The following is a 123,749-nucleotide window of genomic DNA, read 5'->3' on the forward strand; positions in this document are numbered from 1 at the left end:
ACCTGGCCTGGTCCCTGGGGGCTGTTTGGTGCTGGGCTGTACTGGGAGGTGATTAGCACCCCCAGCATGGCCATGGGGTGCCGGGTTGTATTCTGCTTGCATCAACCCACGATTGAGCCTCATCTTCCCCCAGGAGAGAGGGGGAACACACCATCAGTGAGGCCACAGTGCCAGGATGGATGTGGGAGGTGAGGGGGACCCTCCTGGCACTGTCCAGCAGGAAAAGCTGAGCCTGGTGATAGAGCTGGAGCCCCAGGACTGCATCCCTGGAAAAGCTGAGCCTGCTGATGGGGCCAGAGCCCTGCACGGTGCACCTTCCCGCTGGGCGATGGGGTGGGGCAGCAGCAGGGCCTGGGGTGTGATGCCAATGTGTGACAGGAAATCCTTCCCCTCACTGGTTTTGATGCTCCACTGGCCTGAATTATCCCCCACAACATCCAGTTTCCACAGAGATCCAGCACCTGGTGGGATGGCTGGGTGTGCTTTCCCATGGATGCTTCCTATCCCATGCTTATGTCAGCCCAGTGCCTCCCAGTTCCCACCAGCAGCTGGCAGGATTTAGGAGCAGGAGAAGGTTTTCCTCAGTTTTACCCTCTGCTGTCTCAGTGTTACCTGTGCTGGTGCCCCAGGGCCATCTCAAGCCCCTCCAAGCACAGGGATGCTCTGGGACAGGCTCCCAGGGGTGTTGCTGGGATGAACAAGGGCCAGGGCTAAACTCAGCACGGCAGCATCAGGGCAGGGCCAGGCCAGCTCAGGCTGGGGACAGCCAGGGGACAGGGAGGGCAGGAATGTCCCCATGAGATGTAAATCAGCCCTGGTTCCACAGCACATACTTAGGACAGCACTGGGGCAGAGTTCAGAGACAGAGCAGGGGAATGGAAAGGGAGTCCCAAAAACCACTGAGAGGATGAGCAGCTGATGAAACCCCTGAAAACTCGACAAGATTGAGCAAGAAGAGAAATAAAAGGCCTGGGCTGGCTGGTCCATTCACAACCACAGAGTTGAGTGGAAGAGCTGGAAGTGCTTGGGAGTGGCACAGTGCTGAGGCCAAGGGGAACTGGGGCTGAGGATGGGAGAAGTCCTGACAGGACTGGAAGCACTGGGAAAGCAGAGCCTCCCTCAGCACTGCCATGTCTGGGCACAATCAGACTAAGGCCAGCCTGGAAGTTTGTACTAAACATTTACAAGGGTTCAAAAAAGGGGTACAAAAAGGTCAATGCCACACTCATCTCTCCTCCTGGGGTGGCTGGTAAAGCACTGCCCCCCCAGCATCCCCCCTTTCTCAGCTGCCTGAAATGCTTGACACGGTTGAAGCCCAGTCTTCAGGTATCCATACTGACACTGCTCAGCTCTGTGTGCTGGAGGAGCCTATCCAAAGGGAAAACCTCACTGGAGACAACAGCAGCTGGAGACTAACAATACAAAATGCATCAGGGCTCTGGGTCTGGACTGCTCCGTATGGAGAATGCCCACAGTTGGTCCATGGAGACTCCTACAGCCATGGGAGTGACCTGAGGAGCAGCTCCCTGCCTGCCCTGAGCCTCCAGGAGCCAGGGCTGAGCAAGCAGGGATAGGGAAGGACCAGCAGGTGCCAGTCAGGGCTTGGGTCAGCCCCCATGCTGGGGCAGCAGGTTCACATGGGATAGTTGAGAACGACGTCTTGCTTGGCCAGTTCCAGCAACATGGGGTCATCAAAGAACTTGCTGATGCTCACGTCCTCACTGAGGCCCTGCAGGGTAACACACAGCCAGGGTTATTCCCCATACAGCCACTGCCCAGAGAGCCCACTGAAAAGACCTTGAGTCCCACAGTAAGAGAAATTCTCAGCCTCCAAAAAAGGCATGAGGTGCTCCTCTGCAGTCTGAAGGCATCTAGCACCCCTCAGGAACCTGCAAACACGTGGTTTCTGCTGCTGAGCACATCTACCAGCTCACTGCCCCCCACAGGGGAGCTTGATTCCCTCTGCAGCCCCTCCAGCCCCTCAGTCCAGCTCATTATGCCAGCATGGAAACCAGTTCCTGCTGTTTCTGCTGGACCAAGGGACCAGGCCACTGAGGGGTCAGAGGGGCTGGGGAGGGAGCAGGGCTCAGCAGAGGCCACAGGATCCTGTTTTGGGCTGGAGTCACTGATGGGACTGACAGGTTCTGACAGCACAGGGGAAGTCCTGGGACACAAAGGACATCAGACCACTCTGGGAACACAGAGGGGATGTGGCACACCCAAGGGACACCACTGCAACAGCTCAGCTGCTGGGACAGAGGGACACCACAGGGATTTGTCCCAGACATACCTTCCTACGCCTGGTCTTGATCATGAACTCCCTGGCGAGGTGTGGGGCTGGCTGTGGCTCCAGCGGCCGGATGACGATGCTCTTGTCCAAGGGGTCACCAGGCACAATCTGAAACACAGGGCCAGGATGTGAGTGTGATGTTGGGGCTGGTTCAACCTCCTGGGGATCCCAACTGCAACAGGAAACATCCCTGACTCCCACAGACACCCCAACATCCTGTCTGCTCTCCTGGCACACAAACTCACGTCACTGCTGGTGATGGTGCCTGTGAGAAGTCAGGTGCTGAAAACTCAAGCCAAGGACATGTCCCAAGGACAGGTCCCTTCCCCAGGGAGTACTGCAAGACCCCAAAACACCTCCTAACAGAACAAGACATGCAAGTCCTGGTCAGCACAACACCCTCCACAAACCAGGCATGCTTATTGTTTCAGAGCTGAGCCTTGGGCTTCAAAACACCAACCTTGAGGCCAGGGCTCAGACTGCAGCTGCTGCTCTCATGAAGCTGTACCCCAAACCACTGTGCACCTCACACACAGGACCTGATCTGCCCCAAACACAGAAGTGGCAAGAGAACAGTGTTTTGTCCCAACCTTTGTCTCCTACAGGTTTAAAACATCACCTCTGAGAGGCAAAGCTGAAGTGTGGCACAGATCAAAGTTCCTAAGGCAGATCACTGAGTCCGAGCACACCAACACTTCTGCCCAGGCTGCAGAGCATGAATTGGACCCAACCAAGTTCCCTCTTCCCAAGGGGATGTCATCTTCCCAGGCACTGCAGGACCCTGACACTCAGCTAGCAGCAGCTTCCAGGACTCACAAGGACTGGGAATGTTGGGACTTGGAACAAAGCCCTGGCAGACATGGAACAGCTGGTGCATAAAGCCTCCCCACAATCCTCTGAGAATGTTCTCAAGAGCTTTCCTGCTCTGTTGGAGCTGTGGCACTTAGAGCACCTACCTGGTGCCTGATCCTACCTGTCCTCTTCCCCATCTCCCCAGGGCATGGACTCACCTGCCAGTGGTGGAAGACAGAGAGGGAGAAGGCTTGTCCCTGCGTGTGGGTCCTCAAGTCTGTCTCAAACCCAAAGGAATCAATGGCTGGGATGAAGGCTTTGATGGTGTACAGGGGAGAGCCTGGGATCGGAGCATCCTGTGTCACATGGCCCCTGCAAAGGTGTGAAAGGATCAGCACTCCTGTGTGTCACAGGATCATGGACTGGTCTGGCTCGGAAAGGACCCTGAACCCCACGGTTCTACCCTCTCTACCATGGGCAGGGACACCTCCCACTATCCCAGATTGCTCCAAGCCATGTCCAACCTGGCCTTGTACACTTCCAGGGATGGGGCAACCACAGCTTCTCTGGGCAACATGTGCCAGGGCCTCTCCAACTTCACAGCCAAGAATTTCTTTCGAATATCCCATCTAACCCTGTTCTTTGGCAGTGGAAAGCCATTCCTCCTTGTCCTGGCACCCCAGGCCCATGTCCAGCTCTCTTGGAGCCCCTTTAGGCATTAGAAGGGGCTCTCAGTTTTCCCTGGAGCCTTCTCTTCTCCAGGCTGAACCATCCCAGATCTCCCAACCCGTTTTTACAGGGAAGTCACTCCAGCCCCCTGAGCATCTTCCCAGCCTCTGGAGCCACTGAAGGAGGTCCCAGTCCTTCCTGTGCTGGGGCCCCAGGGCTGAGCACACTGCTTTGTACATTTTCCTCTCTGACACTCAGGAAGAACCAGGCACAACCCAAAGGCTGTGTGTGATCCTGAACATCCCTGCCCGCACTGCTCGGGGCCAGGATCAGTCATGAAGCTTCCAACTGTCACTTCATGCAGACTTCACCCTCTGCATCAGTGCCAGGACTGTGGAATTCTCCAACAGCCCAGATCCCAACGCTGCTGCTTTGCAAACCCCCACTGCTGGCAGTGAAGCAGCTCACCTGCGCCGGGCCAGCACCGTGTACACAGCAGACACGCAGTCGGCAGGAGCCTGAACCTCCACGAAGTAGTAGGGCTCCATCAGGCGAGGGGTGGCCTGTGAGGGGACAGGGATATGAGCCACTGAGCCTCCCACAGCACCAGCACAGCTCAAGTTCTCTGGTCAAACCCAGTGCCTGATGAGATTACAGGGTTCCTGTTGCCCCATGGCTGCCCAAACCAACATCACAAACACTGAAAGGACCTTTTCTCCCTCTGGGCATGAGTCACACGCCTCCCTCTCCCCCATGCCCACCCTTCCCAGCAAGCCCAGCGGGAGCAAGAAGGGGAGAGCGAGCAGATGCACACCAGTTTCCACCCAGGCTGGAACGTGGGCCTGTAGGATTTGTGTGCCAGCCACAAGGGCACTGCAGACATGGATGGGTGAATGAGCTGCCATGCACCCACATCCCCAGGGCAGGTGTGTGGGGCTCAGCCCAGCACACAGAAACCCTCACCATGAGGAAGGCGGAGTACACGACCCTGCGGGCCGTGGGGATGATCTGCCCTCCACCCCGGTGCAAGGGCTCCTGAGCAATCACCGCGTCCAGGATCTTGAACTTCACATTGCGGATCACTGCCAAGGGAGAAATGACAGCCAGTGACCCCAGGGGACGTTCTCTGCCAGCACCAACCACATCCCCAAATGCCCAAACGCCCAGAGCCACCAGCAGTTCTCCTAAATTTAATTCCAGCAGGGAACGCATGACCACGTCATAACCCTGCATATCACAGAACCATGCAATGATTCGGGTTGGAAGTAGCCTTAAAGCTGATCTAGTCCGACTCCTTGCCATGGGCAGGGACACCGTCCACTAGACCAGGCTGCTCCAAGCCCTGCCCAGCCTGGAACACCTGAATGCTTAGAGATGGAAGAATTTAATCAACTTCATTATCTCAATTTCCCCACGAGTCCTTACATTCATCACAGAGGGGCCCTTCCCTGGTCCCCCACTGGAAGCCCTGCACGATGCTGTCCTTCACCGAGCCCAGCAGAGACTTGTCTACCTAGAGACAGACAGACAGACAGACAGACAGCTTCAGAGACTATGCCTCATCACACTCAGTGCTTATGTAACACCCAGTGCTTAAAAGCTGTTTCCAAAAGAGGAGCAGTGTCCCCCTGTACCCCCAATGTCCACCCCTCCCTATCACAGCTCAAGAGCATCAGCATTATATAATTTCTAGAGCACTATAAATTAAGAGTCCATGTTTTGGTGATCCTGAAAGGCAAGGACATTAGTTGCAAATTTTGGCAAGTTGAGGACATTGGCCCAAACAGCAACACCTGAAAAATAGTAAGTGACCTGGTCACCAGTGTAGGATCATTGTGGGGAAAGTGCAGCAGGTCTCAGCTGTGGCAAACAATCTCCACCCCCAAAGGCACCAGGGTCTTGCTGAAAGTTCTGGGAGGAGTGGGCACCTCCTGGCACCACTGGACAAAGGTCTCACTGAAGAATGGCCCCACTCCTCACCTCTGAGGGCAGTGTGTCATCTACCAGGATGTTTGGGCCAGTGGCGTCTGGCCCAAAGGCCCAGATGGAACGGGCAGCCAGCAAATCCCAGTCGTATTTGGTCTGGAAGAATTCACCCAGCTTCTTTCTGATAGAGAGAAAGGGAAGAAGCTTTAGGAAACAAGAATCTGACCTGCACTCACGATGTGTTTACAGCCCTGCTCCCTACAGGCATGAAACAATCTCAGCCAGAGATGCTCATGGACTGGCTGGCAGGAAAACCAAACCAGGATCCCTGCCTAGAGGCTGCTGCCGATACTGTGCACCCTGCAGATCCCAGCATTCCCTTTTCCCCAGTTATTTACTTCCAGCTGGATTCCTGCTCTCCCAGATCATACCTGTTCCATGTTATCTGCACCACTTCATTCTCAATGTCCTCTGCCAGTCCCTTCTCCAGGGGCTCAGCAATCATCGTGATCTTGTTCCTGAGGAGGGACAGACACCATCAGCCACACTGATGGAAATGGGAGTAACTGAGGAGAGCGCAGGGACTGGCAGCCCTGCACTGCAAGAAAGACATGGAGGGGCTGGGATGTGTCCAGGGAAGGGAAAGGAACTGGGGAAGGGTCTGGAGCACCAGAAGCAGCTGAGAGATCTGGGGGAACCAGCCTGGAGGCTCAGGGGGGACCTTCTGGCTCTGCCCAACCCCCTGAGAAGAGGGTGCAGCCAGGGGTGGAGGACAGACTCTGCTCCCAGGGAACAAAGGACAGGATGAGAGGAAGCGGCCTCAAGTTGAGCCAGAGGAGGTTTAGGTGAGATATTAGTGAAAATTTCTACACAGAAAAGGTTGTAAAGACCTGGCACAGCTGCCCAGGGCAGTGGTGAACTCATCATCCCTGGAACTGTTCATAAAACGTGCATGTGTAGACACCGTTTACACTTGTAAACATGGTTTAGTGGTGAACATGGCGGTGCTGCTGGGTTGACAGTTGGACTTTTTTTAGGGTCTTTTCCAATCTTAATAACTCCACAATTGTGTGATTCTCTGACTGTGCCCAGCTTGGATGCAGTTGGGTTGATGAAGCCACCTGCATCCACTGCTATTCCTGTGTCCTTGTGAACACAGCCCAAGTGCTCAGCTACTGTTCCCTGAAGGAGGCAGCTGAGGGACAGCGTGGCTTCAGCCCTCCTGTCCCACACCCAGCTCCTGTCCAAGGCTGCAGGAGGGAGCCCATAGGCCAGGCCAAGTGCCTCTGGGAGCTGTCTGATAGACCAGATGCTGCCTCAGACAACCCCCAGTGCCTGAAATCTGTCCCCAGCACAGGTCATTCCATGTGCCCAGAAGGCCAAAGCCTGATCTAAGATTGGGAACAACCTGGTCTGGTGGAAACTGTCCCTGCCCACAAGAGGGCTTGGAGCTGGATGGTCTTCAAGGTTACTTCCAACCCAAACCATCCTGCGATTCTGTGAAGACTGGAAGCTCTCTGTTTCCAGAAATAAGGCTGCCAAACATGCGAGACTGTCTCAGAATAAAGGAAGGCAAGAAGAACCAGAAACCACAGGGGAGCCAACTTCAGCAGATCATGATTTCTCTGAGAATTCAGGTATGAGAACACCCCATGCACACAGATCTCTCCCCCATGTTCCCTCCCAGGCCTCCCTCTTCCAATCACATGCACTGTGAGGTGCTGGAGGAGAGAGACGAGAGCAGCAAGGCCCCAGGGAATCACCGTGAAGAACAAATCCAGGATTACATATGGATAAGAGAAGACATAGCTCTTGCTCAGGAAATTGTTGGGGGAGTTACTGAAGGCAGCACTGGGCTCTTTGGCACCTGCTCCAGGATCCCAGAACACCTCTCAGAACTGCTGAGAAGGTGTGACACTTATGGAAAAAGGAGGATGTGGATCTGTCTTTATTCCCTCCATTATCAGAGCTCCTACACAGCATAGAACATCCTTGGGATTCTGGTGTGTTCCTGAGGAGTTCAGGTCAATTCATGCCTCATTCAGGCATGTGCCACTTGGTGAACAGCCAGTGGGAACAGCCCCCATGGAGGGGATGGACCCTCCATCTGCCCCCTCCTATGCCAAGCTTGCCCATGGCCCTTACTTCTTGTTGGGTGTCTCAGCAAAACACTTCAGGGAGGATGTTTCTACCACTGTCTCACAGAATGTCACCACTGGATCAGCCACCTAAAAGAACAAAAGATTTGTAACATTTCCAGTATTTTTTTGTTTGTAAAAAGACTGTTTGAAAGCTCTGAACACCTACAAGTTAAAACTGGTTCAACTGGCGGTGTTTTAACCAAGGTTGTGCATGAAGCACTGAGGCTTTCAAACGAGACAGAAAAATTTAAATCCAATTTCAGATATGAAAAATTCTGCTCAATTTATTTATTTGATGCAAGCCAGGCAATGGCTGAAGCCCAGGGGAAGGCTGGAATGTGTAAAACTCCTCTCCAAGCCAAAGTGCAGTGTCTCAGTCCCACTGGTGTGACAGTCAGGCTGTAAGAGGCCCTTTTATACCCTAACAGCCTTTTTTCCTTTACTTTTACAGGAATGTGACAAAATCCATGCTGTATATTCAGGTAAGTTCTTTTTCTCATCCTTCTGAGAGAGGAACCAAACCTGTCCAGGGTTTCCAGAGGGGGAAATCCCTCTCTCATTGCCTCACCTTGATGTCAATCTCTGAATACATCTTGCGCAGATCGTGCATCACACAGTCCAGGTACAGCTCTCCTGTTCCCAGGATCACGTGCTCCCCAGACTCCTCCACCTGGAAGAGAAGACAGGGATTCAGCTGGCAGCCCCCCTGCTCACAGCTCCTGCCTTCCAGGCTCCTACTCAAGCCTGAGGAAGGATCAGCCTGAAATACACTTGTTAAGAGTCAGAACACCCCACAGCCTTTTCCAGGAGGAAGTGCTGCTGGGCTCTGCAGAAAGCTGCTTCCCTGGCACAGCAGGGTGTGTGTTTTTCTGCTGAATTTACACTTTTCTGCTATTTCTACATAATATATGAGATCAACCGGAACAGCATGAAAAGCCCCAAAACAAACATAACAACCTAAGGTAACAAACCTGATTATTTTGAAGATCAGCCCAGAGGTTGCCCTCAGCACTGGCTGGAAACAGCCACACACACACAAATCACAGAACAGTTTAGGCTGGAAGGGACCTCTGGAAATCCTGTAATCCAACTGCCCCCAGCAGTACCTTAGTTGTAAGTGAGGGGTAGCTCTTGTTGACTTTGCGGAGACCATCCAACATTTTGGGGAGCTCTGAGGGGTTGACTGGCTCCACAGCTATTTTGATAACAGATGTGGTGTTGAACTTCAAGGGACGGAAGATCTGAGCCTGGAACCAGAGAGGACAAAGAGCTGAAACTTCATCCCTACAAGTCCTCAGGGTTAAACACAACATGTGAAGCTCTTCTCTTTCCCTCAGTGGCTCTTGTGCCCTGGCACCATGTCAGACAGGGATTCTTTAGCCTCACCATGGGAGCAAACAGGGATTCTTTAACCCCACCAGGTGAGTCTTTGGGCTGTATCCCATCACCCTGCCTCCCTGGAAGGCTGAGCAATGCCAGCCAGGCATGGTACCTCCTCATTGCCCCGAGGCTCCGTCACAGTCGCTGTCTTCACTATGGGCTGGTCCACGCCCTCGATCAGCACCCAGTTGCCAGCAGGCACCCTGTTAACCTCAATGTGATACCTGAAAGGCAGGAGAGCATCACTGCAGCCTCAGACTTTCCAGCACCTTCCTCCTCCCTCTCTCTGGCAGCTCTCCCTCCCTCCCAGTCCCTCACCTGACTCCAGGTGACTCCTCTCCCAACGAGCACATTGCCAGAGCTTTCCGTACCTTGCAACTGAGATCCAGAGGCGTCCAACGGTGCAGATCTGGGAATCCTCCTCATCTTCCAGGGTATAGTTCTCCCCAAGGACCTTCACAGGCTGCCCAGCGTGGATGGTGCCACTGAGCACCCTGCCAAAGGCATGGAACTGGACACCATCATCAGTGCTGTACATTTTGGTTGTGTGACACATCAAGGGACCCTTCCCGAGACACAAAGAGACAGAAATGAGCTTCTTTCAAAACACAGTCAAGAAACAGACACAGACCTGGCAAGACTGGACTTTGATGATCCTCGTGGATCTCTTCCAACTCAGAATATTCTATGTTGTGGATAAAAGGGATTAATGGGCTGGAATTTAGAAATAATGTTTTTGATTTGCCAAGTCCTTCAGTTCCTGCCATTGGAAGCCCTACATCTCCTTGCCCTGTATGGAAAGCCCTGGAATGACTGTGGTGGACTCTTCTGGAGCTCCTGTCCCTACTCTTGTAGAGCAGCAAGTGATGGCTGGGACAAAGCCACGAGAAAAAATGTCACCTGCTGTCCTGCAAACCTGCTCGGGGCACAGCACCTGAGCCCCCCAGGACCACAGCTCCCAGTGCCACAAGGTGACTCCACACTGGCGATGTGGTGACAGTCACCATTGTGGAGTTTTATGTGGATAATCACAACTCATTAAAAAAAGAGATTAACTTTCTCTGCAGACATCAAAGCCAAAGTCACAGGCAAATTTCTCACTCAGCTGCTGGCGTTGGTGGCTCCAGACAACTCCAAATGACAGCTCAGTGCAAGCTGTTGGAGGAGGAAGGGTTTGCAGGGCTGGGAGAGGAAAGGTGCTGACTAACTAACACAGGGTTATTTTTATCAGCACCATGCAGTTTTTTAGAGTTTGGAGAGAGAATCAAACTTCAAGGAAAAGGGACAAAAAGACTGCAAAAGGACACAAACCCACCCTGCAGCTCCCTCATGCTCTGGAGTCCTGACCTAGTCCTGCTCTTTTCTGAACACTGTGAAACAATTCCCTCTCTCCAGGGCTGCCCTGGCAGGCAGCTGAAGCTCCTTGGAGTGAAGAGATTTGTTCCAGTGTTGGATGAGAGGCTTCAGTGCTGCAAGTCAAATCTGTGCAGAGAGCTGGATGGGAGGCAGCTGCCCTGTCAGGGCACGGGGAGCAGAGCCTGTTTGCCTTGGTTTTGCACACTCAGAACAAACACAGGAGTTTCCTTACGTCAGGGTCGCACTCGCTCATGGCCTCCCCCAGGTCGGAGTCGACACCGCCGGTGTAGGTGTGCTCAATTTTTGTCTTGGCCCCCACTTTTGGGGAGGGAATGTGCTGCACACACATGTCCACAAAGCCTGGAAAAGGAACACTTGGTGAGGACAGGGTTAACCAATGTGGAGGAAAGAAACAGCCTCCATATACACAAGGCAAAGCCACGGTGACTGCAGCAGGGGAGAGGTGAGCAGCATCTCAGACTGCCCCATGGGCTGGTGGGGTCATAGTTTAGATTTGGGAAATTGAGCAGGATCTGTGCAAGTTAGCACTCCTTGGCCAAAATATAACCCTCAACTCTTGGTGTGAGGTACTGGGGATATAAGGATTGTGGAGGGGAAGATAAACAATTTGTACCTGTGAACTCCCCAAAGAACTTCTTGCAGACGAGCCGCAGGAGGGGCCGAATGTTCAGTTTTAATTCCTCTTTGGTCAGGTGGATGCCAAGTTCATCCAGAGTCCTGGGCAGGGTCGTGTCCACATCCCCCACCACCTGCAAGACAACAAGTCCCACTCTCAGGTTCACTGTGGGGGTCCCAGCCAGGAACTCCCTAGTGCAGCATCACACACCAGCCATCACCCGCAGGGCTCTGGACCTGCACTGGTTCAGAGCTCACACAAGAGCCAGATGGGTCAAATCATAGAATCATGGAATCATTATAGCTGGAAAAACTCTCTAAGATCACTGAGACCAACCATTCTCTCAGCACTGCCAAGGCCACCACTAAATCATGTTAGTCCCCAGGTGTTGCATTTACATGGCTTTTAAACCTGTCCAGGCACGGTGACTCCACCACTGCCCTGGGCAGCTGTCGCAGGGCTGTACGACCCTTTGGGGGAAGAAATGTTCCCTAATCTCTAACCTAAACCTCTCCCTGCACAACCTGAGGCCACTTCCTCTCCTCCTGTCCCTGTTCCCTTGGAGCAGAGCCCGACCCTCCCACCAGCTGCCCCCTCCTGTCAGCGAGTTGTAGAAAGCAAGAAGGTCCCCCCTGAGCCTCCTGTTCTCCAGGTTGAGCCTCACCCCCTCAACTCCTCCTCATCTGACTTGTACTCCAAATCTTTACTCCACATCCAAGCACTGTCACTTGGCTGCTATCAGAGCAAGGACTGTTCTCTTCACTGCAAATACAGCTCTGCATTTGCAAGAAATAATGAATACTCTGCACCCCCAAGCCCACCCTGTGCAGATCCCACTGCAGAATGGGACAGGACCAGACCCACCAGCCACCACCCAGTGCCCAGCCCCAGCTGCTCCCATCTGGAGTCATGGGAGACAGAATGACCCATCACAGACCTGAGCCAAGATCTTGTACAGGGGCTCCAGAATGAACTCCACAAAACTGCGCTGGGAACTGCTTGTCGGGGCCTTTTTGGTGAACTTGCGGCTGTTGGGAGTCCAGAGAGGTGAGGAGCAAGAACTGCAGCCTGCCAGCACCCCTCCACAGCCTCTGCTCCTCCCAGCTTCTCCTCTTCTCCCTCCCAACCCCCTGGGAAGCTCTCAGGGACACATGGGCCAGGCTTACTCCAAATGAAGGCCAGAAGAGCCTCTCTGCTCCTGCTTGTGTGATTCAGGAGGACCATGGGGATTCACATTAGGCAGGAGGCCTGACTCAACCCTTCCCAGATATACTCCACCACAGGATCATGGGATCAGGAATGACCTTGGGTGGTCATCTAGTCCACATTTTACAGGGAAATGAGGTAAAACCCCAGGAATAAAGCAACAGACATTTGAAGAGGGCTCTTACGTCTTTGGGTTGAAGTAGATGTCGCCCCAAAGCCTCTTTGCAAACTCCTGGTAATTGATGTCTCCTAAAGGAAAAAGCAAATTAAAAAGTCTCTCAGATGTCACTACTTTTCTCTTAGCTTAGGAATCTTTATTTTTTGGCTTTTAAAACAAGCCTGAGGATTCAATTTAATGAACTCATGCTGATGAGTGAATGCCTCATCCCAATTCTGAGTGAAAGATTAAGCGCTATCCTGGGGAGAACAGGCAGAGATGAGCAGCAAGAGGCCACTGGGGATGTCCCCAGCAGCCCAGGGACACTGCAGTCCACAGACTGACTTCCCTGGAACACTCCAGCCCTCTGCTCCCCACGGGGTCAGCGCTGAGGAGTGCTGCAGGAACACAACCACATCTGCTGCACTTCCAAATGGGAATGCTGTGACTGCTGCTGCAGTGCCAAGGTGCTGGAATGGCCTCCACCCCTCGACCCTGCAGGCTCAGCACCAGCATTTTCTGCCCTGCTGAACATCTCCAGGTTCCTTTCTCTTTCTCAGGAAGCAAACAGCTAAACACCCAGTGCTGAAGGTCCAGTGCAGTGCTAGCTGTCATGGTAAATTTACAAATACCAGGATAGGATGAGAACTTACAGCAGGATCCAAACAAGCATTTGCTGTGGGCAGATATGTGAGCACAAGGAATTTCCTGGTGGCTGCAGTCTGGACACTGGTGCTGCTCTAACTCCTGTTAGCTGACATGTGGTGGCTGCACAGACAATTCCTGGTGATTTGAATCCACCATTCCCAACTCCAAGCACCCATTTAGCTCCTGCCTTCCCCACCTGGTTGGCATCTCCTGCCAACTGTGCTGTCCTCAGCCCCCAATGAGGGGTCTCACCCCAGCAGGCTCTGAGTTAATGCTGTGACACTTGGGGAGTTCATTTATTGCTCCAAACTCTCAGAAAACGTGACAGTCCTGACACCATCAGTCCCTGACCTCTACAACTTCATCCTCCCTCAGGCCAAGTTCTCTGCAAGAGCTGGCCCAGCTGCTTTACAACCTCCTTCTTCCCCTGCTCTTGGCTCCTACAGATCCCCAAATTCCCCAGTGGGGGACTTCAAAAACCTGGGCTGTGCAGCTGCTAATGCCAGCACAGAGCCCGCTGCTCCACGCGGCAGATTGCCTTGAGTGGGCACCTGGGGAGCAGAAAATTAAATCCAAGCCAGAAAAAGAGAGATTCTTAAAAAAGAAAGAGGGCAAGAGTGCAAAACCTTGTGGGCAAAGCTTGTGCCCAGCTGCAGCTGAGTCTTGGACTTTTGGGAAAAGGCAGGAAGAGCTTAACTGCTTCGCTCCTGAGCTGCTGACAAGGAGCAGAACACACACACACACACACACCTGCCTCCAACTGCTTGTTATTTCTGCTTAGGGTATGAAAAGAATCTTGGCTTCTGACTCAAGAAACATTTATCAGGAGAAAATATCTTGCTAAAACTGTGTTTCTGCTTTTTAACCCCCGAGGCTCAGCTGTGCAGCACCACTCCACTCTCAGCAATTTCAGAACACAAACACTGGCCATGTGCAGGGGAAGCTGAACGGCTTAGAAAACCTCCACAAGAAAGGTTGGGAAATGAGATGTTGAAGTGCACCAGGTTTCTGGCTAATCCTCACCATATGTGTCTGCATAAATCTTTGCAAAAGACCCCAGTGTGAAGCAGATGCTGTATTGAGAGCTGGAGAAACACACATTCCCCAGAAGGGGAGACAGCACGAGGTTCTCATCGGTGGAATACATGCTGAGAGGAGAAAAATAAAACCAAATCAATGTTATGAACCAAAGAAGACACTTCAACCCACTTCCCACACCCTACAGCAGTGACAGGCAAGGAGCCTGCATTGCCAAAAATCATCTTTAAACAGGCTGCAGCTTGCTTGCCATCAGAATCTCAGGGTCAGGAACATTTTCTGCCTATAAACTTCAAAGCATTAATGCAAAGATTTAAAGATCCTAGAACTAAAAAGTTACCAACACAAATGCTTCAGATTTTTTATCTGGGATAACTTTTCTTCCCCTAAAAAAGCAGCCAAGTTGGTCAACCAAGGAGAAGATAATATAGGGATATCATTTAATCCCAACAGGTTTAATGAGCTCACAGCCTTGCTAGGCAAGGTGAATTACCCTGCTCCCAGCTGCCTGATGCCAGCACACACTGAACAGAGACATGCCAGGGAGCCTGTGTGCAAATCCACACACACCTGAAGGGCAGAATGCTGTTACAAAATCCCTGGATGCAGAAGAACCCTCAGAAACAATGCATGGCTACTAAGCTGTCCCTCCCTTTCCTGAGCAGGGCTGGCAAGGAGACTGGACTGTGTCAGCATCATAATCCTTGTTTAGGAGTTGAGACAGCAAATCCTCTTTTGGTTTTGTAGCAAGTATTTAGGAGCTCTGACACATCTCAACCTCCAATTTGGGATACAACCTGAATCATTTCACTGTATTTGAAACATTTGGGAGCACAAATTCCCTGCTCTGGTCATATGTCCACTTTCTCTACTTTTTAATGGAGGAAAAAATGAAATGGCATGGGGGAAATGAAATCCCCTGGAGTTCGCCAAGAAGAGCCAATCCTGCTTTTAATTCAATGTTTTAGCTGAGATCAATTTCCAGTGGTTCTTCCTGGCCCATTTTCTATGACTCAACACATCAAGAGACAAACTGCTGAGTTTTCAGGCACATGCAGGGCTCACAGAGAGCCATGGGACAGGGACAGCAAGGATGAACAATGCATCACCCCAAGCACCCTCACCTGATCAGACCATTAACTTCATCTACGATGTGTCTGAGTTTGTAATAAGCGTCTGTGGGAGGAAGTTTCAGCTCCAGGATGAGTCTGTCGATCTTGTTGATGCACACGGTCACTGCCAGCCTCTCCTGCACCGCGTGCTTGATCAGCCTCTCCGTGTTCAGCATCACCTGCGGGCAGCAGCGAGCTCAGAGCCCCAGGAAAGCCTTCACAAAATGCTATCTGGGGCGTGAGAGGCAACCAGTGACCCCTACTCTGCTGCTAGGCTGCAGAAAAGCCCAAGCTCAGCAACCAGCAATCAGCTAATCCTCCTTAAATTCAGAAATAGGTGCTACCCCAACCAAATTCCTTGAATCCAACCCTGTGGACATCTCTGATATAAATAACCTGCTTGGTTTTAGGTATCATTGGGATGGAGCTGCACACAAGTCAGATAATCAGCCTACGGGCCACAGCATCACATCAGCCTGGTCACAGCAGCCAGAGGCTTGGCTGCCTGTTCAGATGGAAAACACCCTCACTTCCCAAACTGTCCTCCAAAAACCCTTCACCCCAGAGAGCTGAACCCATCCCAGGCCTTCATGCTAAGGCAGGAGCACAGACTCCAGAGGGAGGGGTGCAAGCCCCAGAACGCAGCACTCACCCCCTCGGCCGCATCGATGAAGAGCACGACGCCATCCGAGATGCGAAGGCCGGCTGTCACCTCGTCAGAAAAATTCACATGACCTTCAAAAGCACACAAAGGTGGGCAGTGAGAAACACAGTGAGAAACACAGTGAGCCCTCGTGCAGCAGCAGCACACAGGTGGGAAGCCATGGGGCTCTGCAGATTCCTCTGGTTGCTGGTAGCCAGAGAGGCAGGACGGAGATGGTTCCTCCTCAGATGAGGACCTGGCAGCAGCTGCCAGAGCTCCCCACGGGGATTTAGCCTCAGCTCTAATGCTTTTTTTTGAGAATGCAACAACTTGTTTAACAGGCACTTTTCCTCACATTTGTGTTTTTCTCACAGCTCTGTACACATACTTCGGATAAAGGAGGAAGATTTCTTCTCAAAGATAACAGATGCCTCTCTCCCCAGCCTCCTCCTGTGCTCTAACCTCCCTCATCCTGAGCTGCAGCTCAGCAGATGTGTCCCAAGACCCTCCTCCTTAAAGTTGATCTGTGATTATGTTCTCTCCACAGAAGGCCTGAGGAACTTGCTGAGTCTCACTGTGCTGCAACAAGCAGGGTCCCACTGCACATGGCAATACCTGGGAAAGGAAATTCTACCTGTGCTGCTTGAGTGAAACAACTCTTCAGCCTCACCAGACCTCAATTAGGCCAGCTAATCACAAACATGAGCCTGACTTGTCCCTGCCCATGGCAGGGGGTTGGAACTAGGTGGACTTTAAGGTCACTTTACCCCAAACCATCCTGGGTGATTATGGGTCACTACTGCTGGAAGTGACTTCACAGGAACAAACTCAACTGAAGGCTCAGGACTAGGCTGGAATCAGCTATAAAAAGTACAAAACAAAGCTAAGTGCTTCCCACAGCAGGATTTTCAGGACTGCACAATCACCTGGAGTGTCAATGATGTTGAAGAGGAAAGACTTTCCTTTGGTGTCCGGCAGAACAATCGTCACTGGGGTGCTCTTGATCCCCACCCCCCTCTGAAACACAGGAAACCAGGATAAAGCAAAAATAAACAAAAGTATCTACGTAGTACAGATGTAGAAGATCAAGGAAAAATCAGAAAAATGGAAAGAAACATTCATCCTGGAAGAGAGTAATAACCTCAGATCACTGAAGTACCCAGCCCAGCTCTCCCATCTGTACTGGTCAGACTGGTGAGCCACAGCTGCACCCTCCACACCTGATTTCAGCTGAGGAGGTACTAGAGGCAGTACCTGAGACAGAATGTGGGTGTTTGTTTGTGCTTTCACCCTCTGCTGCCAACAAGTTACATCTCAAAGCACAAGATTTGATCAGAGAGTATGTAGTAGGACTTTGAGAGGAGAAAAAATAATGCTTCAAAGGATTGTTCTGGACATGACACAAAATAACATTCCCACTCATGCCCAACCACATGGAGTCAGAGCTGAAGAAGGAGAAGTGTATTTATTTTGAAATACTTTTTTTTCTCATCTACCACTGCTGCAACCCCATCCTCCTTTTTCTCTCAAAGGAAGTAAGAATTACCCCCAGACTGAGGTGACCCTGCTGTAGATTTAACATTACACAGGTTATAAAATCATGCATGAAGATGAGGGAAGGAAGTTGGATCAGGAATCTTCCTGAGGGAATCAAGAGGAGCAGATTGTTTTATTGATAAAGAAAATAAGCAAAATATGGAAGGCACAGAAAGGCGTTAAAATGGACGAGGAAACTGCCTACAACAGCTGTGAGTAAAGCATGAGACAACTGGATAAAATCACTACAAGACCACTCACCTCCTGCTCTGTGAACAATATATCAGTGTAGCAGAGCTGCAAAGGCAAAACAAGAATCAGAGCCTCACATTTTGGTATCAGATATTCAGTCTGAAGCAGGACACAATAACTCTATAATAATATAATAACTCTACATCACTCTACATCACTCAGGTGACCAGAAAGGTATAGAAGCAGAATCAGGACTGAGCTCTGGCTTCCCAATCCTACATTGCAGTCACTCAACCACGTTGTCCCCATGCACAGTCACCCTTCCTCGGGGTGCACAAGCCACCCTGCGTTCCCCAGAGCAGGAATTTCCCAGCAGCTCACTCACATCCTGATCGTAGCGTTTCCGGATTTCTGGGTGCGTCTGTTCTATCAGGCAGTCAACAAAACACGTCTGGAAAAGAGCAGAGAAAGGAGGTGCCTCCCTTCAGACAGTTACAAACACAACCCCATCCCTCCAAGGGCAGCACAGAGCACGCTGAGCAGGTTATTATAAAACCTACAAAAAAATCTACAAATTTCACAGGGAAACATACCAGGACAAGGGGAAATGGCCTTAAGCTGGAAGAGGGCAGGGTTAGATGGGATATTGGGAAGAAATTCTTCCCTGTGAGGGTGGGGAGGCCCTGGCACAGGGTGCCCAGAGCAACTGGGGCTGCCCCTGGATCCCTGGCAGTGCCCAAGACCAGGCTGGACATTGGGGCTGGAGCAGCCTGGGACAGTGGGAGGTGTCCCTGCCATGGCAGAGGTGGCACTGGGTGGGCTTTATGGTCCATTCCAACCCAATCCATCCTTGGATTCTACAAATAAGTTCATGAGCAGGAGGAGCAGAAGGTGCTGCTGCAGAGAACCAGGGGCCAGGAGGGCTGGCAAAGCAACAGACAGGTCCCCATCATTACTCCTGTATTTTGGATAGTCACCTTGCCGTGGTGCAGGTGCCCACACAGAGTCACATTCCGGATCAGCTCTGAGTTGTCCATCAGATCTGCCAGGAAACTGCAGGAACAAAACACAAAAGGCTGTTGGAGGCTTCTGCTGTGTCTAAGAAAAGCAGGTGCTGCTTTTCAGCTATACTTTCTATCCAAGGTGCCCCCTGAATCCTCGCCAAACTTTTATCCTGCCAGTGCCCTGCGGAGGAAGAATCCCACTTTCCAGATGGGGAGGACAAGAGAGTTGGAGTCCCAGACAGATGGCAGTGGGTGGGAGGATACGGAGCTGGTAAAGCTGCCAGCAATGGAATATTATTGAATATTTTTCTTCTTTTCTAGTCAGTACTGGAGCAAAAATCACATCCATGTACTCAGATGATGAAGCACTTCCACTCAAACCATGGCAGGCAGTCAGGTAAATTGTGGTGCTGGATAACAAGCACCCCACGGAGCTTTGAAAGCAGCCAGGGGCTCCACAGACCATTAATTCTGATTTTTCAACTCTTAAAACAGTGACATTTCAGGGACTCAAGGAATTAAGTCTTTTTCAAATCAGCAGCTGAGCTGGGTAATGATGAGCTGGTCACTTCTGGATGGATGCTGGCCAAAAGATAATTGAGATCCTCAATTACTGCCCCTAAAAATAATGGGAGGCTATAAAACATGCAGCCACTGCCAGAGGCCTGCAGAGAATAAATGCTATCAAATAATTTCCTTTTTAAACAGATTAAATTTTCACAATAGACTTCTTAATGTAAAACATTTTGATTAAGAACTAAAAAATAAAGCAATCAATAGCAACCCCGATTAAAACCTTCCTAATTGGTCTGAAAATAAGGCTAAATGGGAAATCAATACCAAGCTTGCAGGTTTCTGGCTACATCCCACAGGGAATTTCTCTTGGCCCAACCTCACCATTTTTATCAACAAACAGGAGGAAAATGAATTAATTACAAATGGAATGAGCAGAGCACACAGGGATCAGGGAAGTGGTGGATAACACAGAGCCCAGGTCAGGGACTGAGCAAAAGCAAGGGCTGAGAAAAACCAGCCCCAGCAGCTCTTGGGCTCTGCCCCAGCTCTGCTGAACCCCCCAGGCACCAAGCACAGGCCTGGGAAGCTGAGGGACCCCTGAGTGAACACCAGCTCCAGGAACATCCTCTCCCCTCTGGAAAGCACAATGCTGGGTGCCAGGCAGAGGCACTGCTCACCACCAGGGAACTGCTGCTCAGCCACACCTGCTTCTGGGACCAGGAGACCTGGTACACCTGGAGATGAACATTTAAAACTGGGAAAAGCCCTGACAAGCCACGAAGTGGTGACTGAAGAGATGATGAGCCCAAGGAGACTCCCACAGCTCCATCTGCTCATCCCAAAGAGAGACAACACAAACACACTGCACATACAGGGACATGGACCCTCCACCCACCACAATGTGCAGACGCTGCTCAAACATCAGACTTTTATCAGAAAAAGCAAAGGATGGTTTTTGTTCCACAGAAAAGTAGTTGGAGATATTACATCTCCAATTTTAAATGCATTTGGAAATTTTTCCAGGAGTTTTTCTCCCAGCCCTGGTATCAAAGAAGCTGCTTCAGGACACAACCAATAGACCCACCCAACACAGCAGCAGTGTCCTGCTGACTGCACAGCATTTACACTCACCCAGCAGCACAAAAATTCCCAATGGAAAATGGAATAGATGGGACCTAATCTGAGACTGGGATCAATCCAAAATGTCCAAATATGATGTGTGCTACACACTGACCATGTGGATATTGAACAGGTTGCCCAGAGAAGCTGTGGCTGCTTCATCCCTGGAAGTGTCCAAGGCCAGGCTGGACACTGGGGCTTGGAGCAACCTGGGACAGTGGAAGGTGTCCCTGCCCATGGCAGGGATGTGACTGGATGGGTTTTATAGTCCCTTGCAACCCAAGCCATTCCAAGAACATTTCCTGAGCCACAAGTTCTTGCTATGGAGATTGGTCTCAGCCCTTGAGGTGAGATTCCCCGTTCATGTCCAACCCTACCCTGTGCTGCTGGTGGGGAGAGAAAATGTTTGTGAAATGGTTCGTCCTGCACTTCCTCTTGTTTTGGGTACAGAACCTGGGAACTGGATGTTCTCAGGGCTGTACTGGGGTCAGTGAGACACCAAGCCAGAGACCCCAAATCTGCCTCCCCCAGCCCCATACTCACTCCATCTCGTAGACAGTGACGGGCAGTGTCTGCTCCATCAGGGAGAACTTCTTGGTTTTCACAGGTTTAATAATGGGCTCTGAAACAAGAGAAACAAACTGTTCCCAGAGGCCCTGAAGCAGCAGGGTCAGGAATGGCCCCCAGGAATGGGCAGTTTTGCTGACAACCCCTCAGTTTTCCAGCTGACAGATTCTCTCAGCTGTTTGTCAAAGCTGCAGGAGATGGTCAGTGCAGGGCCCTTCCAGCCGAACCAAAGGGATCAAAGGAGAGCACTTCAAAGCATTTACTTTTCCCTTAAACAGCTTTCCCAACCCTGCTGATTCTGTTTTTCCAAAGGTACATTTGTTTAGATTTGAAAAAATCACAAGTGCCCAAATTTGCACACACCAGACAGAGTTTCTGAGGCTATCATAGCCTCCAAAGGGACAGGAGACAAGGGAATATTATTTCCCCTTTCCAAGGATCAATTAAGAGCCTTCTCCTCCCCCCCCACTCACCAGTGAGTGGCTGTGTGTCCTCCTCCTGCACGATGGTCTCCACCTCAGGCCCATACACCTCCTCTGCTGTGGGGTAGTACTTCTTATCCTCGTGCAGCACCACCTCCATCCCGGGGTGCTCCTCGTCATGCTCCCCCATGTCATCGTCATCGTCATCATCCTCCAGCTGCAACCAAGGCTCACCCTCAGCTGCTGTGGAGCCCCCCAAGGGGACAGGCCTGGGGTCACCCCCGAGCAAGGGACCCCCAGTGCAGCCCCAGCACCCACAGAGGTGCCCTGGGAGCAGCTCCTGGAGGAGCAGCACGGCTCTTCCCACAGCAGCTGCATCAGGAACAGCCCCGGGACTCGCAGGGACGCCGGCACAGGCAGCGACTCACACACAGCAACCCCACACAGCACAACGCAAGAGCCACACCCGGGTAACACAACCCGCACCCCACACAGACCAGCAGGAGATGGGAAGGGGCTCCCTCTGCTCCCCCCGTGTCCGTGGGGTCTCGCTCTGCCTCTCCCCGTGCGGACCCGGCTCCCTGCGGCAGCCTCGGTTCCCTCCTGCGGGGCTCCCGAAGGGACACGGACCGTGCCCGGCACCGACACCCGAACCAGCCAAACCCAGCCCCAGGGCAGGAGCTCCCACCGCGACCCCAGCGAGAACTCTGTCTTTCTCTTCACCCCAGGAACAGATTTTGTAAATTCTTTAAACACCAGAATTAAACTCCGAGCCTCGGGATTCAGACCCCAGCACTGACCCCTCAGGAGCAGCCGCGGGCCCGTCCCCGCTCAGGGTCCGGGGCAGGACGAGCCCCGCCGGCTCCGGGGGTCGCTGCCTCCTCCCCTCCACCCCACTCACCTCGTCCAGGTCTTTGGACTCTCGGCCCAGCTCATCATCGTCATCGTCCGAGTCCAGCTCGGGCCCGATGTAGTTCCCGAACTCGTCGTACAGGTCGGTGTCCATGCTGCGGGGCGGGAGGAGGCTCGGTGGGGGTCCAGAGACCGGGGAGCGCTGACCGAACCCCCTCAGGGACCGCGGCACCGGGGAGCCCGGCCTTGCCCTGCTCCAAGCCCCGTCGCTGTCCGAGGCCCCGGCCCGACCCCGTTCTCCCTCACGCACCCGGCTCCGCTCCCGCCGCTGCTCTCGGCGCCGCCGCTGCCGAAGGCCCCCGGGCTGCCCTCACCGCCTGTCGCGACAGAGCGTCCCGCGCCCGCCGCCAGCGCCCGCCGGGGAAGCTCCGGGTGGCTCCAGGGCTGGGCCGGGCTCCGGGGCTGGGCCGGGCTCCGGAGCGTCCCGGGGACCGCGGGCCGAGCGGGGCAGCGCGGCACGGCCGGGCCGGTTCTGTCAGGCGCGGCCGGGGCAGCCTCGGGGACCTTCCGCGGCCCCGGCGGCGGGAGCGGGACTGTCGCGATAGAGAGAGCGGCTCTCGCCGAGCTGTTCGTCACCCGCGGGGCTGTCGCGACAGAGCGAGGGGCCCCGGGGCCGGCGGTGTGTCAAGGCCGGGGAGGCTTCGCGAAAGGGGAGCCCCAGTTGCCATCCACGTGCGCGGCCTTTAGGCTGTCACAGTGGGGTCCGCCAGGCGGGACTGTCACGATACGATCGGGGTTGTGAGGCCAGTCCTGGCAGCGCTGTTGTGACAGAAGTGGCTCCTCGAAGCCATCGCGGGCAGGGCTGTCTCGACAGGAGGGGTCCCTGTTCCCCCAGCCGGCCCCGGCCCCACGTCCCGCAGGTGGCGGCGGTGCCTGCCCGCGCTCCGGGGACGGACCCGGGGATGGATCCGGGGATGGATCCGGGGATGGATCCGGGGATAGATCCGGGGACAGATCCGGGGATGGACCCGGGGATGGACCCGGCCGGAGCTCTCCCGGCGCTGGAGCGGGAGCTGCGGGCGGCGCTGGCGGAGGACGAGCGGCGGCAGCGGGAGGGCGAGGCCAAGCTGCGGGCTCTGCGCCAGGGCGTCCCCGACTACAGCCAGTTCAGGTCCGGGGCTCGGGGACCGGCCCGAGGGGCCCAGCGGGGTCGCCCGGGCCCGGGAAGAGCAGGGAAGTCGTTTGGGGGTCTGGGACCCCTCGGGGTCTGAGCTCGGAGCTGATGGGCCGAGCTCTGCTCTTGGGGGACCCGAGGGGCAGCAGCCTCAGGATGCCCGGAACAGCCCCGGCTCCGAGGACAAAGCCCGCAGGAGTTTTGGGACACTCGGCCTTGGTTGAGATTTGTCCCAAAACTCCTCAGGTGGCCCCGTGAGGGCTGAGATCTGTCCCTGCTCCGTGGCCGGTCCCTGTGGTCGCCCGGCTGTGGCCAGCAGTGGAATGGCACTGTCCCCTCCCCAGGACACTGTACCCTCCTCAGAACACTGTGCCCTCCCCAGAACACTGTCCCCTCCCCAGGACACTGTCACCTCTTCCCATTCCCACCCCCAGCCCCCCCGCTCTCCCCACATCCCCAGGCCATGCTGGGAGTGCAGAAGCAGAGGGTGACTGTCCCCTGTGCTCTTCCCAGCCTGTTCCTGCTCCTGTCATTGCTCTGTCCAGGGGGTTGTGAGCAGGTTGGGATGGCAGGGAATGCTCCATGGAGCAGTGTTAGGCACTCCCAGTGCACTCCAAACTCCTGGATTGCCTGTGGATCCAGCCTGGTTTGATAGGTAGATGTAGGACTTTTACCACACTTGGGAGGGATTCTGGGACCAGATCAAATTCCATTCATGGATTCATATCTGTCTCATTCCCCCATACCACTTGATCCCTGAGAAGCAGGAAAATACTTTCAAATGGCTTTCCCCCCAAATACCTTGCCAGTCCCTATGATGGGATTCCTGAGGGATTTTAAGCTGATTTATCCTTGTATTGATAAGGGCCTGCTCCTCCAGCCTGTCCAGCCCCTCTGGGTGATCCATACAGCCCAAAGTCAGAAATTGGCTCAGAGAAGCACCTTGAAGCCTCAGTGTTTTCTCTTGCCACATGTCCTTCCTGTCCCTGTTCCCTTTAGGGAGATTGTGCTGGCCTCACACCTGAAGCCCCTGGAGAAGAAGGACAGGCTGGGACAGAGGAGGAATGTGCTGTGGAATCCCTGTGCAGCCCCGGCCAAGGCAGCACCTGCCCACGCTGTGGAGATCCCACAGGTGAGGGCGAGGCTGCCAGGACCATCCACAGCTGGAAATGACTCAGGAATCATCTGGGTGTTAAATGGAATGCAAGAGTTACTCAGGACTTGCTCTGGGTGCAAGCCAGCCCTCCTGGGCCCCTGGAATATCAGGGTTTGGATCAGCATGGGGTCAGGCTGGGCTCCTTCAGGAAGAGTCCGCTCTATCCCTGTGTGAATGGAGGCCTGGCTGCACACCCTGGATGGACCCAGAGCTCCCAGTGCCCCCATGGTGGCCAGGAACAGTCTGTGGGGGCTGTCTCTCCTGGCTGGGAGCAGCTCCCAGCTCCAGAGCCAGAGCCAGGGCTGTGCACCAGGATCCTCCCCGGAACAGCCTCCAGCTGCAGAGTCCCTGAGCACAGGCTTTGCCCATGGTTTAAGGATCATGGAAAAGGGCTGGGTTGGGTTAATCCTGACCATGCCTGACAAGCTCTCTGAGTCCCTCAGTGGTGGGAAACAGGGACACATTTTCTGTCCCAGTTGTTTGTGATTGGAGTCACCTCAGTCCTGCCCCTGCTGTGGGCTCTGTCCACGCTGGAGTGTCCTGGTCACTGGATGTTTCCCATGGATGTTTCACATGACAAGGCAATTTCATGGATTGCCTTATAAACAATCCCAAGGATTGTTTATGATGCTGGATTTCATTGGCCTGTGTTTATTACAAGATCTTTTGCAACTCTCCTGAGTAGCATTGTGTTTCCTTGGACTGAGCAATGATCTCCCCAAGCAAATCCTGCTCCCAGTCCCATCAGCACCAGGCTCAGATCTCCAGAGCTTTTCCCCTCTGTGCTCAGTCCCAGCTGATGTCACTTTGCCTTGTTCCCTGGCTGTAGAAAAGCTGCACATTTGCCTCCTCCTTCAGCCTGTGCATCAGTAACCCAGCAGGGATGAGCTCAGCAGTTAATTAGAGCTGGTATAAAATGGGATTTCCTTTACCTCAGCTCTCAGTCTCTGCTCTGCCACAGACCCACCAATGCTGGGTGGTACCAGGCAGGGCATCTGCACATCTTCTGGGGTTTGCATCTCCCACCTTTTCTCTGTCACTACCTGTTTTTTTCCTTTCAGTGCTTGGTGTTCCCTGTCCTGACCTCCATGAGATCCCTTCCCAGGCAATGCTGGTAGATCCAGAGTCTGACTCTGGTTGGGCTTGGGGTCACTCCACAACCATCTGACTTCACACTGGGTGTTACATCTCATCCCCACTCCCCTTTTCCCCCTGGGGGTCCCTGGTTTCTTAGGGTTAAAAGCACCTGGCATTTCCTTGTCTTCCCCTTTTCCTCCTCAGCAGCTCCTCGAGCTGTCCCTGTAAAAACATCTCAGGGTTTGTGTCTCTGTGGGCTGATTGGTGTGAGGGGATCAAAGTCTTAAAGAGGGAATGAAACAAAAGGATCTGAGTGTCTCCTTTCTCCTTCAGGAACTGGATCAGCTGCCTGGGACTGCTGCAGAATTTCACAGAGATTGGCGCAGATACTTGAAAAGTGGGACAGAGAAATACCAGTTTTTGCTGGAGCTCGGAGGGGAGGCCTTGGGCAGGATCTTCCAGGCTGATGTGGGCTTTGGTCTCCTGGGGGAATTCCTGACAGTGCTGGCAGAGAACATCCATCCCAGAGACAGAGCTGCCATCCTTCAGATCCTGCAGAGCCTGGCGGGCACCAAGCGCTTTGGGCTGAATGTGGCTCTCCTGAGCCAGGCCGAGAAGGAGAGCAGCCAGGATTTGTTCAGGAAGCTGCAGAGCAGGGATTGTCAGGCTGCTGGCCAGCCTGGTGGCCTGGCCAGCTGTGAGGCAGGGAGGGAAGCCCATCCCGTGGAGACCCACTTGGAAAAGGAAACTGAGGAGGAGAGGACAGTGGTGGAGTTGATGAAGTGTTACCAGGTCAGCTGAGGGAGCAGGAACACCAGGATTGAGCAGAAACAGGGGAAAAGAGGCCTAGAAAAAATTCAAAGCTTGACTTTAGCATCACCCAAGTCACAAGTTCTGTACAAATAAAGTTTAGCTCTCAAGCTGTGGTGCTGTCATCTCTGAGCAGAGTATCCTCATGGATGGGTATGGGAGAGTCTCTTGGATGAGGAGAAAACCAAGGGAAAGAAAACACTGGGTGGTAGTTTTGCAGGAGAAACCCAAACCCAGATGGTCTCTTTCCTCTTCCACCCCATCCACGGTCACTGAGGGGTTTTAGGAGATGTCATGGATGACAGTGATGACTGTCACGTCCATTTCCTTCTCAATCCCAGTGCAGCAAATGGCAGAGTCACCCTGGCAGACTGGAACCACCTACTCCCACCTGCCCTGGAGAAACCACCAGGTACCTGATGGCAGGGTCCAGGTTCACCCCTGAGGCCTGGCACTGGGCTTTGTGGCACCATTTGAGGGGACATGTGTGTCCCTGCACTCTGCTGCGGTGCCATTCCTCCTGCCTTTGCACAGCTGAGGACAACTGAGGGCTGGAGACTTCAACAAAAGATCCTGGAGTTACCCAAGATTGGGATGGGGGATTTTGATGCCGGAACAGCCCTGGCACAACAGTCACAGCTCTGGTGGGAACAGGCACACTGCTTGAGTGGTGCCAAGGCTCAGGGTGAGGATGTCGAGGCTGGGAGCAGCCTGCTGCATCCCCACCTCTTGGGAAAGGCAAAATCCCTGGGGTTTGGAGGGAAGACTCAGGAGAAATGCAGTGGAGCAGAGATTGTGTGAATGGTGACAGAGGATGGGGCTGTGAGACCCACCAGGACCCTTTCCAGGTCAGCCAGGTCATGGTGGGACCTGAGCTGCGCTGAGGGGCCAAGCAGGGTCTGTGAGGAGTAAACATGAGCTTCATCATCATCATCATCCTTGCCCATGTGGGCACTCAGTCAGGATCTGTGGGGAGGAAATCTGGGCATCATCATCATCAGCCTTGTCCACATGGGCAGCTGCTGGTGGGCACTGGAGAACCCATCCAGGCTGGAACATGATCCCCACAGGGCATTTGGGCACCCTGGACCATCCTCCCATTGGAAATTCCCGGTGTTCTGGCCACCAACAGTCAAACACTGCCAAGTCCCTGCTCTCCCTCCCCTCAGGGCAGGAGTGGGACAGCAAGGACTGATGTGGGAAACTCCCTGTTTTGGCACAGCTCAGTAGGGACAGGCACAATTTGACAGAGCCAGGGTTTGCTCCAGGTGGGATTTCACACTGACAGGATTTGTTCCTGGCTCTGCCACTGGTTGGCAGTGGGAGTTAAAGCTCACTAAAGTCCTTCTCAAAAGAAAACTTGGAGCTGGTACAAGACATTCTGGCCAAACTCTGGAGAGTTCTTGATCTGCAAGAGTGATTTATTACAGCGGTTTTTCTAAGAGGCTGCTAAAAACATCCACCACACTATTTAAATCCAATTAATACTTGCTTTTGTCACCCTTGTTTGCCTTGTTTTCCGTGTTGAGAACTGTGTGTCCCAAGCCCTTCATTGTTCCTTTTGAGCTTCTCAGCTGGAGCAAACCCATACCTTTTCTTTTTTTACTTCTTATTTTGGTGGGGTTGTTTTTATTTTTTTTAACTTGTGAAGGAGAAGTATTTTTCAAACTGATCTGATGATTTTCTTCAGAAATGGCTGATTTCAAGGTGTTTTTAACTTGCCCAATTACAGTTCCCGAGGAGTTGGGAGTAAATGTTTGTGCCTGACAAAGTCATCTCAAACGTCCCCCAAAGGTTGTGACATCTCTGCAGGGTTTTGGTGGACACTTAATCCTCAGAATGGAGCAGGATGTGCCCTCCAGGCTCATCTCCTTTTTCTGAGGATGTGGCTTGAGGATTTCAGCAAAAATCCCTTTGTCCAGGAGGGCACTGAGGGTCTCAGTGGTGCTCTGGCCCTTGAACCGTGTCGATGATGTGCAGCATCTCCAGTCCTCCCTCAGCCCCAACAGCTGCAGCAAGTCCTGGGAGCTTCCCAGGAGCTGCAGCCTGGGACTGTGTGGGCAAGGAGCTGGGTTTGAGGGTGAAGAACCCACAGCAGATCCCTGATTCCCATCCTGGGAAGGGGATCTCTCCCACCCCACTGCCCTTGGGCATTATCCCTGCACCCCCCTCCCCTCTGTTCAGTCCTTTGTGGGTGTTGGCCCCTGGAGTGCCCTGGGGCTCAGCCCTGAGCACATCCCCCTGCAACATCAGGATTGGTTTGGATTCCCAGAGGTCCCCACCACCCCAGATAATCCCCAAATCCCACGGTGCTGGCTGCAGAGAGGTGGATGCAGGCACAACCACGGAAGCCAAGTGTGCTCATTAGCTTTATTCTCATCCCGAGCTGCGGCAGCGTTAGTGCATTAATTCAGTAGCAAGGGAAGCTGCTCACGGTGTCCCAGCCCTGCACCATCCCCCTGCATTCCCACCCTGGGCACCACCCAGAACACCTCCTGCCCTGGGAACAGCAGTGATGGGGCTGGGTGTTGTGTTTCTGGAGTCAGAGCAAAGCTGCTCAGCACCTGACCAAGGTGACCGAGGGGACAGCACCCAAGGGCAGCTGTCTGCTCATCCCCAAGGGTGACAGGGCACAGGAAGTGCTGCTGGCTCATTGTTCCTATGTCAGGTGGCATCAGGCAGGTCCTGCTCATGGTCAGGGGCTGCAGTGAAGGTGGGGACAGGGCTGTGGGTGAGCACCAGGCTGGGCAACGACTCTGGGGGAGGATAAATGGGGCACAGGGCCCCATGCAGCCCAGGGACAAGGGGTTTCTTCCAATCCTATCTTGAATGCCCATGGAGGGGGTGACTCAGGCTCTGTGTGGGGCAGGGACTGTGGCTGGGGCAGTCCCAGTCCCCAGAGCCCCTGGCTCCCAGTGTGACCCCCAAGTGACAAGACTCCTCTGTCACTCCTTGGTTGCAGGTGGTACCTTGTGTTGTGAGACACTCACAGGTGCTCTGACACCTTTCTTCTCCTCCTCTGCACCCCTCTCCTCTCCATTTTCACCTGCATGAGAGTTCCCCACCATAGGGCTGTGGGTCACCCCTCACCATGAGTTCCTCAGATCTGTTTTTTCCTGCCAGTGTTGGTGACAGTCACCCAATACCATCAGGACAGCCCCGTGGCTCTGTGCCAGGAGAAGCCTTTGAGGCCACTGTGTAGCTCCACAACCCACCTCAGACACCTCAGCACCCTCAGGAACCCCTCCTGATGCTCGTTTTGTCACCCCCTGACTCCAACCCAAGAGCAAACTGCTTCTCCACGCTTCCCCTTCCTTTCCATCATCCTCTTCCATCCTCCCCTGCCTCTCCATCCTCCCCTTCCTCCTGCCCCTGCCTCCCAGCTGAGTTCACACAGTGCTTGGTGACAGGGAAAGGTCCCTCTCCAGCCGGTACCTCGCACCCTCATCCCCCCATCCGAGGGTGCTCAGGGTCTGGGTGCACCGGGGAGATCCAGGGAGGTCTCCCAGGTGGATCCGAGTGGATGCAGGGACATTGCTCCTGCCACCATCGTGTTGCCTTTCGGTGCACGGAGATTGAAACAGGACAGACTCTCCCTGGAGACCCAGGATGAGGCAGGAAGAGCCCCCAAACCCCAGGCGCTCCGTGCTGTGGGAATGTGGCAGCATCCCGGTGGGGAGCTCAGCCCGGCCCGGATCCGCTGGGCTGCCCCGGCTGCTGCCCGGTCCCGCGGGTGCTCTGCGGGCTCCAGCCCCAGCGGGCCCCGGGCACGGGGGCAGGGGAGAGCCGAGGGGTGCACGGGAGGGAGATGCCCCGTCCGAGCCGCCACCGACCCCTCCCGTGCCCCGAGCCCCCTGCCCTGCCCACCGGGAGGGACCGAGGCCCTACGGCCCCTCCTTGTGCTCCTGCTTGGACTCCTTCAGCACCTGCAGGCGGAGGCAGAGGGACCCTCAGCTCGGGGTCGGGTTCTGCCACCGGCTGAGCCTGCCCGGGCTCTGAACGAGCTTGGGGACAAGGACAGGGACAGTTTTCTCTGTGAGCTGCCAGCCTCAGCTCCACCAGGACCCAGAGCCAGATCATGCCATACTCTCAGCGATCACTGGCTCCCTGCCTGGGCTGCTCGTGGGGCTCAGGAATGGTGGCCCCATGTGCCAGTCCCTTGGGGACACCCTGTGGGGAGGTGGGGATGGAGCGTGGGTGACACAAATGAGAATTTCCCACCTCTCCATCTCGGGTCTCCACAGTTTTGACCACGATGCTCCTCTTTACATGGGCTTCTGACACAGATTTGGTGTCCAGGCTGGTCTCTGGGGAACATGGGCAGGACAAGGCAGTGACATCCTGCCCAGGGCATGGCCATTCCAGCCACACCCAAGAGGAGAAGCCCAAAGAAAACTGATTGGGCTGAAGACCCCTGAACCATGAGAGACAGCAGCCCTGGGGACACAACCGGCCCCAGGGACAGGGTTGGCCTCGGGGATGTGGGAGGCTGTGGGATCTCATGAGTCCTGTGGACACACTTGGGCTTCAGGGACAGCTGGAGACATTTCTGGCCTTGGAGATTTTGTTGACCATGGGTGGCTTTGGGTTGTGATTGAGCCTGGGGACAGGGTTGTACTTTGGGACACAGCTGGCCTTCAGGGTGTGGTTGTCATTCAGGACATGATGATGCGATCATCATCATCAGTCTTGGGGACATGTTCAGCCTTGGGGATATGGCCATGGCACCCTCCTCCCCCCACCCTGGGGGCTCCCAGGTGTCCAGGTTCCCTGAGATTCAGAGAAAATGGTCCCTGTAAATGGAGCAGGGATGGCCAAGGTGGCTTCTCCTGCCACAGAGCCCCCAGAAGCCCTCTCTGTGCCACCATCCCGCTCCCCCTTCCCACTTGTGGGGCACAGCCTCACCTCGGATCTGCAGGTTGGAGAAGCTCTGCACAGGGATGGTGATCCTGCAGGGGCAAAAGGAGCATTGGGAACAGCACAAGGTCCTGCTGCCCCCCAGCTCCTCCCTGGGGCTGTGGCAGCAGGGCTGGAGGATGGTCCCCAACCCAGCCAGACAACCCAGAGGGACCAGGAGGACTTGGGCTTGGTTAGGGGTGTGGCTGGGGTGGGAGGTGCAGGTGGAACTGTCACCTGCTCTCCTCGCCCTCCAGCAGCTTGCGGTACGTGGCGATCTCGATGTCGAGGGCCAGCTTGACGTTGAGCAAGTCCTGGTAGTCCTGCAGGTGCTGGGCCATCTCCTGCTTGAGGCTGTGGATGTCCTCCTCCAGCCGCACCACTGTGTCCTGGTAGCCAGCCGTCTCCAGGGCATAGCGCTCCTCCAGCTCCCGCAGCTGCCTCTCCAGGGACTCATTCTGGGGGGCCATGGGGGACCGTGACACCCTCCATGGCCACCTTCTCCTGAGAGCTGGGGGCTCTCCCCAGTGCCCGTGCATCTCCCACCCTCGGCACCAGCCTTTCCCCTGGCATTGGGTGGTGGTCCTGCCAGGGAACCCCCTGATGCTGGCAGCCCCCTGAGGCCGTGTCCCTGGCCTTGCACCCCACAGCTGTCACTTACGGAGCCCCGCAGAGCCTCCAGGTCGCAGGTGAGGGCCTGGAGCTGGCGCCGGTACTCGTTGGCCTCCTGCTTGGCCACCCTCAAGGCCTCGGCGTGTCGGGCGGCCGCGTCCGTCAGATCTGCAAACTGGGGCAGGGGATGAGTGCCATGGGGTGGGACCACAGGGCAGGGATGGGTTCTGGTGTGGGAACACAACCGTGCTCTGCTCCACAGCAGGGACATGTGGCAAGCAGAGACATCCCTGGCATGAGTGGGGACAACAGAGATCCTGAACCCTGCACACCACCGAGAACCACCCACCCCGAGTGATCAACCCCAGCCCCGAGATGGTGACACCCCAGGAGGGGACAGCCAGGCCATCTGTCTCTGGGGCAAGCAGCTCCCACTGCACCTTGGACTTGTACCACTCCTCGGTCTCCTGGACATTGCTGGCGGCCATGGCCTCGTACTGGCTGCGGATGTCGCGCAGGGCGGCCGTCAGGTCCGGCTTGCTCACGTCCACCTCCACGTGCACCCGCTGCCGGGCCAGCTGCTCCTGCAGCTCCCGCAGCTCCTGTGGGGACAGGGGGGTCAGGGCAGCCCCCTGAGCCCCGGGGTCCCCAGCCCCAGAGCGGGGTTACCTCCTCGTGGACCTTGTGGAGGAAGGCGATCTCGTCCTGCAGGGTCCCCACGCGCCGCTCCAGGTCCAGGCGAGCCAAGGCAGCATTGTCCACGTCCTGTCACCATGGGGGCACAGGAGAGACTGTCCCAGCTGGCCACCCAGCTCTCCTCTGTCCTCAGCTGTCATGTCCATTCCCTCCCACTCCCACCCAGCACTACCTCTCTCTGCCCATCATAGCATTTCCCAGTCACTCACTGCCCACTCCTGCCATTCCTGCCCATCCATGCTCTGTATCTGTCCATCCCTGCCCTTCCCATTCATCCCTGCTCCATCCCTGCCCTTCCCATTCATCCCTACTCCATCCCTGCTCCCTACCTGCTCACTGTAACACATACCAGTCCCTCAGTTCCTGCTCCTGCCCATCCCTGCTACCTCCCTGTCCACCCCTACCCCATCCCTGCCCATTCCAAAGGGAGCCCAGGCTGGGATCTGGCCTCTGCCCTCACCTGCCTGTAGGCAGCCAGGTTGCTCTCGGCCTCCAGCCTCAGGGTCACCTCGTCCTGCAGCCTGTGCCGGAGCAGAGGCACAGTTACACGTCTGGCACCGTGGCTGGTCACTCTCAGCCCACAGACAGACCCCCCTGAGCTGACACAGCCCCACAGCACCAGCAGCCCCCAAACCTAGGTCACCTCTTGCTTACCCCACACACCCCCACACCATCCCACACTGTTCCCAGGGGTCACCCATATCCCACCATGATCCTGGTACACACCAGTCCCTGGTCCCCAAGGCTACCCTGCTCATGTCTCAGGGGCCACTCTGACCCCTGGGGACACCCTGGACTCCATTCACATCCCAGGGATCACCCTGGCCCTTGTCATCACCACGGTTCCCATCACCAGAAAGATCCTGATCATCATCCTGGTGTCCATCCTGGTCCCTGCTTCCCCTTCGGTTCCAGTGGCCACCCTGGTCCTGGTAGTCACCCTGACACCCATCCCAAGTGGGCCACCCCGGTCCCCAGGGCCACCCCAAGCTGGACAGTGCCTTACTTCTGCTGGAGGCTGCCGAGGTCCTCCGCCAGGTTGTCCCTCTCCATCTCCAGCCTGGCCTTGGCGGTGGCCAAGTGCTCCACGCGGCGCCGCAGCTCCCGCAGCTCGTCCTGGTAGATGTCGGCCGTGCGCGAGGGCTCCTGGTCCCGCGCCTGGTTCAGCTCCACCACCAGCACCTTGTTCTGCTGCTCCAGCAGCCGAACCTTCTCGATGTAGCTGGCGAAGCGGTCGTTGAGCTCCATCATCTCCACCTTCTCGTTGGTGCGCGTCTCCCTGAACTCCGAGTTGAGCGCCGTGGCCAGTGAGAAGTCCATCTTGCCCGAGCCCAGGCGGGGACCCACACGGGGACCCAGCTGGGTGCTGTGGGGCACCCGGAGCCGGCCCGGGGGGCTGGCGGGGAGCACCCGGTACACGGGCACGGAGGGGCCGAAGCGGCGGCCGTAGGAGGACAGGCGCTGTCTCTCCATGCCGGACGGGTGGGCGCGATGTGTCCGGCCGGGGGATTTTATGGAGGCCGGGAGCCCCCGTCCTGCCGGCTGCCCGGCACTGCCCCGGCCGGGAGCCAGAGGGCCGGCAGGACGCCAGGCTGTGGCGCCCGGCGGGGTGGCTGTGCCCTGGCACCCAGCCCGGGCACCACGGCACAGCCCCTGCCCACCGCTGGCTCCTCCACCGGGCACTGCAGGGATTGGGGAAGGGGCCAGGGTGGGGACAGAGCGGTGGCCACGGGCACCCCATGGGCTGGGGGTGATGCCATGGGGCACTGGGGGTGCTGCTTATGAAGACCGACTGTTAGGTAGGTGGCTGGAGCCTCCTAAGTCCTTCCCATCCCAATGGGTCTGTGGAAGCACTGGGTGGTGGCCCTGGAGCCCCGGTCCCCGTCCCAAATCCAGGTCGGTGTTTATCCCACCCAGCTGAGTGTGCATGGCCATGTCACTGACCCCACACACTGACTCTGGGGAGCCTTTTGCCCCTGGTGGCACATGGCAGGGGGTGGTGGGGGCCAGGACTGGCTGCTAGGGGCTTTCCGCAGCGGCTGAAAGGGGTTTTGTGCGGAGCCAGAGCCGTGGCACAGCCGGGAGGGTCCTTGGTGCCAGGGCACGGCACTGCCGGGAAACGCGGGGGGCTGGATCCAGGGCCGGGCACGGGGCCACCGCCAGCCCCGTCCCTCCCAGCCACAGCATAATGGCCACAAACTGGGGCATGGATGGCTCTTGGGCACGGCCCGGGGAGGGGATGGGGGTGTTCTGGGGACGTGGGGACATGAGCGACACGTGGTGACACCGGCGTGGGTGCCCCGAGAGGCAGCCGGGGTGAGGCTGGGGGACAGGGGGGTCCCTGTGACTCTGCTGCAGGGACGGGGACAGGGATGGGGACAGGGATGGCAGCAGGGATGGGGACTGGCCCCGCCGCTGGCAGTAGATGGCAGCCGATGGCCGGGAAAGGCTCCTGCCTGCCGTGGGACGGGGACACCACAGCCACCATCCCTGGGCCACCAACAGTGGCCAGTGGGGAGGGCTGTGGCAGCGGCTGTGTCCCTGTGGGTGCCGTCTGGAGAGACCCAGAGCCGCCAGGGACCATACTGGTGTGACTGGTGGGACTGGGACAGCTCCCACCTCCCTCTTTAATCCCCAGAGGCTCCCTGCCCCCAGCCGGCCCCGTGTTTCCCCGGCTGTTCTGTGCTGCTGTCACCAGGGGTTGTGCCCACAGAAATTCCAGCCTTGGGGCCCCTACACAGCCCCCAGTGGCTCTTGTGTCCCCAGACAACAGCGGCACCCCTGGGGACACGTGCTGTGTGACAGCTCTGGTGACAGGGAACCTCCCTCCCTCCCTCCCTGGGCTGCACAGCGGGTGCAGTGGGGACAGAGCGGGGACTGGGGAGCTTTGGGGTCCTGTGGAGGCACCCGCTGCTCCCCAGGGATTGATTCTGTCCCGGCTCCCACGCAGCGGGATCAAAGCACGGGAAGCGGCCACTGCCGGCAGCGGAGGGAGGCAGAGCTGGGCTCCCCCTCCTCCTCCTCCTCCTCCTCCTCCTCCTCCCCTTCCCCGGCCCCCCTTAATGAGACAAACGAACTGGGAGTTTTAATTGGAAGCTTCCAGGCTCAAGGAGACAAAGGTGAGATGGGCTGCTGGCGGGCAGGGAAGGAGCAGGGAAGGAGCCAGGAGCAGCCGGTGACCCCGGCCCCGTGAGACAGGAGCACACCCGGAGCTGTCCCGGTGCCAGCCCCGCTCCTGTCACACGTGGTCACCACCGAGGGTGGCTGAGAGGAGCTGGTGCAGAGCACCAGATGTTCCAGTGCCAGATGTGCCCTGGCACGGCAGGAAAGGAGATCACAGGGGTGATGGGAGCACTGGTTCCTGAGTTCAGTGCTTGGGGGTCTCTGTCCCAGGGTGGCAGTGATGGAGCTGGAGCAGGAGGGAAATACAGAACAAAACCTTTTCCCCATCACTATACAGAGCTCAGGTCCCAGGAGGGCGGGTGGCTCCTCCACCCCTCACCTGCACTCTGGGACAGGGTGCCCAGACCCTCCCCGTGCCCAGAAGAGGGTGCAGAGGCACCCACAGGACAGGGATGATGGAGATGGGGGGAAGCCACAATGGAGCCCAACCCCAGAACTGGTGCCTTTTCCAGGCCAGCTCAGCTGGGAGCTGCTCCTGAACCCTGGCTCCCTGCAGGGGAAGCCTTGTGGGAGCCCAAAGAGGAGCTGTGAGAGGGGCTTTGGGAGCCAAAAGGAGCTGAAGAACAATTGGGGAAGCTGTGGTTTTAGGTGGTCAGGTCGTGTTGTAGCGGAGGCTGTGGGAGCCTGAAGGGGGGCACTGGCACAAGGAGGGAGAGGGAAGCAGAGCCCAGGGGAGTCTCTGAGGCCTCTCCCAGCCTGGGTGTCTCTCTCCCCCACTGCACCCTCCAGCTGATCCAAAACCCCACCTCAAGGAGTGAACCCATTGGAACTGGAGCCGTGTCCTCCAGCAGCTCCGTGACCCCATCCAAGCAGCTGTGGGAATGGGGAGACACAACAGCAACCCCAAAACACAGCCTGAAACCGTTCTGTGCCTGCACCGGTGCTGAGAGCTGCTGGCAGTCCTGGGGACAGGGGTGTGGAGGTGCCAGTGCCTCCTGGCTCCTGGCTGGCAGCAGACGTGGCCTCCAGCTGCCACGGGCCCGCAGAGCTGCCGGGTGCCTGGGCCCCACTGCCCGGGGCTGCTCGGCCTCGGCGCGTCCGGCTGCCGTGGGCAGGCGCTGATCCGGCCCCTGCGCGTTCTCCCCCAGCCCACGTCAGCAGAGCAGCTCCTGGACATGTTGGCCAAGGGCAGTAAAAACCGGGCACAGCGTCACACCAAGGCCAACGCCACCTCCTCCCGCTCCCACGCCATCTTCCAGGTGAGGGCTGCTGCCGCTGGGATCGCTCCCATTGCTGCTGGAAACGGGGCCGGGAAACTGCCAGCAACAACATCCCAGGGCTGTCCCCCTCAGCACTGAGCTGGCAATTTTGCTCCCCAGGGGCTCTGTCCATGTGCTCTCTGCTTCCTCGCTGCAAAGCTGCCAGTGGATTTCCGTGCCAGCCAGGCCCCTGCCCGAATTCACAGGGCTGTCACGGCTGCCTGGGCAGACGGAGGCTCTGGCTGTCACTTCAGCCTGAGCCTGCTGCCTCACCCCTTGCTGCTTGCAGGGGAGCAGCCCAGGTGTCTGGATGCTTTTCCAGCCAGCTCCCAGCTGGGCTCGTTGGTGGATCCTGGATTCCTGCCTGCCAAATCCCTGAGCTGTGTTGGAAATCTGCTCTTCCCGCTGCCAGCTCTGCCTCCCAACAAGCAAACCACGGGCTGGTGAGGATACAGGAGCAGTCCTCAGCTTCCAGCACCTCTGTGCCTGCAGGAGTTGTTCCTGGAGGGGGTGAAGGGATTGCAGGGCACTGGGGGAAGCACGTTGGGTTCTACCTGGAGATTTTTAGGGATTCAGAGGGGAAGGCACAGAGCAGTGTTCCCCCTGGCCTGCACCAGCCCTGGGCTTGGCACCCACAGCCCTGGCTGGTGCCTCCCTGGGGACTGTCAGGCTCTGTCTGGGGGCTGAGTTTGGTGGCAAAGTCCCCAGGAAGAGTGAGGTCTGGAGCTGCCTCCGTGTGTGAGCCCATCCCAGCTCATTCTGGGGCTTTGGGTGGGTTTGTTGCCCTTCAGGGACCCAACCAGCTGTACCCTGCTCCATCCCTGGGTGTGGGAGATGCAGATTGTTTTCCAACAATCTGCCTCCCTCCCTGACTTTGATTCTCATGTCATCACCACGTGTTTGGCTCACCATCATTGACACAGTTCAAGTGCCAGAGCATGTCTGGGACGCACAGGACAGCAGGATTTCTCTTGGGAAGGCTGAAATCCTCAGGTCACATCCTCAAACAAAGGAGATGAGCCTGGAGGGCACATCCTGCTCCCTGCTGAAACCCTGCAGAGGTGCCACCACCTTTGGGGGATGTGTAAGATAACTCTGTCAGAAACAAATATTGACTCCCAATTCTGTGCTGAGTTGTGTGAGTTAAAAACACCTCAAAAGCAGAGAGAGTACTGAAGAAAATTTCCAGATTAATTTGGAAAAAATTATTTTCCCTTCAAAAAGTCAAAACAAAACATTGAAAAAAATGTTGAAACCAAAACATAAGAAAATGTTCCTCACATTGGAAATTTCCTACATGAGGGTGATCCAGGGTATCCAAGTGTCCAGCGGGGGAGCTGCTGTCACTTGGCCGGTTTCCTGAACACCTGACATCTGCAGTGACACGTGTGGATGAGGAAGAAGATGCCGGTGATGATGGCAAAGCTGATGCCCACAGCCCTCATGACAAAGATTGACTCGGGGTCAGAGGGGCTCCGCTGGCGCCGGGGCTGGAAGGGGACACTGAGCTGGAAGCCGGCCACCAGCTCGCCCTCCCTCCAGCAGAAGTAGGTGGCTTTGTCCTTCCTGCGCACTCGCTGGAGGTGCAGGTGGTTCCCGTGGTCGATGAAGAGCCTCATGTGCTTCCTGACCCCCAGCAGGTAGTGGGAGCGGTAGAGCCGGACGGAGCCCTTGTCCCAGGCCACGGCGTGCTCGGGCCGCGCTCCCGGGCACGTGAGGACCAGGTCACTTTTGGGGGGCTGACTGTGGTACTGGATGGGGACACGGGGCAGGTGGGGCTTCTCACCCACCTTGTAAATGATGTTGGAGATGGACTGCACGCCCTCCTCGGGGACTTCCTTCTCTGGGCAAGGGGCCAGGCAGCTCCGGATGGCCACCTCGGGGCTGCGGAGGTGGAGGAGGCGCTGGAAGTGTGCGGGCACAGCCCTGGAGCCGCAGGAGGTGACGTTGGGCAGCGCTGTGCGGTACCGGGGCTTCAGCTGGGCACTCTGCACGTAACAGAGCCCGATCCGCCGCTGCTCACCCCGCACCCCGCAGCGGTCACAGCTCGTCCAGTCCCAGAAGGTGGTGAAGAGGGTGAATTCCTTCCCTGTGTAATCCTCTTGGACGTGCTGGTCCTTATCCAGAAAAGCCACCGTGATCTGCCTGGTGGGCTGCACGTCCACGTCGTAGCCATAGAAGAAGAGCCCGTCCTTGGTGCCACACAGGTAATGGCCCGAGTCCCTCACCTGGGCTCGGAACACGATCAGGCTGAACATGCGGATGCTGAAGCGCTTCAGGAGGTCGCTGCCCACGCGGATGTGGCTCGAGTCCACAATCACGGTGCCGTTGAAGTCTGTCAGCACCGTGGTTTCGTGGCTGTGCAGGTTCTTCTGGAAGTACCAGACAACAGATGAGGCCTCCTCAGGCTTGCACTTGCAGGGCAGCTCAAAGGTCATGTCAGCCAAGTACGCGACGTTCTCAAATATCAGGAAGGCGGGACATGCCATCTTCTTGAACACATCCCCTTTCTTCTCGATGGCAAAGGCCTGGAGAACATCCACCAGGGACAGGAGTATGGTGACTCCCAGCAGCCTCCTCCCCATCGCTCCGGGTGCTCTCTGGCCCAGCAGAACTCACACAGCCCAGCCAGGCATCTTCTGGGAGCATCCTGCCCTGAAACGGGCCAGCCTCTGTCACCCCCTCTGGAACCCCCCTGTCCCCAGCAGCTCCGGAGCATTGTCACCCACGTGCCTGGCAACAATGGAGCTGCTCTGGGACCAGTGGAACCCTCAACATCTCATCATGGTTTGAGTTGGATGGGAACTTAGAGAGGATCTCTAGTGCAGATCAACATCTTCATGGCTGGTGCCATTGAGAAGGTTTTGGCTTTTTGGGTTGTGCTTTCATGACTGGCACCTGTTAGAGAGGGCAAGAGAACCTTCAGCTGTGGGCTGGCCAATCTGACCAGAGGGGCTTTAAATGGAAAGGCTTGGGGAGTGGATTCCAAAGTGGCAATGCTTGTGCCATTGCTTCCTCCTGGGAGGAGATCAGGCCAGCCAGTGGAGCCTGATGTTCCTTGGCTCACAGGGCAAGCCCCATCAGCACTGTGGGGAAACCTCCCACACCCCACACGGTTCCTTGATCCCCTCTCTGAAGTACCTGGACACAAACAGTCACAGCATGGGGAACAAACAAGAACTCGAAATGTGAATGTGCAGTGGCAGAGCCGTGATCCCACTGCAATGACAGAGACACAGTTGGACAGCTCACCTGACTGGGATGTTGGCATGGATGGCCATGGCCATGTGTCCCCCACACCCCTCACCTGCACTCTGGGACACTCAGCAGAGGGCCCAGGCCTCCCACAGCAAAGGGTGCAGAGGCACCATCAGGCCCTGGGATGATGGAGAAAGGGGATGGAGCCCAACCCCAGAGCAAGAGCCTTTTCCGGGCTCTCCACACAACGAGGAGGCAGGAGAGAACAGCCATGTGTTTGCCCTTGGATTTGGAGCAGAACAATTTATTAAAAACACAGTAACTTATTCCCTAAACCCACCCATAACCTGCAAACACACAAACAGGACTGAGCCAGCAGAGGGGGCACGGACAGGGGCACGCAGCTGCCCCCGGAACCGTGGCCAGGGGAGCACGGGGGGGCAGGAGGGCAATGAGGGGCAGGAGGACACCGAGGGGCAGGAGGGCACGGGGGGACAGGAGGGCATTGCGGGGCAGGAGCGGATGCTCGCGGGGCTGCAGGAGGAACGGGGGCGAGAGGAACTGAAGGCGTTTGGAGTTTGAACTCTGGGAGAGGTGCTGGGGGGTGGATGCGGGAGGGCTGCCCGGAGCTCTGGCTGCTGCTGCTCAGCGCTTGGAGCCGGCCCGGGGAAGGAGCTGGGGCTCCGTGCAGCCGCTGCTGCCGGGGTGCCAGGGCTTGGGGTGCCCGGCGGGGACGGCTGGAGGCTGACACAACGCGGCCCCGGGGACACAGGAGGGCTCTGCGCTGCCCGGGGACTCCCTGCTGCCTTCCCAGGACTCTGCTGGCGCTTCCTCCGTGCTCGGGAGCTGCGGGAATTTTCTGATTGGGAATCTGTGCTCGACTCGAGCATGCTCTTAACCGGCCCGGGAGACATCGACCTGAAACTGGAGCACGGAGAGAGCTCCTGGAAGCATTCCGGGTCGGGGCTGGGCACAGCGGGATCTGGCATGGCGACAGGCGCCTCGGCTAAAAGAGCAGAGAAGAAAGAGGGTCACCTCCCTGTCTGCAGCTCGGGAGCACCCCCAATCCCTGGAGCACCCCTGTGCCCCCAGCTCAGTGCAGACCTGCCCTCCCAGCCCCGCAGCAGCCCTGTTCCATCAAAGCGCATCCAGCTCCGAGAAGAAGAGCCGGCAGAGGCGCCGGGCTGGTCCCACAGGCGGTGCCCCGGGGCAATGCCTGCGCTGTCCCCGGCAAACGGGGTCTGCAGAACCCGCCCCGCTCCCAGGATCGCGCCGTGGCACGGAGGAAGAGGAGGAAGAGCTCAGAGCCGGCTGCCGGCTGAGGCTCCATCCCGGCTGGCTCGGGCAAGGGAACCAGGGAGGAGAGACGGAGACGGGAGAAGCGCGGCTCAGATCTGCTGCCCTGGGCTCCTGGGGCACGGAGATCCCTCTCGTGGGAGCTGTCTCACACACACGAGCTGAGCCCCCCGGAGCCCAGAGCTACTCCCGGCTCCTGCTTGAGGTGCTGCCGAGCTCGGATCGCTCTGCACGACCCGCTTGGTGGCACCTGGGGACATCCCCGTTTCCTCTGCCCCGTGCCCACCGCGGCCGGGAGCTGTGTCCCAGCTCCAGCGCCCATCGAGACACAGAAGAGGGGCCAATCCCCACTGTTCCCACCCCAAATCCTCACCGGCACAGCTCAGCTGCATTCCCGGGGCTGGGGCAGCCTCGCTGGGCTCTGTGGGGCTACAGGGAGGAGAAGATTCCTCCAGCCCTAAGGCCTCCACCGATCCTATGGATTCCTCCAGGGCCAGGATCTCCACTTCCTTTGTCTTCATACTCATTTCATCAGGGCAGAGGCTGTGAGTAGAGTTTTGGGGTAAGAGAGTCAAACTTGGAAGCTGGGACATTCCCAAGCTGTAAATCCCTTCCTGGAGAGCCTGAGCTGCCAGGTGTGTGTGCAGCTGTGGGTGACAAGGGACCCGGGACAGGCCAGCATCTCCAAGCACAGCCCTGGTCCCACATCCATCCAGACCATGGACAGCCCAGTCTGCCCAGGCCGAGAAGAGGCAGCAGGACATGGGGAGGACACGAGGACACTCACTTCTGTTCCTGGTGCCCAGACAGCTCCTGCAGCAGGGGACTTGGTGTACTGGCCTGGAACTGCAGATCGGGCAGGGACTCTGTTCTGGAGCTGCAGAGAGACATCCCGGAGCACTGCAGCTGCAGGGACTGGGACAAGGAAGTGGTTAAAACACAATGGGGCAGCACACATCCATCGCTGGGGCTGGAGCAGGGCCGTTCCTCAGCCTCCTCCAGGCTCCAGGGCCCCCGGGTGGCTGCAGGGGACACGATCCGTGCTCCGAGACCTGCTGCCGTGGGCAAAAGCCCTGCGGGGTCTGGGCTGAGCAGCTTTAGCAGCAGAGCAGGCACACGCTGCTGAAGCTCCATCGGCAGCTCCTGCCCGCAGCGGCACCCCCGGGCTGGGAGATTCCCACGGGGTACGGGAGGCACCAGTGCACCCCAGCGGGCACCCTCCTGCCGCAGCCCCGGCAGGGCTGTCCCGGTGCTCACCGGCAGCAGGATGTGCCTGGCCCGGCTGGCGAAGCGCAGCGTGTTGCAGGTGTCGGGGCCGGCGGGCGCCGCGGGGCTCACGGCTGCGATCACGGTGCAGCGGCAGCTGCTGCCCAGCGAGTCCTTCAGCAGCCGAGTCAGTTTGCTGTCCCGGAACGGAACGTGGCTCTGTCTGCCCTGTCCCGACACACAGAGGCTCCGCTCAGCTCCGTGCCCTGGGGACACCCTCCCGGACCCGTCCCGGAGAGCCAGAGCCCGGCCGGGAGCTGCCTCACCCTGGCTCCGGTCAGAGCTCGGACAACGCTTTTGAGGGCCAGCAGCGAGCGGCTGATGCTGGTGGCCTCCCGCAGCCCCTGTCCCCGGCTCGGTGTGTCCCATGCTCGCCCCGAGCCCGCCAGGTCAATGAAGCTCAGCTTGGCCACGCACGAGTCCCCGGCCGGGCCACCACTGGTGTCCCACTGCTTCACCTGGATCTGCAGGGACAGAAAGGGCTGAGGCTGTGGCTCTACACAGGTGCTCTGGGAGACACAGCTCTGTGTTTTCAGAGGAAGAGCCAATGAATCCTGAGGGGAGATGAGGAAGGAGGAGGAGAGGAATCTGGCACATTGGGAAGACAAGCCAAACACCTGGTGATGACACAAGGAGCAGAGCCAGGGGAGGGATCTGGCAGGAAAGGACAGCTATGGGAACAATCAGCACCTCCCATACTCGATGATAGAGAGGGATATGGCTGGTCAGGTCTTCAGAGGGACTAGAAAAGCATCCAGACACCTGGGCTGCTCCCCTGCAAGCAGCAAGGGGTGAGGCAGCAGGCTCAGGCTGAAGTGACAGCCAGAGCCTCCGTCTGCCCAGGCAGCCGTGACAGCCCTGTGAATTCGGGCAGGGGCCTGGCTGGCACGGAAATCCACTGGCAGCTTTGCAGCGAGGAAGCAGAGAGCACATGGACAGAGCCCCTGGGGAGCAAAATTGCCAGCTCAGTGCTGAGGGGGACAGCCCTGGGATGTTGTTGCTGGCAGTTTCCCGGCCCCGTTTCCAGCAGCAATGGGAGCGATCCCAGCGGCAGCAGCCCTCACCTGGAAGATGGCGTGGGAGCGGGAGGAGGTGGCGTTGGCCTTGGTGTGACGCTGTGCCCGGTTTTTACTGCCCTTGGCCAACATGTCCAGGAGCTGCTCTGCTGACGTGGGCTGGGGGAGAACGCGCAGGGGCCGGATCAGCGCCTGCCCACGGCAGCCGGACGCGCCGAGGCCGAGCAGCCCCGGGCAGTGGGGCCCAGGCACCCGGCAGCTCTGCGGGCCCGTGGCAGCTGGAGGCCACGTCTGCTGCCAGCCAGGAGCCAGGAGGCACTGGCACCTCCACACCCCTGTCCTCAGGACTGCCAGCAGCTCTCAGCACCGGTGCAGATGAGTCAGTCCCAGCCCTTGTGCTTTTCTTGTGCCCTTTCTTCCACTCCTACCTTGTGGAAGGAGAGACCGTGTGCCACAGCTCCTTTCCCGGGCTGCTCCCAGACGTTCAGTGGGCTCCCAGGCTCCAGCATGTCGTAGACACACTCTTTGTACACCTGGAGCAGAAATTCGAGGTTAGGCTGAGGTTTGGTTCTCTGGGATGGAGCTGGGAGAAGAGCTGGATACCCCTGCAGGGTCTGGCACAACTGGGGGTTCCCCCTGACCCCACCTCTGGGACCTCATTCCACCGGGAGCAGCTGATGGGGCTCAGAAAGCAGGGACAGCTCCCAGAGCTTTGCTGGGTAGTTCCCTCAACCCTGCTCCTCTCCAGCCCTTCCAGCCAGGAAGCTCTCACTTCTCTGTGAGCACGGCAAGGGAGAGCCCCCTGCTCCAGCTGGCAGAAACCAGCAGCACCAGCTCACTCCACCGGGTGGGTGACCCTGCTTCCAGTCAGGCACAGCAGGGGACACTGTGTGTACCCTGAGCGTGGCACTACAGCCTCTGGATCAACCCCAAATCTCTTCCCTGGGGACACTGAGGCAGGGGGGAACACGCTGGGTGACAGCAAACCTGCTGGTAGGAGACAAGGACCTCCCAGCTCTTGTCCTTCATGGCCTCGAGCCTCTTGTACAGCTCCACCGTGGCCAGGTGCACAATGCCAGGGCTGCTCTTGGAGCCCACCATGGTGTGGGTTTTCCCGACTCCTGAAGCACCGTAGGCAAACACTGGAAGGAGAAGGGGTGGGTGGTGAAATGATCTATCACTACTCACCTGGTGCAGCAGAAGGCTGGGTCCTGTCTGGAGAGCAGAGCAGAGCAGAGCAGAGCAGAGCAGAGCAGAGTAGGGGAACTTCCCACACAGACAAGACACGAGGTAAAACTCCTAACTTTCCTCACTGCTCCAAAGGGCAACTTTCCCCCCTGTTTTCAGCCTCTCTAATGCAGCAGGGACAGAACGAGTCTCCAGATGAACGCTGCTCCCATGCTCAGGTCACCTCTGACCCTCTCCCCATGAGGCATTTCTGATTCCTCTCTTTTACCCCAATCTTCCAGCACCTCCTTTGAAGCCTCCACATGATCTGGAGCCTCAGCCTTCCTCCCGAGGGCAGCACTCAGTGCTGGAGCTTGGAGACAGGGGCAGCCCTTCAGTGGCTCTCAGAAACCACCGAGAGCTGGAACAGCATCCCCTGGTCCGAGCACCTGGTTCAGGTGAGCCTGGAGAGTGCTGGGCTCCCCCGGGGATGTGCCCATGACACCCAACAGCTGCCGGCTGGTTCGGGGGCGGCAGCAGCAGCCAGGGGCTGTGGGAGCTGTCCTGGAGCTGTCAGACCCCGCTCTACAGAGCCATTCAGCCTGGGAAGGAATGGCAAAGAGCCAAGGCTCTTTCTCCATGCATCCATCACATTTCTTCTCATCCTTCCTGACCCAAGACAGACAAGAACAAGTGATCCTTGTCCCTCAAAATGCCTGGACAGCTCCTGCCCAGCCTCACCTCTACCCCAATGCCGGTACCCATCCTCTCCACCCCGACTCCCCGGGTGCCAAGCACTGCTGGAACCGACAAGCTTCAGGCTGTGGGATTTTGGGTTGCTGTTGTGTCATCCCATTCTCAGAGATGCGTGGGGGCTTCCAAATTAAATTCAGGGCTCTGCTGAGCCCACCCAGCCTGGGAGCGGATGGGGCAGGGGCTCCTGCAAGGATCAGAGTTGTGTGCCAGGGTTTACCGGAGCAGTTGTAGCCAGCGAGGAGGGAGTCCAGCAGAGGGAGCGTGGTGTGCTGGAACACCTCCTCCTGCGTGGCCCCCTCGGTAAAAACGTGGTCGAACACAAATTTGAGGTTCCTGCGGCGGCGGCCGGGGCTGCGGGCGGGCGGGGCGGCTCCGCCGGGCTCCTCCAGGCTGAGCAGCACCTCGTGCTGGTCCAGGACGTGCAGGACTCGGGGTGCAGCTCGCTCCCGGCGGCTGGGGGGCCTCACACGCAGCACCACGGTCATGGAGCCCTCCTGGGGCATGGGGCTGCTGGGGGCCACGGCTCCCGATCCAGGGATCTGGGTACTGATGCGGTCTGGGGGGGAACAGGTTCAGCTGGAGGGTGCAGTGGGGAGGGAGATGCCCAGGCTGGGCGAGGTCTCAGAGCCGCCCCCATTCCCCGGGGTCTGCACCCAACCCCCCGTGCCAATGGCGCCCAGTGCCCCTTTGGAGCCCCCCATGAGCCTGAACCTCCATTCAGCCTCCCACAGCCTCACCCAAAACCCCGGCCCCCCTTGGTGTCTCCTTGGATCCCAACGGCCCTACAAACCCCTCCACGCTCCTACTGCTCCCCTGGACCCCACAGCCTCCCCAAAGACCCTAAATCCCTTTGAGACACAGCCCCCTCCCACAGCCTCCCCAAGGGTCCCAACATCCCCCTTCCAGCCCACTCAGCCTCTCCCACGACCCTCTCAGGACCCTCTCACTCCTTTGGTCCTCCCAGAGCCCCCTCCCGTAGTCCTCCCTCCCTCCCCGTGTCCCCATCCCTCCCCAGCCCGGCACAGCAGAACGGACCCATGGGGACGGCAGTACCCCCGCGTGGGGTGGCGGTGCCGGCTCTGTGCAGGGACGGTCACCGGGAAGGGGAAGGGACCTCCGTGCAGGTCACCGGGAAGGGGTTTCTGGATCGCCTCCGCCTGCAGCGAGCAGAGCGCGGCTGAGCGGAGCCGGGAGCGGCGGCCGCGGGACACCCGGGCCGTTGTCACTCGCGCTCGGGATCCGCCGGTGCCCGGCAGCCCCGGAACGTTGTCACTCGTGTCGCTGGAGGCCATGGAACTGTGCCGGCACCAACGGAGCCCCGGATTCATTATCGTGGAACCACACGGTCACTGACGGGTTTGGGTTGGACGGGACCCTAAAAGGTGATCCCGTTACAGCTCCCCAGAGGGGAGGGGCAGCATCTCCTCTTTCACCCACCTCTGGCCACTCTTTTGCTGCAGTTCAGGATGGGTTTGGCGTTTGGTGCTGCCACTGCTCGCTGGTGGCTCAGGTACAGCTTTTCCTCCACTGGAACCCCCAAGTCCTTCCCTGTAGGGCAGCTCTGAGCTCTTCTCCCACTCTGTGCTGGTGCCTGGGACTGTCCCTGCACAGGTGCAGCCCCTTGCCCGTTGTTTTATTGAACTTCATCGTGTTCTCTTGGTCCCACTTCTCCAGCTTGTCCAGGTCCCCCTGGATGTCACCTGCCCTGCAGTTTTGTGTCACCTTTGCTAACATGCTGAGGGTGGGCTCGAGCTGCTGTGTGTGTGTCAGTGAGGAGGGGATTGCAGAGCCCTGGTGCCACCAGAGAGCCCCCAGGGACACCCCTGGTCACCGACCTCCCCCAGGACATGGGAGCCCACAGCCCAACCAGTTCCTCACCCAGCCAGCAGCCCAGCCCTCCCAGCCCTGTCCCTCCACTGCAGACATGTCCTGTGGGACCGGGCATGGTGTGCTGGATTTTCAAAGGTGATGAAGGAAGCTCCAGCCTGTGGGTGCAGCTGTGGATTAGGGGGTCTGGGGATGTTGCTCTGTCGCAGTTTGGGGTGTGTAATGAGGGTCCCACATGTTGAGGACCACATTTAGTGCACAGAGCTTGGGGACAGAGCCCCCAGCAAGGGGCCAGGACCTGGCACTGACCCAAAGGGCCCAGGGGTCCTGCAGCACCGGGCAGGTAACTGGACACTTGGACACAGCAGGAGATGATGGCTCAGCAGGAGGGCCCCACTGTCAGGTGCACAGACTGGGAGGTGATGGAAGCCTGGGAGATCCTTTGTTGGGGTCCCTCCCCAGAAGTTCCACCTCAAGCTGTTACTGAGCTGCTCCACCATGATAAAATTCCTTAAAGGAACCAGAGCCTGGGACTGCACTCTGGGAGCCCTGGGCCTGAGCTGGAGAGGAAACCAGGAGCAACTGTGGGATGGGGTGGGGGGAGCCAACAGGGCCCCTCAAGGCACTGCTGATGGCCTCGGCCCCACCAGTGCCAGTCTGGGGTGGGACTGCAGCTGTCAGGGCAGCTCCAGGATGGATGACAGGGAAGTTTCCTGAACAGTTTCTAACCCAGGTGGGATCTCAGGTCACCTTCCTTCTCCAAACATCCAACTGCCAGCACCAGGTGGATGATACAGTATGTCAATAGATAGGGAACAATCAACCCTTTTTTGTGATTTTATATTGATAATCCTTTTTGGCCTATGGCAACTCTGTTGACCTTAGCTTTGTTCTGTTTGGTAGCTGCAATAATATTGTGTGTCAGGGCATTGTGTTAAATCCCTTGAAACTTTTCCCTTTGAGTATACTAGCAGGAATGCCCCATTAAAATCACAGGAGGAATTCCTGATGAGGAATCTCTGGAGCTGCTGCTGTGAAGGGGCTTCAGTCCCAGCAGTGCCAGTCTGGAGGGGGAGGAATGTGACTGCCAGAGGGGCTTTGGGATGGATTGCCAGAAAGTTTCCTGAACAATTGCTGACCCACATGTGACCCCAGCCCACCTTCCTTCTCCAAACACCCAACTGCTGATACTGGATGAGTTCACCTGGGATCCTTGCAGCAGGGAGGAAACAAAGGGAGAGTGTTAAAATTTCCTGAGCAGATTCCACATAGGTTCTAAGATTGGGTTTGTGTCTCTCCATTGTCCATTTTGGTGCAGTTACTGCAGTGGATGGAGTCTGGGGCTGGGCTGTGCTTGCACCTGCTGCGGGTCCGGGGGAGCAGGATCTGAGCCAGGCTCGGCAGGGACAGAGCGAGCCCAGAGCCCTTTAAAGAATGCAGTGGGAAACTGTTTACAATTCTAGGCTGTATCGTGTGCTGGACACTGTTTAGTGGGCGGTGATTCCACTTTGAGGCACTTCCATGGCAGGATCTCCTCCTGTGCAGCTCCCAGGCTGCCCGCGGTGTCGGGCGGGGCACAAACCCCCGTGAAGGAGCTGCTCCCTCGGGAGTGCTGCTGATGCTCACGGAGCCTCCTCGGGAAGGGGAGCCAGGGCGATCCGCAGCGAAACCTGGAACTATTTATGCCATAGTGCCAACACCTTCCCCTTTGGGCCCGCTCAGCCCCTCAAGACCTGACGCTCTGTTAAGCCACGGCCTCCTCATTGTACCTGCACCTCCTTTGCGGGTCCCAAAGTCCCTCGCACAGGGCGCTGCACCCACTTCGTGCGGCCCCGGCCCCGGCCCCGGCCCCGGCCGCGGCCGCGGCCCCGGCCCCGGCCGCGGCCGCGGCCCCGGCCCCGGCCCCGGCCCCGGCCCCGGCCCCGGCCCCGCTCCCTCAGCCTCAGGCGGGTTCCCGCCGCTGCGCCGCCTTTAAATTGCCCGCGAGGCCCCGCCCCGCTCTCTGATTGGCCCCGCGTCGCCTTCCGGCTCCCATTGGCTGCGTCCCGCGCGGTGCCTCATGGGGGTTGTAGTCCCGAGCCCCGCGCGATGCCCCATGGGCGCTGCAGGCTCCCCGCCGCCCGCGCCCCCTGCCGGCGGCTCCCGGGACAGCAGCAGCAGCTCAGAGCCCCGGCGGGCGGAGGGTCCGGGAAGGTCCCGGGGGGTTCCGGAGGGTCCGGGAAGGTCCCGGGGGGTTCCGGAGGGTCCGGGAAGGTCCCGGGGGGTTCCGAGGGGGTTTGGAAGGTCCCGGGGGGTTCCGAGGGGGCTTGGAAGGTCCCGGGGGATTCCGGAGGGTTCGGGAGGGTCCCCGAGGGGGGCTTCGGCCGCACCGTTCTCAGGGACCTTCTTCTCAGGGCTGCGATCCAGCCCGGCGCCGCCGCCGCCTCCAGCTGGGATCGGTTCTGGGAACAGCGCCGGGACCCGCCGAGGCCTGGGACACACACACAGAGCTGGGGGAGGGAGCACACCTGGATCACACAACACTCACTTGGGGACACACACACACTCACCTGGAACACACAACACTCACCTGGAACACACAACACTCACCTGGGGACACACACACACTCACCTGGAACACACAACACTCACCTGGGGACACACACACCCCCATGACACAGACACACACATCTGAGGGACACACAGCCCTGGGACACACACACACACACACCTGGGGACATGAACACTCATTCTTGGGAACACACACACCCCTAGGACACACACATACAGCCAGGAGGACACCCAGCCCCGTCCTGTCCCCAAGGCCACTCCGTGACCGCAGTGCTCCCATCCTCTGATCCCATCACAGCCGCTCCGGAGGTGGCCGCTGTCACCTGCCCGTGCCGAGGCAGCGGGGATGGGCGCGTGTGCCCGAGGGTCCCAGTGGCTCTGTGTGGCCTGACCGTGTCCCCTCACAGTGGCAATGCTCTGTTCCTCGAGGGACACCCCCTCATGGGGCCACCTGGGCTCTGGGGACAGGGCCATGGTAATGGTGGCAGCCCAAGCGGCCCCGCTGAAGGTGATGAAGGGACAGGGAGCCTCTCGTGGCTGGGCTGGTTTGATAAACCAAGCGGGGTCGGGATGGGGGGTGGTGGTGGCAGGAAGATCCCGTCCCCAGGGTGGGGGACACTGGGGACACACACAGCAGACGGGGAGAGATCACAGCTCTGCTTTACCATGTTGTCACCCCGGCGGGGGGGGGGGCAGGACGGCGGCTCCCCCCGCCCCAGCACAGCCCCCCGGGGCCGTGCGCGTCTGTACAGCCGGACCCCCCCGAGCCCCCCGGCATCGCCCCGCGGCGGGCAGAGAGAACGGGCGGGACAAGGGGGCACAGCCAGGGATGGGGGTGCCGTGGGGCAGCGCGGGGGGCACCCGCAGCTTTTCGCCACCCCCAAACCTCTGCAGCCCCAAGCCCTCAATTGGCAGCCTTGGTGTGAGCTCACGGGAAAAGGGGGGTTCTGGGCACCGAAGGCAGCCGGGAGCGCGGGGAGCAGCGGGGGAATCCGTGGGCTGGACTGTGGCGGGGGGTTCCGTGGGGCTGGGCAAGAGCGGGGGGAGCCGGGGGGCAGCAGGGAACCAAACCACGGCACAGGGATGCCGTGGGGCCGGGGGGTGACTGCGGGGGCTGCCGGGGGCGGTGCCGCGGCTCCGGGCTCAGTCCGAGTAGATGATGAAGCCGGAGAAGGTGCTGTACTTGTTGTTGTTGCCGCCGTGGGCTTTGCCCCCGTCCAGCTTGATGAAGACCTCGTCCCCCGCGTCCAGGTGCAGGATGACGCTGTTGCTGGCGTAGTCGTAGTTCTGATCGGCGTCCTGCGCGATGGCGCTGGCCCGGACCTGCCCAGGGGACACCGCGGGAGCGGCTCAGGGCACACCTCGGCCCGCGGATCCCACGGGACACACACATCACATCACAGCACATCATATCACATCATATCATATCACATCCACCCGCCCCGGGGCCCCGGAACCCGCACCGTGCGTGAGCTGGTCCCGGGTGGAGCCTCTCCCCGGCCCGGCGGGCACAGACACGGAAGCACGGCACAGACACGTCTGGGTCTGACTCAGGTGCAGGACAACAGCCCAGACAGGATTCTGATACAGGACCGCAGCTCTGACACGGAACCCCAAATCCATGTTCGGATACAGGACCGTGGGTCAGACACGGACTACGGCTCTCACACAGGACCCTGACTCCGGATTCGGATGCAGGACCCCAGCTCAAACACAGGAGCCCAGCTCCAGATTCCCATGTGGGACCATGTCTCAGACACAGGACCCCAGCTCCCAGCTCGGATGTGGGAGCACAGCTCCATCATGGGACCCCAGATCAGGTTTGGGTGCAGGACCCCAGCTCAGACACAGGATCCTGTCTCTGGGTTTGGATACAGGACCATGCCTGGGACACAGGACCCATCTCCCAGCCCAGCCCCAAACCAAAGCACTGCCCCAGCGCAGCCCGCAGCCCTTCCCAGGAGCTGCACAGAGACCGTGAGTGTGTGGTGAGAGCAGAACCCCCCGTCACACGGACCCGCACCCACTGCGAGGCGGGATGCTCCCCCATAAAGGTTTCCTGCAGATGAGGAAACCTCGCCTCAGGTGCTGGCAGAGCCAGAGGATCCGTCACCGCCTGGAGAAGCGGTTCCGCGGCTGGAGCCCGCTGCCGCTGCAGAATTCTTTGGGTAATCAAATCTCCGCTGGCGCCTCGCGGGGAGATCGCGGCGCTGGGTGACAGTGACAAGGCGGCTGGTGAAATCCCAAGTGAAATGCAGAAGCTCTGCGCCGGGAGAAGGTGCCGCTAATTACAACCGACGAGAATCGGCTCTTAATTGGCTCGCGCGGGGCGGGCAGTCACCGGCGAGAGGCTGCGGTGTCCCGGAGCGGGGACAGAGGGACGGCTGTCCCCATGCAGTCCTGTCCTTTGCCCCCAGGACCCCGGGGGACCGCTCCTCCCCAGCCGCACCTCCCCGAGCCCACCGGCAGCCTGCGATGCTGGGGTCAGACGCTGTTAACTCTGGAACCCAGGGACGGCCAGGCTGCTGGTCCCATAGGATTTGTTCGTGCCCACGCAGCCGTGTCCCTCATGCCACCAGCAACGCTCACCCTACTAAAAGTCACCCTTTGTCTGCCCTGCCACCGCGAGGGTCCCCATTCCCGGTGGGGACCCTGAATCCCAAGCAGTCACAGCGCCCCAATGTCCAGGGGACGCTGCCTCTCCTGGGGTTTTGCTGAGGAAGAGCAGTGAGGAAAGAAGCCGTGAGGAAGGCAAACCGGGAAGAGCCATTTGGTGCCGGGCTCCCACCATCGTCCCCCCCGCCACAGCTGGAGCTGCCCGGTGCCATCCGTCTTCCCTCGTTAGGGATCCGCCTCGTCACCGCTCCCGCCAGCCCTCGCTAACCAGGGAAGATAAATGGCAGCGCTGGGCCGGGCTGAGCCGCTCCCGGCACCGCAGAGGCACAGGAGGGGGGGCTGCCACCACGGCCCCCCGCCATGCCATCACCCCCTTGTTCTATGCCTCAGTTTCCCCATGGCACAGCCGGGAGGCGGGAGCCGTGGCCCCAGCCTGGACTCGGCTGCAGCCGCTGTCCCTGACCCCAGTGACAATGCTGGGGGTGTCCCCGGTGCTGGGGACACTCTGGAGCGGTCCCCAAGGTGGCTGCACCCAGGAGCTTTCCGGAGGACAGGGGACAGTGCTGCCATGTGCAGTGACACTTGGGGCCTCGGGGACACCACGGACCCCACGGCGTGGCAGCAGCTGCCTCTCCAGACCCCCAAACGCCGTGGCAGGCGCTCCTCAGGATCCTCGGGCACAGCTCTGGGTGCCCTCGCAGCACTCCCGAGCACAGCTGAGGTTGCCCCCGCTCAGACCCCCCTGGGCACAGCCGCAGATGCTCCCCCCGAACCCCGGACAGAGCAGTGGGTGCTCCCCGGACCTCCCAGCAGGTCCTTTTGTACCTTTGGGGACTGTCCCCACCAGTCCCCTGGGGCTGTGACCCTCCCTGAGCTGTGGATGGCCGTCCTACAGCCTGGGGACCACAAACCCAGCCGGTACCAGCCCTGTCTGTCAATCAATCAATCAATCAATCAATTAATCCATTAATCAATCCATTCCTCCGTCCGTCTACCTCCCTCCTCCAGCTGCCCTCGCCTCAGCTATGGGCTAATACAAATAATAATTAATGCTAATTAACCACCAGCAGCAGCTCCCCTGGCTCTCATTAACTCCAGCCCTGACCCAACGGTGATGGGCGGCCCCCAAACCGGCAGCACCCAGGGGATTTTTTGGGGGGTCAGAGGGGGCCCCCCAAGTTCTGACTTGCTCTGAAGATGCCAGGATTGACCTTTATCTGCTGGCATCGCACACCATGCCAGGGACGGGGATTTTTGGCAGCAACCAACTAAATAACCCCATTTTTTAATTATTTGGGGCATTGCGAGAGGGGGAAATCTTCTTTAAAGATATCGATGCGGCGATGCCTTGTTAGTAATTAACAACCAGTTAATTAAGTTGCATCGCCCGCCCGAGTGTGGCTCCTCTTGACAAGGGGCTCCACAGCTTCTGGAAAATCATCCAGGAATGTCGATGCCCCGCAGAGCTGGGGGGGTAAAGAGGTCTGGGGTGATCCCCAAAAATATTTTGGGGGAGGCAAAAGGGTTGAGGTGAGGTTTTGGGGTGCTCAGTCCGGAGTTACACAGATGCTGCTTGGAAGAAAGGGCCAGAAGTGCTAAGCGGCGCTGGAACCCCCCAAAATTTAGGGCTGGAGGGCGGTGGAGGACAAAACCAATCCAAATAAAAGGAAATTGGAACTGTTTGGATAGAGAAAAGCTGCCGAGCGGCTCCCGCCGTGCTGCCGCTCGGAAGGGCTCGGAGCCGAGGGGTGAAGCGCCGCGGCCGTGACAAGGCTCGCACTCCCTGCCTCACACCCCGGCTGTTTCTGGGGTGATAACTCAGGTTTGGGTTAATTCGGGGTCTTGCATCCTCAGGACAAGGATGCGCCGCGGGTTGTGATGCCGGAGGAAAGGATGGGAAGCGGGAGCAGAGTGAATGGAGCCCGCGGGAATGCGGTGCCATCCAGGGGAACTGAGCTCGGGTGACAGCCCGGGGGTCACAGCCACATCTGGTCCCTCGAGTCGTGACAGGGAGGGGGACATGGCGTGGAAAAGGGACACCCGAAAAGCGTGTGGATGGTGAGGCTGAGTCCTGGCGTTGGGGGTTCCAGCGGGATGGGGTCGGGAGGATGCGGGAGCGGGGAGGGGGAAGGATGGAGCCACCCTCGGGCTGTGTGTCCCCCGCGGTGTCCCCACGCAGCCCGTGTCTCCTGACCCAGCAGCAGAGCCGGCTCCGGGCTGGGGGTGCAGCCCCCCAAAAGCGGGGCAGGCACTGCCCCCCTCGAGGCCACCGCGGCCGCTGTCCCCGCCGGGGGGGAGCCCTGGACCTCCAGGGACCTCAGCGGGGACAATGGCATGGCCGGGGGGACTCCGGGGGCGCAGTGGGGGTGCCCCAAAACACCACAAGGAACATCTCCGTGGCCAAGGAAAGAGCTGAGGGAGCCCCTGGGGACACGTCAGGGCTGATGGCGACTGTCCCCAGCACTGGGGGAGGGACAGGGCACGCGGGGCAGCGTCTGGCAATCGGAGGAGGATGGGACACCCCAGGGGTGCACCCGGAGCCCTGCACTGCTCTGGGGAAGGACAGGGCACCCCATGGGGCGCTCCTTCAGTGCGGGTAGCACCCCGGGGACGAATCCCGAGCCTGTCATTGCCACTGGAGGAAGGAGCATCCTGGGGGAGCATCTCCAGCACTGAGAGAAGGATGGGGCACAGTGAGGATGCAGCTCCAGAGATGGGAGCAGGACAGAGCCCCCCCTTGGTGCACCCGGAGTCCATCATGTCACTGTGAGGAGAGCAGGGCACCCTGGGGTTACAACTGCGCTCCCAGGAGGGGGATGTGGCACCCTGGAAATGCACCCAAATCCCATCATTGTCACCGAGAGAGGGACAGAGCATCCTGGGGGTATATCCCTGGGGATAGGAAAAGGACAGGGCATTCTGGGGGAGCACACAGAGCCCATCTTCACCACTGGGAGAAGGACAAAGCACCCCAGAGGTGCATGTCAGTGTCTGGGAGAAGGATGTAGCACGCCAGGGATGGACCCAGAGCCCATCATTGCCACTGGGAGAAGGATGTGACACCCTGGGGATGGACCCAGAGCCCACCACTGCCACTGGGGGAAGGATGTGACACCCTGGGGATGGACCCAGAGCCCATCACTGCCACTGGGAGAAGGATGTGACACCCTGGGGATGCATCTCTGGGGCTGGGAAAAGGACGGGGCCCCTGGGGAAGCACCCGCAGTCCATCATCAGCACAGAGAGGTTGTGGCAACCTGGAGGTGCATTCCTGGGGCCAGGAGAAGAATGGAGCACACAGAGGACGCATCGCTGGGGCCAGGAAAGGACGGGGCACCCCATGGAAGCGCCCGTAGCCCTTCTCCCGTGCTTGGGGACAGCAGAGCTCCCGCTCCCGCAGGGGGAGCCGGGACGGGCAGCCCTTACCTGCCCGTTCTTGCAGAGGTCGGCCCACATGCTGGTGCCGTCGCCGCCGCGCATGAGGACGTGGTAGGTGAAGAAGTAGGTGCCGGGGATGGCGCAGGTGAACTTGCCCGAGGCGGCGTCGTAGCTGTTGCCCAGGTTGGTGACCACGTCGTCGAACTTGAGGACCTCGTAGCCCTCGTGGGGGTTCTTGAGGCCGGCGTAGAAGGCGACCCGCGGCACCGTGCTGTAGGTGGCCGCGCTCACTGCGCCCGTAGCCCCCGGTCCCGGTAATCCCGGGGGTCCCGGTCTTCCTGCTTCACCCCGCGCCCCCACCGGCCCCGGCGGTCCCGGTTCTCCGGGCGGTCCAGGCGGTCCCGGTTTCCCCGGTCTCCCCGGTTTGCCTTGAGGACCTTGCACCAGGGTGGAGGGCGGCGGGAGGGGGCCGCGTTCGGCCGGTTGCGGGGGGGCGGCGGGGCCGTAGGGCTCGCAGACCATCCGGCAGGTGCCCAGCATCTCGTACCGGCCGTCGGTACCGGCGGAGCTCACCAGCACCGGGATGAGCACCACCAGCACCAACACCATCACCACCCCCGCCGCGGCCGCCAGCAAAGTTTTCCGGCCCAGGCTGAGCCGCCGCCCGGCCGGGGCGCGCTGGCGCCCGGGGGAGGGAATGGTGCCGGCGGGGGGGAGCAGGGCGGCGGCGGCGGCGGCGGCGGGGGGGCTCGGGCTGGCGGCGGCGGCGGCTCCGCTGCGCTCCGCTGGCTCCGGTGCGCCCCGCGCCGCACGGGCCACGCCCACCCCACCGGGCCACGCCCACCCAGCAGGAGGACACGCCCCTGACCACGCCCACCCATCAGGACACGCCCCCGCCTCTGCCAACCGCGCCCACGAGAACGCCCCCGCCCCCCCCACCCGCGACCCCCTCCCTCCGAGGGAGGGAAACTGAGGCAGGGAGGTGGGACCGGCTGCCCCACTGACCCCCCTCAAGCGCGCAGGATCCCTCGGTGGCCCCGGCCCCGCGTGGTCTCCCGAGCCACGCCCTGTCCCCACGCCGGACCCCGAGCACTCCGAGGGTCCCCGTGGCGCTGGGGACACCCCTGGGACCCGTCACCTGTGTCCCCACAGAAGAACACCCGCGGGGGGATGGTCCCCAGGGCCCGCCGCTACTCCCTGCCTCAATTTCCCGTCCCACGAGGGACCACGCTTTGGGACAGCCCAGGTGACACCCACGTGGCCAAGCATCCATCGCGGTCAACCGTGGGTCCGTGGGACGGGATGTCACCGCTGGTGGCCACAGCGACAGCGGGGCACCCGGAGGTGCCACCGCGGGCACGGCCGGGCTGCCGAAAGAGCCGTCCCCGGGGGCCGAGCAGCCGCGGGCTCATGACACGGGGACACGCGGCTGCGCCCGCTCCGTCGCCTGCCATCTCCATCAGCCTCGGCGGGGACAGCAGGACGCGATGGCAAGTGACAGGCGCCGCCAGCGCCGGGGGTGAGCGAAGGACGCGGGGACGGGGGAGGGGGACACGGACACACAGGCGTAGAGCGGCCTGGGGCTGCTCCCAGCGCCACTCACCTCAGCGGTTCGGTGGCCCCGGGTGACAACACCGAGGTGGCATTAACCTCGGTGGCACCTGTGAGGTTCATAGGGTCATCATCCCCCTTGTCCCCAAAAAAGATCCTGAGGGTGCATCCCCTACCCCTGTGCAATAGCCCCAAACCCCAGGGGACACACGGGGGACAAGCTCCACCCCCGCCTCAAAAGAGAGGGGACCAAGGGGACGTTTGACAGTCATCGATCGCCCCCACATGTCCCCCGGCTCCCGCAGAGGCTTTAATCAGCGAGCAGAAATCAATTAGCTGCCTTTAAGGAGGCAATTATTCCTGGGGGCTTTACAAGGCTAGGAAGGGGGAGAGTATTTTGGGGTGGGGGTGCTGCCAGCACCGTATCCCCCCCTCAAAGTTGTCACCATTATGTCACCAGCTGTCTCCCTGGTTCTTTTCTCCATCATTTTTGTCGCCCCCCCCTCCACACCCCCCTATTCCTCGTTATCTTTCTGTTTTAACAAGCGCCTAAAAATACGCCTCACGAGGTCACGGGCTGCGTGAGTCACCAGCAGCTCAGGGATGGCGTGGCCCGGGTGGGCAGGGGGCTTTGCGTGGGGACAGGGTGGCCATGGAGGGGACACAGAGGGAGGACAGGCTCACGCTGATTGCTTGACTCACCTAGAGGGTCAGGGGACATCCCTGGTCCTGGCTACTGCATCCTTGTGGCGGGGACACAGCCCCAGGTCACCTTGTCGCCAGAGGACATCGCGTCCCTTTGGCGTAGCCACCACCCCAGGCCACTGCATCACTCTGGGCCACTCTGTCCCCATGGCAAGGCCACCGCCCTTGGCCACCAGCAGGACAGCCTCAGCACTGCCGTGGGACAGCAGCACTGTATGGGCGGGCACAGTACCCCAGGTGACACCGGCTGGAGCCCCCGAGGTGCTCCCTGTCCCTGTCCCCAAGCCCTGCACGGGGAGGGGGCGCAGTGCAGCCCCTCAAAGCAGCTCCATCCACCTGGGCACAGGGAAGGGATGGACAAAGCTCCAAAGGGCCACGTTTGGGAGTGCAGGAGTTGGGAAAGGGACAAAGGTGGGAGGTGGCAGCAGCAGTGGCTGCCGTGGTTGTGAAGGCAGCGATGGCAGCAGCGATGGCAGCAGCGATTCCAGTGACAGCAGTGACTCCAGTGGTAGTGCTGGTGGCCACAATGGTGGCAGTGGCTGTTGCAGTGGTGGCTGCAGCGGTGACAGCAGTGGGTGTCACAGCTGCAGTGCTGGTGGTGGCTGCAGCGATGGTGGTGACAATAGCGGCTGTGGTGGCAGCAGTGGCTGCAGTGGCTGCAGTTGCGGTGGTGGCTGCAGTTGTTGCAGTTGTTGCAGTTGTTGCAGTTGTTGTGGTGGTGGCTGCAGTTGTTGCAGTTGTTGCAGTTGTTGCGGTGGTGGCTGCAGTTGTTGCAGTTGTTGCGGTGGTGGCTGCAGTGGCTGCAGTTGTTGCAGTGACAGCCGTGGCAGCGGTGGCTGCAGCTGTTGTGGTGGTAGTTGCAGTTGTTGCAGTTGTTGCAGTTGTTGCGGTGGTGGTTGCAGTTGTTGCAGTTGTTGCAGTTGTTGCGGTGGTGGTTGCAGTTGTTGCAGTTGTTGCAGTTGTTGCAGTTGTTGCAGTTGTTGCAGTTGTTGCAGTTGTTGCAGTGACAGCCGTGGCAGCGGTGGCTGCAGTGGTTGCAGTGGTTGCAGTTGTTGCAGTGACAGCCGTGGCAGAGGTGGCTGCAGTGGTTGCAGTGGTTGCAGTGGCTGCAGTTGTTGCAGTGACAGCCGTGGCAGAGGTGGCTGCAGCTGTTGTGGCGGTGGCTGCTGCGGTGGCTGCAGCTCCGCTCGACGCCCGCCGCTCCTCTGCAAAGGTTAAGCAAACAGCAGCTCCTGCAGAATCGATGCCGGCCGAGCCCTCGGCTGTTTGCTTTGGCAGCGCGGCGCGGGGGCGGGTGGGCCGTGCTGGGGACACCGGCAGCGGGGAGGGGACAATCAATGCTCCAGGGGCGCACGTTGGGCCGGGGGTGGCTGGGTCTCCCCACCTCCCGCTCGCTGTAGAACTCATGGAGGAGGATTTGGGGAGGGGTGAGGGTGGCCGAGTCAGGGCAGGGGGCTCGTGGGGCCGGCACTGTGCCGTGCCTCAGTTTCCCCTCCTGGCGTTGCGGCAGATACTGTCCATAGTACCGGGCTTGGCCAGGGGGACAGGGACACTGTGCCCCCCTGCACCTGCCACCCAGCCCTGCAGCCGTGGCTCAGCCCAGGAGTGGCTCAGCTGGAATTAAGACAGAGCTGGACACAAGCAATGAGCCCAATGTCAGCCCAGGAGGACAAGCCTGGGGAGGGAGTGGCCGTTTGGAGGCTGCCCCGGTGACAGTGCCCCAAATTCCAACCGTGTCCTCAGGATGGGCTCTGGAAGGGGCCATGGGAAGGGGACATTCAGCTGTGGGCAGGGAGGGCGAGCTGTGGGGTGGCCTTGAAGGACAGCTGGATGGCTGGTTCGTGAGCTGGGTGGTTGGTGGCCCGCTGGCTCGCTGGCAGTGAGCGGATGGCAGTGGCTGGGTGGCTGGGGAGGGTGGGCTGGCTGCTGAGTTGGTTGCCTGGCTGGCCAGTTGGCCACATGACTGCCTGGCTGGCTCATTGGCTAGATGGCTGGTTGGCACCAGTCAGGCTGTCTGTCCAGCTGTCTGTCCGCTTGTCTGGCCAGCTTTGCAGTTGGTTGGTGGTCCCAGGGGCTGCCTAGCTGGCCATGGCAGCCCTGGCCCCGGGGCCAGCAACATCCCAGCGTGTCCCAGCCCAGCAGCTGGCGCTGTCCCTGGCCCAGCGGGGGGAGCCCGGCCGCAGGCAGGGGGAGGCCGAGGTGTGGGTGGCACATCCGCCGTCCCTGTCCCCGTCACGCTGCCTCTCATTACGGACACGGCGGGGCCCGTCACCCTCCCACCGAGCGGCAATTAAGGGCTGACAACACCGGCAGCTAATTAGCGCCAGCGGTGAGTGCTGGGAGGTGACGGCCGCGTGGCTGGAGGAGAGGACGGGCCCGGGGGGACATGGGGTGGGAGTGGCCGGGATTTGGGCTGCTGGGAGCAGCTGGGCTGTGGCGGGGGTGCCCCACGGCCGGTGGGGTGTGACACGGAGGGGGAGCGATGTGACAAGCGGGTGCCAGCGATGCTGTGAGCAGGGGGTGGCACTGCGGAGTGTCCCGCACGGGGACGGTGTGCGGCACCCCGGGCTGTGCAGCGACGGTGACAGTGGGTGACACCCCGCGGGCCACGCAGTGACAGTGACACTGGGTGATACACTGTGGGCCGGCAGTGACGGTGACAGTGGGTGACACCCCGTGGGCCACGCGGTGACATACCATTGTGTGACAGACCCAGCACCAGGCACTGACGGTGACTCTGTGTGACAATCCACGGGAGCTGCAGTGACACTGCGTGGCACCCGGCGGCCCCACAGTGACAGTGACACCCTGTGCACTGCGCGGTGACAGTGACACCATGTGACACTCCAGGGAGCAACAGTGAAGCTGTGCAACACCGCAGGGCTGCGCAGCAGCTCCGTGTGACACGAGTGGGGCTGTGCAGCCACGGTGACACTGTGTGACACCCCAGGGAGGTGTGCAGTGACACTGACACTCTGCCACACCCCGGGGGCCATGCAGTGGCAGTGACACCTGTGACAACAGATGCCATGCAGTGACACTGGTGACACCAGCGCCGTGTAGTGACACCACGCTCGCCCCCTCCCGCCTGTTCCCCTTTGTGGGTATTGAGGTGCCCACCCAGTTCCCACCTGGGGACATCACCCTGTACCTGCAGCCTCGTGGGGAGACATCTGTCCCCACCCCCTGCCCCAGCGGGGGTCCCATGGTGGGTGCACCAAGGAAGGGGGGCTCTAGGAATGGGGTACACCAGGGAAGGGGTGCTCTGGGGAAGGGGTTACCCCAGGGAGGGAGTGCGCTGTGGAGGGGGGACACTACAGATGGGATGCTCCAGGGATGGAGCTCCAAGAAAGGGAGGTTTCAGGAATGGGGTGCCCCAGGAATGGGGTGCTCTGAGGAAGGGGTGCAGCCGAGAGGGGGTGCCGCAGGAATGGGGTGCTCCAGGTAGGGCTGCTCGGGTTCATAAGGGGGTGCAGGAGCAGGGGGTGCAGCAGGAGGAGTGTCCGTCTGTCACGAGCCCCCGCCAGCCGCAGCACAATCGATCCGGCCGCCAATTTGCACAGTCAAATATTTGGCTTCGCGGCGCGGGGCCGGTTCTGCTCGAGCCGCCCCGGTGGGCGCAGGCCCGCGGTGACGGTGGCGGCTGCTCCGCGATCGATGGTGGGATGTGCGGAGATGTGCGGAGATGTGCGGAGAGCTGGGGCGGCCCCAGAGCGCCGGGCCGGGGCTGGGGCCCTGGTGCAGCACCCGCGATCCTCCATCAGCACCCACGGGCCTTGGGAGCCCATGTGGAGCCCATGTGGAGCCCGCTCGTGTGTGCTCACCTGTGCCACGAGCGCAGGGGCTCAGCCAGGGTGTCCTCCAGGCCCCCCTGATCACCGATGCCACCCAGCCCAGGGAGCTGAGCCATTTGTCACCGGCAGGGGAGGGCTGAGGCTCGGCCACACGGCCACAGGTGTCCCCGAGGGGGCTGGGCAGGAGTGGGACTGGCGGTGCTGAGGCAATCGCGGGGCAGCTCCCACGGATGGGCATCACACAGCTCCCATGGACACAGCTCCAGAGCCCTTTCCCCGTGGGTGCCAACGCCTGGAGCCGCAGCCCAGGCAGGGGGCTCAGCCCCCAGCTCAGCCCAGAGCCCTGCAGCAGGCTCCCCCGGCCATGGCAGTGAGCCCAGTGCCTCACCGTGCCCCCAGATCCGCTCGCTCCCTCGGCCCCGCTAAACTCGTTAGCGGCGGCCGAACGTCAGCCGGGCGGGAGCGAAGCGCCAAATGCGATTACAGCCCCGTCTGCTCCGTCCTTCCACCCCCGGCCCCATTTATCGCGGAGGCGGGCGGGAGGGAGGCGGAACTGGCGCTTATCTCCGCCGAGAAATCCCGCTCTGGCTCTGATTTATGGCTGGCTGCGAGGGACTCCAGCGGCACTGCACAATTATGGAGCATTTAGAGCACGGAGAGGTCAGCGCTGAAGCACAGCTCCCCCAGCACAGCTGGAAGGGTCGGGGTAGCCAGGTGGGCGCTCCAGCCCAGGGATGCTCCCTGGGGCTGCACAGGGACCACCAGGTCTCTCCAGGTGGGTGAGACATGGGACCTGTGGGTGAACACTGGGGCCCAGGGGAGGACAGGGATGGAAGAATGCCTGGCTCCAAAAAGAGGCACGTGCTGGCTGGGGACACCCTGGGAAGGTCCTGTGCCTAAAGGATGGCACAGGGGACAGGACACTGCCTCACAGGACCGAGGCCAGGCAGGAGGGTGGGAGCACCCTGGAGGATCCCAGGGATCACCATGTGCAGGGAGGTGGCCAGGGGCTGGCAGCACCCCCTTTTCTCCCAGTGTGGGGATAAGCAGTGGCAGTGGGGACAGGGGTACCCCAGAGGGAACCTGCTGGGCACAGAGACCCACAGCAGCTCCAGGATCAGATCCCAGCAAGCCAGACCCACCCTGTGGGGTGCCCAGCACCAACACTGAGGCACAGCCTTCCCAAGGAAGGTCACGGCAGGGCTGTTGCTCCAAGCAGCTCCTGGAGCAGCTCAGGGATGTTTACTGGGAAAAGCGGGAGCAGCCAGCAGCTCTTCCTGCGTGTGCTGAACTTTACAGAGCGCAGCCGTGCCCCGGCATAGGAACAACCTGGGAGCAGGCTGGGAAGAGCCAGGGGAGCAGTCGTGGGATGAGGAGCAGCTGCTGTTCAGTGTTTTATTAAAACAAAAGTGAAGACCCAACACCCGCCTCGCCCAGGCTCAACTCTCCCACCGGGAAAGTGCCGCCGAAGGAAGCTCAAACAGAAGGAAATGAGTTTGAAGGAGATCAGGTCTCGGCCTGCTCCAGTGTGGATCAGACCCTTGGATCCAAAGCCAAGGGTGACCCATGAGTGATGGCCACAGAAACAGAGGGCAGGGAAGAGGAGCCCCCAGCTGAACAGCTGATTCATGTGAACGAGGTGCTGTCCTCCCCCACCAATGATTTAACAAGTTTCCATTAAATCAACATGAAAGAGGGGAAATCCCAAACCTAAATCTGGATTAGGAGGGTTGAGCTGTGAGGAATCACCCCGGGAACCCTGGAGGCAATTACAGGGCCTGAGAAGGCACCCAGCCCTAGGGAGGAGATTGTCCTGGAAGACATTAAAGTGAGATTGTACCCGATTAAAGTGAGACTGTCCCGGATTAAAGTGATATTGTCCCAGATTAAAGTGCCTCAGCTCACTGAAGTCCCACAATAGAGACCCACCTGGGGACAAGGGCCTCATCCCACGGGTACAGCTGGTGGGTGAGAACCTGAGGAGGGAGAATGTGCCTAAAAAAACCTCTGCCTGTGTTCACCTTGGGAACTGTGCAAGGAGACGCCTCATGCCGCTGTCTGCATTCAGCTGGCAAAGCTCATTAACAGAAGTGGCCTTTCACTGCCCTTTTCAAACAGGGAAATTCAGGCCCCTTTCCTGACTAAGAGAAAAGGTGAGTTAAGAGATGAAATGCCTGATGAGGAGGAACACCAGCCCTCCAAATCCGGCGACAGCCGTGCCCACCGCCAGCCGTGCCCAGAGGAAATCCAGGGAATCCTCGAGGCGGGCGTGCAGCCGCAGGACCTGCCGGCGAGTGCTCTCCCGGTCCCCGGAGTTGTCAATGACGTGGGTCGCCCACTTGCGCTTCTCCTCCAGGGGCAGCTGGGAGCTGATCCGAGCTTCGGCCTCAGCCACGCCCAAGCCGCTCCTCTTCATCAGCCGCAGCAGCTGCGTGCCGGGGTCACTGCCGGGAGAGCACGGGGCTGAGCTGGGGGTGGGAAGGAACGGGGGATCGGCCTTCCTCGGGCAGCAGGGGGAATCACTGGGATAAAATGGGAATGAGAGAGGTGCCCCCTGTCATTTCTGACACAATCAGCCGGTACTTGGACCAGCAGAGCCACCACTGCCTGGGCTGTTCTCAGCATTCACAGCCTGGAACAGTGCCCCAAATCCTGCCCTGATAGAGCATGGGTTGTGGAAGTCCCAAAGGCAGTGAATTCCCCTCTGTGATGGTGCCAGGTTCCTGAGAAAGCTCAGGAAGGTCCTTGTGCACTATAAAGGGAGGTGTTGCTTCTCTCAGTGGGCTTTGCACCAGGCCTGAGGCTGAACCAGAGTGGAGGCACATGATGGGCCCCTCTGAGAGAGGTGGCATTGTCCCTGTCCTCATCGTTCCCAGAGCACTTACCAATAAACCAGCACTGTGTATTTCATAAACCTGGTCAGTCCACGGGTCTCAAAGAGCAGAGGGATGTCCAGGATCACGTAGCGGTAGCCTGTAGAGATGGCAACATTCCCCAAAAAAGAGCACAGTGTTAACCCCCATTCCCAAACCCCTCACACTGCACACACACCATGGCCAGGAAAATCAAAGCAAGCAGGAGCTCTACAGCTCCACGATTACAGCTGAGCAGAGCAGAGCCTGCTGGCCCTCCTCCCTCTCACAGGGAGGAAATGGTTTCATTCCAAGTTTCCAGAGGAAAAAAAAAAAACAACCCTAACCTGGCTGCTCCAGACCAAAGGTGAAACTGCAGAAATATAATGAGGAGCTGAAACGAGGAGCTGAAATGAGAGGAGCAGTGCCTGGCTGGCAAGAGCGGCAGCCGTGCGCTGTGCTGGCCTCTCGTGGGAAGCAGTGCCCACAGCACGATCTGCTCTCCACTCCTTCTCTTGTCCAAGACTTCACCAGGCTGCAGCCATCTGAGCCAACATTTCCCAGCTCAGCTTTCCTCCCTTTATGAAAAGCTTTGGCTAAACAGTTCCATTTTTGCAAGGGGAGCAAGGAAATCCCCGCAGACCTCCTGCAGCTGTGACACTGAAACACAGGGGAGCCTCCAGGCACAGCCCAAGGGCTGAACCCTCACCAAAACTGGCTGAGTTTGGTTTAAAAGCTGTCACCACAGGGAGCAGAGGTTGTCACAGTCAATTGCTGTCCCCTGTTTCTCCCCATGCCTCTGCCCTTGGCCCATGTCTGGGGTGGTGGAAGATGCCTTGCTGAGTCTGGGGGAAAGGGTGAGGGGAGGGGAAAGCTCTAAGTCAGGACTTCACTCTCCTGTGTCTCCAGTCATGGGGACACCTCAGGTTTTGTTGGTGTCCCCTCTTTATAATCCCCCTAAAACCGAGCTGCCCACAGCAAGTAAAGTCTTGACAAAGACATCATCATCCAAGGAGCCACCATTCCACCAGCATCTCTGCCCTGAGAGGCTTCTTGCTGTCCTCTGATTTGATCGATCAGAGCTTTCCTTACACAGCGATCCTCAGAGACAACATCCAGCTATCCCAAATCATTAAATCCTGACTAATGAGGACAAAGCAGCCTGCTGAAGCTCACAGCGCTCTCGCCGAAGGCCAGGACAGCATCCGCCTCCTGAGCCTGCAGCCCCGAGTTCAAGACTCCATCTCTGGCTCCTGGCACTCCTGCCTGTTGCTTCCTTTGTGCTTCCTCCTCCTCACCCTGCAGCAGAGCTTGGCCCCGTGGTGCCCTGGCCCGTTCAGCTCTCACAGGGCTCAGCTCTGATAAGCACCACGAATCCAGACTGACTCTATTAAAGCATCCGTCTGTCTACACGGAGACCTCCGGAACAGCTGGTGATCTTATCTGGCATTTCCCCAGCCCAGCCTGACAGCTGCATTTGTTCCATTTATCAGGGGGAACGCGGGATTTCGGAAGCCACAGCTGTCAGCCCATTCCTCACCTTATCGACACTCAAAGGGCTCCACAGCTTGCACTGAAGCTGGAGCAGGCTGGGGGCAGGGAGGGATATTTGGCCGTTTCAGGAGTGTGACATTATCCGGTGGGTAATCTCGGCAAAGCTGCTCCCGGGCCTCACAGATACACTTTAAACAGCACAGAAAAGCGGTGAAGGGAAGCAGTGAAAGGCAGAAGTGAATCAGGAATGAATCCTCCAAACACTGACACCAAAGGCCACCGGAGGCAGAGCACAAAGGCTGTCACTCAGCGTCCCTTCCCTTTCTCTATCATTCCTTTCCCTCTCCCCACATTCAAACCAAAGGCTCAGGGAGAAGGGATGGCTCCTGCCCAAGCAGGAGTCCTGGCAGGCCAGACATGGCCTCTTACCGAGTACAAAGTACTTCAGGACCTGCTTCAGCATCTCCTTCAGGATCTCAGGGTGGGTGATGGAGTTCAGCAGCCGCCGTTTCTCTGGCTGGGAGAAGATAATGTTTCCAAGAGCCTCACGATTTATCTCACCGTTCTCCAGGAGGATCTCGGTGCCAAAGTGCTGCAGGATCTGCTGATGTGCCTTGGAGTGGGGCTGCACCACTGAGAACATCAAACAGCCAGGGGTGAGAGCAGGTTTTACAGCACAGTCGGTGTTTGCATCAGCAGTCACCCTCAGATGGGGTTTGGTCATTAACTAACGGAGCTGATGCTCCCATGGCAGCACATCTGTCCTGGCACCACATCTGCACAGCCTGGCAGCTCCTGCCAGAACAGCCTGCCAGCCCAAGGTCTCTTTGAGGGCTGACACCCAGGAGATCAAAGCCCTGCAGACATGAATTCAGCACCACAACCCTCCTGGTGCTGCTGCTCAGGGTGACCAGTCAGCAGGGCGGGCAGGAGGACACGGTGACGGCCACACGCCACAGCTGGGGCCAGAGCTGGGCTGAGCCAATTCCCACCAGGGATGGAGCAGGGAGATCCTAAAGGGACCAGGACCAGCTGGAAACTTCAGCACTGTGTGGATACTCACTGCTGCAACTTGGCTCTGGATGCTGCTCAGGTTTGTTTTTTTTTTTTACTGTCTTTCACATCACACATTAAATTCTTCAGGAAAATGAACACAAAAATCTTCTAAAAGCTCAATCCCCAATCAGCCCTTGCAAGGGCTCTGACGTTACAAGAGTGTATAACTTTAAAGCCACCAAAAAAAAAAAAAAAATCACCAGCAAAAGGGATGAAGCAATAAAACCATAATTAAGCTCCAGCTGAGGGTAACCACAGCGAAGGACAGACTACAGATAATCATCTCTCCCAAATCCAGGAACATTGCCACAGGTTGTAACCTCAGGCCAACCTCATAAAAGTCTTTAAGACCAATTTTTTTCTCCCATGGAATATCACATGGAGGCAGTTTCAGGATGGGTGAAATCTATATAGTAAACAAACACATATAAAAAAGGAATTGGTGCAAAATAAAGTGATTGGCAGAAAACTTTCACAGAGTATCTGTAGTGTTTTCCTACTGCCTCTGAGGGCTTTTAGCACCTCCAGCAAATTTCCTGCACCTCCAGGGGAATTACAGTGCAATAAAATGTTAAAGCAGCACAGCTTTGAGTGGCTACACATTAAGTTCTTTACCAAACAGAAAAGCTCAGGCACTTCCAAATGACACCATTGCACCATGTCTCAGCAGCAGATCCCAAACTTGCTGCTTGCAGAAACCTAGACTGGTTTGGGGGAAAGCTCATCCAGTCCCACCCTGTGCCACGGGCAGGGACACTTTCCACTATCCCAGGTTGCTCCAAGCCCTGTCCAGCCTGGCCTTGGACACTGCCAGGGATGGGGCAGCCACAGCCACTCCGGGCACCCTCTGCTCTCCTCATTCGCCTGATGGGGTGAAGGGATTAACATCTCACAAGTAATCAGGGAAAACAAGGTCTGCTCCTGTCCTACTGAGTCAACAGATCTGGGATTCTGGGTCTTTTCTCCAGCCCAAGCAGCACATTTCAAGAGCAGCATGAGGCAGGTGTGCAGTTCAGGAGCACAGAACAAACTCTCCCTGATCTGGGATCTCTGGAGCTTCTTTTTTTTTTTTTCTTTTTCTTTTTTTTTTTTTTTTAGGACATTAATTTTGTGATCTGATCTCTCAGGACCACCAGACAAACAACATCCAGCACAGAGGGATATTCTCTTTCATCCACACTCATAACTGAGTGACAGGATGGGTGTCCTGGGGCTCAGGGGGAGTACTGGACTAGCCAGGAGATCCCACTTTAGAGGGAACCACATTCATTTTTGCCCAGAGTTGGCTTTCAAAGCTGGGAAGCATCCCACACCAGGGGATAGAAACTCAGAGCGCAATCTCCCCACGGTGTTTATTAGGTAATGATCTTCTTTTTTTCTTTATTAGAAATATATCCTAGTTCCAATGCCCCCGGGCAGCTGCTCCGCAGCCCCGCGGACTGGGAAGAGGGAGGGAAACCCTTCTCCGATGTACCCAGAGCACCCTCTGCCGTCAGCGCTTCCCGGCAGCGATCCCGGTTGTCAGGGGAACCTCAGGGAGCAGGACCAGCTCTAGAAAACTCACCCTGCCTGGCAATAACATCGGCATCGATCACGGCACAGCCCAGCTCCCGCAGCACAGCCACCACCGTGCTCTTCCCCGACGCGATCCCACCCGAGAGTCCCACCAGGAACATCGTGCTCTGGGAGGGAAAGACAAGAGCTGCAAAACATGCCAGGACAAGGCCATTTTGTTCATGCTGAGCACATCAAATATTTAGTCCCAAGCAGGCAACTTCATTCAAAGCTCATTTTCCTACTTTCTCAGGGCATCACTGAGACATCAGCAGGATTTTGGCACCCTCTGAGCTGGATATCCCTGTTCTACAGGCTGGAGGACAGTGTTGGATTAAACAAGGCTTCTCTGGACCCCTCTAACTCTGGATGTGCCACTTGAGCCCTAAGTTCCTCCAGCTGGTTATCTGCAGCTTCAGCAACTCGTTCCCCTTTAGCATCTCCACTCATCAAACCAGAATCCCATCTACAGCACCCTGAGTCATGGAATCATGGAATTGTTTGGATTGGAAGGGATCTTAAAGCCCATCCAACTCCATCTCCTGGTATAGGCAGGGACACCTTTCACTATCCCAGGGTGCTCCAAGCCCTGTCCAGCCTGGCCTGGAACACTTTCAGGGATCCAGGGGCAGCCACAGCTTCTCTGGGAAACCTGGGCCAGAGCCTCACTGTCCTCATGGGGAGGAATTCCTTCCCAATATTCCATCAGGCAGTGGGAAGCCATTTCCCCTTGTCCTGTCACTGCAGGCCCTTGTCCAAAGTCCCTCTGGAGCCCCTTTAGGCTCTGCCAGGGGCTCTGAGGATCCTTCTCTCCTCCAGGTGAACACCCTCACCTCTCCCAGCCTGGATTCAGAGCAGAGGGGCTCCAGCCCTTGAAGCATCTCCATGGCCTCCTCTGGACCTGCTCAGAGAAATCAGGAAATTCCTGGCAGGTTTGTCGAGGGTGACCCAGGAGCAGTGAAAGAGAATTCAGACAATATCTCAGCCAGGACTGGGACACACGAGGCCTGAGAGGGAGAGCCCTGCTCAATCCCTGCAGCCACCTCTGACATCACTGGGACTCAGAACCCACAGGGCACTCACTGAATCCCATTCCCTCACCACTGGCAGCCCTAAGGACAGGGAAATCACAGCTCTGAGCAGCAAACTGGTGTCTGTGAGCTGCCAAACAGGGCTCTGAGCACAGATCTGTGCTTGCCCTTGGCCTCGAGGCCAGGAGGGCATTGGTAACGCTGCTCCCACAGCTCCTGCACAGACATCTCCCTGCTCAACCTAGACCCTGCAATCCTCTAAATCCTGCTTGGGTGCTCTCAAAACCAAAAGACTCAGCCACACTGAGGCAGCTCTAGAGAGCTGAGGGGACTACTGTGAGTATCTATATCCCAAAAACACAACAGCCTCAGCAGGCTGGGTACAGACTCCAGGGTCCCTCCTGCAGCCCCAGCCCAGAGCGTCCAGGCCTTTGTGCAGCCAAGGACAGCAGCTCTGACTTTGCTGTCATCCAGGGTGACACCATGGGTGAGGGGCTGAAGCTCCCACAGCCCAGCCTGTGGCTGTTGCATCTGAGAAGGAATTGGCTCCATCACCTTTGGCCAGGAGCCACAGGTGAGGCTGCAGGTAGTCACCCTCTGGCTGCCCCTTGCCCAGATCCTGCTCCCTCCTGGTAGCCCAAGCACAACAATCTCAGTCACCATCACACTGCCTAACCTGGCCCTGGCCTCCCCCCTCCCTCCAGACATCATCAGCCCCCCAAAAATTCTGCACATAAAGGAACCAGGTACCTACTGCCCACACTGTCCCCAGCAAGTGACACCCAAGGACAGCAGGTCACGGGGCTGCAGCAGGGCTGAGGATGGGTGAAAACACAGCACTGCCACCCTTTGGCTAGAAAACAACAACAAAAAGACACTTTAGTCATAATTCAGTCCTACAAACAGGACCCAAACCCACAGTTTGGAGGGAAGCAGGGGCTGGGCAAGTCCTGTGGCAGCTGGAGGCAGCTCAGCAGAGGGAAGGAGCAGAGCTGGAGCAGAAGCAGCAGCCCCTGCCAGCAGCTCAGGCAGCAGCTCCACCGAGCACCAACCCAGCCTGCAGCAGCACCATGTGCTCCTTCCCTTTTCCAGACACCAGGACAACAGATGGGGATAGCTCCAGCAGCAACAAAGGGGATCCAAAAGGAATCAGAGAAGGCCAAAATAATAACAGCAAACAGCAGTGACTGGGGAGGCTGATGTACATCCCAAGCAGGACCTGGACCCCACAGGGAGCCTCTCCAGTGTCAGAGGGACTTGGAGTGACTGAGGGGCTGTTTATTTATCCCAGCAAGTTAAAATCCTGCCCTCCCACCAGGATTTTATATTCCCACTGCTACAGCCTGTGAGGGGCAACACTGCACCAGGAGGATCCAGATCACAGCAGTGGAGGCTCCATGTGCCTGTTTTGTAAAAATACACAAAAAACTCTCCTGCCCTTGTAAACACAGGGCTTTAACTGCAGTAACCCCAGCGTTCTGGCCTCCAGCCTCAGCTGGGACTTGCTCCCAAAACCCTGCTATTTCTGTCCCTCCACCGCATGCCTCCACCCCAGGAATTACTGCAGGGGGAAAGCAGCCCTTGGAAGGGTTATCCTGGAAACCAGGCCCAGCTGGGGATCTGAACATTTATGCTGTCCAAGGGCTTGCACAGATCTCAGGCATCAATATTTAACAAGCTCAGGTTTGAACTGCACTCGAGGGGAGAGGCCAGCCCGCTCCTGCAGATGTTACCAGCAGGAGCCAGAACCAGTTTTCCCCCAAATACACCATTTTGGGGGATATATTTGGCCTGTTCCAACTAAACCAGACATGGGGAAAAACAGAACACGAGCCACAGAGGCTGGTCAGGCTGGAAAACTCGGTGAGCTGAGCAGTGAGGAACGGGGAGATGCACCAGGGCACTAAGGAGATGTTTTTCAGAGAATTAAGTGCCCCAAAATTCCTGTGTCCCAACTCCTGCGGGTTTTGATCACAGCACAAGCTGTCAGCCTCAATCCATCCATCCATCCGGCAAGCAAAGGGATTGGGGATAAAGCTGCACCGTGTGCCCAGCACCATCCTACACCTGGCCCTCCTCTTGAGCCCATCCCCGTCTCTGGCTGGGGATGAGAGAGCTGGTATTTGGCTTGAGGAGGCTGCAGTTAAAGGGAAGAGTCATCAAATACATCGTTAATTGGCGGGGAAAGAGCCGCCGCCACAAACACCTTGACCCACCCCGCGGGACGCCGGGGGCACCATGGCCCCCGCCCGCCGCCCTCACCACTCACCCTGCCCGGCCTCACACGCCCCGCAGTGTCCCGCGCGCCTATTGGCTGGCGGTGGAGGCGGGGGTTTCTCCCAGCCAATCGGAGCCGCCCTCATTACACTCGACCCACCCCCAAGCAGGAAGAGGGCGGAGACGCGAGCACTCCGGCCTCGCCGGGAAAACGGGCGAGCGGGGCACGGAGCCGCGGCTCTCTGTCCGGCGGGGCATCCACGCGGCTGTCCGCTGTGAGGGAGCCCTCCCGCCACCGGCGCCCCGTCCCTGGACACCCCAGAGAGCGACGGGAATTGTAGTCCCGGCTCCGGCGCAGCCCGGCCCCCGCGTGCCCACGCAGACTACCACTCCCGGCATGCCTCGCGGCCCGCCGCCCAATCGCGACTCGCTTTGTTGCGGGGGTGCGGCACGCGCGGAGGCCCCGTTCAAGATGGCGGACGACAGTGAGACAGCAGTGAGGCGGCCACCGGCGAGGCCTCCGCGGCCGGCGGCGGAGGAGAACGACCACGAGCATTGCAGCGACTGCGAGAACGAGGCGGAGCATGGCTCCAACCGGGGGTGAGCGGCGGCCGGGACCGCGTGCCACGGCGGCGGCCGGGCCCATTGAGGCGAGGAGCGGCGGGGAAGTGAGATGTGCCCCGCCCCTCGGGGGCGCTGATTGGTCGCCGGGCAGCATCCCGGGCAGCGATTGGTCAAGGCGCCTGTCAGTCTAGCGGGGGGGCGGTGCCGTGGCGCCCATTCACGCCCGCTGCGGGAGCGTGTCCGAAGCTCAGCAGGGTCGGGCGCGGCCGCGGCGTGGATGGGTGACGGCTGCGGGGCGGCCGGGCCGGGGCCGCGGGTGCCTTTCTCGGGCACAAATAAGCCAAATTCACAGCTCTTCGTGGGTTAGGGTGTGTCTCCCCACATTCCCTCTGTCCTCCCGCACAAGCCTCAGCCCATTCGTGGCATCCCCATCCCCGCGGTGACACCCAGGGTGGTGGCGTGGTTGGATGTGTGATCCTGTTTTCCGGAGCATGTGGCATTCCCGTGCCCTGGAATAATCCCGGGCTGCTGCACACTCATCCCGTCGTTATCCTAAACACAGCCCAAGGTTTTGCGATGCTCTGCCTACATTGTCTCGTGGTTGGAGGAGCTCAGCCTCCAGGGGTATGGAATGGTGGAATAACAACAACAAGGCAGGGAGCGAGCACAGGCAACGAGACAGGTCCTTATCTCAGCAGGGAAGAGCTGGAATACTTCACGTAGCGCCCTCATTACTCACTGCCTTAATTAATACGGTGCAGAGCTGCCTTACCATGCTTGGGATTTGCAGGAGAGGCTTCGTCCTCATTCCTGCTGGGAACGGGAGCATCCATGTGTGGCTTTCCAGAGGTTTCCAGCTGTTTTGCACTTTGTTCTTCCTGCACCTGAGCCTCACTGGGCTCCTCCTGCTCACCTGGTGCTGCTTCCCCAGCCCTGCAGAGCAGAGACTTGGAGAACCCTTGGCCCTCCATAGGCAATCCCGCCTGCTCAGGAACCAAAGCGAATAAAAGGTCACACAAGAAATATCACACAGGCTTTTTTTATGACAGCACAGCTGCCCATTTATATTTTATTTGCCTCCTGGATGTGGCACCGTGTCTCAGTTTAATCGGTTTAGCCGTGCTTGGGGAGATTTTTATTTTCTTTCCCTCTGACATGATTAGGTTTGTGGAAGCCAGAGCCGAGCAGAGGAGACGCGGTGCTCAATCACTGCTGCTCCCCAGCCCAGTGGTTCCTCCTGCCCTTTGCCAGGAAAAGGTGTGTTCTGGAGCCCTCCTTGCTTCCTGGCATGGGCATCATTCTGGCCACCTCGAGGAGCTGGAATAACACAAGCAGCCTGGGGAATATCCAGTAGGAAATAGTTTGGATAGCTTGGGAAATAACACCAAGAGCGTGGCTGGTGGGCACACATAAGGAGCGTGAGGCAAGGAGGCTTTGGAGCTCTCTGACAAATCCAAAACCCACCAGGGAGAGACCAAGTGGTGGGAAGGAGGATGTTTTTCTTCCTGGATGCACAGTCATTAATTCTGTTGATTCCATACCATCCCATCACACCAGGGTGTGGGAGTGTTTCCGGTCACTCCAGTGACACTCTCCCCAAAAACAGGGCAGGGGAAGGGCTTTGAGCTGCCAGGGTTTGTAGAGCCACACTCGGAGCCCTGCTCGTGCCAGTTTGTGCTGGGAGTCACTGGATCTTGGTGCTGAAGTTTAAAACATAAAAGTATTCCTTAGTGAAAGCAATACTTCCTTTCCTTTTAAGGACAGGAAAGAGGAATTGAGTTTCTTCAGCCTCAGTCCTGTGTCAGCACTGGGAAGTGGCTGCACTGCTTTCTGCTGTGGCTATCCAAGCTGATTTTCCAAAGAAAATAATCCCACTTTGTTATTTTTCATATTTCCCTTCATGTGGAGAGAGCTCTTGCTGTGTCCCTGGTGGCTCTGGAGGATTTATTCCCTGGTTCTGGAAGGCAGGAACATTGCATGGCTCAGCCTGGTGGGATTTGTCACCTCAAAGGCAGCGAGAGCAGTGGTGACAGCAAGGGTTGGAGTGTCCAGTCCCATGAAATGGTTCTATTGCTGTCAAAACCACCTGGGGAAGCTGTTCCAGGCAGGAAGAGTTCGGGAGTGCCCTGTGGCACAGCTGAGTTGTCGCTGGATGGGGTGTGAGGGGACAGAGGGGCTGTTCAGAGGGGCAGCTGTGGCTTTGGCAATCCCTGCCTGCACTTAGCCACGAGAAGAGATTCCTGGGACAAGCACTGAGCTCCAGCACGTGGGATTCAGTTGTAGGTGTAGGGAGCACACTGGTGGCACGCTGGGCTCTGGGAGCTGAGCTCTGCCATCTGGAGATCCTCCCTGCCACAGCCCCTAACGAGATCACAGAGATTACAGCCTAAGAACCATGCCTGATTAGCCCCTGGGATGACAGAAGGATTTTCCAGCACCTAAATACGGAGCAGGGATCTATTCCTTCTCATCTGCCACTTTCAGCCTCCCACCAGGCTGAGGGAGCCTCCCACAGCTGGAGTTGTTCCCCTTGTGCTTCCTCCCTCCCTCAGGTTTGGGAATACAGTGGGAACACCCATGGATCCAGGGATAGATGAGTGGGTGCTGAGCACCAGTTTGTTACTGGATGAGTCTGGTGTTTTCCAGCCTTTAGAGGGGCTGAGCTGGTGGAGCACAGTCAGTCTGAGCAGGTCTCACCCTGAACAAGCCTGGCCACTGTCTTTAAATGCTTCCAAAAATCTGTTTTCAAGATTGCTCAGGTTACAGGGGTTGTTTTCTGGGCAGCAGTTGGTGCTAGAGTCGTTGCCTTCAACTCAAGGAGCCACCTGGTAACGGGAAAGGAGGGATTGGAGTGCTAAATAATGGCCATGATGGTAGGGGTGCCTTTCCCAGGAGAAGGGAAAAGTGTTTTCCTTAGCCAGAAAAGAGCCCATGGTAATCCCAGAGGGAACTGGGAGATGTTTTGCACAGTGCAGCCAAGGTGCCTTTGTCCAGCTACTTCATCTCTCAATGCACCTCAGAAAGCAAAGGGATAGGGGAGGAAAAAGGCCTTAAGTGCAGCTGGGAAGGCTGTGGGAGGTTGGATGTGAGCTGGGCTGGCAGCTCACCCTGCCTGTGGATGAAACTGCTCCAGCCCTCTCAGCTTCCTGGGTCAGGCCAGCTGCAGTAGCTGAGATGTTGGATGGTGGTGGCTTGTCCCAGGACACTGGTGGGGCATTGTCATTAATTTGGGGAGTATCTGATGGGTACAGCTACCCTGGAGAAAGAAGATATTTTTGCTTTCCTAAATAGATTTAAAATAGAAAATTCCTGTAATTGTTGCTTCTCTGGTTGTAGTGAGTGGAACCTTCAGTTTTTCCAGCATTTTCCTACATGCTGGTGACTCCTCTGCCAAGCTGGTTTTCATCTGGCTGGAGCAGGGCCCTTCCCCAGACCATGCCACCTGGAATACAAAACCTCATCCCACCTTCTGCCACCCTGATTTCTTCCAGGTCACAACAGCTTTGCTCATAAATCAGGGAGGAATTTTCTCAGCGCTTTCACCTGTGAGCCCAGCGTGGCTGGGCTGAGCTCATTAGCACCAAGCTGGGAGTTGGCAGCTCTGATTTATGAAGCAAAGCGATGCCAGAAGAGTATGAGGGGAGCATTTTGTCTCTCACAACTGACACCTGCAGCATCCCAATGTGCAGGTGAGCTGGGGACATGTGTCCATCCCCTTTGGAAGGGGCAACTTCCAGTGTCAGCCTTTGGGGTGAGCTCAAGAATTCCTCTGGTGCTGTCAGTTTGTGGTGTTAAAATTGATAGGAAATAGTTTGGATGTGTTTATTGAAGCTCCAAGGTGGCTTTGCTCATCCCAGGACTTCAGTGTGGCCAGGATCTGCCTGTGTTCCTCCCCAGACAGTTAAAAAACCCATCACACATTTGTCACTAAAATCAATAGTGGTGTCAGCAGCGCTGTGCCGGGATTGCTGCTGCTGTCATGTCCAAGCAGCATCTCCTGGGTGGAGGCAAAGCCCTTTCCTGGCAGTGGGAGGGAAGGTGAGATTCCCCCCAGGGATGGTTCAGCAGCACCACAGGATGCTGCTCCTTGGAGCTGCTGGTCCTCAGAGCTGTGGCTTTGCTCCTGCTCCTCTCCCTGCTCCTCTTCCTGCTCTTCTGGGGAAGGAGTGGGGGGAGGCTTTTCTTCACCGCCTTTTGTGGAGCAGCTCACCCTGAACCACACCAGGAATGCTTCCCATCTCCTGTTGTTCCACACAGGCTCTGCTGATAGGTGGGAATCCTTTTCTCCAGCATGTGCTGTCTGCAGAGTCTCTGCTGCTGTTCAGGTTTTATCCAGAGGAAAAGCTTCCCCAGGCCAGCAGTTCTGTGTCCTGCAGGCCATCCTTGTCTGCTCCCCAGGACAATGCAGCCCATCACATTGGCTTTCTATGCTACATCCACAGGCATCTCCCAGCTTCATCCCTCAAAAAATATTTCTCCATCAACTTTTCCCTAGTTTCATAACCTTGCTGCTCAGCCCAGGGATTGCATAGAGTGGTTGGATTGGAAGGGACCTTGAAGATCATCCAGTTCCACCCTCCTGCCTTGGGCAGGGATACCTTCCACTTGAATTTCTTAAAGCTCTATTCTCCTTCTCAGTCCTCCTTGTTCTGGCCTTGCTGAAATAAATAGTTGGATGCTGCTCCAATGTATTTTCCAGCACATTTCTTCTTTTCCTGCTCCATGCTCTTCACCACTATCTTGTGTTTGGTAAAGATATTAAACTGCTCCAGGAGTGAGCAGTGCTTTTGTGGGGAGATTCCAGGCTGGTGCCTCTGGGCAGGTCAGATGTGTGGGGTTGTCTCTGCTGTGAGAATTGTTTTGGGATGCTCTAGGAAGGGGACTCCTCTGTTGTAGAGTACAAATGCACTGGCTGTATCCTGACCCCACTGGGCAGCTCTGAGGGACAGGACAGAGCTGAGCCATGTGCTGGCACCTGGTGTCCCCCAGCTTTGCAGGAGACCCCTCATGTGCTGGCAGAGCTCTCCTGGCCCTGTGTCCCTCCCTTTCCCCTCATCCCTCTGCTCAGACCTGCTCCAGCCTCTCCAGGATTGAGTTTCCCCCCGAGCCCTGACTGTAGCCAGCTCCCAGCTCCCCCATAGCGTTGTCTGTCCTGTGTCAGGGCATCCCCTGCAGGATGACGAGGTCATCATCATCATCATCATCTGCCATGCTGGGAGCAGGCGCCTCTCCTGTGTTTTGGCATCAGGATGCTGCTGGAGCAAAGACCAGGCTCAGTGAGGGGTTTCACAGCAGCAGCTGTTCAGGGATGATCATGATCTGGATGTCCAGGGCTGCCCTGCATCTGTGGAAGGAGGAGCTGTGCCTGGTGTAGGCACTTCCCACCCTGCACTCCCAGAGATTTGCTCCTCGCTCTGTTTTCCAGCTCCAGCATAGCAATATAATAATTCTCCAATAAACAGCCTCATCTCCCTAGAGCATCACCTCTGCAGGGGAGGTGACACTTGGCACAGTGTCCTTGGCCAGACACCTCTCTGTTGTGCCTGAGCCTGATGTGGGGCCTTATCCCTGGGGCTGGACCGGTGTTTGCTGCTTCCACATCTATCCTTGGGTTTGGAGAAGAGGAAAAAGCCAAAGCTGGGCATCCCACCACTCCACAGGGTGGATTTGGGCACGGGTGGCAGAGTGGGGGATGTGACAGTGGGGATGTCACCTGCAGCACAGTCCCCAGCACCCAGCAAACCTGTGGGGTGGGAGGTGTTGGTCTCTTTTTGGGAGCTCACAGGGAGTTCTGTGCTGTGGGAGGGGTGCTTGGCTGCACCCTCTGTGCACGGAATATTCCCCTTCCTGGAGACTTGGACTCAGCAGGGAGCCTGGGTTTTCTTTAGAGTGCCTCAGAAACCAAACAAATGTTCTCCCAAAAGAAAACCTCAGGGATCCAATGATGTTTCTTTTGTTCCCCAGGGGCCTGAGTCCAGCAAATGACAGCGGAGCCAAAAAGAAGAAAAAGAAACCCAAACGGAAGAAAGAGAAAGGAGGAGGAGGAGACCAGCCTGACCAGGCTCAGGACCAGCCAGTGAAGGTGACCAACCCCTTCCCGGAATCCTGACCCCCCCACAACAGCCAGCCCCAGCCCAAACCTCTCCAGTGTTACTTAGGCCAAGGAAAGACTTCCCAGCCCTGGTTTTAGGCACTTGGTTGCTCTAAAAACTTCAGATTTCGAGTGATTTCCCAGCCTGGCTCCATGTGGGGGAATTCCTGTTGGTGCAGAAGGTGTTTGCAGAGCACTCTGGGGATAATGCAGTCCTTGGCTGGATATCCCAGCCAGTTCCAGGGTCAGACTGGCGCCTCCAAGTTGTTCTTTCCAGACACCAGGTGCCTGTCTCAGGCAGGAGCTGCCACCTGCCAGCTCCAAGTCCTGCCCGCAGCAGCATGGGGGTGACATCTGGTGGTGTTGATTTTTTGCTTTTGTGATGATCACAAGAACAGCAGCTGGGGAGGGCAGGGTCTATCTTATCCCTCTGGGCTTTGCCTGATCATCTCCAGCAGCCAGTTATTTGGGAAGCAGCTTGGGACACACAGGGTTTGACCCTCCTGGCCCTCTTGTCCCCTCTGGTCCTGTGGCACAGGACACACATCAGCAGAGGCTGTTTTCTGTCTGATGCCCAGTTCCCATCCAAATATTTTGAATATTTTGCCTATCTGATTGTGCAGAGCTTTAAACTGGGGCTTTGCTTTTTTCAAACTAAATTCCTCAGGGATCAGAGAGGAGCTGGGGTTGGGAATTCAGTGCAGAGCCATGCACCCTGAGGAAGAGGAGGATAAAAGTGTCTTTCATCTTGACTCAACCTCTCTGCCTTGTCCCAGTCCTGGTGCCCAGGGACTCCTCTGGAAGCTGCAGTTTGTGGATACAGATCCAGCTTAGAGGGAGGAGGCTGAACAGTGAGAGAGAAAAGCCACTGAAGGAATCCCGAGTGCTGGGGGTGGGTTGATCCGTCTGTCTCTGCAGTATGTCAGGTGGGGAGGTTTGCTCCTGGGGCTCACAGCACACACTTAGCTGAGGCTGGTGAAAGGGTTCATCCATCCTGTCATGGACTGAGGATGGAAAGGGAGGTTCCTGCCTGCTCTGCCTTTCCTGACAGCACCCCACAACAGGATCAGTTCCAGGTTCCCCTAATGAGGAGCCCACATACAGACCTGGTGGTTCAGCGTACTAATTTTGTCTTTCCACCCTCCTTTTCTGCCCTCAGGTGAACTCTTTACCTGCTGAAAGGATCCAGGAGATTCAAAAAGCCATCGAGCTCTTCTCTGTAGGTCAGGGCCCTGCCAAAACCATGGAGGAAGCCAGCAAGAGGAGCTACCAGTTCTGGGACACACAGCCAGTGCCCAAGCTAGGTATGTGCAGCCCCTCCATGTCCTGTGGGCCCTGGGGGAGGCCTTGTGGTCCCCAGGCTGCTCCAGGAAGCCCTCAGAGAAGCCTGGAGATGCTGATCTGTGGCCACCAAGTGAGTCCCTGCCTGACCTGGGCTTCAGAGGCACCAAAACCTTTTCTCCACCATTCAGCAACATGGGCTAGGTGGATGGGGGGGGTCTGAAGAGCTGTGCAGGCACTTCAGGGGGTACAGAGGGACAAGGAACCACTCCAGACATCTGATGTGATGCCTCCTGCATTATCCCTTCTATCCCATAATCCCAGTCCTTAGCCCTGGAGTTGGGTCTCCCCTGTGCCAGGTTTTGTGTGTGGTGTGTCCATCCTATGCACTCAGAGCTGTCCAGCTCTCCTCTTCCTGGAGGCTGAAGCTTCCCAGACAGGGATCCTTGGAGGGGAAGGTAACTCTGGCTGGGTTGGGGCTGGGTGGTGCTGGGAGCAGCTCTGGGAAGCAGGTCCAGTGCTGAAATGCCACATCCCTGCTGGGCTCACATCCCTCTCTGGCACAGGCAGGAGCTGCAGCTGCTTCAGGAGAGGAAACACAAACATCAAAGCATCTCCACCCCAAGCTGCCATGAGCATCTAAGAATGGGGAGCCCCATCTCTTGGTCCCCTCTTTCCCCTGTGAACATCCCCGTGGTGCTTCCCAGCTCTGGTCCTTGCTCCAGCCCTTCCTCTTGCTCCTGACAGCCTGTGGCAGTGATCTGCCACTGACACCATGGCAGGAGCTCTCAGAGCAGATGTGCCAGGAGAGCTGCCTGGCTGGAAGGGACTCATTCCCAGGCTGATTGGGGTGCCTGGCATAACTTTACTTTAGTCTCTCCTCATCTGCATCCCCCCGAGCTCAGGGGAACTAGAGAGTGAGTCCAAGCCCACAGTTTCTAGATTTGTCCAAAACTTGTCATGGCTTCAAATTTGCTGCTTTTCAGTATTTCCCTTCATGGATTTGTGTCCCTTTTGCTGCAGATGCAGTGTTTGATTCCCATTCTCTGTTGTCTACATCACTCTGAGGCCTTTTTGGCTCTCAAAAACTTTTCTGGGAGCAACAATCTCAGTTTTAAGTTGGGAAAAAGCGAGATGGCATGTGGTCATATGAGACAGCAGAACCTGGTCTTGCATTTGCCCTTTTTCTCAAGATGCTGGACACGGGGAAACATCATTTCTGCTTGGGAAAACCCTGAGGAAAGGGTGGAAGGTGTCTCCTGGAGAGTGGGAGGCACAAAGCAGCTCGTCCCTCCCAACACCACGGTGGTGGCTGTGCCTGGCTGCCGGCCACTCACGCTGTCCCAGCACTCCTTGTGGTCCTGGTGTGCTCTGGCACACAGCATTACAGACATGGGGCTATTTAGGGCTGGATAGCAGAAGTGCTGTGGGATTTTTGGGGCCAGATCTCTTAACAATTCAGCACCTGCTCAAAACAGAGAGGGCGGCCAGGGGTGAGCGATTCTGGAAGCTGCCTGGGGTGGGTGTGATGGGGGAAGTTTTTGCTCCGTGTTTTCATCACCTCCCCATTGCTTGGAAACCTTTTCAATGCCTTTTTAAGTGAATTCCTAATTAGCATGACTTGCCTTTCTTGGCAGCACTGAAGTGATGCTGCTGGACCGACATCCCTGAGAAAGCCGGAGCTCGAGCCGACATCTCCTGGCTGAATCAGGGGCTTTAGGACTCAGTGGTTTTACAACAAACGTTGTGTTGTTCACTGCAGCTCTTCTTCAGGCACAGTGGGCAGGAAACCCTGACACTTGCCAAGTGGCAGTGGCCAGAGCTGGCAGATCACCGTCCCACAGAGGGGCTCACGGGAAAGTGCTGGCCCAGGCTGGGATTGTGAGGTTGGAGAAGGGTCAGGCATCACGTGTGGAGCTGAAGGATGTAGCTGTGGCTGTGTTGGGTCACCTGATGGGCTTCACTGTTGCCCTGGAAGGAATTTTTATTCCCTGCCCATTGTCATATCCCACACTGGGTGGGTGAAGTGACAATCCCTGTCTGCCACTGCAGGGCTGGGAGACATGAGGCACATTGGACACCAGACTGAGGTGTTATGGAGGCTTGGCCTCACACACTAGAGAAGTTCACGGCTCCCTGCTCTGTCTTCCAGGAGAAGTGGTGAACACCCACGGTCCGGTGGAGCCGGACAAGGACAATATCCGCCAGGAGCCGTACACCCTGCCCCAGGGCTTCACCTGGGATGCCCTGGACCTGGGGGATAGAGGTGTGGTGAGTACAGGCAGCTCAGCACACGTGGGTTGGAGGGTCATAGTTGGCAGTTCAATGCTTCCACTGTTGGAGGAGGTTTTAGGGATGGAAACGTGTCCTTCACCACAGCAGCTGATGCTCTGGCTCTGTCACACCATCTCCTTAGGCTTGGATGGCTCTGTCTCCCTCCAGTACATCTCCCTTTTACCCATCCCAGATTGGGCAGCTTGGCCTGGCTTTTCTAGGGGATGTAAGCATGCCTGATGCCCAGAGTTCTCCTGTAGCCCCTTTAGAGCATGAGGCACCCCTGGGAGGTGACAGGGTTTACCTGTGTCCTGCTGCTCCCCCTGCTCTGTGTGCCACTGCTCCAGGACCCAGCGGCAGGGGCATGGCTGCACATGGTGCCCCAGTGCTGTGGCCACACATGAGGTGGTCAGGGTCCTGTCTGGGGGCATTTAATGGCTGAGTAACCTCCTTAACCTCCGTGCTCTGTGCTGCTGCAGCTGAAGGAGCTCTACACTCTGCTCAACGAGAATTACGTGGAGGACGATGACAACATGTTCCGCTTCGATTACTCGCCCGAGTTCCTGCTGTGGTGAGTGGCACCAGGAGTGCAGAGCAGGAGGTGTGGGATGTGTGACAAGGCTGATCCTGGTGACAGGGCTGCAGCTGCCTTTGCTTATCCTGTCTCCCTTCTTCCTGAAATGTCCCTTCCCCATCTGTCACTGTGTACAGTGTTCCAGGGACACGGTGAGAGGGGACACCCAGCCCTGCCTGCCTCTGGCTCCTTCGAGATACGGGAGCTTAAATTGGACTTTTTTCCTCTTTGGTTTGATCCCTCAAGTGAATTTGTGAAAATCCCAGTAGCTGAGAAATTCCTCAGTGCCCTGGAGCTGTGGGATGAAGGCAGCTGACAGCAATTACCCTTGGAGTCCTGTTGCAGCAGAGCTGCTGTTTCCTCAGGGTGTTCCTGAATCAAGGAACAAATTTCCTCCTGTGTCCCTAGTGAGGACTGGCCATGGAGTGCAGGAATTGGCCTGGATCCCACCAGTCCTTGTCACATCACTGTCACTCTCTCATCCTCTTGCCAGTGAGCAGGACTCAGGGTGTCCCAGGGCAGGGTGGGGGGCAGGTACGAGGGACCTTGGGTGGGAGGTGACAGCTGAGGTGTGTCCCCTCCCCAGGGCACTGCGTCCTCCAGGCTGGCTGCCCCAGTGGCACTGTGGGGTCCGAGTGGTCTCCAGCAAGAAGCTGGTGGGATTTATCAGCGCAATTCCAGCCACCATCCACATCTATGATACGTGAGTGCTGCTGCATTTCTCATCCTGCCCCTTGCTGACACCTGGGTCTTTGTGGGAGTGCTGAGGGGGTCTGGCTGCATTGTCCTCCCAGCCCACAGCCAGACCTGCACCCTTCAGCTTTGGAGATGTTTTGCTGCTTGGAAGGGAAGATGGGATATTTAAGGGTTGGCAGGGAGGTTCTGGCCAGGGACATCTTGTAGTTAACCACTGTGAAGGCTGTTTTCCTCAATGAGGTAGGTTAACTTACAGCTCTGCCTTACAAAAATCATCCAGGGCTAGGTGGAGACACAGAATCATAGAATACCCCGAGCTGGAAGGGATCTCCAAGGATCATCCAGCCCAGGTCCTAGCCCTGCACAGGGCAGCCCAGCAATCCACCCTGTGCCTGAGAACATTGTCCAAACTTCCCTGCAGCTCTGGCAGCCTTGGGGCTGTGGCCATTCCCTGGGCAGGAGATTCCCTGGACTGTGCCCAGCCACCCTCTGGGGCAAGAACCTTTCCCTTATATGCAACCTGACACAGATTCAGACCATTTTCCATAGGAATGCCTGGGTAACAGCTTAAGGGAGGGTTCTCCAAACCCAGCCCCTGCCCCTTCCCTGAGGTGTTGACTCCTCATTCCCTTGAAGTGGCTTGGAGGTAGATTGCCCAGGGCGTTGGTCTGATCCTCCCAGGTCAGGACAGTCAAACCTCATGCTCTGCATTGTTTTTTCCCCAAGAGAGAAGAGGATGGTGGAGATAAACTTCCTGTGTGTCCACAAAAAGCTGCGTTCCAAACGGGTGGCTCCGGTTCTGATCCGTGAGATCACGCGGAGGGTGCATCTCGAGGGGATCTTCCAGGCTGTTTACACTGCGGGAGTGGTGCTGCCAAAGCCTGTGGGGACTTGCAGGTGAGTGGCTGTGGCTCAGCCAAGGTTTCTGTCTGCAGACCTTCCCTTCCTGAAGCCCCTTCTGTGGCCAGTAGTGTGTGTGGGATTCCCTGGGACAGGAGAGAGTGATCCCAGCCCAGGTTTCTCCTCCCACGCTGTCCTTCCAGGATTAAGTGCAGTGGCTTTGCTAAAGCTGCTCGTGTAACACGGGAGAGGAGGCTTTGGCAGCACAAGCACTTCAGAACCGTGTTTCTCTCTGTGGGGAGCTGCTGGCCTGATGTTCTCACTTGCCCTCGCGGCAGCCACGGGAACCTCGAGCCCCTGCAGCCTCCCCGCTGCCCCAGAACGAGTCTCCCACTGCCAGTGTGTTTCTGCAGGTATTGGCACCGCTCCCTGAATCCTCGGAAACTCATCGAGGTCAAATTTTCCCACCTGAGCAGGAACATGACTATGCAACGTACCACGAAGCTTTACCGGCTGCCCGAGGTGGGTGCCAGCCGGGAGCAGAGCTCAGGAGTTGCTCCTCACTGGGCAAGGGGAGAGGCACAAATGTCCTGGTCGAGGTCAAGTCCTCTGCCTGGAGACCCAGGGTTTGTTCTGTGTAGTAAATGACTCTGTCAAACAATTGTGCTTTATTTAATCTTTATGTATTTTTGCCTGGGTACCTGCATTATAAGGGCAAGTTCTTGCAGTTAAGAGGACCCTGTGAGTTTTGTTTGCTGATGAGTCATAGCCTGTTGTCCTGGAAAAATGAGCAGGCAGATGTGACAGCCTTCATCTGTCCAAACACAGCCTCAGTGTGACCTTGGATCGGGTTAGTCCCTCATTCTTCAGTCACACTGATCAGTTCTGGCACTGCAGTTGTCCTGCTGGGGAGGTTCCCCAGCTGGAGATGGAAGAGAAGGAAACAAATTGCATTAAAATTGCCACCACCTTCCCTGACCTTGCTGGCTCCTTTCTGTCAGCCAGAGCTGCCCCTTTGGGGTGGAAAGTGTTGCTTTCATGCTGGGCAGCTCCCAGCTCCTGCCTCCCACAGCCACACAGCCAGCAGTTGCTGGGCTGGAGCTACTGGTTTTTGCAGAGAAACTTATCCCCAGAGCAGATCAGGGCTTGCTGAGCCATCCCAACCCTAGATTAGTAATTGAGGCCAACTGGGAATAACATCTTGTCGAGCCTGGGACACATCTCCCAGCCCATGCCTGCTGTGAGTGGGAGCAGGCACCTGGAGGGATGCAGAGTTCATGTCGTGGGTATGAGACCACTTCCAGTGGGACCTGACCTGGCACTTGGGGATTTGGGACATGCTGTGCTCTCTGTGATCTTTGCCATCGGTGTCACGGCCGAACACATCCATCCTTGGCTGGGCATGCAGGGCTGGGGGGCTGAAAATGGGCTGATGTAAGCAGAGAGTGTCTTTGTCCTGCTCCTTGGAGAGCCCTTGGGTGATGAAAAGCACTGTGCAAGCAGTGAAACAACTTGTCCCACTTTCTGCAGACTCCCAAGACTCCCGGCTTGCGGCCCATGGAGCACAAGGACATCTCTGCTGTGCACAAGCTCTTGACTGAGTACCTGAAGCAGTTCCACCTGACACCCGTGATGAGCCGAGAGGAGGTGGAGCACTGGTTCGTACCTCAGGAGAACATCATCGACACCTTCGTGGTAGAGGTGAGGGGCAGGAGCAGGATGGGAGAGGTGTTTGGTTGGGCTTTTGCCTCTACTGGAGCTGTGGGAGCAATCAGGGAGGAGCTCCATGCCCCTCTGGGATGGGAATTTGGTGGAGGATGCTGCCTCCATCCTGGGCTCTGGGTCTCCCTGCAGCCATCACTCCAACTGGGAGAGCCCCTCTAAGGCTCTGGCCAGGCTTTATCCTAGCTTGACATGTAATGTCACTTCTGCCTTCCAGAGTGCCCCAGGAGAGGTGACAGACTTCCTGAGCTTTTACACACTGCCCTCCACCATCATGAACCACCCGACTCACAAGAGCCTGAAAGCTGCTTATTCCTTCTACAACGTTCACACCAAGACGCCTCTCATCGACCTCATGAGTGACGCGCTCATCCTCGCCAAGTCGGTGAGGAGGCAGGGCTGGGCTGGCACTGTGGGAAGCTGGCAGCTCACAGGAGCTCACCAGGAAACTCACAGGGCAGCTCTCTGCAGGCTGGCCACCCTTGGGTTTGTGGGAAGGGCTCCTTCCCAGGACTAGAGAAATCCAAATGCGAAGGGATGTGCCACCCAGGAGAGGGATGCAGGGGTACCTTGAACCTTCCAGCCTGTGGTGAGCTGAGCTCGGGGTGTTACTCATGTCCTACAGCAAACAGTCCTGTAGTAATTGGATTGAGGGTGAGGACACCAAGGCTGAGCTCTTCCCTTTTCCTGGGATTCAAAGCCAGGCAGGAGAGGGGGCCAGGCTGCTCACAGGTGGGAGGAACTCCCCAGCACAACAGCAGGAACTGATGGATTCATGTCTCCCTGTGCAGAAAGGATTTGACGTCTTCAATGCACTGGATCTCATGGAAAACAAAACCTTCCTGGAGAAGCTGAAGTTTGGGATCGGGGATGGGAACCTGCAGTATTACCTGTACAATTGGAAGTGTCCCAGCATGGCACCAGAGAAGGTCAGTGCTGTGAGAAGGGGTCTCGTCCCCACAGCCCTGGGGACATGGGTTTGCTGTCAGCCAGAGCTCAGCATTCCAGCCCAGCCCATGTCCTTGCAGTGTCACCCACAGTGGTGTGTGAATCCATGTGCCACCTCCCGTGCCTGCACAGAGCGTGTCCCTGGGGAAAATCCCTCCACACTCGTCTTCCAAAGCTAATTTTATTCCTGGAATAATGCAGGTTCAGTCCTTCCCCTCACACCAACCTCTTCCCTGTGAGGAAGGAGGGCAAGCACAGAGGAGACAGCAGAGGGCTGCAGGGTGACAGATGTGACACCGAGGGTTGTGACAGTTGCCTGTGATCCCGCACAGGACCCGGGTGTCACTGCACAGCCCTGGGTGTCAGCATGTCCTGGTGGGGTGGGAGGAACAGCCACCCCTCTGCAGAGAACAGACAGGTTGGAGCAGGACCTGTGACAGAGGAGCTCTGCCACCACATGCAGGGATCCACAAGACCCCAGGATGTCATTTGTCCCCAAGGCCAGCAGCCTGTTCCCACTGACCTGCTCCCAGAGCTGCTGCAGCCCCATCTGCCTGCCCTGGGCCATCCTGAGGCAGCACCTGGTTGCTGCTGTCCCTCCACACCAGAGATGTGAGTCAGCATCTCTCCAGCCCACAGACACCTTGCAGAGGATGGTGCTTGAGAACCAGAATCTGCCCAGCTACATCACAGCTAATTAATGCCTTAACAGCTAATTAACGCCTTGATGCCAGTCACAGGGCTTTGGTTCCCTGGTGTGAAGCCAAGTCTGTCTCTGTGCCCTAAACCAGCCTCGCTTGCTGAGCCTCCTGGGAAGCCCCAGGAGGTGTCAGCAATCCCTTCCTTTGCTGGGAAAGCTGCGGGGAGAGCCTGGTGCTGGGAATGTTTCCTGTAGTGGGGCTCTGGGTCAGAGTGTATGACCCAGCACGTCCTGGAGAGTCCCCAGCAGTGCCAGCTGCCTGCAGAGGGACATGTCCAGGCACAAGGCCCTTGGGAAGCAGCTTCTCCCAAGTCACAGAATCATGGAATGCATTGGAAGGGACTTTTTAAGGTCCACCCCTGTCACAGGCAGGGACACTTTCCATTATCCCAGGTTGCTCCAAGCCCTGTCTGACCTGGCCTTGGACACTTTGAGGGATGGGGCAGCCCCAGCTGCTCTGGGCAGCCTGAGCCAGGGCCTCCCCACCCTCACAGGGAGGAATTTCTTCCCGTCTAACCCTGCCCTCTGGCAGTGGGAAGCCACTGCCCCTCATCTGTCACTCCAGGCCCTTATCCAGAGTCCCTCTTGGAGCCCCTATCAGTGCTGGAAGGAGCTCTAAGGCCTCCCTGCAGCCTTCTCCAGGCTAAACAGCCCCAACTCATAGGAGGGGTGTTCTACCCTTCTATTCATCAGGAGCTGAGAAACATCCTTGGCTCATGAATCAAGGCTGTCTCATAACCTGATGGGGCTTGTCACACCCCAAACATTGGTCACCTCCCCAGATGAGAGCTGGGCAGGACCCATGTGCCCATTCAGCCACAAACCCAGCTCTCAAATATCAAATATTTGCTGCTCTCAAATATCCCAAAACCAGTGGGGAAACCCACACAGACAACACCGAGCCCTCCCAGCTGCGTCCATGCAGAGCTGGGAACGGAGCAGAGGACACAGCCTGACCCCTGTTTCCATTTGTCCTAGGTTGGATTGGTGCTGCAGTAAGGGAACCCTTGCCAGGAGAGCGTGGAGGAGCTGGGCCTGCAGAGGTGCTGCCCTCATCCTTTCTGCCAAAGCCAGACCCACGCTGGGAGAGGGGGACCGGAGCCACCGCCCCTGCTGCTGTCAGCCATCTCCTTGTTTGATTTAACTGCATCCTCCTAAAGACATGATCAAGGGAATGTAACTGCTGAAACTAGATCATGATTGGCATATAATGGATTTAACGGGTGAATAATAAAAGTATATATTATATATATTTTAAATCTTTCTTGTTCCCAACTGCCATGAGTTGCATTCGGCTGCTGAAGGTCATCACTGGGCTGCTGGACTGGGACTTTTCTCCATGGGGACAGCTGAGGTTGATGCTGTGGCAGTGGCATGCTGGAGCACCGGGACGTGGTGGCTGCTGGCCAAACCCTCCTGCCTGCCCCGAGGGTGCTTCAGGCTCTCCCCTGCTCGGCTCTTTGCCCCCCGTTTGCTCCTGACTCCATTAAACAGGGTCCCTCCCCATGGGCTCAGGAGCACGTCGAGATTCCTTTCAAAGGGCTATTTGTGCAAGCGATGCCTTGTCCCATCTCCTGCCCAGCCACGGAGACTCCAACCCTTCCTGCTCGACGCTGAACTGAGGGATTCAGCTCCGCAGCTCGTCCGGCTCACCCCGCTCTGCTCGGACTCCTGGGGCTCCTTCCCCTCAGCCTCCCCATGGAGCAGCAGGCACCAGGGAATGCTCCACTGCCTCTGCTCAGCCGCTTTTCTCTGGAAGCATGGAAATATGGATATGCACCATCGGCATCACCCTGGGGCCTCAGCCTCCCCAGCCCCCCGGTGTCACCTCGTGCTGTGGGATCCGCTGAGAGAAAGGAAATGTTTTCATGGAAAACCTTCATCCCATCGAGATCTTTTGGGAAAGGAGTGCCCGGACAGCCTCCTGCCACGTCATGAACCTTGTCGGCCCAGAGCTCCGAGATGCTCCTGCCCACCCAGCCAAAGGTTTCCAAAGCTGCACACCAAGGCCAAGACCCCGTCTATGCACTCTCACACCTCCCTGTCCCTGCGTGTCCCTGTCACACCCCGTGGCACCACGGACCCTGAGAGCCTGTGCCCACCCCAGCCTGGACCTGTGGGGCCTCGGTGGGGACCAGGAACCCATCACATCCCCCCTGGCGGTGTCATCACATCCCCCCTGTTTGGGGTCCTGTGTCACCTATGCAAGTACCTCTGTGTCCCCTCCTGTGTCCCTGCTGTCCTGGGCTAGGGGAGGCTGGGTGTGGGTGGGGGGCACCCCATGGGACCCTCCCCCTGTTCCCATGGCAGGTTTGAGGGCTGCTCCAGTGAACCCCCCAGTTTCTATGGGTGCAGTACCCTCGGGTGCTCGGCAGCTCCCCAGGGCACCGCTGATTTGGGGATGGGCTCAGTCCTGATCCACCCACAATGGGCTCCAGGGGGTGACAGGGACACTGGGACAGGCTCTGTTAAAATAAAATCTTTATTCGACTGGCTTGATCCCGGGGTGTAAATCTGTGACTGTCACTGGTGCCAGAGCAGAGCTTGGGAACATGTCCCCACCTGGGCACAATGGAGTGTGTGGTGGCAGGGTCCCCTCAGGGACTGCAGGGTGATGGCACCGTCCTTGCACCCCAGGAGAGGGGCTGAGATCAGGTGTGCCAGGACTGGTGAGATTTGGTGTCACCCCTGTGCGGCTGTGCTGGGCTGTCCTTGGCCCAATCAACCCATCCTGGTTGTCACAGCATCTGTCCCCTCAGGGAGGGGAGGAGCAGGGCCCCGACAGATTGGGTGGCACTGGGGAGCAGGGAGGGGAACCCCCACCCCTTTGGGTCCTCCCAGCCCTGCTGTCACCACAGGCAGGTGAGCGGTGTCCTCGGACTGTCCCCACGCAGGGTGCCCACCCATGGAGGAGCCTGTTGTCCCCCACACAGAGACACAAGGTCCCTCCCATGGGCAGCTGGGGACACAAGGATGTCCCTCCTGTGGACACCTCACAGGCTCTTGCACCGAACGTGCACGAAGAGCGTGGCAGGGGACAGGGACGCCCCATCCTTGGAGAGCAGGTGGATGTGGCGGTACCCTGGGGACAGAGGGGGCTCAGTGGGTGCCAGGGGCTGTCCCCGTCCCCAGAGGGCAGCGGGGTGGCACCTGCACCCACCTTGGCGCATGCTGGGCAGGGGCAGCGTGAACTGCCCCACGAAGTCGTTGCAGGAGGTGCTGTCATAGTCCTCCACCACGAAGCGCACCAGGGCCAGCTCGGGCACCCGCACCTGGAACCGCAGCGTCTCCTCCCAGCGTGGGTTGAAACCTGCGGCACCGGCGTGGGGGTGGGTGGGGCCACCGGGGCCACCCAGGGACCAGCAGGGACCAGCAGGGACCAGCAGGGACCAGCAGGACCCCCCTGTGCACTGCCCCAGCTGAGCTGCCATCCTGCACTGGGGGATGTGGGGACTGGGGCAGGCTGGGGGAGTGGGGGTGATGCTGGGGCTACAGTGGGGTGTACTGGGGAAAAGGGGGCCATGCTGGTTCTGGACTGGGCTATACTGGGAGAATGGGGGTTGTACAGTGACTGTGGAGGAGTGTGCTGGAGGGGTGGGATCATACTGGGACTCTGATGGGATATACTGGAGGAATGGAGGTTATATTGGAGCTGGGCTGGATCATACTGGGGCTGTGGATACTGGGGAGAATGGGAATCACACTGGGCTTGGGCTGGGTGTACTGGAGGCCGTAAAGGAGCGGCACTGGGAAGAACTGGGACATGATGGACCCTGCCACTGGTGGGGATCTGGCTGTGCTGGGGAAGGGACATTGTGGTGCTCAGAGGGGACTGCGATGTCCTGGGCACTGGTTCTACTGGCAGTGGGTGCTGGGGTGTGGGTACCCAATGCACTGTCCCTCAGGGGGATCACCCTGGCATCAAGGAGTCCCTGGATCAGGGTCCCTGGGGTGTCCCTGGCACCAGGAGTCCTGAGGGACCCCAGGGTCAGGTGTCCTGGCACTCCTGGACATCAGGGGGCCCTGAGGTGTCCCTGGTGTCCTGGAGCACCCCTGGAGATCAGGTTCCCTGGGGTGTCTGCAGGGATCAAGGTGCTCCAAGGGACCCTGGGGACCAGGTTTTCCTTGGGCATTCCCGGGAATTGGGGAGTCATAGGGTTGTGAGAGGCGATAGGAATTGGGTGTCCCTGAAGGTCAGGGTGCCCTGGAGTGTCCCTGGGGGTGCCCAGGTGCCAGCACTCACCGTTGTTGAGCTTGTGGTGAGTCTGTTGCTTGGCACAGTCGGCCGGGATCCCGTGGATCTCCACACGCACAAAGGGATCCACAATGGAGCTGCCCTTGTCCCTGTTCAGCTTGGGCAGCTGCTGTGCTGTGATCACCTGTGGCACAGGGAGCTGGGGACCAGGGGACAGGCACCACGAGGGGCCCGGGGGTGTGGGGGAAGGACTGGTGCCCCCAGGAGAAGGGACATGGGTGGCACTTGGCTGGGCTTGGGGACACGATGAAAAGGAGGGAGGTGGCTGATGCCACCCAGTGGCTGACACAGCTGGATTTGGGGACAGGGTTGGTGTCACCCAGGAGAAGTGTCATGGGTGGCACAGTCAGGAGTGGGGATGGGGTGAGGAGGAGGGAGGTGGTTGGTAGCACCCAGGAGAAGGAACATGAGTGGCATGTGGCTGGGTCCTCAAGAGAAGGGACGTGGGTGGCACTTGGCTGGGATTGGGGATGGGGTGGGGAGGAGGGAGGTGGACGATGCCATCTCAGAGAAGGGACATGGCTGACACCAGCTGGATTTGGGGACAGATTTGGTGTCACCCAGGAGCAGAGACATGGGTGGTACCCAAACAGATGTGAGGGGAGTGTCAGTGTCCCCAACAAAAGAGAAGTTGGTGGCACCAGGTTGGACATGGGGTTGGCATCACCCTGAGGGGACATGGGTGGCACCTGGCTGGACACGAGGTTGGTGTCACCCAGAAGAGGTTGGGTGGCACCTGGTTGGGAGCCGGGTTGGTGTCACCTGGGAGAAGATGCAGGTGGCACCCGGCCAGGCATTGAAATGTCATGGGTGTGACCGAGCAGGGACGTGGGTGGCACCCACCCGGGCCTGGGGACAGGCTCAGGGGGTGTCCTCACCCTGATGTGCAGCGCCAGGCGCCGGGACCCCTCCCCGGGGGGGCAGCGCAGGCAGAGGGGCTTCAGGACGTAACCACAGCGCCCGTTGGGCAGGAAGCGCCCGGCGTTCAGGTCCATCTCGTACCCCGGCGTCTGGAAGTTGAGGGCCACTGTGGGGACAGTGGATGGGGTGTCAGGGTGGGTGACAGCTCCAGGGGCGGGTTCCAGGTCAGGGGAGGGCCTGGGGGTCTCACCCAGCTGGCAGCCAGCGTTCCACATCTCCTGGGGGTTGTAGTTGGCAGAGTTCATCTTGAGCCCCAGCGGGTACACGCGGCTGAGCTGGCGCGCGTTGTACCGGACCAGCGCCGGGCCTGGGTGGGGGACACGGCTCAGAGGGGCCACAGCACCCTCAAGTTCTGCTGGGGAGCCCCAACAAAGGGCGATGGGCCCAGGGACACAGACAGAGCCTGCCCAGCTGGGTGGGCCTGAGTCTGAAATGTGACCCAGGCCCTGAAACCAGACCCCAGGGTTCAGACCCCAACCCTGGACCTTGATTTTGGACCCCTGACCCCAAACCTCTGACCCTGGATCCTGATCTTGACCCCACACTTTGACTTTAGACCCCTGACCCTGGACCTTGACCATGGAGCCCAGGCCTTGACCCCAGATCTTGACCCTGATCCCTGGACCTCACACTCCAAACCAAAACCCCCGAGCCCATGCCCTGACCCAGATCCTAATCCTGGACTCCAGACACTGACCCTGGACCCCAGACCCTGAACACTGACTCCAGTCTTAATCTCAGGCCCTGACCTAAGATTCTGACCCAGGCCCCGAGCCCTTGACCTCAGTCCCTGGACTCTGACCCAGATTTTATTCCCAGCACCAGGCCCTGGACCCAGATGCCTGATCCTTGATCCTGGTCATGTGAGCCCAACCCTGGGCTCTGCCCCCAGGCCCTGCCAGCAGACCCCAGCCTCACCCACCCAGGGCAGCCTGGCTGAGGCCAGTGTGACCCTGACCCCACCAATGGAGCCACCCTCGAGACAGAGCCCATCATTCTCAGCCCATCCTGCATCCCAGTGACTCAGGACTGTCCCCATCCCTGTCCCCATCCCTGTCCCCATCTGGTGGCCCTCACCTGCCTCCTTGATGAGCTTCCGTGCCTTCCTCTCGCTGAAGGAGGACATCTGGCAGGGCTGGGGGTGGCGCAGGGCCTGGGCCAGCCCGGGGAAGGGGACAGCCTGGCAGTACACCACCAACGCCGACAGCTCTGGGGACACCTGCGACGCGTCCTTGGCCTGCGGGAGCCACCGTGGCATCAGGGACAACCTGGCCCTGGTGGCCACCTGCTGGCCCAAGGGTCTAAAGACCCCCTCCCCTGCTAGTGCTGAGTGCTGAGACCCCCAAGGCCACGGAGACCCTCAAAGCAGTGGAGACCCCAAGGTGGTGCAGAACCTGAAGCAATGGAATGATGGACCAGGGGCTGATGGAGAACTCAAGCACGTTGAGAACCTGAAGTCATGGAGAACCCAAGGGGATGGACAGCACAAGATGTTGGAGACCCCAAGATGAGGGAGACCCCAAAGTGCTGAAGAACCTGAGGTGATGAGCACCCCAAGATGATGGAGAGCTTGAGGTGACAGAGAAATCAAAGTGTTGGAAACCCCAGAACAGGCCACTCAGCCCAGCAGGAAAAGGGAGGCACAGCTGAGGGGTCCCCAAGCTCGGTCTCCTCTTCCAGGCAGTGACAGCCACTCAGTGCCCCCCCAGCTCCATCCCATGACTCACCTGCAGAGGTTTGATCTCCTGCAGCGACTGCAGCGACTGAAAGAGGAGAGAGCAGGGCTGCAGAGGGGGGTGGCAGAGCTGGCAGTGCTCAGCTGGGACAGTGCCAGGATGCCGTGGTCCCCCAGCACCACCAGGATGCTCTGATCCATCAGGACCACCAGGATGCCGTGGTCAGACAGACCCACATCCCAGGGGAGGTCTCTCACCCGCCGGGGGCTTCTCTCCTGCACCTTCTCCTCCTCTTCTTCTTCCTCCTCTTCCTCTTCCTCCTCCTCAGGGTCCAGAAGGGAGGTGATGCCCCGGGGCTCCTGCCACAGCTCTGGCAGCTTCTTGCCCTTCACCAGGATCTTTTCCTTCAGCTGCTACAGGAGGCAGGTCCGAGCTCAGGGCTCGGAGGGGACATGGGGACACCGTGGTGTGCACCACGTGCAGGTGGCCTTACCTCTGGTGAGGGGAGATCGTGGGGGTCCTGCCCGTGCAGGGGCTGGGTCAGCAGCCTGTCCCCCAGGATGGCCTTCATGTGTCGGGCCATGGTGGCCTGCTGCTCCAGGCCACAGTGGTTCTCCAGGGACAGGATAACGGGGTAGGGCGATTTCTGGGCATGGGGATGGGCAGCCCTCAGCACCTGGCACCCAGCACCTGGTACCCAGAATCTGGTACCCAGCACCTGGCACCCAGCACCTGGTACCCAGAACCTGGCACCCAGCACCCCACACCCAGCACCTGGTACCCAGCACCCCACACCCAGCACCCCACACCCAGCACCCCACACCCAGCACCCCACACCCAGCACCCCTGGGCTGTCCCGGCCTCACCTCGAAGGCAGAGTCGCGGATGCTCTCGATGACGTCGCGGAAGAGGATTTTGGAGGTGAGCGTGTGCCCGTGGTACACGACAGGTTCCCCATCCGAGCCCTCCCAGCAGTCCAGCTCCACACAGCGGCACCCTGCCCTCAGTGCCCTGCCACCACACCGGCACCAGATGAGTCCCTGGCACCCTCGAGCCACGGGACCCTCTGGGGCTCCACGGGGACCAGGGACACGCACCTGACATAGGCCTCGGTGCTGCTGGTGCCGCCGATCTGGTTGCGGGTCAGGTAGGTGTTGTGGGAGGAGGAGATGAAGTAGTGGCTCAGGGGCTGGCTCATGTCCTGGTGCACCTTGGTGTGCTCCTGGTTGAGGATGTCACCGGCAGCCGAGAGCAGGTACATCATGAAACCATCCAGCATCATCAGGTCCTGCCGCCTGGCTGTGGGACACGGTGGGAGGTGTCACAGAGAGCTGCCGTGGTGCTGGCAGGGTGACACCCTGGGGACTTTCCCCACTTGGAGGTCCCAGTGGTGCCATGGTCACCCCTGACCTGGCACTGTGGCACCCAGGGGATATGTAAGGTCCCTCAAGTGTCCCATCCATCCTGATGTCACTCATCCTGCTGGTGCCACATTCACTCTGGATGTGGCATGGTGACACCCATGAGGCGTGGAGGTTCCCTGTCCCCACCCTGATGCCCTCTGTCCTCCCAGTGCCATGGCCCCAGACCTGGCACTGTGGCACCCAGGGACGTCCCCTTTGTGTCCCATCTCCCATCTGATGTCCCCCATCCTCCTAGTGCCACATCCACCTTAAGGGTACAATGGTGACACGGAGATCCTCCATCCCCACCCTGATGTGCCCCATCCTCCTAGTGCCACATCCACCTTAAGGGTACTTTTGTGACATGGAGATCCTCCATCCCCACCCTGATGTCCCCTGTCCTCCCAGTGCTCTGTTAGCCCTGGACCTGCCATAGTGGCTCCTGAGGGTGACAGAAGTCACTCAGCAGTGTCACATTCATACCAGAGCTGGCATCACGTCACCCATGAGATGTGGAAGTCCCCCTGCTGTCCATCCCCACCTTCACATCCCCTGTCCCCAGAGTGTCACACCCACCAGGCACCAGCCAGGCCATGTGTTGGATGGGTGACACTGGGGGCACCCTGGGAATGGATACCAGGACAGTAACAGAAGCCTTGGAGGACTCGTTTTGGGGGTGATGGCACCAATCAGAGCCCCATCCCTACATCCATGACCTCCCACGGCTCGGGCAGTGCCCATCCCATCATCCCACACCCTCAGCCCTACCCTTCTCGTTGAGCTCGTAGGTGCGGATGATGGTGCGGGCCTGGCGCAGGCTGGAGTCCTCGCCCTGATCCCTCAGGAAATCCTGCAGCTCCTCAGCTGACAGGACCTGATCCTCGCCTGAGTAGCGCCCAAAAAGCTCCTCCAGCTCCGGCCGCCGCAGCAGCCGCCGGCAAAACTCCTCCAGCTCGCGGCCCTCCAGGCGCTCGTTGCCCGAGTGGTCGCACTCCTGATGGGACACAGCCCAACCTCAGGGACTGTCCCCTCCCTGTGTGGAGGCTACAGCTACACCTGTCCCCAGAGTTTGGGGGAACTCAGCTACTGTCCCCTCTGTTCCCCCATCCAGAGCCCTCTGACCCTCCACTCAGGGATGGAGCAGAGCACAGCTCCGTGCCTCAGTTTCCCTAGGTGGAAAGGGATCTTGGGAGATGGCCAGAGGGACAGCTCTCCACAGGGGAGAAATGTCCCACCTTGGGGGCACAGGGAACAGTGGCTGGGGCAGCTCACCCCACCTCACCCCTCTCCACCATGTGCTCCTGCTGGGACCCAGCCACTGGTGGCTTTACTGTGAGGAGTTTGTCAGTTCTTTGTGCTGGGGAAGGCAGAGAAGGAGGCAGCAATTCCCTCCCGGAGACAGCGGGTGGTGAAGCACAGGACAGGCACCTTGAAGAGCTTGGAGGCGTAGACATCGTCCATGTCGATGTTGAGCATCCTCAGCATGCTCTTCACCTCCCGGAACGACATCTTGTTGTCCTTGTTCCTGTCTGCTCGCTGCAGGACCCCATGGATCCAACTGCACTGGGGTAAGGAAACCACCCTGCGTCACCCTCAGCCGTCCCCACCTTGTCCCCAAGTCCCCAGGGCTCCCTCAAAGGATACTGGTCGAGCTTCTCCATCTGGCTCATGGCCTGCAGCCGCCCCATCAGCTTGGTGAGCCCCTGCACCCAGTGCCGGGCGTCCTCCTCTCCGCGGGCGGCCAGGTCGAGGTTCTTGCGGCGGCCCTTGAAGGCGAGGGTGAAGCAGTGGCGCTCGGGGAAGGCGGCTCCGTGCTTGCGCAGCCCCTCGGACTGGCGACCCTCGCGGACCCCCTCAATGTTCGCCACCGAGACTGCGGGGACACGGCGGGGAGGGCGATGGGCGCGCTCCCCCGGAGGGTCCCACCCATGAGCACCCTGCAAGACACCCTGGCTGCTGAGGGACACCCCACGGAGCCCCAGGGGACAGGGCTCGGCTCCTGGCGGTGCCACAGCCGGGTTTAACCCGCTAATCCCAGGCGAGACAGGAGCCGCGGCCGCCGGCCCTGCGGGGATGGGGACGCTGGCAGGGGATGGAGCCCAGCGGTGCCAGCTCCAGGCACCCATCCCAGATCAGAGGCTGGAAAGAGACGGGTGACGCCGGGGAGGGGAACAGAGTCTGGCTGGGACAGGACCTTGTGCTGACCCCAGGGGGGTGGGGAAGGGTGGGGACTCCTACAGCTCTGCATGGAGTGTACTGGGAGGCACTGGGAAGTGTTGGAAGGCTCTGGGAGCCACTGCGTGGAGTTGTTTGGAGCTCAGGTATGGGGTGGGGGTCCATATTCTGGATTGAATTAATATCTGGGGTGAGGGGCTGGGTCCCAGGCTTGGGGTGCAGGTCCTGCATTGGGGTCTGAGTGCTGGGGGATGTCTGGGTCCTGGGTGGGGGTCAGGGTCCAGTCACAGGTGGGGATCCAGGCTGGGATCTGGGTCCCAGGGAGCATCTGGGTCACAGGTGGAGGTCTGGGTGGGGTCTGGATTGTGGAGTTCCATGTCCTAGGATTGGGTCTGGTTCTTGCTGGGGGATTTGGTCCTGGCCTGGGATCTGGGTCCTGGTTTGGGGTCTGGAGCTCAGGTGGGGATCTGGGTTCTGTGTGGGGATCCAGGTCTTGAGTGGGGGTCTGGGAACTGGGCTGTGGTTGGGGTCCAAGGTGGAGCTCCAGGTGGGGTTTTGGGTGCTGGGAATGGATCTGTGTCCTGGGTGGGGGTCCAGGCCCTGGGTCCCAGGTGGGGGTCCTGGATTGGGGTCTGGGTCTCACATGGTGTCTGGATTCTGTGTGGGAGTCCAGGTCTGAGGCCGTGGTCCTGGATTGGGATCCAGGTGCCAGGTGGGGGTCTGGGTAAGGGTCTAGGTCCTTGGTGGGGGTCTAGGGGTGGCTCTGGGGCACTGCCCAGGTCCTGTCCCTCCCCGCAGCTCACGGCAGTGCAGGGTGGTGTCCCCGAGCCCCCATGGGACAGTCCCAGCACTCACAGCTCTGGGGGGAGCGGGCGCGCCTGAAGCGTCCCTCGAAGCAGACGGTGACCCCGTCCTCCTGCAGGCGGAACAGCCGCTCCCTGGAGCCACCCTTGGCCTTGACCTTCCAGAGCAGGGACCCCTGGAGCATCCGCTGGACATCCTCATCCTCCGTCAGGCCTGCGGGGACCAGCCCTGGGCTACTGGGGGAACTGGGGGCACTGGAGGTTCCAAGGGTGTGCTGGGGTATGGGGAGTGGTGGGGCTGCTGCACATCTGTGTGCACATCTGGACGGGATGGGATGGGATGGGATGGGATGGGATGGGATGGGATGGGATGGGATGGGATGGGATGGGATGGGATGGGATGGGATGGGATGGGATGGGACAGGCAGGAGAGGACAGACAGGACAAGCCACTGCCCTTGGGCCCCTCTGGAGCACAGTGTGGCTGCTCAGGGGGGACAGGACACAGCAGTGACACAGCCCAGCTGCTCAATCCCAGCAAAGCTGCCTGGATCCTGCATGGAGAGTGCCAGGATGGTGCCAGCAGCAGAGCTCAGGCTGGGAACGATGATGGGGTGGACTCGGGGAACTGGCGGGCCCACGCCTCAGCCAGGACTTTTCCATCTATTCACAGAGTGGTTATTTCCTCCCTTTTTTGTTTTGGCAGCCATTCCTTACATCCCCAGTGGCCACATCCTGCTCTAGACGGAGATTCCAGTCCTGGGCTGGGCAAGGGCGATTCTGGGACTCCCAGGGACATCCTGAGCCAGCCATGGCCTCGGGGATGCAGCCACCAGCTGCCAGCACCTCCTGCATGGTCACATCCTGCCCAAGGTGCAGGTGCAGGGCAGGTATGGACACACGGCTGCATGAGCGTGGGGGGCAGGGATGGATGGACACACGGATACAGGTCCATGGACACAGGGATGGACACAGGAATGTCAGATCCATGGGCACAGGAGTGTGGCTGCACGGACACCTGGGTGCATTGTGCACGAGGATGCACAGACAAAGACACACGGACACACAGATATAGAGACACAGGGATGTACAGACACATGGATCTGCTGATGCAAGGACAGACGGACACACAGATACTCAGCTAGATGGATGCACAGGTTACACGGATCCAGGCACATATGGATGCACGGACACAGGTGCTCGGTCACGTGGAGTCACAGGTGCACGTGGACACAGGGATGCACTGATACACGGAGACACAGCTGCAGGCATGCATGGATGCACAGGTGCATGGATGCACTGCTGCCAGGACACACAGACACGTGGGCACGTGGATGCACAGGGACAGTCAGACATGGCAGTGCATGGACACAGCGGCGGGTGCTCCAAGCCAAGGGGATGCACGGACATCCAGGTGCCAGGGACAGACGGACACATGGATGTACGGATGTGGAGGTACAGGGACAGATGGACACACAGACACACGGACATGGACACACAGAGCTGCAGCAGCTCCAGGCACACGACCCCGTGTCCAAAGCCGTGGGGCACAAGGCCAGACCTGGCCCTTCCCACTGCTCCCACTCTGGACTGGGCCGGCCGCTCCCAGGGACACACCTTGACCTTGCTGGGCACCCACTGCCCCTGCCTGGACTACTGAGCCCCGTGTGCCCACTGTGCCATGGGCAGCACCCCTGCCTGGGGAAACTGAGGCAGGCTGTTGGGGAGGGTCCTGGGCAGTGGGACCTGAGCCTTGGGGACAATAAATACCCTGAGCAAGGGGGCTCCTGTCACCTGTGATGTGGCCAAGCCCTGACCCTGCTGTTCCCCAAGGGCTGGGGTGATGCACAGCTCTTTTGGGGTGGCCTTGGGGACCTCTCCCATCCCGGGGAACCCTTCCCTGTGTGGGGGACCCCATCCACCCGGGGGACCCTCCCTAGCCGGGACCCTTCTGTCCCTGGGGACCCGTCTCTGCCATGGGGGGGTCCCACCCTGCCATGGGCACCTATTCCTGCCACAAGGGTCCCCACCCACTTCGGGGACCCTCCCATCCACGGAGAACCCTCCCGGACCCCTCTGGCACAGCCCTGACGGAGTTTCTGCCCGCTTCCCCCCGAACTCACCCATTTTCTTCAGGGCTCTCCCGGGCCGGCGGGAGCCACCGGCAGCGTCTGTCGGGGCACGGAGCTGCTCGGCGGCGGGACGCGCCTTCCTGCCGCAGATCATGACTCGGGACCCCCGGGACCGCCGGTACTCCCGGTGTTCCCGGTGTTCCCGGTGTTCTCGGTGTTCCCGGTGCTCCCGGTGTTCCCGGGACTCCGGTGCTGGTGGCGCTCCAGGTGCCCCCGGTGCCCCGGGCAGTTCTGCTGCTCCCGGTACTCCCGGTGCCCCCGGCCGGTGTAACCGGGCTGGGCGGTGGCGGAGGTCGGGGCTGGGGCTGGACTGGGGCTGGGCGGCCGAGCCGTGACCGGGGCCGGCCGCGGGGAGGGACCGGGAGGAGCCACATCGCCGCCGGCCGCTGTTAACCATTTGTGCCGGCCCGGGGCGAGCGGGGCTGCTCGGGACGGGACCGCACCGGATCCGGCCCACACGGGGCTCCTTCTGCACCGGGGCTACCTCAGCACCGGGAACGGGCCGGGGTCCCGCCGTGCCCCCGGGGGTTCGTCCTGTGCCGTGGGTCCCGCTCTGTCCGAAGGGCCGGCCTGACCCGGGACACACCGGGAGTCCCCGGTGCCCCCCGCGGGTCCGCCTGCACCGGGGAGCGGCCCAAGGGACACAGCGGTCACTCGCTGTGCCCGGGGAGCAGCGCCACCCTGGGGACCCAGGGCACCCCTTTGCCGTCACACCTGGGGCACCCAGAGCCCACCCGAGCCCAGCTGTGGACTGGGTGGCACCGGGCCGAGGGGCAGTGCTGGGACCCGCAGGTGACTGTCCCCACTGAGGGGACACCCGGGGAGGGGCAGCAGCGGCAGCTGGGGAGTCCCAGAGCCCCACGGGTGGCTGTGGGTGGTGGCAAAGACCCCCAGGATCATCGAGTCCAGGCTGTGCCTGACCCCCACCTTGTCACCAGCCCAGAGCACGGAGTCCAACTGTTCTTGGGCACCTCCAGGGATGGGGACTCCACCAGATCCCTGGGCAGCTTCTTCCAATGCCTGACCACCCTTCCCATGGAGAAATTCCTCCTGATGTCCAACCTGAGCCTCTCCTGGCACAGCTTGAGGCCATTTCCTCTTCTCCTGGTTGCCGTTTTCCCACAGCCACCGCTGCTGTGGGTGGGGCAGGAAGGGACGGGTGACTGCAGGCTTCTCCCAAAAATCCAGGGGAACAGGGAGGCTGTCCCAGGCCTGGCTGGGCTGTGGGGACCAGGAGCTCCAGGACAGGAACAGGAGGTGACTTTCCCCAGTGCCAGGGCTGCAGGGGTGCTGCCAGCCTCTGGGTGGGACAGTTGGGCATCCAGGGGTGAGAGCAGGGCACACTGGAGAAACATCTGGGCAACATCTGGGCACTTTGTGTGATACCTGAGTATTCCAGGGTGACATCTGGATACTTAAGGCAGCATCTGGGTACCCTGGGGGATATTGGAGTATACTGAGGGAGCATTGGGGCATCCATGGCAGCATCTGGGCATCCTGGGCGATATCTGTGTGTCCTGAGCAACATCTGGGCACCCAGAGCAACAAATGGGCTCTTCTGGAACAAGCTCTGGTTATCCCAGAGCAACCTCTGTACACGCAGGAGACATCTGGGCAGCCCCTGAGCAGCCTGGGACAGTATTTTAGTGCAGTAGTTCAAGATGTGGGCAACTCCTGCAATGTCTGGACAGTCCCTGGGCTGTTTGGGGGGGATAAAGCTCTTCCTGAATACTTTGGTGTCAGGGGACACCCGAGTCACCCCAAAAATGCACTTGCAACTCACATAACTGGGCTCTGCTCCAAGTTCTTTTCCTCCCATTGAAACTGCATTCCCAGGAATTCAGCAGCAGATGCCTGAGCCCGCTGGGATGACCAGGATAAACACCTCTGGCTGCAAAATCCGCAGCACCAACAAATCCCCGTGCGGTTCCTCCTCTCCCGCGGCGTTGCTATTTTCTCCCGCCCGCCAGCGGGTTGGAAAGGATCCCATGGAAAGCAGCAGCTCGCATTCCCGGCCGCTTATAGCACAGCACGTGTCCCGTGAATCAGCGCTCGGGATTCGGGGCTGGCTCTGCCGAGGCCCTGTTGCTGTTCCGAGCAGGAATCCTGAGTCAGAGCTTGGAAATGGCCGGAGGTTTAAAAGGCTTTACTGCTTTTGTTTAATATGTTTATTATTTTTTTCAATTCTTTATTTAATTTTATTTATTTCATCTTCAATTGGCAAAGGAAATGTTTCACCCGGAGATGTGGATGAGATTTAGGGTTGGGGGGTGTTGACCCACTTGGAATTGGGATTTGGGACTTGGAGGTGGGATTAAGGTTGGGAAACTGGAGTGTGAGGCAAGGATGAAGCCAGCACAGGGATGCTGAAAGCTGCTCTGCATCCCAATCCCAGGATCCAGCCCTGGGCCAGCTCCAGGTGGTCCCCACAGCACCCCAGAACCTCCCACCTCCCCAGGGCACCTTGTTCTGCCAGGTCACACATTGCCCACATCCCCACAGCTCCCTGCCTTCAAGGAAAGCCCCTGGAGCAGAGGGGACTCAGAGACCCCAAATCCTGCACCTTCCTTACTAGCATAATTAATTAATTTGGATAATAATTAACAGTGGGTAAAAGTATACGGTGAATAAAAGAAGAGTGGATGGAGTTGGATAATAATTAATTGCTCTGCCTGACCCAGCTGTCCCTTCCCCATGCCATGGGACCCTGCTCCTGCCCAGTGGCCTGGTGACACCGTCCCAGTGCCATATTCAGATCCCCAGTGCAGTGTCCCAGTCTCCATCCCCCAGGACCTTTGGTGAGAGGCTCCACTGCATTGTCCCCATGCCCGGTGCATTATCCCAGTGCCGCAGCGCATGGCCCCAGTGCCCCCATGCATGGCCCCAGAATCCTGGGTGAATATCCCAGACTGGTTTGGGTTGGAAGGGACCTTAAGCCCACCCAGTGCCACCCCTGCCATGGCAGGGACACCTCTCACTGTCCCAGGTGCTCCAGCCCCAGTGTCCAGCCTGGCCTTGGGCACTGCCAGGGATCCAGGGGCAGCCCCAGCTGCTCTGGGCACCCTGTGCCAGTGTCCCAGAGCATCCCTGTGCTCTGCCCCTTCCTGCCTGCCTTGTCCTGCCATGTCCTGCCTTGTCCTGCCATGTCCTGCCATGTCCTGCCATGTCCTGCCTTGTCCTGCCATGTCCTGCCATGTCCTGCCTTGTCCTGCCTTGTCCTGCCATGTCCTGCCTTGTCCTGCCTTGTCCTGCCTTGTCCTGCCATGTCCTGCCTTGTCCTGCCTTGTCCTGCCTTGTCCTGCCATGTCCTGCCTTGTCCAGCTGCACGGGTGGGGCTGGAGGGTCGGTGGGTGAAACCCTGTGGCACGCTAAGCACTGTCCCTCTGTCCCTGTGTCCCTGTCCCTGTGTCCCTGTCCCTGTGTCCCTGTCCCTGTCCCTGTGTCCCTGTGTCCCTGTGTCCCTGTGTCCCTGTCCCTGTGTCCCTGTGTCCCTGTGTCTGTCCCTGTCCCTGTCCCTGCAGTCCCTCCCGTCCCCGCCAGGGGGAGCCCCTCCCCCTACCTCTCTCTCCCGCCCTCTCCCGCCGCCAGGGGGCGCACGCGCCTCGCTCGGCGCAGGGAGCGCGGGGCGGGGGGGGCCCGGTCCGGGAGCCGCGCGCTGATTGGGCGCGGCGAGGAGGGGGGCGATGGAAGGCGGGCGCCGATTGGACCCGGCGAGGAGGGTGCCGATGGAAGGCGGGCGCTGATTGGACCCGGTGTGGAGGGTGCCGATGGAAGGCGGGCGCTGATTGGGCACGGCGCGGAGGGGGTCGATGGAAAGCGGGCGCTGATTGGCCCCGCGCTGTCCCCACACGGAAAGGGACCCGCGGCGGGCCGGGCCGGGCCGGGGCCGGTCCCGCCATGGAGGAGCCGGGCTGTGGGGCGCAGTTCCGCGCCGCCGTGCAGGTGATCCAGGGGCTGCCGCGGAGCGGTGAGTACGGGCCGGGACCGGGGCCGAGCAGCCGCGGCGCCGGTGGCCCCGCTGACCGTGTCCCGCAGGTGCGTACCGGCCCTCCTACGAGGAGATGCTGCGCTTCTACAGCTACTACAAGCAGGCGACGGCGGGGCGCTGCCAGGGCCCGCGGCCCGGCTTCTGGGACCCCATCGGCCGCTACAAGTGGTAAGAGCGGGGGATCCCGGTTCCGCTCCGGTTCGGGTCCGGTTCGGTTCCCCCAGCCCCTCTGACGGCCGCCGGCCCCGCAGGGACGCCTGGCACAGCCTGGGCACGATGTCCAAGGAGGAGGCGATGGCCGCGTACGTGGCGGAGATGAAGAAGGTGGCCCAGAAGGTAACGGGGAGCCCCGCGGGGCCGGGCCGGGCGCTGCGCGGGGCCCGTGTCCAGCCGCGGCCCTCCGCAGGTCATTGACACCGTGCCCATGGACGAGACCACCGAGGAGATGTTCCGCTACTTCGAGCCGCTCTACGAGGTGATCCACGACATGCCCCGGCCCCCCGAGTCCTTCTTCAAGAGCAAAGGGGGTGAGTGGGGGCCGCATCCGTGCCCTCGGTGTCCCCGGCTCCGCCTCCGGCTCCGGTTCGTCCCCAGGGCCCGTCCTGGTGCCGCTCCCTGCGGGGACACGGCGTGGACACACCTCATGTCACCGGCCCTGGCGGGACACTGCCGCTGCCGAGGGGCTCTTCGGGCACAGCCGTGTCCCTTTGTGTGACACACGTGTGTGTGACACATTCTGGGCTTTCTCTCCGCAAAACTTTGAGGCAAGAATTGGAGATTTGCCCTTGGCCGCAGTCCGTGTGTGTGGTGGGGCAGGGATCAGCTCCTGGCGAGGCTGTGCTGCCCTTGGCGCCGGCTCAGCCGCTGTAAACATCTGGACAGCTCCTGCACGGAGGGGATGTGGAGAAACAGGGCTTGAGAAATGGCATTATTTGGACGGGTTTGTGCTAGAGGAGAATCCTGCCCAGCCCTTTTTGTGCCTCTGGCTGCCACCTCGTGCCGGGAGGGGCTGGGGACCTGTGCCACCCCCAGGGCTGTCCTGGTGTGTCTGACTGCTGAGGAGCAGCCGGGGGAGCCAGGGGTCAGCAAGGCACCACCAGCAGATCAGCTCAGCAGCAGCGGCTTCTGGGGCTTATTCACAGCGGGTGTGTGACCTGTCAGTGGTTTGGGAGAGCTCTGGCAAACAGATTCAGTCCTGGGCCATCTGTCCTGTGCCTGTCACCCCCTGCTCCAAACAGGGATGCCAGAAGCAGTTTCTGTAAGGCTTGGCCCCAGGGTGGCCGCTCCTTCCCGTGGTACCCGGCTGCTTTGTTCTCCATTTTGATGCTGAATCCCTTTAAAAGGCAGACTTAGTTTTTCTCTGAAATTTAAAAGCTGTGTCTAAATTGGTCATTATCGACCTGGGAGTGTCACTTACAGGTGACACTGTCACTTAAATCTGAACCTGGCGGCTCTGTGGGGTGAAGGAGCCTGAGGTGCAAAGTGAGGTGCAAAGCACTGAGCTCTGGAAGGTGTTGAGTCATTTGTGTTAAAGGTTCCCCAGCCCGCCTTCAGACACTGCAATCACAGCTTTGGTTGCTCCTAACTGGAGCAGAAAGGGGATTTCAGAGTGTGGAGTGTGGCAGGTCCCTCTGGCCGCTTTGGGCACACATCTGGGAGTCTGGGCAGCTTTGGTTTTGTTTATTTACAAATACAAAACATGATAAAGCAGCACTTGGAACCCAAATCATGGATGGTTCCAGGTCCTAACAGGCCTCCAGTGCTTTCACCAGCCTTGTGAACATGGCTGACTGGAGCCAGGTGTGTCCTGGTGCTGTGTGAGGGGACAGGACCCTGCCTGCAGCCACCACTGCCAGCACACCCCGAGGAGGATTTGGGAATGGGGAGGATCCCAGAGCAGGGCAGCCCTGGCACTACCCCTGTGTGAGCTGCAGCTGCCTTGTTCCCCTCAGTGGGTCCCCTGAGATGCCACAGGCAGGTTGGGGACAGCAGAGAGGGGCAGGCAAGGAGCAGCAGGGCAGCGTTGCCACACACCTGCCTGCCCAGAGCAGGGAGCAAAGTCCTGGGACCGCTGGAAATCTGCTGGGAGTAACTGTGAGGGCTCCACGGGGAAGGGCTGGGTTACACAGGCTGCTGCTGCCCCACGTCCTTGGGGTGCTGCTGCCCACACGAGGCTCTTCCAGACAACGCTTCTTGCATTGGGCTCTTTGTTACTGTGGGTGTGCCGTGGGCAGTCCTGTGACTGTCACTGTCACTCACCACAGTGTCACTCACTGTGTGCCTGCTGCCACAGGGGCTCGGGGACAGGGACACCCCAGCCTCCCCTGGGTGAGTGAGGTGGTCTGCACAGGGTAAAGCCACATGGATTTCTGGGCTGTCAGCAAACCAAGCTGGCTCCTCTCCTTCCCTGCCAGCTGCTGGCACCTCCACAGGCTGCTGGTCCCTGGCTGGTCCCTGCCATCTGCGTGTCCCCCAGCTGTGCTGGCAGGGCAGCCCAACCACGGGGAGCCAGCACTGCAAGGACAACACGACCAACCCCACAGAATGACCCTGCTCTGCCTCTTCCCTCCGTGCAGAGAGCCAGGGGCAGCCGGATGGGCCCAGCCAGGATGTCCCAGCGAGCAGCCCAGCTCTGGAGAGCCCCAGGGACACCGTGCCTGGGGAGCAGCAGGACGGGCAGCACATGCCAGGTTGGTGTCCCTGGTGCAGAGACCTCATGGAGCGGGCACTGGGGCTGGGGCTCCATCCACCCACAGAACTGTTGGCTTCAGGCACCTCTGCTCCAGCCCTGCCACTGTTCCAGGCACTGCCCACACCACGGGGCTGTTTGTGGGTCCAGCTCTCACTGGGGTAACCCTGGACATGTGAGCTTGGCTCTGCCTCACTCCTGCCTGTGCAAGGGGGCCTGACTCTGCTAAACTGGGAAAATAGCGCCCTGGAAGGTCTGTGATGCATGAGAGGATGTTCTCCCTCGGCTCAAGCCACGTTTGCCGCTTCCCTGGCACTGGGATTCACAGGGTGCTGCAGGGAGGTTCCTCCTCCCGCTCCAGCCTTCCCCCAGGAGCAAATATGGTCACAGAGCGAGCGCTGGTGTCCCAGCCTGGCAGCCTCTAGTGCTGGGGCTGGCAGCACTCCAGGGAGCTGGGCAGTTTCCCTGCCTGTGCTGGGTATCGCACCAGTGGGGCATCGTGAGTGGCAGAAGGGGGAACTCAGTCCTTGGATTCATGGCCATGATCTGGGCCACGTTAACAGAGCTGCTCCTGCCCCTGCAGTGCCTCAGTTTCCCTCTGCTGCCTCCCCCTGGGCACACACATCCCTTGTCCCACCTGCTGCCCTCCAGACACAGCCGCTGCCCTGCCCAGGACTCAGCCCTGTGCTTCCCTTCCAGGAGCTGGGCTGGCTCCTGCCCCCGAGGCGCTCGAGGGGAGCCAGGTGACAAGTGACTCAGAGGGGGACACGTTCTGTGACACCCTGGAGCAGATGGAGCCTGAGAAGGTAATGGAGGAAGCGCTGGAGGCTTTGCCATCCCTGCTCTGCCCTCTCTGCACAGCGCCACCAGCCTGGGAGCCTCACAGAACCTACAGGGACGCCCTCCTGCACCTCTCTGTGCTTCCTGTCACTCCTGGAGCCTGGTCCCTATCGCAGAGGGGATCCTGAGGAGCCTCCCCAGCCCCCATTCCTGTGGTGCAGCTCTGCTGGGGTACTGGGGGCTCTTGGGGCTGGGCACAGCCAGCAGCTCCACATGGGTGCCACCACCTGGATTGTTCCCCTGCCACTTCTCCCAGCTGCCACAGGCCACGGTTGGCACTTGAGGTGCCATGGTGAGGCCTGGTGGATCTGGTGGAAGGAGGAAGGAAGGCCCCCCCCCTTTTGCCACCTCAAGTGTGGGCACCTCACTCCCCTCAGGTGTCGCCTCCCAAGCCAGGTGCTGGCTGGTGTTACCTGTGGGACTGAGCTTCACTCGGTCCCACGCACCCTCCACCCCCAAAAATGCCACCACAGGACAGAAAAGGACTCCACTGGTGCCCTGCACCCCCCTCACTGCCCTGGGGAGGGGAGCAGGGGTCTCAGGGCCCTTCTCTCCCATCTCATAGGCTGGGCAGGTGCGGGGGCTCACCCCAAACAGGGTCCAGGCTGGGGCTGAGCCCCCAGTGCCCCACAGTGCTGGGCAGGGCCAACGGGATGAAGGCAGAAGAGTCAAGGGGAGCAGCAGCACCGACCTCACAGCCCTGGGCTCCGAGAGAGGTGGGTGCAGAGCTGGTCCCTGCGTGCCTTCCTGCTGCTGCCCCACCTCCCATGGGCTGGCCTGGGGGCGTGGGGGCTGCCACCACCCCCAGAGAACCGAGTTTGGCTCCAGCACCTGCGGTTGGCTCATCAGTAGCTGAAGGAAGTCACAAGTGTCCTGTCTCTGCATCCCTTGGTCCCCAAGCAGTTCAGTGGCTTTAGTCCTTTAGGGATCCAGCCTTTCCTTTGCCCATTTCTTGCAGTGGTACTAATTTGCCTAAATTTGGAGGATGCTCTGCTGGCTCCTCAGCAGCCAGGCAGGGAATGCAGCCCCTGGCTCCCTGTGTCCAGCTCCTGTCCCTGGTCCAACCACATCAGCGGTGCCTTTGGATGGGGGTGGTGCCAGGGGTGAGCCTGGCCCAGGAGGGCAGAGGGTGAAGCTGGGCCCTGTGCTCTGGAAGCCTTGGGGACAGCAGTGCCACTCACCTGATGCCACCCAGCACTGCTGCTGGTATCTGGGGACCACCAGGCCTCGAGCTGTGCCACAGCAGGGAGGAGCCTCCTGCCCCCTCTGTGCTGTCACCAGACATTCTGGGCTGCCCTGGGGTGCCATTGCCACCCTCACTGTGGAGCTGGAGCCATTGCCTCACCTGGGCACAGCCCACGTGTCTCACCCTTTCCCCTGTTCCTGTTCCCTTCCGGCCTGCTTGACCTTGGCACTGAACTTGTCCCGAGGCCGATGGGGCCGGGCTGGGCTGTCCCCAGGGCCTGGCAGCGAGTCCCTGCCCGTGTCCTGCTCACAGCCTGGATTATCCAGGTGTTTGCCAGGCTGGTTTGGGGAGAGCAGGGCAGGGAGGAGCTGTCCTGACCCTGTGTGTCCTGCCCGGTGGTGGCACCTTCACCAGGTGTCACAAGGTGACCCACACACACCACAGCAGCCACCCCGTTGGTGGGCTGGCCACCCACTGCCACCACCATGGCACTGGAGGGACACAGCAGTGCATGGCCCTGGGGACAGCCTGGGTGCTGCTGGGCTGCCAGGTGGGGCTGGGAGCGGCTGTGGCGTGGGCAGCCCACGGCAGGAGCCCTGTGGGAGTCGCTGCTCACCAGTGGGTGACAGCTGGGGGTGGGCAGTGCCAGCCAGCCCTGGCAGCCGTGTGCCCGTCCCTGTGCCCAGCCCTGTGCCCATCCCTGTGCCCACAGATGTCCGGCTGGCCGGGGGGGACCCCGGGCTCACCCCGGGGCTGGCGGCAGAGCTGGAGGCGCACGTGGCCGGCACGGTGCAGGCGCTGCAGGAGGAGCTGTGGCGAGTGCAGGAGCGGCTGAGCCGGCTGGAGACGCTCGGCACTGCCCAGGTACGGGCTGGGGGCAGGGCTGGGACAGCCGAGCTCAGCTCCAAGCCCTGGGACAGAACTGGCCCAGGTGTGGGGACCCCTGCAGTGGTTGGTGACACGTCCTGGTGGGGACAAGGCTGGTGCTGCCCTGATCTGGCCCACGGTGCTGGCAGGGAGCTGCTGCCCCTCGCTGCCACTGCCTCACTCATTCCCACTGCCCTGTTTATTCCCACTGTTCCACTCATTCCCATTGCCCTGTTTATTCCCACTGTTCCCCTCATTCCCATTGCCCTGTTTATTCCCACTGTTCCCCTCATTCCCACTGCCCTGTTTATTCCCACTGCTCCCCTCATTCCCATTGCCCTGTTTATTCAACTGTTCCCCTCATTCCCATTGCCCTGTTTATTCCCACTGCTCCCCTCATTCCCATTGCCCTGTTTATTCCCACTGTTCCCCTCATTCCCATTGCCCTGTTTATTCCCACTGTTCCCCTCATTCCCATTGCCCTGTTTATTCCCACTGTTCCCCTCATTCCTGCTGCCCTCTCATTCCCGCTGCGTCTGGGGTCCTGCCTGGCTGCACCACCTGGATCCCTCGCAGGAGCCCTGCATGGACTCTCCAGGCCATTTCCTCCCTCTCACAGGGACACAGGGGCTGGAAGGGGGGTGCCAGCCCCACCTGCACCCCAAAATCTCTCCTGTCTTGTAGGGGGACGCGGCTGGGACAGACCCCGGCCTGGCATTTGTTCCACAGGTGAGTTGACGGTGGAGGAAGTGCTGCAGGGTGGCCCTGCTGTCCCCCATGGTGTCCCCACCATGGCTGGGGACACAGCTGGAGGAGGTCAGGGAAGGGACGTTCAGCTGGGGAGCAGGTGACATCAGTGGGGACACGGCCCCAGGGATGGCGGTGTCGATGCACAATCTGCAGAGAAGGGATGTGACCAGGACCACCGAGCAGTGGCAGTGGTTCCTTTCAGCAGAGGGCTGAGGGGGTGTTTGGTGACATCGGTGACACCTTTGTCCCCTTCCCCACGCCACCTCTCTCTGTCCCGTCGCCAGGCAATGTCCCCGTGGCGCCTGACCGTGTCCCCACGCACGCTGCTCTTCCTGGCCACCTGGCCCTTCGTCACCCAGTGGCTGCTGCGCCACTGGCAAGGCAGGAAGAGGTGACCACCACGTCCCCGCTGCCACCGCCACCGCTCCTTCCCCATCCCGCTTTGCACGAGCCGGGGAAGCGCCACGGAGCCACGCGGGAATCGCTTCACCAGCCACGGGCTCTGCAGGCCGGGCCCGGCCGGGGACACCCCCGGGCACCAGCACCGACACTCAGGGCCAGCAGCGGCACCGGGAGCGGGGATGGGCTCGCCCCGGGGGCCACCCCGCCACGGCCACGCACAGACGGACCAGGAGCAGCTGCAGCCCCGCAGGGACAGCCACGGGCCCGGCCACCGGGGCCACGGGGTGCGGGGACATCACCGGGCCTGCCTCAATTAAAGCTGCCTTTTCGGTTCAGCCCCGCTGCCTGTGCCCTGCGAGGGGAGAGAACCGCGGCCAAACGCTGCGGCCCGGCCACCTGCTCCGGCCCGGCCACTGTCCCCAGCCGGCCACTGTCCCCAACCGGTCACCCCTGTCCCCTCCTGGTCACCTCTAGAGGGGCATGGTGGCGAGGCTGGCCGTGCCTGCCATGTCCCCGGTCCGGGACCCATCCCCTCCCCCCGGCCGATCCCGTGCCCGCCCCGAGGGTCGCCCCCACGCCAGGGGGTGGCGGTGCCCCCTGTGCCACCGGGCCCGTGCCAGCGCCACCCCCGTCCTGTGCCGGAGACAACGGGGGGGAAACCCCCCGGGACCCCGCGGGGGAGGGAGCGGCTGGGGACCCCCGGGACCTCCCTGGCCCGGGGTCCAGCAGTGCCATCCCGGGGGTCCCCGGTGCCGGTGTGGGGGCTGGGCAGGGCAGGTTCCCCCCGCTGGTGGCACAGCGGTGACACAGCCACACCCCCCCGTGCCCCGCCTGGCCCTGGGGCTCCGGGACCCCCCTGTCCTGCTCCCCCCTCAGACACGGAGCCCCAGCAGCCCCCCCAGGGCCGCCCCCCGGCCCGTCCATGGCTCCCCCCAGCCGTGGGTCCCTATGGCGTGTGTCCCTCAGCGGGGACCCCCAAACCCCTCCGGTCCCCTCAAGGCCGCGGGGCCGCCCCCCAATGTGGGGCCCGAGGGGGACATCGCCACCGTGGGTGGGGGTTGCAGGACCAGGAATGGGATCAGTACTGGGACCGGCACAAGGCCCGGGACCTCCCCATCCCCCTCCTTCTCCTTCCTATTCCCCTTCCCCCTCCCCCCCACACCCTCCCAGGCTTCGGGAGCGAGCTCCGCACCGCCCCTGCAAAAAGGGAAGCGGCGCCTTTAAGAAAGGACTTCTTTCCGCTTTGGTTTGTTTACATCTCCCTCCGCCAACTGCAGCACCGCCGCAAGCTGCACAGCGCCGAGATCCTTCCGCTCGCCTCCTTCCCCCCGGGCCCGCGCACCCCCGGAGCCCCTCCCGACCCTCCCAGAGCCCGGCCCGGCCGGGCCCGGCCCTGTAAAACCGCGCCCGGTCCCGGGGTCCCAGCACCGCCGGCGGCGCCTCCGCCGCTCGGGGACTCTTTTCGGACCGTGCCACAGCTCCGCTGGGGGGGGGGGCGCGCGCGCTGCCCTCGGCGTGGGCCTGAAGGTCGCGGGGCGCGCGCGGCCCCGCTCACGGGGACTCCCCCGCCGCGTGGTACGGCCCGGTCCCGCCCACGCCCCCTCACGATTGGTGGAGACGCGCACGAATGACGTCCATCCGGGCCAATGGCGGCCAGTTCCTGCAACGGCCGGGGGCGTGTCCGTGCGGGCGACCTCGCCCCCCGTGCCCGCCGATTGGCCGCGAGGCGGCACCGCCCGCGCGCGCGGGGCCGTGGCGGCGGCGCGGGGCGCGCGGCGGGGGCGGGTCCCGGCGCGCGGCGGGGCGGGGCGCACAGGGCGCCTGCGCGGAGCGGGGCGGGGCGCGCGCGGGTATAAAGCGGGCGGCGGCGGCCGAGGAGAGGCAGTCGGGAGCGGGCGGCGGCGGGCGCGGGTTGGGACGTGGGGTGGGATCGCGGCGGGAGCGGCGGCGGCGGCGCGTGCAGTGCGCGCGGGGAGGCGGGCCCGGCGGCGTTAAACCCCCCCCTCCTCCCCCCCCACTCCCCTGGGCCATGTCCCGGGCGGCCTGAGCGGGGCCGGCCCCATGCGGCGCCGGTAGCGCCCGGCAGCGAGCGTAGCCGAGCGCAGCGCTATGGCCGACGCTGCGCCCGCTGAGCCGGGGCCGGAGCCCCAGTGCGAACCGGAGCTTCGCTCCGAGCCCGAGGCGCGGCCGGAGCCGCAGTCTGAGCCCGAGCCGCAGCCCGAGCGCGGAGAGGCGCCGGCGGAGGACGGCGATGCCGGGCGGCTGCCGCCCCCCGGGGCGGAGGCGGCGGCGGGCGGCGCCGAGGGGCGGCCGCCGGCGGGTGGAGCGGGGCGTCCCGGCCTGGGCCCGCGGTACCGGGCCGTGGGACGCACCGAGGAGTGGCCGGTGAAGAAGAAGCACCGTCGGCGGCCGTCGAAGAAGAAGCGGCGCTGGAAGCCGTACTCAAAGCTGAGCTGGGAGGAGAAGCAGCAGTTCGATGAGCGGCAGAGCCTCCGCGCCTCCCGGCTGCGGGCGGAGATGTTCGCCAAGGGGCAGCCGGTGGCTCCCTACAACACCACGCAGTTCCTCATGGAGGACCATGACCAGGAGGAGCCCGACCTGAAAACTGGGCTGTACCCGCGGCGAGCGGCCGCCAAGTCGGACGACACGAGCGAGGAGGATTTCCTGGACGACGCGGCCGACGAGGACGGGGGCAGCGACGGGATGGGGGGCGACGGCAGCGAGTTTCTGCAGAGGGACTTCTCGGAGACGTACGAGCGGTACCATGTGGAGAGCCTGCAGAACATGAGCAAGCAGGAGCTGGTGAAGGAATACCTGGAGCTGGAGAAGTGCCTCTCGCGCATGGAGGAGGAAAACAACCGGCTGAGGATGGAGAGCAAAAAAGCCGGGGGGGAGGCGGCGGACCCGGCGCGGGTGCAGGCGCTGGAGCGGGAGGTGGACAGGCTGCGAGCCGAGAACCTGCGGCTGCTGCGGGAGCAGGAGCTGCCCCGGCAGGAAAAGGGCCCCTGCAAGCCGGGGGAGTGACACTGGGCAGGGGGGCGCGGGGGGGTTTTTACAGTGCTGGGTGGAACATTCGGTCCTTGTACAGAGTCGCCGCGGACCCTTTTTACGGGCTAAATTGCAGCTGGGGGGGCTGAGAGCTCCCCCTTTTTTAGGTGGCTGTGACGGGGCAAGGGGGGGTTGATGTATTGGTGATACCTGGTTTATGGTTTTAATTTTTTTTTTTTTGTGTCTAAACCAAAAAAAAAAAAAAAATTCCCCAGGAAAGCTGTAAATTGGCCAAAACTGACTATAAAAAAAAATATAGAGGTCTAATAAATTTAATTACTTGTAACTGTAATAGTTTTGGTGTGATTTCTCGAAAATAATCAGAATGGCATTCCACCAGGGAATACACCTTGGATTATCTTCATCGTGTTATAACTGTTGTTTGATTAAACTTAGTTGTAATTCCCCACTTAACCCTTTTTGTTATTATTTTCCCCTATTTCTTTTCGATTTTAATTCTGTTTAATGAGCTGAAATAGTTAAAAGTACCTGGAAAGGGGGTAAAATGGTGTGTGATGGACACAGAGGGCAGCTCACTGAGTCAGTAGGAGAAGCCTCAAGTCTGTCTGTTTGCCTAAGGCTCACTTAAACTTGACTCTGTTTCCCTGCAGCTCTGTAGGAATCCAGGTCATTAATTGAAATCTGGGCAAAAACTGCCTTTAAAAAAAAAAAAAAATCTACTTCAAGCTACAAGTGAGAGAGAAAAACCTTGAAGTTTTGGAGCAGCCCAAGGAAAAGTTTTGGTAGTCAGCACTTGGCCTCTGAAATGGCTGACGAGAGCGCCGGGAAAGGCGATGGCTCAATCTCCCTCCTGCTGCACCTGAGAGCCGGAGGAGGAGGGAAAAGCAGCAAAAGCTCCGAGCGCTGGAGCTTTTTTGGGGGCAAACAGGTCCATGAAGGGCTGAGGCTGCTCTGGCTGGGGCCGAGGTGCAGGCAGAAGCCGTCGGGATCGGAATTGGAGGTGATGAAAGCTGTACCTGGCGAGGCAGGGCCCGCAGCAATGGGGGAATCGGGCCTGGGGGGGGACAGGGACCGCAGCGGGGGTGAATCGGCAGCGCCGAGGGGCTGGAAAGGTCCCACCAGCTTTAACCCCAGCCTGGCCAAACCCCTGACGCTCCACGGGGGAAATCCAGCCTTGAGCAGGTAACAGAGTTCAGGGGCATGGGGGGAGAGCACAGGGACGGCCCCAGCGCTGCCAGCGCAGGTGGGGTGGGGTAAAATCGAGGGTTAAAGCGGCCGAGGGAGCTGCTGGAGGGGGGATGAGACCGATTTTATCCCCCCGCCGCCAGCTCTGGGGCACCGGTGCGGGGAAGGAAACGAGCCAGGGCCACTTGCTCAAGAGCCCGGGAGCCAGCGGCTCCTTCCCTGTGCCATGACATCACCGCAGCGCCGGGGGAGGGGGCGATGATCCTGCGGGATCCTGCGGGATGGGATGGGACCGAGCCCCGCGTCCTCCTCCGGCCCGGCCGCTGCTTCCCCGCTGTTTATTTCCCTGCCGAGCGTTTTCTCCCGGGGCAGGACGCGTGGCTGATGGCACCGACCGGGGTCCCTCAAAGTCCCAGCTCTGTGAAATGCGGCTCTCGGCCCCTCGTTCTTGGGAAAACCTTGATCCAAGGGGATATTCTCAGTCAGGTTTTGCCCTCATCCACTTACCCCCCACCTGCCAGATTCAAGAGTCTGAAATAAATGTTTTCTCTGCAAATGCTTTAAAAAAATACAACTTAAAAAACCCAAATCAAACAAACCAGCTAACAGGACCATAATGATCAGCTCTCCAACCTCTTCTGCCCCCACCAACTTCTCCTGCTTTATCCCGTGCTGTTTTAACAACATCCCCTAGGAACCAGGTTTTCCTGATCCCAAGGGCTCGTCGCAGCTCCTGTGCCCAAACCTCATGCAGACACAGACCAGTGACATTCAGGGACCTTTGAAACCTCCAAGTGGATCAGTAATGGACAGGGAGCTCATCCATGCTCCTCCCTGGCTGGGGGGAAGAGCTCCCCGTCCCAAGGCTTCCCACGAGCTCTGGAGCCAGTTTGGAGCAGAGGAGCTGAGGGAAGCTCAGCCGAGTGAGCACAGAGCCCAGGGCAGCAGGGATGAGCACAGCTCAGCTTGGGACCGACAGGTTGCAATCATGGAATGGTTTGGGTTGGATGTGACCTTAAAGACCATCCAGTGCCAACCTCTGCCATGGTGAGGAGGCCCTGGCACAGGTTCCCAGAGAAGCTGTGGCTGCCCCTGGATCCCTGGAAGTGTCCAAGGCCAGACTGAACAGGGCTTGGAGTAACCTGGAGCTCCTGGTGTTGCTGCCATGGCAGGGGGTGAAATGAGATGGGCCTTAGGGCCAACCCAAACCATTCCATGGTTCTCTGGACAGGGATGCCACCAGGACAGGCAGGAATCACCTCCCCAGGGCTCCACAGCTGTGGGAGGGCAACACCAACACTGGAGACCCTCTGGCACAGGGCTTTCCCAGCTCCTCCCCTCCCAAGGGTTTTGTTTTCAGAGGAAAAGGCTGAAATTCTGTCCTGGGGAGAGGCAGAAATTACAGCACAAACACAAAAAATGGAGACTGCTTCATCCCACATGCAGGAATGGCCTTTCCCCTCGGACAGAAGCAATGAAGGGACAGAGTAGTTCCCTGGAAACACTGCAAGTCCAAGAAGGAAGTGTCTGTTAATGCCACAGCCTTGGAGTGAGGCAAGCCCCAAATCCCGCCCTGTGACACAGCAGCCCCTTGGGGCTGCTCCCGGTGCTCCTTCCGTGGCACTCCAGGCCTGAGCCCAGTAAATCCAGTGGTTCCCTGATCCCATGGCAGGGTTATACCCAGGGACATGGCTCTGGCAGCCCCACCGTGCCCTGCCACCACCTCACCTGCCCCAGCTGCACTCCCCTTCGCTGCCTTCACCTTCCCAGGATACGCTCACAAAGCCGCTGGGAATCTCCTGGTGACTCTGGGTTACTCTAGTGGCATTTTGGTGAAACAAGAGGAGAATCTGCAGCTGGTGGGGCCATCACCAAAAACCTGCAGCTCTTGGTGCATCTGCAACAGAGCAAACCCTGGCTGGCAGCTCCAGCCTCTGCTGGACTGCTCCCCTTCTGCTCCCCACAAACCCTGGAACACCTGGGCAGGTGCAAAGCTCACAGCTCAAACCAAGTGTGACCCTCGTTAGTTTGACAAAATCAGCTTGAAATTGCATTTTCAGCTGTCACAAGCATTTAAAGACGCACACAATAAACCTCCCAGCCCTGGAAATTCAGCTGGGATATAAAAATACCATGGAATCACAGAATGGATTGGGTTGGAAGAACCTCAAAGATCAGTTCCACCCCACTGGTCAGGGACCTGTCTCAGGTTGCTCCAAGCCCTGTCCAACCTGGCCTTGGGCACTTCCAGGGATGGGGCAGCCATCACCTTTCCGTAGGAAGCTTTGGAATTCAGGACCTGCTAAAGCAACATCTGCAGCGTCATAACAACAAATATAATTTTTTTAAAAATACCCCAAGTGCCTAAATGTAAAATAATCTGGTTTTAACTGACTGACCCACGTCTGACAATCCGCACTTAGAGCAGAAGCCTCCCAAATCTCTGTGTTCTAAACCTAAACCAAGCCCCACAAATAGCAGGGGATGAGCTGGTGTTATCGGCCTTTTCCGAGGCAAGAACGGGGCTGGGAACTCGAGTTCCGCTGAGGAGCCGTGGGGAGGCTGCGCCAGCTCAATCCCTCCCCAGTGCTGAGCACTTCCAAAAAAAAGGGCCATTTTTCGTTTTTAAAGAGCCGGATTTTGACTTTGCACGGGGAAAACACCGCCGCAGGTGCTTCCCCAGCCCCGGAGGGGCATCGCTCCCTGTGAGCCCGGGGTCGCTCGGGTTTGTTACCGCAGGAGAAGTTCCCCCGGGCCCTGGCAACAGCCAAACGCTTTTGTTTTTGAGTCTCCGAGCTCCCCGGCGGGGAGGCCATGTTAGCTGAGATCCACTGGAGCCGGCCAGGATCCCTCCGGGAACCCCGCGGCCTTTGGCTGAAATGTACGAAACAAAGGATTAAATGCCAGGGATTATTTCCCCCCACCCAAATCGCGGTGTTTGAGGGAGCTGAGGGACGCGACACCAGCAGATCCGGCCTTCCAGAGCTGCTTCCCAGCCCAAATTTCCATAAAAACTGCGCTGTTCCTCCCGTCCCTGCTCTTCACGGGGGTCAGACAGGGCCAGCCCCGCACGAGATCGCGCTGCGGCTGTCGAGAAACGTTAAAATACCGTTTAACGCTAATTTTGATAGAAAAACAGCCCCAGCCCCCGCCCAGTAACGCAGGTGCAGCCGGAGCCCTCCGGGCCGGGCCGGGCTCCTCCGCCCCAGCGGCTCAGAGCCCGGGGAGGCCGCGCAGCTCCATGAGGCGCCCGGCAGCGCTCAGCTCCGGTCCCGGAGCGCTGACGGGGGAGCTGCCGGTGGCGCCGCGGCACCGCCCCCCCATTAGGGCCGGCGGGGGGGCCCTATTTCCGCTCCCGGGACAGAGCCCCGACCGGCCCGCCCCCCGCTGCCGGCCCGGGGCCTCGGAGGGGACCCCGGTCCGCGTCGGGAGTAGGCCCGGCCCGGCCCCTCACACACAAAATGGCGGCGGCGGCACCGCTCCCGCTCCGCCCGCCCGGCCGCCATAGCCCCGGCCCGGCTGCGCCGCCTTCCCGCCAATCAGAAGCCGCCGCACCGCTGCGTGCGGCCCGGCGGAGCGGCCTGCGAATCGCAGAGGGAAGGGCAGTGCGCGTGTCCACCGCGAGGCATTGTGGGAGTTGTAGTCCATGCGCGCGTTGCTGTGGCCGGGCCGGGCGCTGTTTCGGACTCGCCGCCCCAGGAGGCCCCGCGGCCGCACGTGGCGGGAGCTGTGTCACGGCGGTGGGCGGAGGGAGCGGGCCGGGCCCCGGCGCGGCTGGGCCCGGGCCTGCCGTGAGGGCGGAACAGCCCATACCGAGGCCTCCCGCAGGCTCTGATGTGGTCAGGCGGGCCTTGCAGGGCCCGGAGTCCCGGGAGCTCCCCGGCGGGGCTGGCAGAGCCCGCGGGGCTCCGGGAGGAGGGTTTTGGCCGGGATGGCGACACCGAAAGCCGGCCCTGAGGGCTGCTCGGCCGGGGCGGCTCCAGGGAGAGGCTCCAGGGAGCTCTTGAGGGGGATGGCAGAGCCCCACATGAGGGTGCCTGGCTCAGGAAGGGGTGCCCAGCTCTAGGCCAGGCTTTCCCTTCAGCCATCTCGCGTTTAACTCCCTAATGCCTCTGTCCTTCCCCAGAGCCCTTCCGGGGCAGCAGCAGACACAGAGCAGGATCACAACTGGCGCACTCGGATCGCAATTAGGGGGATCACAATTAGCAGACACAGAGCAGGATCACCACTGGCACACTCGGATCGCAATTAGGTGGATCACAATTAGCAGACACAGAGCAGGATCACCACTGGCACACTCGGATCGCAATTAGGTGGATCACAATTAGCAGACACAGAGCACAATTAGCAGACTTGTCCCCTCAGCACGGTGGGAGCTCTGTGTGCTCAGGGGTGACAGTTCTCCCCCCAAATCACCTGTCTGCCCAATTCCAGCTCTGCCGAGGGCTCCTCCCAGGGTTATCTGGGCTCCATCTCAGATCTCCAGGACAGGAGTGACCCAAAGGGCAAAGTCCATGAGCTTTCCCAAGGGTTTCACAGGGATTTTTCCCCGCTGGTAGCACGCCTTGCTGGCTGAGCCCTGTGGGGTGTGGACAGGGGGTTCAGTCAGCAGGAATTTTAGGGGAATAATGTGTCCCTGAGCAATCAGAACGTGTAAAAGGCAAAAATAAGCAATACATTTTGCAAATGAAAGGAAAAAAAAGCCACCAAAAACAACAACAACAACAACAACAAAAACCCTCAAAAAAAAAACCCTCTCTACAAACCTAAAAAGTCTCTCCCTTCAAAGCTGCTCATCTTAAACTCCTGTTTTCTGGAGCAGGCTGGGCCCAGGCCTTGTTGCTGTGTGACTTTTGGGAAGAACAGTTCAGGGAATGAGCCTGAGCAGCCACTTGAAGCATTTGGAATTAAGTTCTAATGTTGCAAAAAGACAAAGAGTTTTGGGGTTTTTTTGTTTTCTTTTCCTGGGCTGATAAATCCCCAATCATAAATTCTCTTCCCCATGATGTGATTTTTAATGAGTGGGGGTTAATTGTGCCAGAGGTTATCTGGCCAGAGGGTTGGTGTTGGATATGGCCTGGCTGTTCCTAAGTGGAAAAGGGGATGAGGAAGTGTAAAATAGGACAAATCTTGGCAGTTGAGTGGCGAGGAAGGGGACAAATCCACTTCCCCCCCGACTGTCCCAGTATGAGCAGTAAGGGGGACAGACCCCTTTTTGCAGAGCTTGGGGAACTGGTGATGCTGGTGCCACATCCCAGGAAACAGCTTTCAGGCATCAGCCCAGCATGGAACCAGGTGCCCCCAGCCCCTGGGGACTGTCCCTGTCCCCACAGGCCCTGGATGGGGATGTTGGCCCTGGCACAGCCTCTCCAGAGGGTTTGTCCCTGTCCCCTACCCTGCTCTGTTGGGATCTTCCCAGGAGACCTCAGGGAGGCAGAGCCCAGGGATGCTCCTGGGACATGGGGGTTGTTCCTGGCACCCCCTGAGCTGTCAGATGTTTTCCTTGTGCTGAGCCATCCCTACAAGCCAGGAAACACCCATTTTTGGAGGACTTCTGTATCAGGAGCTGTGACATCAGCACTGAAGGCCACATCAGTCCCCAGCTAGTGCAGGTGGGGTTTGACTCCCAGTGTGTCCCATTTCCTGGGATTTTGTGCTGTCAGAGGGACAGAGCTCGACGACAGCCTCCTCAGCCATGGGATCCCCTGCCTGTTCCTGCCCTTCCCTGCTTGTTCTGTCCTTCCCTGCCTGTCCCTGCCCAAAGCAGGGTACAAGCAGAGCATGGAGAGGTTTGGAAGAGCCAGGAGCAGCCTGGGGTGCTGATAACCCCCACACCTCCGGGCGTTGGACTTATCTCTGAGCCCAGCTCTGGCCCTCCGTCACCCCCCCGCAGTGCCTTTAGCCATGGTGAAGCATTCTGAGGTCCCATGGGGCATTATTTGTCACCCTGTGGGGTTGTTGTCGGGGTCCAGAGGCAATCCCACTCCCCAGGGCGCTCCCTGGCTGTGGGAGCACCATCCCTGACTTGCTGCACCTTGCTAAGGCTGGAGGAACAGGTCCAAGGTCCCAAGGCTGCCTGGAGGAGCTGGATCAGCCAACCCCACACAGGGACAGGCGGATTTGCGAGCTGGTGCCAGAGATACTGTGGTTTATAGATCCAGATTGATTTGTTTTCCATGTATTTGGGTCTTTTCCACACCCTGGAGTGCCTGGCTGAGCACAGCCAGCCCCGACTGCCACCCTTGGGTCCTCCCACCCCTCGTGGCATCCCAAAGCCAGTGTGCCACAACCCTTTCCACACTCTCAGGAATAATTCTGGGGCAATGGATGTTTGTACAACCCTGATCCCACAGAATGGGGTTTGACTCCAGCACTCAGCAACCAGGACTGAGCTCCCAGCACCCACCACCCCAACTCCCAGTGCCCTACACCCAGCTCCCCAGCACTCCAGCAGCCATATCCCAGACCTCCAGCTCCTGGCATCCATCCCCCAGCATTCCATGTCCCAGCATCCCCAACTCCCCACACCCTGGATCTCGGTGCTCCCAGCACTCCCAGCCTGCATCAGCCCCTGCTTCCAGCTCCCAGTGTTTCCAGTGCTCCCAGCACTCATCATGCATCAGCCATGACTTCCAGCACCCCACACTCATCTCCCAGTGCTCCCATTTCTACCAGCATCCTACACCCAGCTCCAGTGCTCCCAGCAGGCATCAGCCGTCACTCCCAGCACCCAGTTCCCAGTACTTCCAGCATTCCCAGCACCCATCTTCCAATGCTTCTAGTGCTCCCAGCACCCATCTCCCAGCACTTCACACGCATCTCCCGCTGCTCCCAGAGCCCCCAGTGCCCCCAGTGCTCCCAGAGCCCCCAGTGCTCCCAGAGTTCCCAGTGCCCCCAGTGCTCCCAGTGCTCCTAGAGTTCCCAGTGCCCCCAGTGCTCCCAGTGCCCCCAGAGTTCCCAGTGCCCCCAGAGCCCCCAGTGCTCCTAGAGCTCCCAGCGCTCCCAGAGCTCCCAGCGCTCCCAGAGCTCCCAGTGCCCCCAGAGCTCCCAGTGCCCCCAATGCTCCCAGTGTCCCCAGAGCTCCCAGTGCCCCCAGAGCTCCCAGTGCCCCCAGAGCTCCCAGTGCCCCCAGTGCTCCCAGTGCCCCCAGCGCTCCCAGTGCCCCCAGCGCCCCCAGTGCTCCCAGTGCTCCCAGTGCCCCCAATGCTCCCAGTGTCCCCAGTGCTCCCAGTGCCCCCAGAGCTCCCAGTGCCCCCAGTGCTCCCAGTCCCCGGCCACTCCCCCCACCCGCGAGCGCTGCGGGGCTCCAGAGCCGGACACGTGTGCCCCGCTCGGCCCCGCCCACCGCACCTAATAAGGGCATGGCCCCGCCCACCGCGTTACGTAACGCGCCTGCCTCGCCCAACCCGGAAGCCCCGCTCCGAACGTCCCCGCCCCCTGCCATAGCCC

General features: G+C 59.2%; 12 protein-coding genes across 22 annotated transcripts; 5 read left to right on the forward strand and 7 right to left on the reverse strand.

Annotated features, from left to right (window-relative positions):
• Window positions 1–1,163: 1,163 nt before the first annotated feature.
• Window positions 1,164–22,555, reverse strand: EFTUD2 (elongation factor Tu GTP binding domain containing 2). The gene is made up of 28 exons (XM_058857957.1): window positions 22,514–22,555; window positions 22,253–22,358; window positions 21,403–21,568; window positions 20,906–20,984; window positions 18,701–18,776; window positions 18,109–18,174; window positions 17,793–17,828; window positions 16,922–17,012; window positions 16,005–16,087; window positions 15,365–15,531; window positions 14,226–14,350; window positions 12,583–12,646; window positions 12,129–12,219; window positions 11,189–11,324; window positions 10,787–10,914; window positions 9,570–9,763; window positions 9,311–9,422; window positions 8,925–9,065; window positions 8,387–8,488; window positions 7,823–7,905; window positions 6,109–6,195; window positions 5,732–5,858; window positions 5,177–5,264; window positions 4,715–4,833; window positions 4,220–4,314; window positions 3,301–3,454; window positions 2,291–2,398; window positions 1,164–1,729 (listed from the first exon to the last, which is right to left on the reverse strand). Exons 2-28 carry the CDS (start codon window positions 22,355–22,357, stop codon window positions 1,634–1,636), a joined length of 2,919 nt encoding a protein of 972 aa, XP_058713940.1. The 5' UTR covers window position 22,358; window positions 22,514–22,555; the 3' UTR covers window positions 1,164–1,633.
• Window positions 22,556–22,685: 130 nt separating this feature from the next.
• Window positions 22,686–26,519, forward strand: CCDC103 (coiled-coil domain containing 103). The gene is made up of 3 exons (XM_058857958.1): window positions 22,686–23,374; window positions 24,377–24,509; window positions 25,944–26,519. Exons 1-3 carry the CDS (start codon window positions 23,166–23,168, stop codon window positions 26,409–26,411), a joined length of 810 nt encoding a protein of 269 aa, XP_058713941.1. The 5' UTR covers window positions 22,686–23,165; the 3' UTR covers window positions 26,412–26,519.
• A 3,940-nt stretch (window positions 26,520–30,459) lies between these two features.
• On the reverse strand, window positions 30,460–33,944 carry GFAP (glial fibrillary acidic protein). Its single transcript, XM_058858021.1, has 8 exons — window positions 33,631–33,944; window positions 33,085–33,145; window positions 32,598–32,693; window positions 32,369–32,530; window positions 31,978–32,103; window positions 31,554–31,774; window positions 31,318–31,369; window positions 30,460–30,725 (listed from the first exon to the last, which is right to left on the reverse strand). Exons 1-8 carry the CDS (start codon window positions 33,942–33,944, stop codon window positions 30,510–30,512), a joined length of 1,248 nt encoding a protein of 415 aa, XP_058714004.1. The 3' UTR covers window positions 30,460–30,509.
• A 4,400-nt stretch (window positions 33,945–38,344) lies between these two features.
• On the reverse strand, window positions 38,345–39,591 carry FAM187A (family with sequence similarity 187 member A). Its single transcript, XM_058858216.1, has one exon. The coding sequence runs from the start codon at window positions 39,589–39,591 to the stop codon at window positions 38,350–38,352; it is 1,242 nt and encodes a 413-aa protein (XP_058714199.1). The 3' UTR covers window positions 38,345–38,349.
• A 913-nt stretch (window positions 39,592–40,504) lies between these two features.
• On the reverse strand, window positions 40,505–49,377 carry KIF18B (kinesin family member 18B). 3 transcript variants are annotated; one of them, XM_058858272.1, is made up of 10 exons: window positions 46,741–49,377; window positions 45,923–46,261; window positions 44,770–44,924; window positions 44,211–44,315; window positions 43,831–43,941; window positions 43,033–43,230; window positions 42,758–42,934; window positions 42,288–42,415; window positions 41,874–42,043; window positions 40,505–41,210 (listed from the first exon to the last, which is right to left on the reverse strand). In XM_058858272.1, the coding sequence occupies exons 1-10, from the start codon at window positions 46,742–46,744 to the stop codon at window positions 40,528–40,530; spliced, it is 2,070 nt and encodes a 689-aa protein (XP_058714255.1). In that variant the 5' UTR covers window positions 46,745–49,377; the 3' UTR covers window positions 40,505–40,527. The 3 variants fall into 3 exon arrangements, with proteins under 3 accessions (XP_058714255.1, XP_058714257.1, XP_058714258.1); XM_058858274.1 differs by lacking the exon at window positions 46,741–49,377 and having other exon boundaries at window positions 42,288–42,934; window positions 45,691–46,055; XM_058858275.1 differs by lacking the exons at window positions 44,770–44,924; window positions 46,741–49,377 and having other exon boundaries at window positions 42,288–42,934; window positions 44,971–46,055.
• A 1,479-nt stretch (window positions 49,378–50,856) lies between these two features.
• On the forward strand, window positions 50,857–112,441 carry ACBD4 (acyl-CoA binding domain containing 4). 2 transcript variants are annotated; one of them, XM_058858294.1, is made up of 11 exons: window positions 50,857–50,875; window positions 105,251–105,351; window positions 105,420–105,540; window positions 105,624–105,708; window positions 105,779–105,899; window positions 107,949–108,062; window positions 108,761–108,867; window positions 109,467–109,617; window positions 110,800–110,951; window positions 111,639–111,683; window positions 111,989–112,441. In XM_058858294.1, the coding sequence occupies exons 2-11, from the start codon at window positions 105,282–105,284 to the stop codon at window positions 112,097–112,099; spliced, it is 1,077 nt and encodes a 358-aa protein (XP_058714277.1). In that variant the 5' UTR covers window positions 50,857–50,875; window positions 105,251–105,281; the 3' UTR covers window positions 112,100–112,441. The 2 variants fall into 2 exon arrangements, with proteins under 2 accessions (XP_058714277.1, XP_058714276.1); XM_058858293.1 differs by lacking the exon at window positions 50,857–50,875 and having other exon boundaries at window positions 105,199–105,351.
• C1QL1 (complement C1q like 1) lies at window positions 50,883–56,882 on the reverse strand. The gene is made up of 2 exons (XM_058858300.1): window positions 56,125–56,882; window positions 50,883–51,405 (listed from the first exon to the last, which is right to left on the reverse strand). The coding sequence occupies exons 1-2, from the start codon at window positions 56,683–56,685 to the stop codon at window positions 51,226–51,228; spliced, it is 741 nt and encodes a 246-aa protein (XP_058714283.1). The 5' UTR covers window positions 56,686–56,882; the 3' UTR covers window positions 50,883–51,225.
• DCAKD (dephospho-CoA kinase domain containing) lies at window positions 63,477–72,422 on the reverse strand. 5 transcript variants are annotated; one of them, XM_058858298.1, is made up of 6 exons: window positions 72,383–72,418; window positions 70,868–70,966; window positions 69,093–69,210; window positions 66,902–67,105; window positions 65,012–65,099; window positions 63,477–64,570 (listed from the first exon to the last, which is right to left on the reverse strand). In XM_058858298.1, exons 3-6 carry the CDS (start codon window positions 69,202–69,204, stop codon window positions 64,285–64,287), a joined length of 690 nt encoding a protein of 229 aa, XP_058714281.1. In that variant the 5' UTR covers window positions 69,205–69,210; window positions 70,868–70,966; window positions 72,383–72,418; the 3' UTR covers window positions 63,477–64,284. The 5 variants fall into 5 exon arrangements, with proteins under 5 accessions (XP_058714281.1, XP_058714280.1, XP_058714278.1 ...); XM_058858297.1 differs by having other exon boundaries at window positions 70,864–70,966; XM_058858295.1 differs by having other exon boundaries at window positions 69,093–69,230; window positions 72,383–72,403.
• NMT1 (N-myristoyltransferase 1) lies at window positions 72,529–89,279 on the forward strand. The gene is made up of 12 exons (XM_058858292.1): window positions 72,529–72,930; window positions 78,859–78,976; window positions 80,145–80,289; window positions 82,419–82,537; window positions 83,020–83,111; window positions 83,701–83,817; window positions 84,537–84,707; window positions 85,064–85,172; window positions 86,181–86,351; window positions 86,590–86,757; window positions 87,164–87,301; window positions 88,999–89,279. The coding sequence occupies exons 1-12, from the start codon at window positions 72,728–72,730 to the stop codon at window positions 89,017–89,019; spliced, it is 1,572 nt and encodes a 523-aa protein (XP_058714275.1). The 5' UTR covers window positions 72,529–72,727; the 3' UTR covers window positions 89,020–89,279.
• PLCD3 (phospholipase C delta 3) lies at window positions 90,658–101,931 on the reverse strand. 4 transcript variants are annotated; one of them, XR_009279691.1, is made up of 16 exons: window positions 101,376–101,931; window positions 99,306–99,467; window positions 97,920–98,148; window positions 97,704–97,833; window positions 97,044–97,269; window positions 95,970–96,171; window positions 95,739–95,883; window positions 95,366–95,518; window positions 95,130–95,285; window positions 94,924–94,959; window positions 94,274–94,433; window positions 93,387–93,548; window positions 93,154–93,302; window positions 92,264–92,399; window positions 91,181–91,292; window positions 90,658–91,102 (listed from the first exon to the last, which is right to left on the reverse strand). XR_009279691.1 is itself a non-coding variant. In XM_058858289.1 (16 exons), exons 1-16 carry the CDS (start codon window positions 101,779–101,781, stop codon window positions 91,014–91,016), a joined length of 2,688 nt encoding a protein of 895 aa, XP_058714272.1. In that variant the 5' UTR covers window positions 101,782–101,911; the 3' UTR covers window positions 90,658–91,013. The 4 variants fall into 4 exon arrangements, 3 of the variants coding, with proteins under 3 accessions (XP_058714272.1, XP_058714271.1, XP_058714273.1); XM_058858289.1 differs by having other exon boundaries at window positions 91,181–91,330; window positions 95,130–95,282; window positions 101,376–101,911; XM_058858288.1 differs by having other exon boundaries at window positions 91,181–91,330; window positions 101,376–101,906.
• LOC131588748 (basic proline-rich protein-like) lies at window positions 112,286–113,737 on the forward strand. Its single transcript, XM_058857658.1, has 3 exons — window positions 112,286–112,390; window positions 112,983–113,157; window positions 113,277–113,737. The coding sequence occupies exons 1-3, from the start codon at window positions 112,286–112,288 to the stop codon at window positions 113,735–113,737; spliced, it is 741 nt and encodes a 246-aa protein (XP_058713641.1).
• A 248-nt stretch (window positions 113,738–113,985) lies between these two features.
• HEXIM1 (HEXIM P-TEFb complex subunit 1) lies at window positions 113,986–115,446 on the forward strand. The gene has a single exon (XM_058858090.1). The coding sequence runs from the start codon at window positions 114,216–114,218 to the stop codon at window positions 115,128–115,130; it is 915 nt and encodes a 304-aa protein (XP_058714073.1). The 5' UTR covers window positions 113,986–114,215; the 3' UTR covers window positions 115,131–115,446.
• Window positions 115,447–123,749: the final 8,303 nt, after the last annotated feature.

Source organism: Poecile atricapillus, chromosome 27, assembly GCF_030490865.1.
Source record: "Poecile atricapillus isolate bPoeAtr1 chromosome 27, bPoeAtr1.hap1, whole genome shotgun sequence".
NCBI lineage: Eukaryota > Metazoa > Chordata > Aves > Passeriformes > Paridae > Poecile > Poecile atricapillus.

Coding starts and splice junctions, on each gene's coding strand:
- EFTUD2 (XM_058857957.1), bottom strand. CDS start 22,357: ATGGACACCGACCTGTACGACGAGTTCGGGAACTACATCGGGCCCGAG. Junction 5,859..6,108: donor GTGCAGATAACATGGAACAG/GTATGATCTGGG, acceptor TCTCTCTATCAG/AAAGAAGCTGGGTGAATTCT. Junction 5,265..5,731: donor ATGACACACTGCCCTCAGAG/GTGAGGAGTGGG, acceptor GTCTGTCTCTAG/GTAGACAAGTCTCTGCTGGG.
- CCDC103 (XM_058857958.1), top strand. CDS start 23,166: ATGGATCCGGGGATGGATCCGGGGATGGATCCGGGGATAGATCCGGGG. Junction 23,375..24,376: donor CCCGACTACAGCCAGTTCAG/GTCCGGGGCTCG, acceptor TGTTCCCTTTAG/GGAGATTGTGCTGGCCTCAC. Junction 24,510..25,943: donor ACGCTGTGGAGATCCCACAG/GTGAGGGCGAGG, acceptor TTTCTCCTTCAG/GAACTGGATCAGCTGCCTGG.
- GFAP (XM_058858021.1), bottom strand. CDS start 33,944: ATGGACTTCTCACTGGCCACGGCGCTCAACTCGGAGTTCAGGGAGACG. Junction 33,146..33,630: donor CTCGGCAGCCTCCAGCAGAA/GTAAGGCACTGT, acceptor GCTCCGGCACAG/GCTGCAGGACGAGGTGACCC. Junction 32,531..32,597: donor TCCACAAGGTCCACGAGGAG/GTAACCCCGCTC, acceptor CTGTCCCCACAG/GAGCTGCGGGAGCTGCAGGA.
- FAM187A (XM_058858216.1), bottom strand. CDS start 39,591: ATGGGGAGGAGGCTGCTGGGAGTCACCATACTCCTGTCCCTGGTGGAT.
- KIF18B (XM_058858272.1), bottom strand. Junction 42,416..42,757: donor CCAGGCACATCCTGCTGCCG/GTGAGCACCGGG, acceptor TCCTTGTCCCAG/TCCCTGCAGCTGCAGTGCTC. Junction 41,211..41,873: donor AATGCAGCTGAGCTGTGCCG/GTGAGGATTTGG, acceptor CTGCTCTTTTAG/CCGAGGCGCCTGTCGCCATG.
- C1QL1 (XM_058858300.1), bottom strand. CDS start 56,685: ATGGTGTTGGTGCTGGTGGTGCTCATCCCGGTGCTGGTGAGCTCCGCC. Junction 51,406..56,124: donor ACCTCTGCAAGAACGGGCAG/GTAAGGGCTGCC, acceptor TCCCCTGGGCAG/GTCCGGGCCAGCGCCATCGC.
- DCAKD (XM_058858296.1), bottom strand. CDS start 72,202: ATGGGCTCAAGAGGAGGGCCAG. Junction 70,967..72,180: donor GGGCTCAAGAGGAGGGCCAG/GTGTAGGATGGT, acceptor GTTGTTTTCTAG/CCAAAGGGTGGCAGTGCTGT. Junction 69,231..70,867: donor TGCTGGGGACAGTGTGGGCA/GTAGGTACCTGG, acceptor CATGTTTTGCAG/CTCTTGTCTTTCCCTCCCAG.
- NMT1 (XM_058858292.1), top strand. CDS start 72,728: ATGCCTCGCGGCCCGCCGCCCAATCGCGACTCGCTTTGTTGCGGGGGT. Junction 83,112..83,700: donor TCGCCCGAGTTCCTGCTGTG/GTGAGTGGCACC, acceptor TCCCCTCCCCAG/GGCACTGCGTCCTCCAGGCT. Junction 84,708..85,063: donor AAGCCTGTGGGGACTTGCAG/GTGAGTGGCTGT, acceptor GTGTTTCTGCAG/GTATTGGCACCGCTCCCTGA.
- PLCD3 (XM_058858288.1), bottom strand. CDS start 101,781: ATGGTTAACAGCGGCCGGCGGCGATGTGGCTCCTCCCGGTCCCTCCCC. Junction 97,834..97,919: donor CAGATGGAGAAGCTCGACCA/GTATCCTTTGAG, acceptor ACCCCAGTGCAG/TTGGATCCATGGGGTCCTGC. Junction 95,884..95,969: donor AGCACCGAGGCCTATGTCAG/GTGCGTGTCCCT, acceptor GTGTGGTGGCAG/GGCACTGAGGGCAGGGTGCC.
- ACBD4 (XM_058858294.1), top strand. CDS start 105,282: ATGGAGGAGCCGGGCTGTGGGGCGCAGTTCCGCGCCGCCGTGCAGGTG. Junction 105,709..105,778: donor TGAAGAAGGTGGCCCAGAAG/GTAACGGGGAGC, acceptor GGCCCTCCGCAG/GTCATTGACACCGTGCCCAT. Junction 105,900..107,948: donor CTTCTTCAAGAGCAAAGGGG/GTGAGTGGGGGC, acceptor CCCTCCGTGCAG/AGAGCCAGGGGCAGCCGGAT.
- LOC131588748 (XM_058857658.1), top strand. CDS start 112,286: ATGGGCTCGCCCCGGGGGCCACCCCGCCACGGCCACGCACAGACGGAC. Junction 112,391..112,982: donor CCGGCCACCGGGGCCACGGG/GTGCGGGGACAT, acceptor CTCCCCCCTCAG/ACACGGAGCCCCAGCAGCCC. Junction 113,158..113,276: donor GGGGGACATCGCCACCGTGG/GTGGGGGTTGCA, acceptor ACACCCTCCCAG/GCTTCGGGAGCGAGCTCCGC.
- HEXIM1 (XM_058858090.1), top strand. CDS start 114,216: ATGGCCGACGCTGCGCCCGCTGAGCCGGGGCCGGAGCCCCAGTGCGAA.